This window comes from Bos grunniens, chromosome 20 (assembly GCF_055505025.1).
Source record: "Bos grunniens cultivar Pamir isolate PY7600 chromosome 20, Bosgru_T2T1.0, whole genome shotgun sequence".
NCBI classification, from domain to species: domain Eukaryota; kingdom Metazoa; phylum Chordata; class Mammalia; order Artiodactyla; family Bovidae; genus Bos; species Bos grunniens.
The window spans coordinates 40,452,929-40,564,685 of NC_141184.1; the positions used below are offsets into that span (position 1 = coordinate 40,452,929).

General features: G+C 40.9%; 3 protein-coding genes and 1 long non-coding RNA gene across 25 annotated transcripts; 1 reads left to right on the forward strand and 3 right to left on the reverse strand.

Moving 5' to 3' along the window:
* Positions 1–706: 706 nt before the first annotated feature.
* On the reverse strand, positions 707–37,173 carry CCL28 (C-C motif chemokine ligand 28). 3 transcript variants are annotated; one of them, XR_015148707.1, is made up of 6 exons: positions 36,478–37,173; positions 24,194–24,320; positions 20,576–20,773; positions 11,047–11,131; positions 1,882–2,037; positions 707–1,763 (listed from the first exon to the last, which is right to left on the reverse strand). XR_015148707.1 is itself a non-coding variant. In XM_086361634.1 (3 exons), the coding sequence occupies exons 1-3, from the start codon at positions 36,545–36,547 to the stop codon at positions 20,581–20,583; spliced, it is 390 nt and encodes a 129-aa protein (XP_086217760.1). In that variant the 5' UTR covers positions 36,548–37,173; the 3' UTR covers positions 20,053–20,580. The 3 variants fall into 3 exon arrangements, 1 of the variants encoding a protein (XP_086217760.1); XR_015148708.1 differs by lacking the exon at positions 11,047–11,131; XM_086361634.1 differs by lacking the exons at positions 707–1,763; positions 1,882–2,037; positions 11,047–11,131 and having other exon boundaries at positions 20,053–20,773.
* A 17,985-nt stretch (positions 37,174–55,158) lies between these two features.
* TMEM267 (transmembrane protein 267) lies at positions 55,159–75,123 on the reverse strand. Of its 4 annotated transcripts, none has more exons than XM_086361664.1 (4): positions 74,956–75,123; positions 72,856–72,979; positions 60,278–60,665; positions 55,159–57,037 (listed from the first exon to the last, which is right to left on the reverse strand). In XM_086361664.1, the coding sequence occupies exons 3-4, from the start codon at positions 60,587–60,589 to the stop codon at positions 56,702–56,704; spliced, it is 648 nt and encodes a 215-aa protein (XP_086217790.1). In that variant the 5' UTR covers positions 60,590–60,665; positions 72,856–72,979; positions 74,956–75,123; the 3' UTR covers positions 55,159–56,701. The 4 variants fall into 4 exon arrangements, with proteins under 4 accessions (XP_086217790.1, XP_086217791.1, XP_086217788.1 ...); XM_086361665.1 differs by having other exon boundaries at positions 74,787–75,013; XM_086361662.1 differs by lacking the exon at positions 74,956–75,123 and adding an exon at positions 74,479–74,529.
* Positions 75,124–77,254: 2,131 nt separating this feature from the next.
* C20H5orf34 (chromosome 20 C5orf34 homolog) lies at positions 77,255–105,109 on the reverse strand. 16 transcript variants are annotated; one of them, XM_086361642.1, is made up of 13 exons: positions 104,978–105,109; positions 103,680–103,969; positions 103,438–103,527; positions 100,509–101,152; positions 97,033–97,134; positions 91,959–92,082; positions 88,036–88,127; positions 87,077–87,146; positions 86,257–86,427; positions 85,728–85,822; positions 84,095–84,193; positions 81,042–81,082; positions 77,255–77,667 (listed from the first exon to the last, which is right to left on the reverse strand). In XM_086361642.1, exons 2-13 carry the CDS (start codon positions 103,872–103,874, stop codon positions 77,474–77,476), a joined length of 1,917 nt encoding a protein of 638 aa, XP_086217768.1. In that variant the 5' UTR covers positions 103,875–103,969; positions 104,978–105,109; the 3' UTR covers positions 77,255–77,473. The 16 variants fall into 16 exon arrangements, with proteins under 16 accessions (XP_086217768.1, XP_086217776.1, XP_086217777.1 ...); XM_086361650.1 differs by having other exon boundaries at positions 77,255–78,538; XM_086361651.1 differs by having other exon boundaries at positions 103,680–103,803; positions 104,978–105,108.
* Positions 85,724–88,851, forward strand: LOC147350303 (uncharacterized). 2 transcript variants are annotated; one of them, XR_015148710.1, is made up of 2 exons: positions 85,724–85,843; positions 87,592–88,851. It is a non-coding gene; the product is annotated as an uncharacterized LOC147350303 (long non-coding RNA). The 2 variants fall into 2 exon arrangements; XR_015148711.1 differs by having other exon boundaries at positions 87,671–88,851.
* Positions 105,110–111,757: the final 6,648 nt, after the last annotated feature.

Consider the following 111,757-nt stretch of genomic DNA (forward strand, 5'->3'; position numbering starts at 1 on the left):
TCTATTAGTAATAGCTCCCACGTCACCACTCAGACCTTGTGAAGACTCCCTTTAGTTATTTTTTTAAAAGCACAAGACTGTTGTTGTTTAGTCGCTAAGTCGTATCTGACTCTTTGCGACCCTATGGACTGTAGCGCGCCAGGCTCCGCTGTCCGTGGGATTCTCCAGGCAAGAATACTAGAGTGGGTTGTCATGCCGTCCTTCCGGGGATCTTCCCCATCCAGGAATCAAACCCAAGTTTCCTGCTTGGCAGGTGGATTGTTTACCACTGAGCCACCAGGGAAGCCTGCACATGACAGATCTTTCCGCAATTATTCATGACATGATTGAGGTCAAGTTATAATCCTCAAGTGCTAGGGGTCAGAAAGTGAAAGTCAAGGTGGAGAGAATGCCTTCACCCTCAGAGATTTTTTTCACTTAAGCCAGAATGCCGTCTTCTCAAAAAACAAATAGGGGGTTCCCTGGTGGTTCAGTGGTTAAGAATCTGCCTTGCAATGCAGGGAACATGGGTTCGACACCCTGCTGAGGGAAATAAGACCTCACATGCCTCAGGTCAACTAAGCCCATGAGCTGCAATTGAGGAACGTGCGGCCCTCAACAAAAGATCCCGGAAAGATCCCAAATGCCCCAACTAATACCAGAGGTAGCCAAATTCATTCATTCATTAATTTTAAAAAGAAACGAACAAATAGTTCCTGAGTACCTCTTATGTAGCCAGCACAGTGCTTTACTTTAAACCCTCACACCAATTTTTTAAATGACTTCTATTAACAGAAATTTATTATCAAACCGAAGTCTGAAGTCAGTCTCACTAGGCAAAATTCTGGGTGTCTGTAGGTCCGCATTCCTTTTGGAGGCTCCAGAGAACATTCATTTCCTTTCTTGTCTTTCCAGCTTCTAGAGGCTGCTCACTTTCATGGATGGTGGTTCTCTCCATCTTCTAAGGCAGCCATGGTGGCTTAGAATTTCTCACAACACACAATCCTTCTCAGAGATAGATTATTCTTCTGTTATCACATCGCCTTCTGTGATTCCACAACAGCAATCTTTAGAGGCTGGTTTTACTATCTCCATTTGTAAATAAACAAATCAACATTTTATGTTATTGTTGTTCAGTCACTAAGTCATGTCCGATTATTTGCAACCCCATGAACTGCAACAGGCCAGACTGCCCTGTCCTTCGCTATCTCCTGGACTTTGCTCAAACTCGTGTCCTTTGAGTCAGGGATGCCATCCAACCATCTCACCCACTGTCATCCCCTTCTCCTCAGGCTTTCAACCTTCCCCAACATCAGGGTCTTTTCCAATGAGTCATCTCTTCATATCAGGTTGCCAACATATTGGAACTTCAGCTTCAGCATCTGTCCTTTCAGTGACTATTGAGGTGTGTCTGACCAAAACAACCCAGTGCTTTTTCTACTACGTCAGTTGAATTCAGTCGCTCAGTCGTGTCCGACTCTTTGTGACCCCATGAATCACAGCACACCAGGCCTCCCTGTCCATCACCAACTCCGGGAGTTCACTCAAAATCATGTCCATCAAGTCAGTGATGCCATCCAGCCATCTCATTCTCTGTTGTCCCCTTCTCCTCCTGCCCCCAATCCCTCTCAGCATCAGAGTCTTTTCCAATGAGTCAACTCTTTGCATTAGGTGGCCAAAGTATTGGAGTTTCCCCTTTAGCATCAGTCCTTCCAATGAACACCCAGGGCTGATCTCCTTTAGGATGGACCGGTTGGATCACCTTGCAGTCCAAGGGTTAGATTCTACACAAACAAACAAGCAAAAACAAATGTCAGCATTAGCGTTAAAAAAATTATATTCATTTTATCCAAGTTTTTTTGTAGAAGTTTCTTTAGGTAAAAAACTGTCCTGGGGACTTACCTGGTGGTCCTGTGGCTAGGACACGGCACTCCCAATGCAAGGGACCCAGCTTTAATCCCTGGTCAGGAAACTAGATTCCACGTACTGCAACTAAGAGCTTGCATGCTGCAATGAGTATATCCTGCATGACACAACAAAGATAGAAGATCCCACATCCTGCAACAAAGACACAGCACCGCCAAATAAATAAATTTAAAAAACACAACAAAACTGTCCTACTTCCTTTAAAGTACAGTTCAATTTATAAAAATAAATTGAATAATGACATAATTCAGGGGAATATTTGATTTATAGAAAAACAGATTCACATATACTTTCCAAGTTTTGTATGTTTTAAAAATAGCAATTACTAACACCACAAAATTCATGTATGATTATTAAAGCTAATATCTATTTGAATTATTTATATAGCTCTCATCATGAGTATACTAGCTCCAAATAACATATAATATCTGCTCTACCTTCAATCTCTCTGATTTCTCAGTCTGAAAGATGGGGAAATTGGCCTGATTTTGAGATTTGGTTTGGGGAACTAGAAATGTCAAGTTTCCACTTTAACCCCTGGAAAGTAACTTGAGCCCATTTTGGATCATGGACCTGTTTCTAACAACAAAAATTGATGTGTTTATGTTGCAGAAAAGAGTGTTGCTGTAGAGGATGGTTATGTCCTAGGTCTCAGGTGAGTCCCTGGGACTGTCGCCAACTGTGGGTTCTTGGCTGCATGCAGGAAAGAATTCAAGACTGAGCCATAGTAAAGAGGAAGAAGGCTTATTCAGGGAGATATGCACTCCATAGAGTGTGCGCCATCTCAGAAGGTGAGGGACCCCAGGGTAGGGGGTTGTCAGTTTTTATAGCTCTAGGTAATTTCATAGGCTTATAAGTGGGATGACTATTCTGGCAAGAGGATTATTCTGGCTAAGGTGGCTCAGACGGTAAAGAATCTGCCTGCAATGCGGGAGACCCAGGTTCAGTCCCTGGGTCGGGAAGATCCCCTGGAGAAGGGAATGGCTACCCACTCCAGTATTCTTTCCTGGAGAATCCCATGGAAGAGGAGACCAGTGGGCTACAGTTCATGGAGTTACAAAGAGTCAGACACCGAGTGACTAAAACTTTCACTTTTCACTTTGGAGAAGGGATGGGGATTTCTGGGAATTTGGCCCGACCCACTTTTTGGCCTTTTACGGTGGTCTCAGAGCTGTCATGGTGTGTTGAGGTGTTACAGTGAGAATATGTGAGGCTCAAGATCTAGTGGAAGTCGACTTGTCCACCCTCTTGGATTTAGTTCGTTCTAACGAGTTGATATGGGGAAACAGTGGAAACAGCATCAGACTTTATTTTTCTGGGCTCCAAAATCACTACAGATGGTGACTGCAGCCATGAAATTAAAAGACGCTTACTCCTTGGAAGGAAAGTTATGACCAACCTAGATAGCATATTCAAAAGCAGAGACATTACTTTGCCAACAAAGGTTCGTCTGGTCAAGGCTATGGTTTTTCCTGTGGTCATGTATGGATGTGAGAGTTGGACTGTGAAGAAGGTTGAGCACCGAAGAATTGATGCTTTTGAAGTGTGGTGCTGGAGAAGACTCTTGAGAGTCCCTTGGACTGCAAGGAGATCCAACCAATCCATTCTGAAGGAGATCAGCCCTGGGATTTCTTTGGAAGGAATGATGCTAAACCTGAAACTCCAATACTTTGGCCACCTCATGTGAAGGCTTGACTCATTGGAAAAGACTCTGATGCTGGGAGGGATTGGGGGCAGAAGGAGAAGGGGACGACAGAGGATGAGATGGCTGGATGGCATCACTGACTCGATGGACATGAGTCTGAGTGAACTCCAGGATTTGGTGATGGACAGGGAGGCCTGGCGTGCTGCGATTCATGGGGTTGCAAAGAGTCGGACACGACTGAGTGACTGATCTGATCTGATCTGAATGAATTGATGTTGGGAGAAGGCAATGGCACCCGACTCCAGTACTGTTGCCCGGAAAATCCCATGGATGGAGGAGCCTGGTAGGCTGCAGTCCATGGGGTCACTAAGAGTCAGACACGACTGAGCAACTTCACTTTCACTTTCCACTTTCATGCATTGGAGAGGGAAATGGCAACCCACTCCAGTGTTCTTGCCTGGAGAATCCCATGGACGGAGAAGCCTGATAGGCTGCAGTCCATGGGGTCGCACAGAGTCGGACACGACTGAAGCGACGCAGCAACACAGCAACGAGTTGATGTTGTGTCCTTTGGGCTAAGTCATTCGTTCAAAGGTTATGTTCTGCTTCCTACTTGTCTCATTTATTTAATATGATAGGTTGCACCCTGTTGAAATAAACCTTGTTCAGACCTGTCCTTTCGGGGAATCAGAACCTTGAAGTTGGTCACCTGTGATCTACAAGATTTAGATATCTGAAATAATATCTTATGCAGCCAGCAAAACTTGTTCCACTGGATTGGAAAGTAAATGCAGTCACATTTCTTTTATGCTTCCAATCAACTGATTGCAAATCAATATACTTTTATTCCTTCTCAAGGCCACTCTATCTCTTCTACTTGAATAGTCTAAGAATTCAATTCAAACAAGGCATGCCTGCTTTCCAAACACCGGGTAGAGAGACTAGCATCTATAGTTGCTGTGGCTGCTAGGGTGTTGTCAGTGGATTCTGGTATTATTAGTATATTTTTTGCTCAACTACTCACCAAGCATCTGCCATGTACCAGTCGCGGCACCGGACACCAAGGACATAACTGGGAACACACTAAACCTGGCTTCCATTCTCATGAGACTTTCTCAACACTATGGTCCAGAGGGTGACAGCCAATGAACCAAACCACAGACCAGCGTAAGGAGATGCTCTATGCTTGGCTCCACAGGTCACACATGGGCTCAGATACTATGCCAAACTGGCCAGGCCCTGAGAGCTTTGACTGTCAACTACACACTGAGGTAAAAAGGATGTACTTTGCACCCAAACACGGAGCCCTTGGTATCAAGCCTGAGTCATCAGCTGAGAAGAATCCTGTGGCTCAGATGAGGTTCCCTTAGTGGCAACTGGTGATTTGTCTGCCAGCAGACCTTGAGAAATTACCTTGACATTAACTCTCATTCCAGCATTTATTAGAGTGTAGGTTTCCTCTGGTCTCCTTCTGCAAATTGTATAATCATTCTCCAGAATTTTACATAGATGAGTGGAAGAAACTGCTGCTAAGCCATAAAAGGAAGTGCGTGCCTGCTAAGTCCCTTCAGTCATATCCCATTCTGTGCAACCCCATGTACTGTGACCCACCAGACTCCTCTGTCCATGGGATTCTCCAGGCAAGAATACTGGAGTGGGTTGCAGTGCCCTCCTCCAGGGGATCTTCCCCACCCAGGAATCGAACCTGTGTCTTTTATGTCTCCTGCATTGGCAGGCAGGTTCTTTACCACTAGCGCCATCTGAGAATAAAGGGGAGAGAGAGCCCTTATTGTGACTTTTGCCTACGCCCACTGATCTTACATTCATGCAGCAAATGAAAGCCATTCAGGAAACCCTCTGCAGAACCATTGAGACTAGCATATCATCATCCCAAGGTGATTTTCTGTCTCTCTAAAAAGAAATGGGGCTGAGATCACTGAAACTATAACAGCACTGTTTTATCTGTCGTCATCTTTGGGGAGAGGAAGAGAGATGAAAGTTTCTTTGATCAACTCCAGAGAATTCTTACTTATAGGCTTCATTTTTTAATAAGCATTGTGGGTTTTTTTTTTTACTAAGATATAATCAACGAAAAACATTATATTAGTTTTAGGTGTACAAAGACGACGGTTTGACCCATATATATACTGCAAATGATTAATAGGCATCATCACACATAGTTACCATCTCTTTTTTCTTGTGAGGAGAACTTTCAGGATATACTTTCTCAGCAAATTTCAAATAGACAATAAAGTATTGTTCACTATAATCATCATGCTACATATTACATCCTCAGGACTTATTTGTCTTATAATTGGAAGCTTGAAGCTTTTGATCACCTTCACCATTTTTGCCCACTGCCCCTCTTCTGCCTCTGGCAACCAGCAATTTGCTCTGTTTCTACAAATTTGGGAGATTTTTTTAGGTTCCATGTCTAAGAGATCATATTGCATTATTTTTTAACTTGAGCAACAACTGAGCAAAGTGATGCCTTGTGGGTAGAGGTGAGGAGTCAAGAAAGAAAGGATAGTGTTGCAGGAAAGAGAGTGGGGCACAAGAGGAGGCTTACGTCCCACGTCTCAGGTGAGTCCCTGGGACAGCTGCCAAGCGTGGGTTCTTGATTTCATTCAGGAAAGAACTCAAGATTGTGCCGTAGTAAATAGAAAGAAGGTTTATTCAGGGAGATACACACTCCATAGACAGGGTGTGGGTGATCTCCCTGGGTGTGAGAGACTCCAGCTACAGGCTTGTCAGTTTTAACAGGGCTGGATAATTTCATAGGTTACTGAGTTGGAGTATTCAAGCTATTTTGGGGAATGGGGTGGGGATTTCTTAGAACTTGGTCCAGTCCACTTTTTGGCCTTTTATGGTCAACCTTGGAACTGTCCCAGCACCCTGTGGGTATGCTCTTTAGCTATTATGATGGGCATATGCTGCTGCTGCTGCTAAGTCGCTTCAGTCGTGTCCGACTCTGTGTGACCCCATAGACGGCAGCCCACCAGGCTCCCCTGTCCCTGGGATTCTCCAAGCAAGAACACTGGAGTGGGTTGCCATTTCTTTTTCCAATACATGAAAGTGAAAAGTGAAAGTGAAGTTGCTCAGTCATGTCCAACTCTTAGTGACCCCATGGACTGCAGCCCACCGGGCTCCTACATCCATGGGATTTTCTAGGCAAGAGTACTGGAGTGGGGTGCCATAGCCTTCTCCAATGATGGGCATATACTGAGGCTCAAAGTCTAGTGAAAGTCAATTCATTCATTATCTTGGACCCAGTTAGTTTAACCAGTTTATGTCATATCCTCAGCAGCTGTCATTCTTCTGAAGGTTTTGCCCTGCCCACTCCCTGTCTCAGTAGTAGTTTTCCACAAAAGCAGTATGTGTGTGTGTGTGTGTGTGTGTGTGTGTATGCCTATCATGCACATGTATTGTGTAGGGTGTTTTATATATATATATATATATATTTATTTATTTATTTATGGCATTGTGTTCTCTATATGAAATTTCAGTTGCCCATCACTTTGTTAACCCATAAAGTTTAGAAATGGGCATTTCTGACGTCTTCCATACAAATCTTCAAGTCCCCATTCAGAACCGAGGCTGAAATGAGCTGAAGCTGAGTAGTTATCAGTGAGGCCAGCATGCTGAGATCTGCTGGCCAGGGTTTGGGATACAGCGGGTGTGGTGAAATACATCAGGCTTCAGCACTAGACAGACTCCTCAGCTAGATTCCCGGCTTTAGCATTTAATAGGTTTAGCATTGGACAAGTTGCTTAATCTCTCTGAGCCTGGATTTCTTCTTTTGAAATACATGGGGGGAAAATATCAAATTTTCAGTTATTGTGAGAACTAAATACAACATTTCTGGTATAATCAGATCAGATCAGTCACTCAGTCGTGTCCGACTCTTTGCAACCCCATGAATTGCAGCACGCCAGGCCTCCCTGTCCATCACCAACTCCTGGAGTTCACTCAGACTCATGTCCATCGAGTCAGTAATGCCATCCAGCCATCTCATCCTCTGTCGTCCCCTTCTCCTCCTGTCCCCAATCCCTCCCAGCATCAGAGTCTTTTACAGTGAGTCAACTCTTCGCAAGAGGTGGCCAAAGTACTGGAGTTTCAGCTTTAGCATCATTCCTTCCAAAGAAATCCCAGGGCTGATCTCCTTCAGAATGGACTGGTTGGATCTCCTTGCAGTCCAAGGGACTCTCAAGAGTCTTCTCCAACACCACACTTCAAAAGCATCAATTCTTCGGTGCTCAGCCTTCTTCACAGTCCAACTCTCACATCCATACATGACCACAGGAAAAACCATAGCCGTGACTAGACGAACCTTTGTTGGCAAAGTAATGTCTCTGCTTTTGAATATGCTATCTAGGTTGGTCATAACTTTCCTTCCAAGGAGTAAGCGTCTTTTAATTTCATGGCTGCAGTCGCCATCTGCAGTGATTTTGGAGCCCAGAAAAATAAAGTCTGACGCTGTTTCCACTGTTTCCCCATCTATTTCCCAAGAAGTGATGGGACCGGATGCCATGATCTTCGTTTTCTGAATGTTGAGCTTCAAGCCAACTTTTTTTTTTTTTCTTTTTTTTTTCTCTAATTTTATTTTATTTTTAAACTTTACATAATTGTATTAGTTTTGCCAAATATCAAAATGAATCCGCCACAGGTATACATGTGTTCCCCATCCCGAACCCTCCTCCCTCCTCCCTCCCCATACCATCCCTCTGGGCCGTCCCAGTGCACCAAGCCAACTTTTTCACTCTACACTTTCACTTTCATCAAGAGGCTTTTGAGTTCCTCTTCACTTTCTGCCATAAGGGTGGTGTCATCTGCATATCTGAGGTTATTGATATTTCTCCTGGCAATCTTGATTCCAGTTTGTGTTTCTTCCAGTCCAGCGTTTCTCATGATGTACTCTGCATATAAGTTAAATAGCAGGGTGACAATATACAGCCTTGACGTACTCCTTTTCCTATTTGGAACCAGTCTGTTGTTCCATGTCAAGTTCTAACTGTTGCTTCCTGACCTGCATACAAATTTCTCAAGAGGCAGATCAGGTGGTCTGGTATTCCCATCTCTTTCAGAATTTCCCACAGTTTATTGTGATCCACACAGTCAAAGGCTTTGGCATAGTCAATAAAGCAGAAATAGGTAGTATTCAAAGTAAAGACTAATTATCAGTGCAGTTTGGAGGCATAAGTTATCTCTCTGCTTCCTAAGATTTTTGTAAACTGTAATGTACCTAAAGCTACTCATCACCCTAACATCCATCTTCCCATTGTTCCCCTAATAATAGTTTTAGTGGGGCATATGACCACCAGAGAGGAATGTATGTCCCTGGGGAACATATGTATACCTGTGGCGGATTCATTTTGATATTTGGCAAAACTAATACAATTATGTAAAGTTTAAAAAAAAAATAATTGTATTTATTTACTTTTGGCTGTGCTGGGTCTTTGTTGCTAACGCAGGCTTTTCTTTAGTTGAGGTGAGTAGGGGCTACTCTCTAACTGTGGTACATAGGCTTCTCACTGCGGTGGCTTCTTTTGTTGTGGAGCACAGGCTGTATAGGGCACAGGGGCTCAGTAGTTGTGGCTCCCAGGTTCTAGAGCACAGGCTCAGTGGTTGTGGGGCACAAGCTTTGTTGCTCCATAGCATGGGGCTTCTTCCCAGATCAGGGATCAAACCTGTGTCTCTTGCATTGGCAGGTGGATTCTTTACCACTGAGCCACCAGGGAAGCCCTTCCTTTTTTTTTTTTGAAGTTGGGTGTTTGTGAGGTGAACTCCTGGCAATAGATTCAAGGGAATATGGTATTTAACCTCCCAATCATGCTCTTAAAAGAAAAGAGCATTTCCTCCCTCACTCCCATCTCACTCATCCTCATCTTCTGGGTTGATTGTCCTCCCCACTGCCAAATTCTTATGTTCAAGTCCTAGCCCCTCTTCCTCAGTACTCAAGAATGTGACCTTATTTAGAAATAGGGTTGTTGTAGATGTAATTAATTAAGGCCACTGGGGTGGGCCCTCATGCAATATAACTGGTGTCCTTATAAATGGGAAATTTGGGCACAGAAATAGGCACACGCAGAGAAAAGATGATGGGAAAAAACACAGGGAGAAGAGGACCATCTGCAAGCCAAGAAGTTGCTGGGAGCCGCTCCCTGCCCTCACAGACCTCAGAAAGACCCAAGAATACCGACGCCTTGATTTCAGACTTCTAACCTCTAGAACAGTGAGAAAATAAATTCCTGTTATTTAGGTCATCCCGTTTAGACTACTTTTTTATGACAGACCTAGCAAAATTACTGCAGCCTGGGGGTGGCCCCAACTCACGGTGGTGAACCATGGGACAGGCTCACTTGTGGACGAGAGCGCAACAGAGAAACAAGGCAAATGACACCATGAAGCCACCATTTCAGCCTCGGAACGAAGGCTCGTTTTACACCTGGAGTGCTATGCAAGGAGAGAGAAATAAACCTCTGTCTAGTTTGGACTACTTTTGTTTCAGCATCTGAACCAGAATGCCAACTAACAATGATTCCTAAACAGCCTGTTTACTGTAACTCTTAGCTAAGGGGAATGTTCTATTTTGGATGGAAGACATTTATCATTTGGGGTTGGAAGAGGGGAGAAAATGGGCACACTCACTCCTGTGCACTAAATACAGCCATTCAGGGACTTCCCTGGTTACCTAGTGGTTAAGACACTGTGCTTACAATGCAGGGGATGTGGGTTCAATCCCTGGTGGAGAAGCTAAGATCCCACATGCCGTGCAGTGCGGCCAAAACCAAACAACAATAAAATAACTATAAAGGCATGAAGTCAAAATTCTGTGAACTGGTCTCATGGCATTTCATGGTTGAACAAAATGGTCTTGTCTAGAAGTTTTCTTCAAATAACTGGTTCTCATGCCACTCAAATGAATTCCTGTACTAATTACTATTATTATTGTGTTTACTAACTATTATCCTCCTTCCCATTAGGCCTTTCTTTCTTGTAAGTGTATTCTTTTTTTTTTTTAATATTTTACCCTCTGGTTTGGGCTTTGAACTTCCTGGGGAACTGCCATGGATAAGGCTTCTTGATCAGAATCCTAAATCAGCAGAATTTAGGCTGAGTCTGATAAAAAAGAAAATCAAGTAATTATTGGTAATTTTATGTTCAGATATATGATGCCATGTCAATGTCAATAAAAGATATTTTATTCAAGTATTTGGCTTTTATATAGTCAGAAATGAGATCTTCTCAAATTATTAAATAAGAAACAATTCCTCTTATTCCTCAAGATAATAGCAGTTTTTCAAACCTAAACACTCCATTAATCTTCATTCCATTTGGCTTCAGATATCCTGTCACTCAGGTTTCTGCCAGGCTTGGAATATCTCTGTTTGATGTTAAGCAATCCCTTTTTCCTCAGTTTCTCTCGGCCTTTTATATCAATAGCTCCCACTGTCGACCATATTTTCTATTAAAGCGATTAAAAGAAGCTGCCTCACCTGATTCCCAGTCCTCAGTGTGTGTTCTTTAATTGTAGAATTTTTGGACTTCCCGGCAGTCTAGGTTTGATCCCTGGTTGAGGACCTAAGGTGCCACATGCAGCAGGGTGTGGCCAAAAATTAAAGAAAAAACAAAAAAGAAGAAGAATGAGACTTCCCTGGTGGTCCAGTGGCTAAGATCCCATGCTCCCAATGTAGGGGGCCTGGGTTTGATCCCTGGTCAGAGAACTAGATCCCACATGCTGCATCTGAGAATCCGAAAGCTGCAACTAAAGATCCTGCTTGCTGCAATTAAGACTCAGGATGCAACCAAATAAGTAAAAGAATAAATAAACATTTAAAAAATACTTCAGGATTTGTTACCATTTTCTCTGATAACATTATCCCTTTTATATTCATTATCTACTGCTGCGTAACCAATTGCCTCAGAATTAATGGCTTGACACAACACACCTCTATTATCGTACAGTGTCTGTGGGTCAGTAATCCAGATATAGCTGAGCTTGGTCTTGTGCTTCAGACTCTCTCAACAGGCTCAATCAAGGGTGTTCTGAGATGGCCTACATCTGTCTGGGGAGTGTGTCTTTCTATCCCTGGAATCTTCCAGGGAAGAATACTGGAGTGGGCTGCCAGTTCTTCCTCCAGGGGATCTTCCCAACCCACAGATTGAACCGGCACCTCCTCCATTGGCAGGCGGATTCTTTACCACTGCACTAACTTGAAAGCCCGTTGCTAGATCGTATGGTAACTCTTGGGATTTTTCATTTTAACTTTTAACTCTTAAAGGAACCTCCATTGTTGTTTAATCGCTGAGTCATGTCCAGCTCTTGCAAACCCATGGACTGTAGCCAGCCAGACTCCTCCATCTATGGAATTTTCTAGGCAAGAATACTGGAGTGGGTTGCTATTTCCTTCTCTCTTTTAACTTTTTAAAGAACTTCCATTCTGTTTTCCACAATGGCTGTACCAATTTACATTTTCAACAACAGTGTAGGGGGTTCCTTTTTCTCCACATCCTCTCCATTAATGAATGTAACATTTTAAATCTGTCCATTCTACTTTGGATGAGCACTTAGTTCTCATTTGTTGCTATGAATATTCTTATGTATGTGTTTTGGTGAACATATTTATTTAACTGGATATTGCTTAAGTATAGAATTTCTGGGTCATAGGGTAGGTATCTAGCTTTAGTAGATATTACTAGACAGTTTTCCAAAGTGATGCAATTAATTTACATCCCCACCAGCACACATGAGTCCCAACATTTGGCATCTTCTTAATTTCAATCTTAGCCATTTTGGTGAGTCCAGGGTAACTCTGAAAGCTGAGACTCAAATAGGAAGTCACCCTTTTTCTTCACCTTTTATAATCCCCAAGACACCCACTTCCTCCTAAACCTACTTTTCTTGATGACTGTACAATTTGCCTTCAGCTGTCTGGTCTGGGTTCAGCAAAGTCAACCTGTCAGAAGCTGTTTATTCTGCCCTACTTCCTTCTGCAGAAAAGGTTCTGTAATTCACTGATACAGATAGTTATGACCTGGGAGAACAAGAAACAGAAATGGAGATAAAGTTCATTTTATGGACAGGCTGATGTCAGAGCTATAGAGAAGAGGTAAAAGACGTACAAATTCTGAAAATTCTACAAATTCTGTAGAAAATCTTGAAAACAATGGAGCCCAGTCACACTGGGTTTAGTTATTGTCATCTCCCAGGCCAGGACCTTGTGGCATTTAACCCTTAGTATCTCTCTCTCTCTTCAGTAGAGGCTGGTCATTACAGGAATGCAGGACTCTCATGGTGTCCTATTTTCACTGTAATTGGCCAAACAAGAGGTCAGTTGCCTACATATGTGTTTTTAGTGTGTATTTATTGAGTGCCTACTATGTGCTAAGCCCTGGATGGAGGAAGGGGATGTTTATTGTTTCGGTAGTTTCTGCAGCAGTAGAATAGCAACAAGATGGAGAGACTACAATATGTCAGTTGATCCAATTATCTGTCAGTGAATTAAAAGATAGAGCATAGTCACAGTATTGGGGAGAGACCAGGATGAACTTGGAATTCTCTTACATTTACTACAGGGAAAACCTGATTTTACAAAAATTAAAAAAAGAAGGAAATTGCTACAATTGTCAAAAGAGCATCAGATCGGTCATATAAATTATGAAATGTGTCAGAGTTCTATTTGTTCATGGATATTATAAAAATCCAGAGCTCATAGGGAGGCCTGGGCAAACCTGAGAAAGAAGTCAAGTATATAAAGCACACAAATAATGTAGAAAGCAGTTGTGTTTTATCAGGCTCAAGTTGCCTGAATAGTGAATTATTCAGGGTTCATTTATTGAGAAGGATATTAAACTCTAGCACACAACTTGACCTGGCAAGCAAACAATACTTACGTAGTCAGGAGGGTAAAAGAGCCACTCATTGGTTGTGCTAGCTTCTTATTGTCGCATTAAGAAAGTTTTATGAACTCACCCACTTAAAAGAAGTAAAGTGAAAGGAGCTCAGTCGTGTCCAACTCTTTATGACACTACAGACTGTAGCCTGCTGGGCTCCTCTGTTTATGGGATTCTCCAAGCAAGAATACTGGAGGGGGTAGACTATCCCTTCTCCAGGAGGTCTTCCAACCCAGGAATTGAACCGGGATCTCCTGCATTGCAGGCGGATTCTTTACCAGCTGAGTTACCAGGGAAATCCATTTAAACCACACCCATTTAGTAGCTCAGTCTGTAAACCAAAAGTCCAGACAGGTGGTGTGACTGGGTTCTCTGCTTAGGGTTGCAGAAGGCTGAAATCAAGATACTGACTGGATTGCGTTCCCTCTGGAGGCTCTGTGGGAGTATCTGCTGCAAGCTCATTCTTATTCCTGGCTGAACGAGGCTCCTTGTAGGTGGTGGTGGTGACAGTTTTCATGTGTGACTCTTGTAACCCCATGGACTGTCACATGGGGTCAGTAAGGCTCCTCTCCATGGGATTTCCCAGGCCAGGATTCTGGAATGGGTTGCCATTCTCTTCTCCAGGGGATCTTCTCGACCCTGGGATTGAACCTGGATCTCTTGCATTGCAGGAAGATTCTTTACCATCTGAGTCACCAGAGAAGTTTCTGTAATTATAGGACTGAGGTCTCTACTTCTTTGCTATCTGTCAGCTGGGGCCCCCTTTTAGTAACTGCAGGCCACCCACATTCCTTGGGACTTGGCCTTTCTCCTGTCTTTAAAGCCAATCATGGCATATTGAATCCTTCTCATGTTTTGAAACTGAGACTTAGTTTTACAGGGCTCCTGTGATTAAGTCATTCCCACCAGATAATCTCCCTATTTTACAATCAACTGATTTGTTACCTAAAAGTGCAACACCTAGATTAGTGTTTGGAAGGTGTGTGTATACCAGGGCAGGGAATTATGGGGGTCATTTTAGAAAATTTCCAGCTACAGAGTTTTCCATTTTAGAACCTATCTTAGATTCTAGTCTAGTGATTCCCAACTGGAGTTGAGAGTAAATTTACTCCCCTCTCCTCGAACATATTTGGCAATATCTGGAGACAGCTTTGAATGTCATATAGTGGACAGAGGTCAGAGATACTGCTAATTCATCTATAAAGTATGGGAGAGTCACCATAGTAAAGAATTAGTAGCCAAAGATGTCAGTAGTGCTAGAGTTGAGAGACTCTTCCTTAAAGCATGAAAGATGATTGTTATTTTAGTACAGAATTATAGTTAAATTAAATGTGAAAATATAGGTGATACAAGATAGAAGGATAGAAGAAAAGGAGAAAAGGGTATTTACATTTTACATAAAGAGGAGACTGAAATTCTAGAATTAATGGACTAATGAAGGAAGGTGGGTATACTATTCAAATTATAAAGATAAGGAAAAATAACAGTGATAAAACTATCAAGATGAGGAGGGAGAAAGAAAGGGAAATAGGATGCAATGAGGAAACAATAGAAATTGCCTAAAATTGATAAATAAGTAATATTTAAAGCTTTCATTTGGAATTATGGAAGTAACCACTGATGGGGTTCAGAACACACTACCCCAAAACATGGCATCTTAAATATTAAATATTTTAAGCTGAAGGAGTTCAAGAAAATAGCAGAGGCATAATCTTTCTGACCTTCCCCCATCTTTCCTCCCTGAAACAGGTCATAAAATCCTCAGGTGACAGTTATCCTCCCTATACGTGCAAGAGATGAGCAGCCTTATCTCTGAAAGTAAAGGGACATAAAGAAGAATCCTAACAAACAGGTCTTCCTGGTAGCTCAGATGGTAAAGCGTCTGCCTGCAATGCGGGAGACCTGGGTTTGACCCCTGGGTTGGGAAGATCCCCTGGAGAAGCAAATGACAACTCACTCCAGTACCCTTGTCTGGAAAATCCGATGGACAGAGGAGCCTGGTAGGCTACAGTCCATGGGGTGACAAAGAGTCGGACACGACTGAGCGACTTCACTCACTCTCAACAAACAGGTCTTGCTAACTTTCCCCAAGTTGGCTACACTGCATTCATGTTCTTTGATCTATCACATGTATTCCAATGAACAACTACCCATTTGCCATCAAACTCAGCATAAAACTACTCAGGTTTGCTTTTTTGGGTTTTTTATTTCCTTTTGAAGGTTCCCATGTCACACAAAATGTATATTAAATAAAGGTATAGGCTTTTCTCCCATTAATCTGTGTTTGTCAGTTGAATTTTCAGACACAGTCAGGAAAAATAAGAAGGTGGAAGAAAAGATTTTCTTCCCACACACCACCAGAAAAACAAAACTTAAAAAGTTTAAAAGAAGTCAGAATGGCTGCGATCCAAAAGTCTACAAGCAATAAATGCTGGAGAGGGTGTGGAGAAAAGGGAACTCTCTTACACTGTTGGTGGGAATGCAAACTAGTACAGCCACTATGGAGAACAGTGTGGAGATTCCTTAAAAAACTGGAAATAGAACTGCCTTATGATCCAGCAATCCCACTGCTGGGCATACACACTGAGGAAACCAGAAGGGAAAGAGACACGTGTACCCCAATGTTCATCGCAGCACTGTTTATAATAGCCAGGACATGGAAGCAACCTAGATGCCCATCAGCAGATGAATGGATAAGAAAGCTATGGTACATATACACAATGGAGTATTACTCAGCCATTAAAAAGAATACATTTGAATCAGTTCTAATGAGGTGGATAAAACTGGAACCTATTATACAGAGTGACGTAAGCCAGAAAGAAAAACACCAATACAGTATACTAACACATATATATGGAATTTAGAAAGATGGTAACAATAACCCTGTGTACGAGACAGCAAAAGAGACACCGATGTATAGATCAGTCTTAAAAAAAAAAAAAAAAAAGAAGTTGCATCAAAGAAGCAGGTCTGGGAAGAGGGAGGACAGAGAAAGAGGATGTTATTGTTCATAATAAATTCTGCTGCACTTTTTTTATTTTTTACTACACATTTGCACTGCTTTAATAAAAATGTAATCTAAAAAAACCTTAGAGGCTTAAGGTTGATCTACTCATAGTGCAGTACTGGTGACACAGCAGTGTTTTAATAAGCACATATGATACCCTGTCAAATGGAATTTCTTTAAGAAGCTGTTCTCCCTTACAGAAAATTTCATTTATTTGCACTGCAGTAAAATCAAAATTTTAAAATATAGCATAAAACTTACTGTCCTTATAGCTACAAAAAAGTATGTGGAATTCTGGACCTGGACTGGAAGGGAAACAAAACTGAAAATAGTTCAAGTTGATTGAGAGGATTAGACACCAATGTTTTCATTTTAGCTTTTCATTAATGTTGTTCATTATTTATTAATAGTATTATTCCCTATGTTATGATTAATTAATTAGATCAATTGATTGACTTTTTAAGTCAATTAAGTTACTCTCAAGTTATTATTTTATTATTTTAAATTTAATGTAACCTAGACAGCATATTGGAGAAGGCAATGGCACCCCACTCCAGTACTCTTGCCTGGAAAATCCCATGGATGGAGGAGCCTGGTGGGCTGCAGTCCATGGGGTCGCTAAGAGTCGGACATGACTGAGCGACTTCACTTTCACTTTTTCACTTTCATGCACTGGAGAAGGAAATGGCAACCTACTCCAGTGTTCTTGCCTGGAGAATCCCAGGGGCAGGAGAGCCTAGTGGGCTGATGTCTATGGGGTCACACAGAGTCGGACACGACTGAAGTGACTTAGCAGCAGCAGCAGCAGCAGCAGCAGACAGCATATTAAAAAGCAGAGACATTACTTTGCCAACAAAGGTCCATCTAGTCAAAGCTTTGGTTTTGCCAGTAGTCATGTATGGATGTGAGAGTTGGACTATAAAGAAAGCTGAGTGCCAAAGAATTGATGCTTTTGAACTATGGTGTTGGAGAAGACTCTTGAGAGTCCCTTGGATTGCAAGGAGATCAAACCAGTCAATCCAAAAGGAAATCAGTCCTGAGTATTCATTGGAAGGACTGATGCTGAGGCTGAAACTCCACTACTTTGGCCACCTGATTCAAAGAACTGACTCATTGGAAAAGACCTGATGTTGGGAAAGATTGAGGGCAGGAGGAGAAGGGGACGACAGAGGATGAGATGGTTGGATGGCATCACCAACTCGTTGGACATGAGTTTGAGTAAACTCTGGGAGCTGGTGATGGACAGGGAAGCCTATCATGCTGTAGTCCATGGGGTCACGGTGAGTCAGACACAACTGTGTGACTGAACTGAACTGAGATTTAGTGTAATGTAAATTACATTACATTATTTAATTTTTAATTTACAATACATTAATTAATATTGTATTTACATTACAAATTTAATGTAAATTTTTTAAAGTTTTTTTAGAACCTGAAACTTGAAGACGCTTGGACCTTCAAGCGTCTATGGGACTATGGGATCAAAAAAGAGTATTTAGTGCTATGGTCTGAATGTTTGTATCTCCTGAATTGGGTTTGATCCCTGGATTGGGAAGATCCCCTGGAGAAGGGAATGGGAACCCACTCCAGTATTCCTGCCTGGAGAATCCCATAGACAGAGGAGCCTGGCGGGCTACAGTCCATGGGGTCACAAACAGTTGGACATGACTGAGCGACTTAAATAAAAAAACCCTCGTATATTGAAATTTAAATTCCCAAAGAGGATGATATTAGTAGGTGGTGTCTTTGGGATTCCTTCCCTGTAACAGTGGGTCCAGAGAGCTCCCAGTCGTCTCCACCACGTGAGGACACGGAGAGGGAGGAGTCAGCAGTCTTCAGCTCAGAAGACAGCCCCCCCACCGAGACACTGAATCTGCCACACCACCATCCTGGACGGCCCTGCCTCCAGAACTGTGAGAAATAAATGTTTGCTGACTATAAGTCCCTCAGTCTGTGGTATTTTATTAAAGCAGGTGGAACAGACTAAGCTATTTAGGAATCATTTTCCTCAGGATTACCCATTTTATCGTATTATCATATTAAAAAGCATGATGGAAAAGCCTGTATTTTTTGACAAAATCTGTCTTTAAGTTGAAAAGAAGACACTAGTGAGGGAGATTTTGCAAAATGAAGGCCATGAACAGTGTGCAGTTTCCTTCACTGCCTTGCTGCTGCGGCTGCTAAGTTGCTTCAGTCGTGTCTGACTCTGTGCTACCCTGTAGATGGCAGCCCACCAGGCTCCCCCGTCCCTGGGATTCTCCAGGCAAGAACACTGGAATGGGTTGCGATTTCCTTCTCCAAAGCATGAAAGTGAAAAGTGAAAGTGAAATTGCTCAGTCGTGTCCAACTCTTAGCGACCCCATGGACAGCAGCCCACCAGGCTCCTCCGTCCATGGGATTTTCCAGGCAAGAGTACTGGAGTGGGGTGCCATTGCCTTCTCCTAGACTCAGGTAAAACTGTCCGCAGGCATCTCTGGCCCTTTTGGAGCTCCAGATGCACAGATCTTTACCTGCATTCCTCCTCCTCTGCCCACCTCCAGGTAGGTGCCCACCTTCTAGGGTCCACTGCTGGGGCTGATGGGAGAACAGGAGACCTGGAGACCTGGGGACACGGCTTGTCCCTGCCACTTACCATGCGCCCTTGGGGAAGTCATTTTACCCCATAAGCCTCTGGTTTCCTCATTCAAAAATTAGAAATATTAATACAAAGCTCACTGATGCTAAATTGGTGTTCATGAGGAATATTAGACGGACTGTCGTTTGGTGATAGTTTTAGCCTGCATCAGGTTCAGCACCTCCGGGCAACTACCTAGGGGTGGCCCACAGGAAGAGCCAGACGCCTGACACTTGGCTGAGTGCACGCTCTGCTCCTGCCATCTGGTGGGTGTTTACGAAAACTACCTCTTATTCTACAGCCTCTGTGAGCAAGGAAGCCAAAAGATTAGCAGAGCCTTGGGGATCGACCCGCAAGGTGTGGTAAAGCTGTGTTAGGAATGAAAGGATGTAGGCTCCTTGTTTAGGAAACTGTGAAATCATCTCACACAGGACCCATCTCTGGACCCCTGACTAGTCTGCTCCAACAATTGACTGTAGGAGGCAGGTGGCTCCCAGAACAAACCAGGCTTTTTTGTTTTTAGCATCAGAATTTGTCAATCCAGTCTTCTGTGTAAAGAATGAACTTCACTGTTCACAAACTCTAAATAGTGCACTAGGAAATATGGAAATTCACATAGGAAGAATTCTTACCAAAAATGCTAAATCTGAATGTGATCCTGAAAAGTAGTTAGTTACTCAGTAGAGTCTGCGACCCCATGAACTGTAACCTACCAGGCTTCTCTGTCCATGGGATTCTCCAGGCAAGAATACTGGAGTGGATTGCCATGGCCTCCTCCAGGGGATCTTCCCAAGATGGTAAAGAACCTGTCTGCAATGCAGGAAACCTGGGTTCAATCCCTGGGTCGGATATATATGTTCATATTTCATATATACATTCATATATTAGAATATAAACATATATATGATTGTGGAATATGGACATATATATTATATCATATAGATGATTAAACTGCTGCCTTTTTTAGGTATAAAGCTGATGGCACTATTTTATAGAAAATGTCTTTATTCTTGACAGATGTCAAGTTGAAACACTAAAAAAATTTAGGAGTGAAGTGTCATGATGTTTGTAACTTGTTTTCAAAATGGTTCAGGAAAAAATTTTAACTTTGTATATATAATGTTTTATATATACATGTACAAGGAGAGAAGAGAGAGAAAAAACAAATATGGCAGAATATTAACAAGAATTAATCTAGGTAAAGGCATGCAGATGTTCGCAGTACCACTCTTTCAACTTCTTTGCAGATTTGGAAAACGTTATAGTAAAAAAGGTGGAGAAATTAGATCTGTATGTTGCTCCTCAAATATGTGAAGATAAGTATTCTCTTTTCACTTCATTTTTTCAGTTGAGTATATTACTGGCTACGTTTGCATCTGTATAGTTATCCCCTTGAAAAATATATTTTGTTTTGCCCTGTTGGCTCCCAATAGGGAAGATTCACATGATATTTTTATAACCAGCCACGGCCAGGTTCACTCAGCACTCCTCTGTGCAGCTTCATCTGTACCTTCTCTAATAAGGCGTTTTGTGGCCATGTGTTTCCTGCCTTTCCCGATGTGCCCCTTTACTGTTCCTCCTCCCGTGGTGTCTCTTCTTATGGCAAATGTTGCCTTTAGCCTCTTTCTTGGCTGCTTGTTCGTTCATCCACTGCTTAATAACGTGATTGTGCGGGCTGACACAGACTCTTCTGCGCTTGACATGAAGGCTGCCAAGAAGGGAAGAAAAAAAAAAAATCACTGATAGATGGTACAAGTAAGTAAAAACTTAGCGAACTGGTAGGCAGTTCCCACTTTGGGACAGTGTGTGTCTGGACACAGACTGAATCCTAAAGCTGAGGACCACAAGGATGAATCTTTACTACCGCACTGCCTGTGGTTCCTCAGACATCCAAAGAAAATGGTAAAAGGAGCAGGAGAAGGAACTGGAGGAGGAGGGGGAGAAGGGAGATGGGGAGAGGTAGGAGGAGGGGGAAAGAAGAGGAGGAAAGTAGAAGGGAGAGATGGAGGGAGAGAAACCATGTGAAAACAATTCTCTGTCCTGACTCCAAGCACCCAACCAAAAAACCAATGACTTCCTCACTGCCCACCTTAAACACATCCTCCTCCATGAGGTTTTTCTAGATCCTCTCAGCTAAATGCCTCTTTTTTTCTTTCAGTCTCTGTGGCCCCTGGTTGCCTGTCTTCTGGCACTAAGTTTTCTCCATCTTTTATCTGAGTAGTTGTTTCAGACTCTGTTCTTTTTCTGTGGTGTTATGCTCCTTGAAGGAAGAATAGCCTGGAAGTCTCTTGAAAAGGCCTTGTTCACAGCAGGAATTCAGTAATTACTCATAGATATGAATTGAAAATTGTTCAAAAATAAGGACAATCTGCTTTTGTTTCAACAAAACAATCTTACTATAATATAGATATATACCATGTCTCAGAAATTGTTCTTGTTTTCATTTTTCTATTATGAAATGTTGACAATGGTGTAGGAGAATCCTAGAACACCATTCACAATTTCTGGTACCTCGAATAATTTCTTGTTACAAAAGACATGGCTTTTAATTCCCCATCAGATGCCATCCAGCTCTTATTAGTTGTTGAAAATCCTGCTGGCTATACGTATACAATATTTCTGTATCTGGATAAATGGAAACCCCTCACCCTTCTCTTCGGGAAAAAAAATAGGTGGGGATAGAGATGAGGCTGCCGTTTCTCCGGATGACCCAAGAGGAAGCATCAGCTAATGTGGGGCCTTCTGAAATGGGAGGAAAAGTTGGGAAAGGCTTGAATGCACTTGAGCATAATAAAGCCAGCATGTGGGATTATTAATTTAAAAGAAGTGAGGCATCTTAATAGGAGGATAACACGTTCTCTAAGTGTATTAGATTTAGAGGTCTTCAAAAGAAAAACTAATTATCCCTATGGCCCATTGGCTTGACTTAAGCTATTACAGGAGAAAACTTGGCTATAGCACCAATATGGAGAACGAACAAATCAACAAACAAGAAAGAGCTGAAGTTCCTACCCTTTCCAAAGACTAAATTCTCTCCTTACCCTGTGGTGTCAGCAAGAATCCGAGCAGACACTCAGGGGAGAAGGACCCCACTGACAGCCAGATAAGCCCATTGGCTGCAAGGTAGAGAACTAGGACTCAAAGCCAGCATTGCTTGGGGAGTGAGGGGCCCCAGGCAGGGGCATTGGCTCTGGGGCTACAGGAGAGACCTGGATGGGGGAATGCAGACAGAGGAGCCAGGGAGGAGGAAAGCACAGGAACACAAGCAACACCTGCCATGTGGGATTTCAAAGGCCTGCTCAGTGGGGCCTCAAACCCTCAATGTAATACAAGCAGAAAAATCAGCTGCCAGAACATAGTGCCCTAACCCAAGATGTGCTGATGTTTTAAAACCCAAGTTTAAAGGCTGCTTAAACCTACACTTGCATCACATGTGTCTCCATCAGGATAAGGGGATAGTCTTTTTCACACTCCCTGCCCTCCTGCAGCTCCATAATATTCTGGTGGGCACTGAGCCACTCAGTTGTGAATTTCTAGGTGAAGAGTTTGATGCTAAGAAACCATTAGGCTGATCTCTCGGTTTTTTTTTTTTTTTTTTTACACATAAGAGTAGCTAGTGACGGTCCAGTGGATTTTGAAGGAAGGCCCTGCCGTAGATTATAACTATCACTATAATTATAACTATAAAATTTATTTCTTTGCCCATTTCTCTAAGCACAACAGCCTTTCAACAACCATTTTTGAAAAAAATACTCAAGCCTCCCAAACAACTTTATTTAATAATCCTAAATTTTCTTCCTAATGGATAATGTTTGTATGATTCAAGAAGACTCAGCCCCCTTCCCAAGATATACAGCTTTGTGTTTTGTTTATGTGTAGAAAGAGCTAGAAACTCTTTAATGAAGTCACTATAGAGAAATTTTAAACAAGCAAACTGCTGTCTCAGACATCAGATATTACAGTGATTGTGTTAAGGGTGTGAAAAGAAAGGACCTATTTCTAGGCAGAAGAGGACAATGAAATAAATTTAGTGTGTTCACTGTGAGTTAAGTTGTATTAGTTAATTGAGATTAATAATGCATACTATTTCGGAATGCAATTTCAATGCTTGCAATGGTTTCTGCATCTAAAACACTTATCTCAAACCTTAAAGTCTTTATACATGTTCAAAGTTAAGGGAACTAATGTTCAAGAAGAGCAAATTAAAATTGAGATGCTGCTGCTGCTGCTAAGTCGCTTCAGTCGTGTCCGACTCTGTGCGACCCCATAGATGGCAGCCCACCACGCTCCCCCATCCCTGGGATTCTCCAGGCAAGAACACTGGAATGGGTTGCCATTTCCTTCTCCAATGCATGAAAGTGAAAAGTGAAAGTGAAGTTGCTCAGTCATGTCTGACTCTTTACGACCACATGGACTGCAGCCTACCAGGCTCCTCCGTCCATGGGATTTTCCAGGCAAGAGTACTAGAGTGGGGTGCCATTGCCTTCTCTGAAAATTGAGATGAGATACCACTAAACACACTAAAATTAGAAAGACTGGGGCACCAAAAATTGGAAAACATTTTAAAAAACAACATAGTTAAGGGACTACATTTTGGATAAGTAAAAACATGTTCTGTAGTAAAACAGTTTGGAAACAGAGAACATTTAACTTTATATGTCAAATGTAAGGAAACACGAAAGAGATGACTTATCATGTAATCATGTAACTTATGATTACAAAATAAGACATAGTCCAATTTCATCTTACTTGAGACCAAGTCGTAACCACTCTATATCTTTCAGCTGTCTTGTCAGCACAGAGGTGTCAGATTTTCATTTGTTTTTTTTCATTTTAATTTTTTTCCCACTCAGAACATCCCTCGTTTGGCTGAGGAAAGTCACGCACATTGTCTGGTGACTAAAAGCGTTTCACCTTCACTGCATCACTGCAATGCAGGGTGCGGAGGGCTAACGTGGGGCTCTGGACATCCTGGTACTGACAGAGTGTGCATTCACACCACTCTCCCTGCTCTTGTTCAAATAATGATCTGTATGTTGGGTAGCAGGCAGAGTCTCCCCAACCTATGGTTCACTGGTGGAGAAATGGTCATTCTGCAGGTTTAGCCCTCCTGCCAAACAGCACTCACATGACAGCAGCCAAGTCACAATCCCCGTCAGCTCTCTGGATGCGACACGTCGTCACTCTTTCCAGAAGCCTTCTGGAAATATGATGTGAAACCTCGGTGCAGCAGCTGGAGGCAATGGGAAGTATGGCTAAAAGAAGAAAAGAAAGAAACATGAAATCGTATGGTTTATAGAATACATGTTGTTCAGTTGCTAACTCAGGTCCAACTCTTTGCGACCACCATGGACTGCAGCATGCCAGGCTTCCCTGCCCTTCACCATCTCTCAGAGTTTGTTCAAACTCACGTCCATTGAGTCGGTGATGCCATTCAACCATTTCATCCTCTGTTGTCCCCTTCTCCTCCTGCCTTCAATCTTTCCCAGCATCAGGGTCTTTTCCAATGAGTCAGTTCTTTGCATCAGGTGGCTAAAGTATTGGAGTTTCAGCTTCAGCATCAGTCCTTCCAATGAATAGTCAGGACTGATTTCCTTTAGGATTGATTGGTTGGATCTCCTTGAGGTCCAAGGGACTCTCAAGACTCTTCTCCAGCACCACAGTTCAAAAGCATCAGTTCTTCAGTGCTCAGCCTTCTTTATGGTCCAACTTTCACATCTATGCATCACTACCATTGCTTTTCCTATGGTTTTACCATAGGAAAAATAATAGTTTTGACTATATGGACCTTTGTTGGCAAAGTAGTGTCTCTACTTTTTCATATGCTGTCTAGGTTTGTCATAGCTCTTCTTCTAAGGAGCAAGCATCTTTTAATTTTGTGGCTGCAGTAACCATCTGCAGTGATTTTGGAGCCCAAGAAAATAAAATCTGCCACTGTTTCCACTTTTCCCCCATCTATAGCACACTGGCCTGGCTTTATCTTGGAGACTCCAGAGAAACAGAATGTTAACCTGCTTGAACGAGGGGCAGTCACTTACTGGGGGCTTTGTGTTTGCAGACCACACAGCAGGACACATCTCTACCTTCCAGAACTCACACTGTATTTTGGGGAGATAAAACTAAGCACAAGCAAAGACATAAAGCAAGGGAAGATGAGGGCAGTGGGGTTGCGACCAGACTTGCTTGAAGAAGCAAGATTGATAGAGTGACCCAAAACTCAGAGGGGACCAACCACATGGGCCCCTGGAGCAAGTTTGAAATTAACTGTCCAGGAAGGACTTAACTGAATCTTTGAGGATTTGGAGGGATGGCAAAAAATGGAGAAGACTTGTCCAGGCTAAAGGAAGGGCATGGTCAAGAGTTCTGAGATAGGAAAGCACAGGGCACACTTAGGGAATAAAGAAAAATAGACCTCTTTGCCTGAACTAAGTTGCTGGGAAGCTGATGGATGAGGGATATGGTTCAAAAGATGGACTGACATCATACCATTGACGCCTTGAATGTTAGTCTAAGGAGGTTTATCTTTTTTGAAATGGAGTCCATTAAAGATGGAGAAAAGAGAAGGGTTTTAGAAAAATTTGTCTTGCAGTGATGAGCAAGTAGGGATAAGTCAGGTGTGATTAGGGCAGGAAGTCAAGTTAGGAGAAGCTTATGTGACCCAGATAAAAGGAGAAAAGGGCAACACAAATAATGAAAGGAAACCTAGTCCCCTACTAAAATGTGTATCCACAAATTCCTCCATGCTACCTGCACACAGTAGTCTATGCTCCCCATTCCTCCAAGTGGGTAATACATTTTCTCAAAAGTTAGAAATTATGGTCAACGGTGGCTGCCGGTGGCAGTCTTATAGTAACAGACAAAAGTTAGCCCCTAAATTAGGATTAAAAGAAATGATTAAAACCCCTCAGTGGTGTCAGCTCTAAGTCTCTGATCTTGGGAAAAGAAGAGATTATTAGTGAAAGAAACCAGGTTTAAAAAGCCATATATGGTATGATCCCATGTATATGAAATGTCCATAGACAAATCCATAAAGACATAAAGCAGATTAGTGTTTGCCAGGGGTGGGGGTAGGAGGGAATGGGGAATGACTGCTAACAGATACAGGTCTCTTTAAGGGGTGATGAAACAGGCATGCTGGAATCAAGATTACCAGGAGAAATATCAATAACCTCAGATATACAGATGACACCACCCTTATGGCAGAAAGTGAAGAGGAACTCAAAAGCCTCTTGATGAAAGTGAAAGTGGAGAGTGAAAAAGTTGGCTTAAAGCTCAACATTCAGAAAACGAAGATCATGGCATCTGGTCCCATCACTTCATGGCAAATAGATGGGGAATCAGTGGAAACAGTGTCAGACTTTATTTTGGGGGGCTCCAAAATCACTGCAGATGGTGATTGCAGCCATGAAATTAAAAGACGCTTACTCCTGGGAAGGAAAGTTATGACCAACCAAGATAGCATATTGAAAAGCAGAGACATTACTTTGCCAACAAAGGTCCATCTAGTCAAGGCTATGGTTTTTCCAGTAGTCATGTATGGATGTGAGAGTTGGACTGTGAAGAAAGCTGAGCGCCGAAGAACTGACACTTTTGAACTGTGGTGAAGACTCTTGAGAGTCCCTTGGACTGCAAGGAGATCCAACCAGTCCATTCTGAAGGAGATCAGCCCTGGGTGTTCTTTGGAAGGAATGATGCTAAAGCTGCAACTCCAGTACTTTGGCCACCTCATGCGAAGAGTTGACTCATTGGAAAAGACTGTGATGCTGGGAGGGATTGGGGGCAGGAGGAGAAGGGGATGACAGAGGATGAGATGGCTGGATGGCATCACTGACTCGATGGACGTGAGTCTGAGTGAACTCTGGGAGTTGGTGATGGACAGGGAGGCCTGGTGTGCTGCGATTCATGGGGTCGCAAAGACTCGGACATGACTGAGCGACTGAACTGAACTGACTGAATAGTTGTACAATTCTGTGAATGTACTAAAAATCACTGAATTGTACACCTTCTGTGTTCATTTTTGTTTTGGCTGTGCCTTACAGCTTGCAGGATCTCAGTTCTCCCACCAGGAACTGAACCCAGACCAAGGCAGTGAAAACCCTGAATCCTAACCACTAGACCACTGGTGAACTCTCTACATTAAATGCCGTTTTTTCTTGGCCACTCTGAACTGTGAAGCAAGGCCCATGACAGTAAAGCACTGAATCCTAACCACTGGACTGCCAAGGAATTCCCTATTTCAATTATTTTTAAAGGGCAATGGGAGAAGAGAACACTGGTTCTCCTCACATTTATTAATGCATTGATTTCCTGAAACTAATAGTTCCTTTCTTTAGCTACACTGTGCTGCTATTCTCCAAGTAAAGTTGTTTTAATACCCCAAACAAGGTTTTGGGCTTATTCATGTAACTATCCATTCATTCACCCATCTTACTACATAAAAATTATTATGTGAATTCTTATAAATGAAATACTGTCTATAGCTATGTCTACAAGTTCTTTTATATTGAATCACTATGTTAGATGCTGGGAGTAGAAAAATGAACAGTTACTATTACACAGAACCCTCTATTAGTTGTCACTGACTCTTTGTGACCCCATGGATATAGCCCACCAGGCTCCTCTATCCATGGGATTCTCCAGGCAAGAATACTGGAGTGAGTAGCCATTCCCTTCTCCAGGGAATCTTCCTAACCCAGGGATTGAACCTGGGCCTCCCACATAGCAGGCAGATTCTTTAGCATTGAGCCATCAAGGCAGCCCCAGTTGTGACCCAGGCAACTATAAAATCTTAAATGGACTTTCAACAGCTATGTGGGAATTAAGAATCATAGGTGAACTTATGTGTTTAAGAATTTGAGTTATCTGAATGCTGACATCAATTAAAAGCACAGTTTTAATCCAGAAAAGCACCAGGGACCTATAGGTACTTAATAAACTGGATGACATTTCTCAGATATAAAAGTAAGACGGGCTCACCTGGAGATCACTTAACCTATCAGATTAACTATCAAAAGACAAGAGGCAGGCAAGCATATTTGGTGTTCGTAGATGTGACTGGTGCCCTAGTGAGGCACCTGGAAATACAATAGGCCAAGAAAGACAGAATCCTTTGAAGAGCACACAAGTTAGGCAATGAAGCTTGTGGGATGGTTAGGACTAGGGCTAAGGTAAGATTCTTGCAGATAACATCACGCCCCCAGAGGTTTTCTCATGCAGCTTCCTTTCAGAATATTTCCATTTTTAAAGAACAATCCATGTTTCCCTAGTGGTCCAGTGATCAAGAATCTGTCTTGCAATGCAGGGGACACCAGTTTGGTTCGATCCCTGGTTATGGGAAAATCCCATGTTGCCATAGAGCATCTAAGCCCAGGAGCCACAATTACTGAGTCAGTACTCCAGAGCCTTGAAGCCATGCTCCACAGGAGGCCAGCACACCACAGCTAGAGAGTAGCCCCGGCTCATCAGAACTGCCTGTACACAGCAATGCAGACCCAGCGCAGCCCCAAAAAGAACCATTGGGAATGTCCTCTGATTTCAACAATTCATATAACTATAAAAACATTTTTACTTTTGCATTTTTATATTTTTGCATCTATGCTCATAAACAAGATTAGTCTATATTTTAATCCCCTGAAGTCATCCTTGAATGTTTTGAGTGTTAACATTACATTAATCACCAACGATGCATCAGTTAGCTTTCTCTATTTTTCTATTATTTGGAAAAGTTTGTGTAAGACAAGAATTGCCTGTTCTTTCACTGTTTGGTAAACCTCTAAAACCAGCTAGGCCTGGTGTCTATCTGAAGAAAAGATGTTCAACTCTGACTCAGTTTCCTTAAGAGTTACGTGTTTATTTAGATTTTCTATAACCTCAATTTTGATAGCTTTCTAAGAAATTGTCCATTTCATTTACAATTTTTAATATGTTGTCCCTGAAAGAATTCAGGGCACGTGACCCCAAAGTATTCCATTCTGGCATGTTGATTATTTTAAGTTAAAGTCAGAGAAACAGCAAATGCAAAAAGGGCACTCTGACCTTCCTAAAAGCAAGATACAAAACTTCCAAGTAAGAGGTACTCTCCCTGCACCTGGGGAAGAAAGAAATTTTCAGCATTTTCCAACATTCTGGGTGAAATGAGATGGTGTCTCCATGAGACATGAAGTTGCAGCCAAGGAAAATCTGTACAAACTTTGTGAAACTATGTCGCTTTCCCATGCTTAACTGCCTTAGTTCAAGTTCCTTTGTTTTCTCACATTTTCACAAATTACCACTTTGTCCAACTTTATATAAAAGTCATAACTCAAACTGCTTCTTTGAGTCTTCATTTCCTTGTGAAGGAACCCATTAAATAAACGTGTATGCTTTTTTCTTATTAATCTGTTTTTTGTTATAGGGGTCCTAGTAAAGAATCTAGAAGGATGGAAGGAAAGTTGTTTTTTCCTCTCCCCTACATTACACCATTATCTGTAGTTAAGAGTTCTCTTTCCATTATATAGTGTTTTGCATAGGCAGCTCCTGTGCAAAGTAACCGTTTAAAAACTTTGATCTAAATAATAAAGATAATTTATGTATAAATTTACAAATGCCATTTGCTTAGAAACTAAAAAAATACATTCAACTCATAGGCTAAATGCGAATCACAAAATATTAATTCTGGAAAATAATGGAAATGGTATTTATTATAATGGGTGGAACAGAGCTAAGTCTAACATAAGTGCATTTATTTAAAACACAAACAGGATAAAATAATTGAGCGTCAACCATAAATTGGCACCTGCCATGGGTGCTTGCCATCTGCTTCTACAAGGATTAAATCCTGCTGGGCTGCAGCTGCTGACCTCCAACACCCCCTGAAGGAGTTCGGGGTGGGGAGCAGAAATGAGGCACTCTGCTCAAGGAAACTGGCAGGACAGGTTTTCAGATAGATATTCTCAGGAGCTGATTTTATGGGTGCAATTCTTGTAGATCCTAATATCTAGAAAAGCACTAAAATTCTTCATGGTGACAACTGTTTCTCAGGTCTAGCAGAAGTTGCAGGAGCCCAGGAGAAACTTTCTACAAAAACTATGTACTTGATTGCATGTAGTCCGTCTTTACCAAAATCACATACATACTCTCTTTCCCCCTACCTCTTTGGAACAGTTTCTCAGAGCCATCTGAGGTGCTGTCTCCCAGGGTACAATCCTCATATTGTCCCACATAAAACTTAACTGGCAACTCACGTTGTGCATTTTCTTTAATTGACAAGTGTTCCACTCATGTCCCTAGAAAAGCAAAATCAGAGGAAAAACTAAAACAAAAAATGGGAAAAAGACTCAAGCAGAACGGTGTCCCAACCTTGACGGCTGTCCCAGCACACGTATCTGTAGGCGAGGGCGCCACGGGTCGGGAGACTTGGTGCTGGAGCGGAGGCCCCAGCTCAGGGAAGGGGAGAAGGAGGGCGGAGCGACAGCCCTGGGCAGCGGGTGGTGCTGGCAGTTTGTCTGGGCCACGTCTGGCCGCTTTTCCGGCCTCTGCGCCTGCGCAACCTGCTGGGCGGCTTTCTGTCTCGGCCCGCATTTGGTGCCCGGGCACTGGGAGAGCACTGGGAGCGCACTGGGAGCGGACCCCGGGTCAGGGATAACAAGGACTGCGCCTGGAGGAGGGTGGCGTCCTGCGACCGGCGAGGCTACTCACAGGCCCACGGACGCCCGGCAGCGGAGCCTGCTCCTCCGCCGCGAACCCCGGGGATCTCAAGCACCTGCGCCCTCCGCCGGGACTTCGCCGCCTCTGCCCCGCAGCTCCAGGGGACGCATTTCGGCGTTCCGGGCAGCCCTTCCTGGAGCTGAAGGGGAAAGCAGACGTGTTGGGCATATCTTTCCTACCTCCGTTAGTTTTTTTTGGTTGCTTGATCTACCCGTTTCTGATGCACTTAGGTTAAAAAAAAATCTTACACTGTTGTTGAGATTGTGTCAGGTTTGGGGATTTTTGTTTGTTTTGACAGTCTCCTTTTACAAGACATGGCTTGGGTTCAAATGCAAACGAATACTCTCCTCTTAGGGGTCCTTATTTCACTTAACCATCATTTACCATTAACCCGAGCCAGAAACTTGTGTGTCATTCCCTCTTCCTGCAATCCACAGCCAGTCACAGACACCTGTAAATTTTACTCCCTGGACATTTCTCAGATTTGTCTCCCTGCTTTTCGTCCCTGTCATCACTGCCCAAGTACCAGACCTCATCAGTTGGAAATACTGAGCATCCCAGTTGCCTCCTTGCTCCCAGTCTTGCCCTTTCCCTCCATGGATCTGAGGTCTTATGGCACCATGTGCTTTTCTGGCTTTATATATTTTATATATGTATACAATTTAGGGTTTATATGACTATGGCTTTTGACTGTGAACTCCCTCAGCGTATCTTTATACCCACGCCACATAGCACAGTGCCTGGCATCAGTGCTTTTCCTTTTTTAAAAAATAAGTTTTTGGTCAAGGTCTTATGTCCCAAGTGTCCTAAAACTGCACAGTGCTTTTTCAGAAGCATACCATCCTCCCACCCTCAAGTAATTAGGGGTTAATTCAATATGATAAGTCACTTGTATTCTATTTAATATTTTAAAGATAATGTTATTAGTATATCATTAAAGGCATTATCTTTTATTATAGTGTTATTGCCAATGTTCCTGTTGGTTTGGGGTTGTCATCGTTGTTTCCAGAATTAAGTGTCAGAGAGTTGAATGGTTAATTTGCTACAAATGTCTGTCTCTGGTTTGACTTTATGTCTGTGATCCAATTTTGGTCACTAAGAGAAGGCTTTAAATATTTCCTTACTCAAGACTTTTTAAGATCAACAGTAAAACACTGCAAATTCGTGATATAACAATTAGATTCTGAGCTTTAAGGATTCTGTTACTGTAGAGAGGTGACCCAGCTTCCTCTCTTACTTAGATGTATGGTTACTCAAAGTGTGGTTCTCAGAGCTATGGTATGGTGTCCTTTGGGGCTTATTAGAAATGCAGTTTGGAAAACACCAATACAAATAACACTTTAGAGAACACAATAGAATGGAAACAGAGCAAAGTACATGCCATTGTTGGAGAAATAGTCCCAGGATAAAGCTGAAAATGATAAGAAAATTTCACTTGGCTTCTGTCAGTATCTCAAGTCTACAAGTACAATTTAAAAATGGCAATAGGTATAAAATTTTTTAAAGTGAAAAAAAAAAAAAACAGAATGACAGCAGTTAAATGTTCCAATTATAGTTGGTTGGGGACACACTTCTCCTTCTAGTGAATTTCATACTTTAATGGAGCCATATCATACTTCGAATACCTACAAACAAAGGTGTCCACTGCGCACCACATAGGCAAGAAGGACTCACTAAGCCATGATGCACGAAACTGCTGTGCCCAAATAAAGTCCTCCCAGATACTTCTTAGAGCCCCGAGATAATGTTTGTGTAACAGGGAATGAATGAAAGTCGGACACGACTTGGTGACTGAACAACAACAAATATATAAATATATATATATATATAGGGTCTATGCCTGGTTTATGTTTATACATCAAGTGATGTAGTAAAATAATTTAAATGTCATCATTAAGAATAAAGAGAATTTTTTTCTTTAAAGGAGTCCATATATGACTGAAATTTGAGACAGTTGCTACTGTATTATAAGAAGTCACTCTGCTTCTCTAGACATTGAAAAGAACATTTAAAAAAAAGAAATATGAGGGAAGTTTAAGAGGGAGGAGACATATGTATGCCTATAGCTGATTTATGCTGATATATGGCAGAATCCATCACAACATTGTAAAGTAATTATCCTCCAATTAAAAATAAAATTAAATTAAAAACAGAACAAAGCACACTGAAGGGCAAACTTGAAGAGAAACCAGAGGTTACTGGGCATGTTATGTCTGGCCTCTTGGGGACCACTCCTGGTGAAATGGAGTGTCCCAGTTTACAAGCACAGATGTATATTCTTGGCAACCCTCTGTAGTGAATCTGCTATAACTGAAACAAACAAAAGATAAAGTTTTCTTTCAGGATTCAAGCAGCAAGTCCCTAGCACGTATCTCTAATCAGGAGCCATCCTACTCTGAGAAGGCTGATTATCAGAAGAAACTTGAAGAAAACCAATTTGGGACTCAATGAAGCAAAATCCCCTGACTTGTATCTGCTGGACAAAGGTGGACATTTAGTCTTTAATGTAAAATAAAAACAGAAAGACCCACAAACCCTGGATTGTGGCTTTAAAGAATCTGGCTTTTGGCCACTGAATAATAGACATTTTTATGGAGTCAGAATTGATTTCTGGGAATTGGCAGCCACATCATTGGGGGTGGAGTATTGCCCTATCTTTGGGTAGAATCCAAGGCTTTTAATTATGGGTAAGTCAACCACTTCCTGATTTATACAGAACATTTGGGGAATGCCAGTTACTAAGCCATCACATCAAGATGGCCACTGTAGGCACCATTAAGATAATGGAACATTTAATGTCTTACAAAACAAAACATATTTTCCAAGTCTCAGACTGGCACAGGCCATTTCCTTATTTCCCCGAGCCCGAGACAATGGCCATAGTCAGTGTTCACCTCCCTCCCTCCCATCCTGACCTTCCTCCCAGCCTGCATTCCTTACAACCTCCAAAGGGCACTTGAGACACACAGACCCTTGAATGGAAGCTTCCTACAGAAAGCACTGGACAGTGACTGCAGTCATGAAATTAAAAGACGCTTGCTCCTTGGAAGAAACGCTATGAAAAAACCAAAGGTATGTCTAGTCTAAGCTATGATTTTTCTAGTAGTCATGTATGAATGTGAGAGTTGGACCATAAAGAAGGCTGAGTGCCTAAGAATTGATGCTTTTGAACTGTGGTGTTGGAGAAGACTTTTGAGAGTCCTTTGGACTGCAAGGAGATCCAACCAGTCAATCCTAAAGAAAAGCAATCCTCAATATTCACCAGAAGGAACTGATGCTGAAGCTGAAGCGCCAATACTTTGGCCATTTGATGCAAAGAACTGACTCATTGGAAAAGACCCTGATGCTGGGAAAGATTGAAGGTGGGAGGAGAAGTGGACAACAGAGGATGAGATGGTCGAATGGCATCACTGACTCAATGGACATGAGTTTGAGCAAGCTCCAGGAGATGGTGAAGGACAGGGGAAAGCTGACGTGTTGCAGTTCATGGGGTTGCAGAGTCAGACACAACTTAGCAACTGAACAACAATATATATTGGGATGCATTTTTAAGGTTAACAATAATTAATACATGTCCCACCAAAAAAAGGAAGGTACATCACTTATTTCTAAATGGCAGAAACTTGGAGCTTCTCACACAATGTGATTTTCCTGTGACCCCAACTGCCGTGGGCTTCCCTGGTGACTCAGATGGTAAAGAGCCTGCCTGCAATGCGGGAGACCCAGGTTCAATCTCTGGGTCAGGAAGATCCCCTGGAGAAGGAAATGGTGACAGACTCCAGTATTCTTGCCTGGAAAATCCCGTGGATGGAGAAACCTGGTGGGCTACAGTCCATGGGGTTTCAGAGAGTCAGACATGACTGAGTGACTAACACACAAACCACCTGAGGAGAAGCCCTGAGACTAACTCAGAAATTACAGTCACATCTCCTCAGCTCTTTCTTATCATCATCAACTGTTCCTTTTCAAACACCTCGGTGTCTTTTTGTCCCACCCTCTTTGCCAGAACTCATTGGCCTTGGATCTGGCAGGGCTTTCCTCATCACCCTGCCTCCTCCGCCTGCCCTTCCCTCCCTCCTCTCCTGGAGGAGTGCTGCTGCTGCCTCTGCCACAGGGAAGGCTACAAACAGGCCAGGAAGCGGATGGGGGAGACATGTACACTTTTATTTCAAAGCTTCATGTGAAAAAAAAAATTGTATTGCCAATAATAGGAATGAAGCCTTCCTTAGCTGGTAGACTTTTGAGAAACAATGGATCTGAGTCCTAAAATCTCAATGGTGAAATTTTCTGAAAAATTTACAGAAATATAAAATGAAAAACTTTTTGCCTTGATAAAATGGAAGGACAGAGGGGAAGAACTGTGCTCATTAGTAAAGCTCTGCACATTGGGGTGCTATATTGGGAGTCCCTAAGCAAATGCCTACAGGAGCCGAGCAGTTAATGGGATGTTAATAGCCAAGCAATTAATAGGATGTCCTTCTCTCTGTCTGGAGGACAGAGGCTAGTTTGCTTTAGCAGGTTTTTTTGTTTTTTTGGCTTTTTATATTGTATTGGGGTATAGCTGATTAATAAGCAATGTTGTGATAATTTCAGGTGAATAGCAAAGGGCTAGTATGCTCTATTCATTCTTGCCAGAGAAAGTGGAACCAGTGTTGCCAGACCTGATATTTCAGGAGAAGCCCTAAAATCCAGTTTGTATGTGTGTACACACAACTCTGTGTATGTGAAACCTGTCAATTTAAAATGTTGCCTGAAGTTTTCAAAAAGCAGACCAAACAAAATTTACATTTTACCTCTGTTCTGAATTTAGAGAATCTATTCAGGGTAAAGTTTCAGAAAAGAAGACAGTGGAAAAGAGTTAAATCAATCAAGTATTAAATACCTATATTTAGGGTTTCCTAAATACAGTAGAAAAGATTGCCTCCGGTCCAAACACAGTTATAATCCTCATATGAGTGAGTGAGTAAAGTCGCTAAGTCGTGTCTGACTCTTTGCAACCCTGTGGACTGTAGCCCACCCAGGCTCCTCCATCCGTGGGATTCTCCAGGCAAGAATACTGGAGTGGGTTGCCATTTCCTTCTCCAGGGGATCTTCACAACCCAGGGATGGAACCCAGGTCTCCCACATTGCAGGCAGACGCTTTAACCTCTGAGCCACCAGGGAAGCCCATAATCTTCATATAGATGCCAGCAACTCAAAATAGAAGTTCTTTCTGATATAATTTGTATGGTTCAGTCTCCTTTATCCTGAGTCCCTTTTGTAGGATCAGACTGAAGTTTTGGTTTTCAGTATCCACAGGGCTGACTTTGGTCTGAAAGCTTGCAACTTGCCAAACCCTAAACCAGAGGTCAAGTCTATCTTTCTTCCAGAAACGTGCACACTTGTATTCAGTTTAGCAGGTAGAGTGAGGGGGCGAAAGCTGAAGACAGCCTTTAATAGGCTCTCCTTCAGCCTCTATTGGAGGATTTTCTAAGATAGTATCATCAAAAAAAGGAAGCACTACTCAAAATTGCACAGGTGGCAAATTACTGATATTCCTGTTCAAATGAGGTTCCTTTCTGAAATTGCCTCTTGGAGATGAAGGATTGAAATGTATGCCATTCTCATGTAGATAACAGGAAATTCCTGCCCCTAACTGCTGGCGGTACCTCACTCCTTCCAGTTCCATCTTGGAAGGCAGCCCCCCTCCTTTCATTGGAGGCTGAGATCCCCGGACCCCCCACTCACCTTCTGAGGGGCGAAAAGCCACACAGGCAGCCAAAGCCAGGAGGGCGAGTCCTGTCTGCTGCATTCCCATCTGTCCCAGAGTGCAACAGCAGCAGAGGTGAGTCTGTAAGATCAGGAAATGAGGCTAAAAGTGTCCTTGGGTGCAGAGAAAGAGCGTGGAGGAAAGCAAGCCAGAAAGCCCCGCCCTGGGAGGTGCCAGGGTACCTCTTTCTCATGTTTCTTTCCTTGAAACGGGCTCTTTCTCAGGACCAGAGCTGTTTGCAGCCACCTGGGGGTCAGGCGATGTCAGTGGTGATCTGCCATCTGGTGAGGTTCTTGTGAGTTTGGAGGTGTGCGCCAGAATTCGGGGACAATTAAAAACTACCTGCCTACATGCATTCCTGCACAGAGTTATAAATCAGAATTTTGGAGCAGAGGCCCAGGAATTTGAGTCTTAAGAAAAGCTCCATAGGTGATTCTGAAGGACACCTCTATTGAGAACCGCTGCATAAAGGAATCAGGGTTTTTAAGTAGCTTGTTGAAACTGAGCTTCTAGGGACAAAGGTGGCAAGTCATAAAAAGCATTATCTGGTGGAAAGATGGGAAAATTCAACTCCACTTTGGTCTTGGTTGGCAGCCAATGTGTTTCCAGTGAGGCTGTTAGCTTATTTAGGAGAAAGGTAATAGGACACGCAGAGGGGCTATGATTGGTTGAAAAAAAAAGAGCCCCAGCACAGGTGTGAGCAGCCAGGAGGAGTATGGGGCGGGTTCCAGTCCAGCCGTGTCACTGATCAGCTTTGTGAATAAACTATAGGGTAAACTGAGAGTGTTGGGTTCTACTCCCACCTCTTCTACTAACTGGTTGTATAACTTCAGCAAATGTTTTTAATCTTTGTGTAAATAAGAAATCCACTGGATGATCTCCAAAGTCCTGCCATGCTTCCTCTGACTGCACTGTGTCATGCAGTAGGCCCCCCTTTTTAATTAAACATATTTATTTATTTGGCTGTGCTGGGTCTTAGTTGTGGCAGGATCTTTTAGTTGCTGCATATGAACTCTTAGTTGTGGCAAATGAGATCTAGGTCCTCTGATTAGGGATCGAACCTGGGCCCCCTGAATTTGAAATACGCTAACCCACTCCAGTGTTCTTGCCTGGAGAATCCCAGAGACGGGGGAGCCTGGTGGGCTGCCGTCTATGGGGTCGCACAGAGTCGGACACGACTGAAGTGACTTAGCAGTAGCAGTAGCAGCAGTCCAAATTCACACAAGCTACAAGTGTAAAATATATACACAAAGTGTTAGTGGCTCAGTTGTGTCCGACTGTTCATGACCCTATGGACTACAGCCCTCCAGGCTCCTCTGTCCATGGGATTCTCCAAGTAAGACTGCTGGAGTGGGTTGTCATTCCCTTCTCCAGGGGATCTTCCAGACCCAGGGATAGAACCTGGTCTTTTGCATTCCAGGCAGATTCTTTACAATCTGAGCCACCAGGGAACTCCTATAAAACACACACTAGATTTCAAAGATTTGGAACAAAGAAATATAAAATATGTTGTCAAAAACTTTGTGTTAATTATATGCCAAAATGGTATTTGGATATATTGAGCCTGGTGTTATAAAGTAAACCTGACATCTACCAGCAGATCAGTTTGACTGGAGTGAGGGCAAAACTCATGGCATTTCTGTCTTGAGAGAACATGGTGTGATTATTGAGTGCCTGTGTCTCTGTGTCAAAGGGTATTTACCAGGCAGACATGGGCCAGAACTCACTGGGAAGGAGCTTCAAGAGCGGGTTCAGACACACATGTAAGAAACAAACTTATGGTTGTGGTCATTTTCTGGTGTTTATTCCTGTTATGGAAATACTGCGGTAATCAGTTTTATGTTCTTTGTTCTTTGAGATTGTTCATCTCAAAATTTTCTTACATTCTTAGAAACGGAACTTCTCAAAGAGTATGCACATTTTTAATATGTACTGCCAGCTTGAAATATATGGGGAAACAGTGGAGACAGTGTCAGACTTTATTTTTGGGGCTCCAAAATCACTGCAGATGGTGATTGCAGCCATGAAATTAAAAGACGCTTATTCCTTGGAAGGAAAGTTACGACCAACCGAGATAGCATATTGAAAAGCAGAGACATTACTTTGCCAACAAAGGTCCATCTAGTCAAGGCTATGGTTTTTCCAGTAGTCATGTATGGATGTGAGAGAAGGACTCTAAAGAAAGCTGAGCACCGAAGAATTGATGCTTTTGAACTGTGGTGTTGGAGAAGACTCTTGAGAGTCCCTTGGACTGCAAGGAGGTCCAACCAGTCCATTCTAAAGGAGATCAGTCCTGGGTGTTCTTTGGAAGGAATGATGCAGAAGCTGAAACTCCAATACTTTGGCCACCTCATGCGAAGAGTTGACTCACTGGAAAAGACTCTGATGCTGGGAGGGGTTGGGGGCAGGAGTAGAAGGGGACGACAGAGGATGAGATGGCTGGATGGCATCACTGACTCGATGGACATGAGTCTGAGTGAACTCCGGGAGTTGGTGATGGACAGGGAGGCCTGGCGTGCTGCGATTCATGGGGTCGCAAAGAGTCAGACACGACTGAGCGACTGAACTGAACTGAATCTCACACTATTGTAAATATGTGTGTGCCTCTGTCCTGCAGTAGACTGGGACTCAGTGAAGACCAGGCCTGTATCCTATTCATCGTTATACCCCTAGTGCCTCACTCAGTGTGCAGCAAATACTAGAGGCTTTGTGTTGAATGAATAAGAAATTGAATTATTTGAATAAGCCTTCATTACGTGGGCAAAATCTTGCCAATGGCGGTCACAGAAGTCCACTGTTAGTACTGGTGGCCTCTTCTGAATATCTATAGTCCAACTAGCAATAATATTTCAAATGGTCATTTCTCAGAAGGAATTGTTTTTCTATACCATACAGAAAAGAAAAATTATGCATTGAGTTTTCCTTAAAGCATGGAGGATGGTTAGTTATTAAAATATATTTGAGGACTTCTCTGGTGGTCCAGTGGTTTAGGAATCCAGCTGCCAATGAAGGGGACATGGGATCAATCCCTGGTCCAAGAAGTTTCCACGTGCCTCAGGGCAACTCAGCCTAATGCATCACAACTACCGAGCCCGTGTGCCACAACTACAGAAGCCCACATGCCCCAGAGCCATGTCCCCAACATGAGACGCCACCGCAATGTGAGGCCGTGCACTGCAACTGGAGAAAGCCCCCACACAGGAACAAACGCTTAGTCAAAAACAAATAAATAAATCTATCTATATGTGTGTGTGTGTGTTTGTATGTTAGTCACTCAGTTGTATCTGTCTCTTTGCAACCCCATGGACTGTAGCTCCTCTGTCCATGGGATTCTCCAGGCAAGAACACTGGAGTGGGTAGCCTTTCCCTTTTCCAGGGGATCTTCCCAACCTAGGGATTGAATGTGTCTCCCACACTGCAGACAGATTCTTTACTGACTGAGCCACAAGGAAAGCCTGTATAAATAAATAAATATATATATATATAAATAAATATATAAATATATATATAATAAATATATATAAATAAATAAATATATATTTCACCCACCAGGGAATTTGTAGACTTGAAACAAGGGTCAAGGATGGGTGACTGAGGGAGAGGGTGAGTATGTGATATTTCAGAAATCTGTATTCTTTAGAAATCAGATAGAACATCTTTCAGCTGAGACGGCTTCTAGGAGTGCCATGCTGGGTCTCTTTCAGCGCTGCAGTTTCTGACTTGTGCTCTAACTAAAAGTGTGCCGGGGTTGGGTATCAGGTATGCCAAAGTAAACAGAGCAGACAATGTGAATGAGGGACTAAGTGGAAACAGTATGACCGGGGAGAACCTCAGTAGGGAATTTCCCTCTCGTTGAATTTCTATTCCTGGTTAACACTGTAGTTTCTGTTCCAGACTTAAACTTACAACTTTTCTTTTTTAGCCTTCATGTTTTCCATATATATAAATAATCCAGATTCAGTCCAATATCATCAGTTTTTTATGATGTTGACATATAGAAATATAGTCACTTGCCTAAGACCAGTCAAAAAATTGGGAATCAGAGCAGAATAGTAACTCTAATAAAAACAGAATGTCCTCCAGAAAACCTGAAAAAGAAGAACTGTGAATGATGACTAGTCTTTCTGGGTGTTGAAATATACCACAAATCGACTATTATTAAAAGAGTTATAGTAGGGGCTTCCCTTATGGCTCAGCAGTAAAGAATCCGCCTGCCAACGCAGAAGACACAGGTTCCATCCCTGATCCAGGACAATTCCACATGCTGTGGGTCAACTAAGCCCGTGTACCACAACTACTGAGCCTGTGCTCTAGAGCCCGGGAGCCAAAACCCCTGAGCGCATGTGCCGCAGCTACTGAAACACACCTGCCTAGGGCCTGTGCTCCACAGGAGAAGGCACCACGATGAGAAGCCCCTGCACCACAATAGAGAGTGGCCCCCGCTCTCTTTTCTCCATAGAGAAAAGTCCATGCAGCAACGAAGACCCAGCACAGCCAAAAGTAAATAAAGAAAACAAAAGAGATTGTAAAGAGTCATAGTGGACACAAGACACCAGTGTATAAATCCAGAAAATATAATGTATGAATTTAATACATAGTAAAGTTAGCATTTTACTTCAGGAAAAACTGAATTATTCAATGAAATGTTTGCAGCAACTGGTTAACCACGTGGAAAAGATAAAGCCGAAACTTTAGATTCCAGATGTACTATGTATATAATGTAAATAGTTAAAACATAAAGGTATCCAATGGAAATATGAACTTTAAAAAATGGAGCAGCAAATGACTTTCTAAGCATAAAATAAGACTCATAAAATTAGACTCAAAAATAAGAAGAATGAAAAATTTTACTGTATAAAAAGTGAAATTCTTTCACCGAAAAATAAAACTCTGTAAAAGACAAATGGCATAAAAGTACATGTGGTGGGGGTGGGGGGTGCGATATTTGTAAGACAACAGACAAAGGGCTATTATGTAAAAAGATCTTGAGTATCAATAAGGAAGAGGCCAGTGACTTAATGGAAAATTTGGCTATGGATATGAACAGGTAGTTCATAGAAATAAAGCTTATAAACATTACTCAGCATTATTCAACATTCAAAACTACTTGAGCAAAAAGAAAGTAAAGTGAGATATATTTTTTCACCTACGAAAGTGGCAAAGATCAAAGTGTGTTAGCTAGTATTTATCACCAGTGGTTAGGAGTGTAATTTGGTGCAAAGTCTTAGGACATTAATTTAGTAATACTTATCAATTTAATATGAAGATATTCTTTGACATAAGATTTTCACTATCAGAGTTTATTCTACGATACAGACTACAAGTACGCAAAGATGGATGCATACAACTCTCATTGTAGCATTTTTTAATAGCAAAATATTAAGAGAACTCGCACACCTATCAGTCATATCAATAGGGTATTAGAAAAATAAATTATGGCACACCACACAATGGACTGCTGCAACAGTAAAGATAATGTGTTGTAAGAAAAGACTTCGGGTCTGTAAGCGAAAGGGAAAAAGACTGCAAAGCAGTGGAAAATAGTCTTTCCTCTCTGTTTGCTTTGGCAAACTGATGCTCAACCCCATCGCTCATTTAATTACAGAGTGTAAATCAAAAAGCCACCTAAGCACTTAAGAGGACTTAGCCTGGCTCTCCTAAAAGCCATTTCAGCTGCAAGATGTTTTATACTGATTCTAAAGAATGCAGATTTCTGAGATAACATATATTCACCCAATGCCCTTGGCCTAGGCTTTAAGAATATTATATATCTACATCTATAATATCTTGTATGTGTATGAATGAAATACAGATGCATGCAGACATTTTCACATGCATAGAAAATTTCTGGAATGAGGAGGGCCAAGTTCTTCCTAGTGGTTGCCTCTGAGGAAGGTGAATGTCTACGATGGTAGAAAAATCTACTTTTCATTCTGTATACTTTTTTATGGTTTGAATTTTTACTAATTATATATATTTTTTTAATTTTAAATCTTATTTTAAATACTTATTTTTGGCTGTGCTGCACAGCATGTGGGATCTTAGCTTTCCAACCAGGGGTCGAACCCATACCCTTTGCAGTTGAAGCATAGAGTCTTAACCACTGGACCGGCAGGGAGGTCCTTAATTATATATATATATATATTTTTTTTTTTTTTTTTTAAATTTCTGAGCAACATTAGCACAAATTTAGTTTGCTTAAGACAACATCTGTTTATTGGCTCACAGTTTCCATGGGTCAGGAGTCAGGTATGACTTCCTACCTGGATCTTCTCCTCAGCTTCTGACTCCCATCAATATGTCAGCAGGGGCTGCACTTTCTCCTGAGGCTGCACTTTCTTTCCACACTCACGTGGTAGTTGACTCATTTCCTCACGGTTGTTGCACTCCTTGTGGCTGGCTTCTTCAAGGCCAGCAAGAGGGTCTGATCTCTAGATTCTCTTTTAAAGAGATCACCTCATTAGGTGAGGTCCATCTAGAAGAATCTCCCTTTTGATTCACTTAAAGTTAGTTTTAAGTACTGCAAAATTTGCAACATCTGCAAAATTTCTTTGTCTTTGCCATAGTTGACTAGAAGCAAATGACAGGATTCCAGGAAGCCAGAGTCACTGGGGTCTTAGAATTCTGTCGAACACACCAAGATTACCAACTATAAAACCATTATCACCACCACAGCAATATCTAATCCTTGTTCAGTTGCTAAGTCGTGTCTGTCTCTTTGTGACCCCATGGACTGCAGCACTCCAGGCTTCCCAGTCCTTCACCATCTCCCAGAGCTTGCTCAGACTCATGTCCATCAAGTCAGTGCTGCCATCCAACCATCTTATCCTCTGTCATTCTTCTCCTTTTGCCTTCAGTCTTTCTCAGAATCAGGGTCTTTTCCAATGAGTTGGCTCTTCACATCAGGTGGCCAAAGGACTGGAGCTTCAGCTTCAGCATCAGTCCTTTCAGTGAACATTCAGGGTTGACTTCCTTTAAGATCGACTGGTTGGATCTCTTTGCTGTCCAAGGGACTCTGAAGAGTCTTCTCCAGCACCACAAATCGAAGCATCAATTTTTCTGTGCTCGGCCTTCTTTATGGTCCAACTCTCACATTCGTACATAACTACTGGAAAAAAACCATAGCTTTGACTATATGAATCTTTGTTGGCAAAGTGGTATCTCTGCTTTTAATTATGCTGTCTAAGTTTGTCATAGCTTTCCTTCCAAGGAGCAAGTGTCTTTTAATTTCATGGCTAAGGTCACTGTTTGCAGTGATTTTGGAGCCCAAGAAAATGAAATCTGCCACTGTTTCCACTTTTTGCCCATCTATTTGCCATGAAGTGATGGGACTGGATGCCATGATCTTAGTTTTATGAATGTTGAGTTTTAAGCCAGCTTTTGCACTCTCCTCTTTCACTTTCATCAAGAAGTTCTTTATTTTCTCTTCACTTTCTATCATTAGAGTGGTATCATGTGTATTTCTGAGGTTGTTGATATTTCTCCTGACAATCACAATACCAGCTTGGGATTCATGCAGTCTGGCATTTTGCCTGATGTACTCTGCATATACGTTAAATAAGCAGGATGACAATATACAGACTTGACATATTCCTTTCCCAATTTTGAACCAGTCTGTTCTTCCATGTCCAGTTCTAATTATTGTTTCTTGACCTGAATACAGGTTTCTCAGGAAGCAGGTAAGGTAGTCTAGTATTCCCATCTGTTTAAGAATTTTCTATAGTTTGTTGTGATCCACACAGTCAAAGGCTTTAGCATAGTCAGTGAAGCAGAAATAGACGTTTTTCTGGAATTCCTTTGCCTTTTCTATAATGGAACAGGTGTTGGCAATTTGCTCTCTGGTTCCTCTGCCTTTTCTAAATCCAGCTTGTACATCTGGAAGTTCTCAGTTCATGTACTGCTGAAGCTTAGCTTAAAAAATTTGGAGCCTTATTTTGCTAGCATGTGAAACGGGTGAAATTGTGAAGTAGTTTGAGCATTCTTTGGCATTGCCTTTCTTTGGGATTGGAATGAAAACTGACCTTTTCTAGTCCTGTGGCCACTGCTAATCTAATCCTTATTTAGAGCTTATTTCCCAGTGGGCACAATTCCAAACACTTTGCACATCTTAAGTCCCCTAAATAATTAGCGTCATCCCTATGAAGCAGGGACTCTTATTACCTCCATTTTACAGATAAGGAAACAGGCATGAGGTTAAGTAATTTACCCAAGGTTGAGAGTAGTAAATATCGGAGCTAGCATTGGAACCCAGGCATTCTATGTTCAGAGTTCTGTGTTCCTTACTATATCATGTATATACTTTTCAAATGTTGTTATTTAGTCACTCAATTGTGTCTCTTTGCAACCCCATCAACTATAGCCCACCAGGCTCTTCTGTCCATGGGATTTTCCAGGCAAGAATACTGGAGTGAGCTGCCATTTTCAACTCAGGGATCAAACCTGAATCTCCTGCATTGGCGGACAGATTCTTTACCACTGAGCCACCCAGGAAGTCCCACATTTTTCAAATACAGTGGTAAAAAATATTTTTGGGTTGAGGCTGCATAATAAATATGCCAACACTGGTGGCTTAAACAACCACAGTATTGGGGAATTCCCTAGTGGAATTCATGCTTCCAGCTGCAAGGGGCACGGGTCGGATTCCTGGTTGGGGAACTAAGATTCCAATAGGCGGTATGGAGCTGCAAAACAAACAAAAGCCCACCCCAGCATTTAGTTTGCTCCTGAATCTACATTTGAGGAAGAGGATGACTGACATCTCCACTCAGCATAATCTGGAGAAATTTGGAGGCTGGGAGCCTGAATGCTCTGGAGGGCTCACTCCCGTCATGTGGCAGTTGAGGCTGGCTGTCAGCTGGGGACCCGGTTGCTGTCTGCATGGGCCTCTCCACGTGACTGTCTTGTCTTTCCCACAGCCTGGGGGCTGGCTTCCAAGGCAAGTATCCCAAGAGTGAGAGACTGAACCAGATGGAAGCTGTATAGCCTTTTACGACTTGTCTTGGAAATGTATGCAGGTTCGTTTACACTGCATTCCATTAGTTGGGGCAGCCACGAAGTTCTACACAGGATGAAAGAAGGAGAAACAGACTGTCCCTCTCAATGGAAAGTGGGAAGGTTCCAGAAGAGCATGAAAACCTGAGATATTGCTGTCAGCTGCCTCTAAAAGGGAGATTAATGTATTCCTCTGTCTCATAGCTAGCTTGTACCCAAACCACCCCAATAATTTAGCAATTCTTTAAAAGCATCAAAAAAGACCCCACAATTTTAAATAATAAAATCATCAAAGTAATGTCCATCTTTCTTTTTCCTGTGTTTGGACTCCTCGATCACCTTTCCCCTTACGTCTTCCTTAGGGTGGAGAGATGAAATTTTAAGCTCCCATCAGGTCCTTGGTGCTGGCTTTGAAACTTTTAATTATATTTTCCTTTTTTTTTGGTTGACATTTCAGGAAAGAACCTTGAGTTACAGCTAAGACATGTCAATGCTTATCTTCTAAGAAAATAGTGGAAGGTGAAACAGATATAACCATTCAATCAACAAAAATGTACAGGCATACCTTGGAGATACTGAGGGTTTGGTTCCAGACTCTACAATAGAGCAAATACAACAATAAAGTGAGTCAAGCGAATTCTTTGGTTTCCTGGTGCGTATAAAAGTTATGTTTAAACTATACTATAGTCTGCTAATTGTGCAATAGCATTATATCTAGAAAAACAATGTACATACCTCAATTTTAAAATACTTTGTTGTTAAAAAATGCTAACCATCATCTGAGCATTCAGGGAGTTGTAGTAATAACAAAGATCACCGATCACAGGCCACCATAACATATAATGATGAGAAAGTTTGAAATATTGCAAGAATTACCAAAATGTGACATGAAGACACAAGAGTGAGCAAATGCTGGTGGGAAAATGTCACCAAGTGACTTGCTCAATGTAGGGCTACCATGAACCTTCCATTTGTAAAAATACACAATATGTATCTGCAAAGTACAAGGAAGGCAGGTGTGTCTGTACTGAGTCCCCACGTTACGTTGGTCACGGCTCTAGGGAAAGAGTAAGAGCAGACCGTTCTTTGCCCTCAAGGTGTCCTTGCTGGTAGAGGGAGAGAGAAAGAAAACCAACAATTTCAATGTTAATTCCCAGGATAGGCTCCATCCTATTCCATTCCTGGGGCAAGCCCTTGGTTACTCTGAAGTGGGGAAAATCAAAATCCCCAGCCTTTCAGGGCTCGATGAATCTTTGTCCTGTCTGGAATGGATGCTTCAAAGAACCCAGGTCCTCAAAAAGAAGGCTGCTGTTGCCTTGGTAATGTAGTCCCCAAAGTGTGTGCCAAGGCCCACCCAGATGCTGAAACTAACGCTATGGGATGGTGTGGGATATTCTGAATCATCAAGAGACACACAAGGACAACTCTCGGACATCACACAACTACTACTATTAAGTCATTTGGAGCTAACCAAATAACAGGAACTGTTTGGTGTTTCTTTTGGCGTAGTGGTATGTTTAAAAAATTACGGCAACATTAAGAACATCAACTGTAAGCCAAGAAAGTTTGGGGACCTTGAGTACCTCATCTGTCAATTTTTCTGATACTTCCTGATATTTTTCTGCACAGTGAACACATATCCTTTGAGCCGTTCTTTTTCAGGGGCAAGCAAGGACTTTTCCCCAGACCTTGGGAGGGCGTTCTCAGGTGGGCATCGTTTCCCATCTCGGAAGCACCCAGCCCGGCAGCCTTCTCCCCTCAGTGCTCTGCCATTTCAGTGTCCTCCACCCAGGGGATGGCACCTCTGGATGGAAATAATCAACTCTCTCACCAGTGCCTTGCAACTTGCAAAGTTTGGATGCCTGTCGTTTCCTCCTCTGCCCAGTTACTGCTGCCCAGCAAAGGGTAAGTGTGAGGGAGAAGCTGGGCAGGGTTATGGTAGGGTTCAGAACCATTAATTCCTATGCGAACCTCTGGTGAGATGAGGAAGTCCTGTCCCTTTCACCAACATATCTTTGAACTGGTTTCTTGTTAATTAATATCTGGGGACTACTATACCAGGCTTCCCTGGTGGCTCAGACGGTAAAGTGGCCACCTGCATTGTGAGAGAGCCGGGTTGGATCCTTGGGTCAGGAAGATCCTCTGGAAAAGGAAATGGCAATCCACTCCAGTATACTTGCCTGGAGAATCCCACGGGCAGAGAAGCCTGGTAGGCTACAGTCCATGGGGACGCACAGAGTCGGACACGACTGAGTGAATTCACTTTCTTTTCACTTTCACTTTAGGGTAGTTTTCGCCTTGCCCAGTATCCTGCATTGGTTATAAATGGTGCATATCCAGATCTAGTTTGTTTTTTGTTCTCTTTGGCCACACCCTGTGGCATGTGGGATCTTAGTTCCCCAGCCAGGGATTGAACCCGCACTCTCTGCATTGGCTAAGTGTGCAAACCATAGTGTGCAAGGCAGAGTCTTAACCACTGCACCACCAGGAAGTCCCCAGATCTGTGTAATTGCAAGGCTTCTCCTCTAGCCTTTGTAGTGTTGGTGGGTGGGGGAGGGCTGAAGCACCTGAATACGGATAGGAGAGCATAGTGTGATAACCACGAAACAGAAGAATGCAGAACACTTCACTGAAGTGGAGCCCTTGCTCGACCTTGGAGGCTGGATTGAGAGGATTTAAAATGATTTACCGACAGGACACAGGGCTTCCCAGGTGACACAGTGGTAAAGAATTCGCTTGCCCATCCAGGATGATGGAAGATAACGTGGGTTCTGATCCCTGGGTCAGGAAGGTCCCCTGGAGGAGGGCATGGCAACCCACTCCAGTATTCTTGCTTGGAGAATCCCATGGACAGAGGAGCCTGGTGGGCTACAGTCCAAGGGGTGGCATAGAGTTGGACATGACTGAGCATACACACGCAGGCACCTACTCCACCTATAGGACACAATGGAGGTGAGTCTTGAAAGGAGAGTAAGAGCTACCCTGACACTTAAGTGGGGAAGGAAAAGGCTTCTAATCCAGTGCCCAAAGGTGACTGGAGCACAGTTCATTCTAGGCACTGCAGAGAATCCAGTGGTCCATGCAGAGAGCTCAGACCTGAACCAAAGGGCTGCAGTCCACTGGAGAGGGACCATATCCCTGGTCTGCTTAAGGTAGGGGTCATTTTGCTTACATAGTATTTCTAGTGTTTTATTCTTAGATTATGAGTAGCCAGATTCAGGGAGAAGGCAATGTCAACCCATTCCAGTACTCTTGCCTGGAAAATCCCATGGATGGAGGAGCCTGGTAGGCTGCAGTCCATGGGGTCGCGAAGAGTCAGACATGACTAAGCCACTTCACTTTCACTTTTCACTTTCATGCACTGGAGAAGGAAATGGCAACCCACTCCAGTGTTCTTGCCTGGAGAATCCCGGGGACAGCGGAGCCTGGTGGGTTGCCGTCTGTGGGGTCGCCCAGATTCGGACACGACTGAAGTGACTTAGTAGTAGTAGTAGTAGTAGTAGTAGTAGTAGTAGCAGCAGTAGCAGCAGCCAGATTCAGAGGCAAGTGGCACTGAGTACATAAGCTTCTTCCTGCTGCTGTGCCTCTACCTCCGAAGTTCTTCATGGAAAGGCCACGTGATTATGTGACCGCCGCTAAAATACAGGTGCTCTTGGATCGAGCTCCCAGTTAAGAGTCTCCAAGAAAAAAAGGCAAAGCTGATTATGCCAACTTCAGGCTGAAACATTTCAATGCTTCCATGTTGCCCTCAGGATAAATTCCAGCTCTTTAACAGGTAAACAAGGTTTTCAGCTGACTACCATCAACCCTCACTACCCTCCCACCTCAAACACCCTGCTCCAGCAATGCTGAAATTATCTACAATCCGCAGTCTCTCTAGGCTTTTGTGAACACTGTTTCCTCGGGCGTTGGGGATCTTCCACCCGTCTCTGATCACCTCACTCTTACCTTCACTGGGGCCCTCCTTTTTTTTTTAGTTTCAGGGAACTCCCCTTTTTTCCCTAGCGGGACATCAGAGGCCCTGAGCTTTCTCACAGCAGCACTTACCATGCTGCACTGAAATGTCCTGTCTTCTGCATGCCGCACTATTAGCCTTGCTGTTCTTTTAATATAGAAATAGTGTCATTTTCACCATTAGAAGATTAGTTTTTAATGCAAGGCCTGCAATACAGCAGGGATACATTAAACATTTGTTCCATGGCTGACTGAACCAGTGTTATGTAAGGGCTGGTACAGTGTTCATTTCCACTCAGAGGAATGATGAATGTTTAACTGGCCAAGACATTTATGAATTAAACAGTTTTTTTTTCACAGGGAATAGAGAAAGCATTTGTATGAAGATTCGGTAGTTCTACATGGAAAAAATAAAGAGAGATAACAATCAGAGGTGTTACTAGTTGGGGGAAAAAAGGACATTATTATCCCAAGGTTAAACTTAACTCAGACAAGGCAAGTTGGAGGTCATTTCCCCCAGAAAGTGAGGATACCCATGACTAGGACAGGAACTGAGGAGTCTGGAAAATAAGAGCAGGGTTTCCTTGGTGGCTCAGGGTTAAGAATCCACCTGCCAGTGCAGGAAACACAGGTGTGATCCCTGGTCCAGGAAGATCCCAAATGCCATGGAGCAACTAAGCTTATGTGCCACAACTCTCAAGCCTGTGCTCTAGAGCCCAGGAGCCACAACTACTAAAGCCTTAGTGCCTAGAACCTGTGCTCCACAACAAGAAAAGCCACTGCAACGAGAAGTCTGGGTACTGCAACTAGAGTAGCCCCCTGATTGCTGCAACCAGAGAAAAGCCTACACAGCAAGGAAGACTCAGCACAGCCAAAACATAATAAATAATGAGATCAGGAATTAAAAAAAAAAAAAAAGAGCAGAAAGGGGGTCTTGGAAAACACCTGGCCTGTCGCTGATTTTTAAAAAGGACAAATGACTTGTTCAAAGACACCAGGGCTCGGTTCAAAGGGCAAGCAGAATAATGGCCCCGAAGATCTCTACGTCCTAATCCCTGGAACCTGGGAGTGTTACCTTACACAGCAAAAGAGACTTCATAATGTGATGAAGAACATTGATGAAGAGTTTAGCCTGGATTATTTAGATGGATGCAATCTAATCCCTTGGGCCCTTAGATCAGAGAATCTTCCTCAGCTGTGGTCAGAGGGAGACATGACTATGGGCAGAGGAGCAGAGAGGAGCAAAGTGAAAAGGAACCTGACCTGGCATTGCTGGCTTTGAAGATGGGTGGCGCCATGAGCCAAGGAGTGCAGATGGTGTCTAGAAGCTGAAGGAGGCAAGAGAGCTGCTCCTCCCCTGGAGCCTCCAGGTGAAGGCATCCAAGCCAATGTGTGGGTTGCAGCCCAGTGAGACCATATAGGGTTTCTGACACACACAATTGTAAAGTAATACATTTGTCTGTTTTAAGCCACTGAGTTAATGGTAATTTGTTATAGCAGCAAGACAAAAGTAATATAGGCTACACATATCATAAGCAGGCCAGATAGGCAGGCTTCCCATCTCTACTTTCTTCTCATTCTTCTGTAATATTATTACCCTTTCAGAGATCTTCGGGGGTTATTTAATCCCATCTCACTTGGGTTGATCTGTCAAGATAGGAACATACGGTTTGCAGAGCGGTTTGCTCTGTTTCACATGCTAGAAATGGCAGAGCCACTTACCTGGGGATCCAGTAAATGGTTAAGACTCTGAGCTCCCAATGGAAGGGGCCTGGGTTCAATCCCTGGTGAGAGAACTAGATTCCGCATGCTACAACTGAGAGTTTGCGTGCCACAATTAAAAAAAAAAGACACGGCATAGCTGAATTAATTAATTAAAATACATTAAAAAAAAGAAATGTGGCAGAGCCCTTCCCAGAAGGATTGGCCTGGGGCTTGTGCAACACTTTGTGAGGTCAGATTGACCAAGAGCAGCCCTGTGCCAATCAATTTAGAATCTAGAGAAACAACATAGTCTTTGCTGGCCATGGGACAGGCCTAACACTGAGAGACTATTGTTATGGACTGGGCAAACAGCCATGAAGGTCCAGGAAGAGGGAACTATGGTATTTGCACATGGCTTAGGCCTGGCGTGCTGCGATTCATGGGGTTGCAAAGAGTCGGACACAACTGAGCGACTGAACTGAACTGAACGTCCAAGAGCAGGGCCTCTGCAGCATGCATTGTGGTCCTGATAGGATTTCTTATGAATGCTTTATATCACCCCTATGTATGGTCTGTTATATAACCTTTAATAAATACCACACTTTATACTTTATCATCACCTAGATATTTATGGAAATTTCCTCTGACTTCCACTTCATGAGCATGGTATCAATACTGCTGATCTGAGAACCTGGACAGTGCTTAAATTAAGTCAAATGAATACTGAATGAGTAAGGATGTGTGAATTTAGATGGGTACTTTCTTGGTGAGCATCTCACACAGATGTCTGAAGAAGACTGGAGTGTTAGAGCCCTTATCTGACATTCCCCTCCTGTTCAGCCTTGCAGCTGATGGGATTTGAATGCTGCCCAGATCTTGAAGCAGCAATTATTGGTGCTGCTGGGTATGTAAGCTAAGTAACTCCTTTCAAGGTCACTCAAAAGGGTTAAATGCTTCAGAAATCCCTTGGTTATTATCATGATTCCTGGGAAGTAAAAAAATGCCAAGGGAGACATGTGGCAATACCTTAGATTTATGCAAAGTGCAAAGTTAACTGTGGAGATTGATTATTAACAAGAGTTTCTCAGATCAGTGGAATGCTTTGAGCCTACTGGCTTGTGGCTGCATCTAACATGGACAGATATTCTGAGCCTTGGCTTGTCCCGTACAATATTTTAGGAAAAAAATTGGCAGTGAGCAAAGCTCTAAGTACCCAGGTGAAGTTAGCTGACATGAGCTGTAGTGACCAAGTCAGCATGGTTCCATAACTACTTGAAAGACATATGATCTTAAGGAGAAAAAACTGGGGAAAGCAGACTAAGGATTATTCTGGGTTGACTAACTGGATAATACACAAGGAAGTCTGGAGTATTAGGGTGTTGAAATAGTAACTTACAGCATTGCACAGGTAGGGGCCAGGACAGAATTAAATGTACCCAGTAGCTACCCACTCCAGAATGTTCTGGCCTGGAGAATTCATGGACTGTAGAGTTCATGGGGTCACAAAAAGTTGGACACGACTGAGTGACTTTCACTTCACTTTCAGCAGCAGGCTAGTGGACCTGCTGATAAAGGAAAGTTAAGAAAAAATTAAAGGTATCACTGAAGAGAAGGGAGGGGAGGAAAATGAAGTTAAAGAAACAGGCTGGGTCTGGAGTAGTGGCTCTTAAAGGATGGTTCCTGAACAGCAGCAAGAACTGCTGGGAACTTTCTGGAAAGGCAAATTCTGGGGTGGGTCTCAAGCAGTCCCTGTTTTAATAAGCATCATAGGTGATCCTGTTGTATATTAGAGAACAACTGGCCTAGAAAAAGGAAACAAAGTTGGAGATCTCAGAGATGCTCAGTGTCACCTGAAAAAGAGGTATGGAGGCCTGTTGTCCTGGTGGATGGCTGATGTGATGTGGTGAAGAGAGTCAGTGGCACAGAAGAGATAAAAAGTGATCCAGTGACTCATATCATCAAAGAAGGTGAAGCTGAGTCTTAAGGTAGTTGAGTGGGTGAGGATTTGGAGCAAATAATATAATGAGATATCAAATGAAGCAGACTGAGAATTGTGATGGATAAAAAGTTTAGCTGTGACAGTAGTGAGCATATATCAGAACAGACCCTATTCCTCTCCCTTTCAGTTGGGAAAGGAGCCAAGAAGTATGTGCCTGATTGGGAGGAAAAGGCTGCCTGGGAGAAGAGAGGTCTAAGTTAAAGAAGGGAAGTGAGGATAAACGGGAGTTTTAACCCATACACTACAGGGGTTCTTCAGTTCAGTTCACTCGATCAGTTGTGTCCGACTCTGCGACTCCATGAATTGCAGCACGCCAGGCCTGCCTGTCCATCACCAACTCCCGGAGTTCACTCAAACTCATGTTCATCGAGTCGGTCATGCCATCCAGCCATCTCATCCTCTGTCATCCCCTTCTCCTCCTGCCCTCAATCCCTCCCAGCATCAGAGTCTTTTCCAATGAGTCAAGCCTTCACATGAGGTGGCCAAAGTATTGGAGTTTCAGGTTTAGCATCAGTCCTTCCAAAGAACACCCAGGGCTAATCTCCTCCAGAATGGACTGGTTGGATCTCTTTGCAATCCAAGAGACTCTCAAGAGCCTTCTCCAACACCACAGTTCAAAAGCATCAATTCTTTGGTGCTCAGCTTTCTTCACAGTCCAACTCTCACATCCATACACGACTATTGGAAAAACCATAGCCTTGACTAGACGGACTTTTGTTGGCAAAGTAATGTCTCTGCTTTTCAATATGCTATCTAGGTTGGTCATAACTTTCCTTTCAAGGAGTAAGCATCTTTTAATTTCATGGCTGCAATCACCATCTGCAGTGATTTTGGAGCCCAGAAAAATAAAGTCTGACACTGTTTCCCCATCTATTTCCCATGAAGTGATGGGACCGGATGCCATGATCTTAGTTTTCTGAATGTTGACCTTTAAGCCAACATTTTCACTCTCCTCTTTCACTTTAATCAAGAGGCTTTTCAGTTCCTCTTCACTTTCTGCCATAAGGGTGGTGTCATCTGCATATCTGAGGTTATTGATATTTCTCGGACTAGATCTGATAGATAGAGTTCCTGATGAACTATGGACGGAGGTTCGTGACATTGTACAGGAGACAGGGATCAAGACCATCCCCATGGAAAACAAATGCAAAAAAGCAAAATGGCTGTCTGAGGAGGCCTTACAAATAGCTGTGAAAAGAAGAGAAGTGAAAAGCAAAGGAGAAAAGGAAAGATATAAGCATCTGAATGCAGAGTTCCAAAGAATAGCAAGAAGAGATAAGAAAGCCTTCCTCAGCGATCAATGCAAAGAAATAGAGGAAAACAACAGAATGGGAAAGACTAGAGATCTCTTCAAGAAAATTAGATACCAAGGGAACATTTCATGCAAAGATGGGCTCGATAAAGGACAGAAATGGTATGGACCTAACAGAAGCAGACGATATTAAGAAGAGGTGGCAGGGGTTCTTAGTCTACTGCTAAAAGAAAGTAGGCTTGGGATGAGTAGAAAACAGTTTATTGGTAGAAGTTCTCCTGAGTAGCCAGTATAACAGAAGTGGCTCAAGAGACCAGTAGGCTGGGAGGTCAGATCAGTGATACAGCCAAGACAGAAAGATTACAAGAAAGGAGAATGTCTAGAGAATAGAGAAAACACACATGTACAAGGACGATACAACGTAAGTTGTATTGACACAAGCTCTTCCACTAAGAGAAGGAACACAATGGTGGCATGGGAACTTGGTCACTATATCTCTACAGGTTACAACCACTGCTTTCAGAGACCACTTAAAGGACAATAAACGTTTCTGATGGTGGAGGTAGGAAGAAAGATAAAGCCACACTTAAAATCTGAAGTGACTGTTTAAGCAAGGAGACATGGTCAAAGTGAGTTCCCATTCTAATAAAGTTAGGACAACCTCCAAAATGCCCATGTGACATTCTTATTTAAGGCCCTATATTTTTATGATATTAATTTGTTTAATACAGAGAAGGGAAAAAAGGGAGAGTTGTGTAATTCAGTCAGAAAAATGACACAAGATAACTTTATTTCCATGGATTTCTAAAATCAAATGCTTTTAAAAAATCTCTACCTTAATCAATTTACCCCCACTATATAATGTATACTATTAAACCAACCAAATTGACACAGTAATTGCTCTGGAAAGACAAGAACAGATTGTAAGGGTGAATTATTTTATAAAATATAACAGATTGCAACCAATTAGTTAACAAGAAGAAGAAAAACTAAAGAGCCTGACCGTTTATAACAATTTACAGAACTCTGTTAACTTAATAAGAAAAACCTGCTTTGGATAAGGCATCGCTTCATCACTTCTCAGAGATTAAGGCACAAAATCACCAGCATTACAAACTCAAACGTGTAAGAAAATCTGAAGACAGCAGCTGGTACAAATGCTACAAAAACAAAAACAGGTGCTTTGGGGGCACCGACTTATATCAAAGTAACATTAAACTGCAAATGTAAAGCTTACAGCAACTCAATTTTCCTTCTCCAATGAAGGTTAATCATTTTTTAACAGAAGATCAACTTAAAGAACAGAGGAAAAAGCCAATCTCTTAATACTACCTTTTTTGGGGAAAAAAAAAAAATTGTCAGTATCAGGCAAATTTTTAAGAAACGATTTAGCTGGTATAGTATTTTAGAATAGCATATAAACAAATTGATAGCAACTAAAGCAATTTTAATGGCACATTCAGGAGCTTACATTTGAAATGACATTATTGGTTAGGTCCTTTTTTGTGGATTCTATGGTGATGGGTCAAGTATCAATATTTTGTTAATGTTAACTTTAAACAAATATTTTGTTAAATTTAGTTATGTTTTTCAAAACAGTTAAAACTCCAACACATGAGATTTGAGGGCAAAGATACTGGAAAGTAGTACTTCGGTAGAATGTTACTATAGCCAACACATTATAATAATTTCCCAAAGTTATTTCTGAAACAATAATCTAGGTCTAATGCTCTTGTCTTTTAAGAATATTATAAATGCACTAAAGCAGTTTCTGCCAGTAGTCACAACTCACTAAAGCACTTGGCAAATGAGTCAGGATCAAAATATATGAAACGAAGAAACGTTAGCATTCATTATACATCTTATTCATAATCTCATTTACTTTGCCCATTTTCTTATCTCAGTATCTCAGGAAAACTTGGATCCAAATAAAATGCTAACGTTCCACAAATTAATCATCCTAAAATTTGAGCTGTTTTTCATCAGGAAATGAATTACCTTAAAGGTATATTTCCAGAAAACTTAACTGGATGTTAATCTAATAATATTAGTAAAGCCAGATAAAGAAAAGAAATAATAAAATATACCATGGAGTGAAACTCTGATATTGCACTACAGTGTTATAGAAGAAAGGAATACAACAAATACAGATAATTTTTTAAGAAATGTACATGCCTCCTGAGCAGGAGGATTTAGGAATTATAATAATTACTATAAGTGCCTTATATGTGTTTTAAATTCACTTTAATATTGGTTGTCATTGTCTCAACCAGTGGTCCTCAAAGACTGCCATGTGGTTATCTCACACATCAATATGAATTCCATGTTTTGAAGACATCATTTGTCTGGTCCCTGTGAAATACATGACGAATGAACAGATGTGAGGTAGAGATGATGTGATTATTACATAAAGCCAAAATGGCAAAGGAGAAGTTTTTCCAAATGGGCACATCCACAAGCCATGGCGAATTCCATCTCGGATGTGGTGTGAGGTCCAGGATATAAATAACATCCAGGGAAGAAAGCACCATGAGTCTTTGAGCTTGAAGAAGTGCATTGTAAACTTTAGGGTCAGAACCACAGTGGGTATCACAGTAGAACAGTGAAGGAAAGGGCGTCGTGGAAGACTCAGAGCAGCCTGCGGGGAGAAAGCGGTAGCTAGTATCATCTCCTTCTGGGCAAACAGCACTTTATAGATGCTGCCTAACATCGTAAGTATGTTTTCCTGCAGTCTACTGGAAATGCAAAGGGAACATTGTCTATGTCACCTCCAAATACACTTTGCACTAAAAATGAAATCAAGATCTCAAGAACATGTGACTAACTTCTTAAAGTTTCCTACTATGTGCTCAGAAAAGTCACAATACAATTCATATCCTAAATGTATGGTTAGAGTAAATTTGGAGTTTTAAAGAATTGTTTGGGGCCTCTAAGAGCAATGAAAAAGTCTCACAATTGAATAAAATACACTTCAATTAAACATAAAAAACTGTGAGGTATAGTTGATTTACAATGTTATATTAATTTCAGGTATACAACTTAGCTATACAATTTTTTAATTGGTTATATTCCATTTAACATTGTTATAGAATATTGGTTATATTTCCTGCTCTGTACATTACATCTTTGTATTTTAATTATTCTATACTTAGTAGTTTGTATCTCATAATTCCTTTCTCCTATCCTGCCTCTCCCCTACTCCATTCTTCAATTAATAAATGCATAAAAGGGGAGTATTTTTGTTGTAACTATTTTATATTAGCCTTGAATACTTTCAAATTTATTTACAAAAGCATTAGAAAGAGTGTATTATTTTAAACATGATTTGAAAGTTGAGTTAAATAAACCAATAGAATTTCTAAACCATTGTAAAAATGTAATCAATATCTAAACAAATGCAAGTTTTCCAGGCTTAATTCGTGAATGATCCACGGGAAACTCTTGGAGATGACGAAGGACAGAGAGGCCCGCCGTGCTGCAGTCCATGGTGTCACAGAGTCAGGCATGACTTAGCGACTGAACAACAACAACTTGCTAAACATCAATCAAAGAGTTTATTTATTCTACATTCTTATCCTTCTCCCTTCTCCATACTTTCAGTTGTCTATTTCTATTCTGTCAAAACATAAAACATTTCTGCATTATGCCGTTTTAGTCTCCACCTTTGTTTTTAAGTTCTATGCTGCGCTGTGTTTAGCAGCTCAGTCATGTCCGACTCTGTGACACCATGGACTGCAGCCTGCCAGGCTCCTCTGTCCATGGGGACTCTCCAGGCAAGAATATTGGAGTGGGTTGCCATGCCCTCCTCCAGGGGAATCTTCCCAACCCAGGGATTGAACCCAGGTCTCCTGCATTGCAGATGGATTCTTTACCATCTGAGCTATCAGGGAGCTACTGGAGTGAGTAGCCTATCCCTTCTCCAGGGGATCTTCCTAACCCAGGAATGAAACCAGGGTTTTAAGTTCTATACCCACAGCATAACATGCTCCCTAATAACAGGGTGGGATGGGGCGCCTATGGTAGTCACTGCTCGGAGGAGAGCAACAGCCTCCTGTTGAGATGATTAGTAGTTACGCTCTGGATGTATGGACAGATATTGACTATTTACATTAATAGTTTCTAAGGAAGAAACTTCCCTGGTGGTTCAGACGGTAAAGAGTCTGCCTGCAAGACGGGAGACCCAGGTTCGATCCCTGGGTCGGGAAGATCCCCTGGAGAAGGAAATGGCAACCCACTCCAGTATTCTTGCCTGGAAAATCCCATGGACAGAGGAGCCTGGTGGGCTACAGTCCATGGCGTAGCAAATAGTTGGACACAACTTAGTGACTAACACACACACACAAGGAGGAAACAAGATATTTCTGTTGCTTGCCTGATTTCTAAAATATTCATGCAGAACCTTTATTCATAAATAATAAAAGAAGGATATATCATAAAATCATAGAAGTAAAAAATAGATAGGGCTTCCCAGGTTGCACCAGTGGTAAAGAACCCACCTATAATACAGGAGACTTAAGAGATCCAGTTTCCATCCCTGGGTGGGGGAGATTCCCTGGAGAAGGGCATGGCAACCCACTCCAGTATTCTTATCTGGAGAACCCCATGGACAGAGGAACCTGGTGGGCTACAGTCCATAGGGTCACACAAAGTCGGATATGACTGAAGTGACAGCTTGCCCGCAAAAATAGGTAAACTCCTACCAGTCCTGGTCTAGGACATGATTTTTCCTGGTTCTGTTCTTCACTTACTTCATATCCTGTGCTTGTGCTTGTCAGAAGTATGTGAAATGTTGCTCCAATATTATTCAATTAGCATTTGTCTTTATACTGGTGCCCTTGCTTACTGCATATGTCACTTACAGAAGCAGTTTGAGAGGCTCTGCAGGGCTGGAGAAACCATCCATTCAGGAGGCCTGTGTGCAGTTGATAACACCAGATACATGCCTTATGAAGGTAGTCAGGAGACAAACCTATAGGTTTGCTTCTCCACATTCTGATACCATGAGCTAATGGGAACAAGGTTTAGGGGGTCTTAGGACATGACTGAGCGACTTCACTTTCACTTTTCACTTTCCTGCATTGGAGAAGGCAATGGCAACCCACTCCAGTGGGTTGTTGCAGCAGCAGCAACAGCAGCAGCAGTGTGCTAATGGGCTTACCAGGTGGTTCAGCAGGTAAAGAAATTGCTTACAATGCAGAAGATGCCAGAGATATGGGTTTGCTTCCTGGATTGGGATATTTCACCTGGAGGAGGGCATGGCAACCCACTCCAGTATTCTCGCCTGTAGAATCCCATGGACAGAGGAGCCTGGCGGGCTACAGTCCATAGGTTGCAAAGAGTCGGACACGACTGAAGCAACTAAGCACAGCAGAGCATAGAACTTAATCTCTCCTTCAAGACTTGGCTAATGGATAACCAACAATGTCCTACTGTATAGCACAAGGAACTCTATTCAGTATTCTGCAATAAACCATAATGGAAAAGAATATAGCTTTAAAAAAGAATGTATATATATATGTTTAACTGAACCACTTTGTTGTACAGCAGAAATTAACACAACATTCTAAATCAATTATACCTCAATTAAAAAAATAAAAGACTTGGCTAAAACATCTCCTATAAAGCCAGAATGGAACCCCTCAGTTATAATTATTGAACCTTTGCTCTGGGCACATCCACAGCACTGTGTGATGTGATATAATGTGGTCAGTAACATACGTGAACCCTCAGGAAAGTGGTGCTCAAAAAAACTGGATGAATGGGCTTTCTTGTTTTAAAATAAGGCTAATCTTCTCTAACTAAACTGATGCTATAAATATCAATATCATGGCGTCAAAGAAATCAAAGACCAGAAAAATTAAACATATAGGCTTCTTACCTTTAAAGACAGGGATCCAGATAGCAAAAAGTGGTCTATATCGATAACAGAGGCTAAAAATCCAGCTAAAATGATTTCTCCAAAGTCAGTCTTCTTCCTGATTCCAATGACTATTGCCCATGACCACATGCCAATCACACAGTGTACTGAATTATCTGAAAGTGCACGAAGCCAGGCATTTTGTTGAATTATGGGAAACTGAAGAAGTCTGTCAGCTACTGTGCAGAATAAGCCCAGACCAAGGCTGGAAAGAAGAGATTCAGTGCTGCACGACTGGAGCAAAGCATGAGTCTTCTCAGTCTCTGATGCCATTGCAAACAGTATGTCAGTACATGCTAAAAGCCATCACAAAACAAACAGCTTGTTCTTGTTTACATTCCCAGTCATCCTAAAATAGAAAGGAGAGAAAAATATTAATGAAGACTGTGGGATGCCATATGATATATAAATAAAAAATACCAGCAATAATTCTAGAAGTATAAAATCAAATTGTAAAAATTGGTGTTTCTTCCACTGTTTGCTTATTTTTGGCTGTGCTGGGTCTTCACTGCTGCTCCGGCTTTTCTCTAGTTGCGGCGAGTGGGGGCTGCTCTCTGTTGTGGTACGGGGGTTTCTCACTGCGGTGGCTACTCTTGTTGCGAAACTCAGGCTCCAGGCACCTGGGCTTAGTTGCTCTGCAGCATGTAGAATCTTCCCGGACCGGGGATCAAATAAGTCCCCAGCTCCCGGACCGGGGATCAAATAAGTCCCCAGCATTGGCAGGTGGATTCTTATCCACTGTACCACCAGGAAAGTCCTTTTTTCTTTAACTGTTATCTGTAATTTCATTCCCCCCCCAGCTTTATTGAGATATAACTGATACACAGCACTGTGTAAGTTTAAGCTGCAGAATGTGATGATTTAATATACATATGTATTGTGAAATGATCATAATACAGTTAGCATATCCATTACTTCACATGGGTACCTTTGAGTGTGTACAGGGAGAACATTTTATGATATACTGTCTTAGAAACTTTCAAGTATTGAAAGACATAGTATTTCTTAAGTTTATATATAATAAGCCACGTGGCCCAAAGAGAACAGATTAGCCTTGTAGGAACAACTGTTTAGATGGTAGCATGCATCAAGGGAAATTTAAGAAAACCTGTTGACTAATCTATTACTTTGAAGTCATCAAATCTTTCTTTTGGCAATGTGTACTACAGAGCAGTGGGCATCCACTCCAGCAACTGCTTTCCATACTTTTTCTGATAACAGCATCACCTTTCTTTGGGAAAAGTGCTCATCACAATATCCAGACTCTGGAGCTGACCAATTAGAACTCCCTGCCTCCCTTACTAGTAGTAGTGATTAAATAGCAATGACTAATTAGTAATAATTTTATAGTAGTGAATGGCAGTGATTACTCTGCTGATGAAGGTGACCCTGGCTAGGCCAACTGGACTCCTTATCAGAATTTTTCCAAGTGAACCTGATGGAGAAAGTTCCTTTACTTCTTATAGAGCATGGGCTCTACTACATGGAAGAGCCTAGGAAAAAAGAATCATAAGGACATCAAGTCCTCAGGACCAATCTCTAAGGTTCTCAGAGCTGCCCTGGTTCCTGCAACTCACCTTTCACTTCTATGAGCTACTTCAGGATTTTCTCAATAAGTCCCCTTTTCCTGACTGTTACCTCTAACCAAAGGACCTTAACTGGCATAAAAAGGCAATCATAATTCTGAGTGCTCACCTGGCATACAATATTGAGATCACTTATCCAGTTATTAATATTGTGTGATACCTGAAGTTTTTACTTTGTATTGTTGTGTCTTTGTTCTGAGCATTAAAGACTAACTAAATGATTTATTGAGAATGATTCAACTTCCATTCTGTAATAAAAACTATACATAGATCACTGTATATATTCTAACAGTTTATAGAGAAATGCAAAACACCTAGAATAGGAAAACACCTTTAAAAAGGTCTAAGTTGAAGGACTTGCACCACCTGACTTCAAGTCTTGCTATAAAGCTACATAACCAAGAATGTGGTGCCATTATGAAGACAGACAAATATATCAATGCAACAGAATAGAGAGTGGGTTCAAACAGATCCACACATATGGTCAACTGATTTTTGACAAATATGCAAAGGAAAGTCAATGGAGAAAAGACACTCCTTTCAACAAACGGTGCTATAACAACTGGGTATCCATATGCAAAAATAATGAACCTCAATCCATACCTTCCTCCCTATATAAAAATTAACTCAAAATGGATCACAGTAAAAGTAAAACAAATCTATAAAACTTTTGGAAGAAAATACAGGAGGATATCTTTGTCCTCGGGTTATACAAAGAGTTCTTGGTAGCAGTATTAAAGCTCCATTGTTTAAAAAAGTTAATAAATTGAGCTTCATTAAACTTAAGAACTTCTGCTCTTTGAACGACAATGTTAAGAGAATTAAAACACAAGACATAGATTGGGAGAAAATATTTGCATATCTCATATTTGATAAAGGATATGTATACAGAATAAAGAATTCTCAAAACATGATCACAGAAAAACAGGCTGATAACAAGATGTATGAAAGATGTGAAAAGGTACTTTACAAGGATGATATACAAATGGTCAATAAGCACATGAAATGTGCTCAACATCATTAATTATTAGGGAAATGGAAAGTAAAACCACAATGAGAGTCCAAACGTAACTATCAGAATGGCTAAAATTTAAGGCTGACCGTTTCCAAATGTTGGCAAAATGTGGAGCGATCAGAACTCTCATACATTATTGGTGGAAATGTAACATGATACAACCACTTTCCAGTCTCTGAGAAAGTTAAACATACTCCTATCATATGACTCAGTCATTCCATTCCTAGGCATTTACCTAAGAGAAACGAGAGCAAACATCCACACAAAGACTTGCACATCAATGCTCATAGCAGCTTTTTTTTTTTTTTTTTTATATATTAGCTTCAAACTGGAAAAACCCAACTGGAGAAACAAAATATGGGGGGTGGGGGGAGGCGCGGGAAGGCTACAGTAAAAGCCCATAGGGTGCTTCCTAGGTGGCACTAGTGGTAAAGAACTCACCTGCCAATGCAGGAGCCCTAAAGAGATGCAGGTTCCATTCCTGGGTCAGGAAGATCCCTTGGAGGAGGGCATGGCAACCTACTCCAGTGTTCTTGCCTAGAGAATCGCCTGGACTGAGGAGCCTGGCATACTATAGTCCATGGGGTCACAAAGAGTTGGACATGACTGAAGTGACTTAGCACAAAAACTTATAGAACTGTACAAAGAATGAACCCTAATGTGAACTGTGGACGTTAGTCAATAACAACATATCAATACTTATTCATTAATTGTATCAAATGTGTGTGTGTAATGTAATGTATGTGCATGATCAGTTTTGTCCAATTCTTTGCAACCCCGTGGACTGTAACCTTCCTGGACGGACCCAGGAAGGTCTGCGTCTCCTGCATTGCAGGCAGATGCTTTACCGCTGAGCCACTGGGGAAGCCAAGCAAACATGCCACACTCTTGGAAAAAGTTAATAATGGGAAGAAATGTGTAGAGCAAGAATGGACATATGGGAATACTTTCTACTCTGCTCAACTTTTCTATTAACCTAAAACTGTTATAAAACAAAGTATTTTTAAGAAGCAAATAAAGTATGGGAAAATGTTATAATTGTTAAATTTAGGTAATACTTTTATGTTTGAATTTCTTATCTAGAAATGTTTTTTTAAAAAGTACCTAGTATGATCCCACTTATACAAAATTCTAGAAAATGCAAGAAAGGAGGTGCAGGAAGGATTAAAAAGGAGCATAAGAAAACTGGAGAGACAGATTCATTACTTCATTATCTTGATTGTGGTAACAGTTTCATGGTTCATAGTTTCAAACCCACACCAAAATGTATCAAACTGCATATTTTAAACATATGCAGTTTATCATATGTCAATTATACTCCAATACAGATGTTAAAAAGTTAGGAAAATATACTTATTGTCAATAACAATAGCAGCCTTTCATGTAAGGAGCAACCTGAAAACAAGAAAGAGCTTATGGAAATAAAAAACCTGACTGCCCAAATAAAAACTCAAAACAAGCAACGCATAGTAAGATGAATGCTTCAAAAAACACAATTAATAAAAATACATTCAAAGAATTTTCTAAAAGCTTGAGGGAGAAAAAAAAAAAAAAAGGACAAAGAGTTGGACATTGAGAGAAAAAACAAATTCAAAAAATAAAGAGAGGACTTCCCTGGTGGTCCAGTGGCTAATACCCCATGCTCCCAATGTAGGGGGCCCAGGTTTGATCCCTGGTCGGGGAACTAGTGGAGAAGGAAATGCACCCCACTCCAGTACTCTTGCCTGGAAAATCCCATGGACGGAGGAGCTTGGTGGGCTGCAGTCCATGGGGTCGCTAAGAGTTGGACACGACTGAGCGATTTCACTTTCACTTTTCACTTTCATGCGTTGGAGAAGGAAATGGCAACCCACTCCAGTGTTCTTGCCTTGAGAATCCCTGGGATGGAGGAGCCTGGTGGGCTGCCATCTATGGGGTCGCACAGAGTCGGACGCAACTGAAGCGACTTAGCAGCAGCAGCAGCAGCAGCAGGGAACTAGATCCCACATGCTGCAACTAAGATCCTGAGCAGCTAAATAAATAAAAATAATAAATATTTAAAAATAAATAAAGATAAAATCCTTAAGACCCAAACCAGCAACAACAGTTATCTGCAAAAGAAACAGAATGTAATTAACACCAACACCGAACATTGTGGGACAATTACAGAGCTCTGAGAGAACAGGACTATGACAACAGGGACTCTAAACATAACTAAATTATAGCATCTATGTGACAACTGTAAATTTTAAGATTTTTCCTTAGAAATTATAACACTTATATATAATTTTTTGGGAAAAAATAATCAAGGAGCAGGTCTTTTAAATTTTTACAGGAATAAGAGAAAAATACAGAAAACTTGCTCAATATAGCAAAGTAGAAAAGTAAACTATGAAGAAGACAATTTTACTCCCACCCTCACATACCAAAAAAAATAAAAAGGAAACAAACACGTCAAACACAAATACTATAATAGATGTGAATGTATTAAATTTCTCTATAAAGAGACAGCTTGGAAAAGAAAGAAACATCCATGAAGTTACTGTTCATAAGAAAACATCTCAAACAAAAAGTCTCAGCAATATAGAAAATAAAGAGCTGAGAAAATACCTATCTAGAAAACACAAACAAAATTAAGCAGCAGTGGTATTAGGCTGGTGCAAAAGTAATTGTAGTTTTGCATTGTTGAACTTTGCCATTTGATGTTGGAATACACTCTTAAATGTGGTTATGTTATATACCATTTTAATGTACATTTCTCGCTTTGTTTTTCACCAATTACTTGCTGTTTATTTTACATTTATTTTAGACTATGGAAATGATGTTAGACAAAAAGCAAATTTGAGTGATTTTTAAAATCGAGTTCCAAATGGGTAGCAAAGCAGCAAAGACAACAAGTAACATCAACAACACATTTGGCCCAGGAACTGCTAACGAATTACAGAGTAGTTCAAGAAGTTTTGCAAATAAGACTAGGGCCCTGAAGCCACAGAGCATAGTGACCGGTCATCAGAAGTTGACAATGACCAACTGAGAACCACCATCAAACCTGATTCTCTTACAACTACGTGAGAAGCTGCTGAGAACTCAACGTCAACCATTCTACAGTTGTTTGGCATTTGTAGCAAATTGAAAAGGTAAAAAAGCCCGATAAGTGGGTGGCCTCAAGAGCTGACCGGGAAAAACAACAACAACAACAAAAAAAAAACACCATCATTTTGAAGTGTTGTCTTCTCTTATTCTACGCAACAACAAACCATTTCTCAATCAGATTGTGACCTGCAAGGAAAAGTGGATTTTTTATGAAAACCGGTGACGACCAGCTAAGCAGTTGGACAGAAAAGAAGCTCCAAAGCACTTCCCAAAACCAAAGTTGCACCAAAAAAAAAGGGTCATGGTCATTGTTTGGTGGTCTGCTGCCAGTCTTCTGAATCCCAGCAAAACCATTACATCTGAGAAGTATGCTCTGGTTGTGGATGCTCAGTAAGTATTTGTTGAATGAATTAATGAAAATTCATCATACAGTGTATCTATTATCCACCAGGTATTGCCTAGTAAATGCTTAAATGGCATTTAGTAAAATGCAGCATTTTTCTTGGAAATCTCCATGTTTAGCAAGTGTGACTACCAGGTAATTCTTATGCTCACTAAACATTAAGAATTGCTAGGTTATAAGAACCAAAATGAATGAAAACCAAGAAACATTACCTTTAAAGTCAGAAACAGTGCAGCTGTTATAATACTGTTCTGGCATTTCTAATCAATGCAATGAAGCAAGCAAGTGTTGACTTAAAAAAAAGTCACAGCCTAAAAGTTGAGAGTTACGCTTTATTTGGTGGGAATTTTTAGGACTTCAAGCCCAGGAGATGAACATCTCAAATAATCCTGAAAGAACAGCTAGGCTTGAGGAGGAGAGGGGAGGAGCCAGGTTATATAGAAGTTTTACAACAAACAGCAGGTAGTCTGAACATTAAAAGATTACTGTTAATAAGAGAAACCAGATATTCCAATTTAAGGAATTTAGTGCTTTTCTATGTATGAGAAGATGCAAGAGTCTGGGCTCACTGAAATCATTCATTTGCATCGCAGCAATCCTGGGGCCAGTACCCTGTGTTTTTCACATCCTGAGGTCTCTCGAGCTGACTCTAGGGAGTGGCTGCAATCTGATGGCTATGAGGTCGCAGGTATTTGCCTTCCTGAGTTCCCTTGGGGCTCAGGAATTCACAGTGGAGAACGGAATGGATGATGACTGTGATATCCTTGTTTACTGGCAGAACATACTCCATTTCTTGGGGCTTCCATCTGCCTGCAGTGCAGGAGACCAACCAGGGTTTGATCCCTGGCTCAGGAAGATCCCCTGGAGTAGGAAATGGCAACCCACTCCAGTATGCTTACCTGGAGAATTCCATCGACAGAGGAGCCTCGTGGGCTACAGTCCATGGGGTCCCAAAGAGTTGACACAACTGAGAGACTAACACTTTTACTCCATTTCTCAGAAGAGATAGAGGGAGGGAGAGTGAAAATGTATCATTACCCTCCTCAGGAAGGAAAAGACAATTACATTAATTTGTAAGTGAAATGACTGCTTATTCAAGATAATAAATTGAAAATTTTTAGAAATTAGAGCTTCTCAGGTCTCACTAGTGATAAAGAACCTGCCAGTCAATGCAGGTTGAGAGATGTGTGTGGGTTTGATCCTTGGGTTGGGAAGATCCCTTGGAGGAGGGCATGGCAATCCACTCCAGTATTCTTGCCTGGAGAATCCCATGGACAGAGGAGCCTGGCAAGCTACAGTCTATAGGGTTGCACAGAGTTGGACACAACTGAAGCAATGTAGCCTATCCTAGAATTTAAGTTGCAAAAGGTGGCTAATTCAAGATAAATTATGAATATACCAGCAATAATTGTAAGGGGAAAGTACAGGAAAATGGACATTCATAACAGCAACAAAAACTCAAATATCAAGGATAAACTAAACAGATACTGCACCGCACGTGAAGAAAATGACAGAACTGTATTACGTCGATCAACTATGTAGAGCTCTGTGGCTTTGTGCTATGTTCCAGCTAAGCTGGAAATACACTTCCCAGAATCCCCTTCCTGTAGTGCCAGCTATAGGAGACTCTGTACATGGAACTTGGAAAGCAGAAGTGAAATAGCAGCCATATTTTTAAACTCTGAAGGTTGGTGCTAGACACTGTGGAGGTTGCATGTGTTGTTGCTGATCTGTCAGCTCACCTTGCTGGTGTGGGCAGGCTAGGCCTGCAGTTCCTTCAACTCCCACCATATCTTCCTTCACCCTCTCCAAGTCCTGGGCCTCTCCTGCAGCTCACCCACAGCATCGAAACTAAAGCTGGTGAGAGGCCAATGCAGACTGCAATGTCCTTGTTCTCATCCACATCCACCTTCCCTTCCCAACTGTCTAGCTGACATGCTTCAGGCCCAAAAACAGACTCAAAGGCACTGCCTGCTCTCCCAGCCCCTACAGTTACAGAAGGTCTTTCTTATTCGTTAGCATGCAAAGTAGTTTTGCTTCTTTGATGGAACTTCACTGATAACAAGAGCCAGACCATTTTACTGAATGGTTTATAGAAGACAACATGGATGGTATTACTGTCCTCAAATTAATCTATAAATTTAATCCACCTCTAGTCAAAATCATAACAGGGATTTTCTTTTAGCAGCTTCACAGACTGTTTTCAGACTGGCATTCAATCTCAGGTGGCACTAGTGGTAAGAACCTACCTGCCAATGCAGGAGACATAGGAGAAGCAGGTTTGATCCCTAGGTTGGGAAGTACCCCTGGAGAAGGAAATGGCAACCCACTCCAGTATTCTTGCCTGGAGAATTCCATGCATTGAGGAGCCTGGCAGGCTACAGTCCATTGGGTTGCAAGGATACAACTGAATAGACTTAGCAAGCAAACTTGCAAAAGAAGAGTGATGTGAACACTGAAAGGTGAACACAAAATCTGAGACAGATCAAGTGTGTGTTTGCAGAAGAGGGAAATGTATGTACCATTCCAAATTGGTAAGGAACAATGATTATTGTACTCAGATCCTGTGTCAGTTAGGTTTCTTAAGTACATGGAACAGAAAGCACTCTGGCAATACAAGCAAAAAGCATTTATTAAAAGGATATTGGGAAATCACAGACTTGCCAGGTTTCAAGAGACAAGTTTCAAACTATGCCTCAAGCACCTCAGAGCACATGACACCAGACACCTGCAGTGAAGACCCCCCTGCCCCTGAATCCAGCTTACACTGCTTAACCCATCACCAGATATTATCACGGGCATTGCTGCTAGTTCTGCCTCATCTGCTGCTGTTATAAAAAAATTCTTGGAGTTCTGTTTCTTTGCTCTCAATACAAAATTCAGAGTTGGGCACTGGCTGGGCCTAGATCACATGCCCATTCCTGAGCTGCAAGGGAGGTTGGAAAAGATAGTATTTGGCCTTTTCAGCATAACTAGTAGAAAGTGGTTCTTTTCTCCTTCTACATGCGTTAGAAGAGGAATCTCAAATATATACTATACTGAGCAGGATAATGACCAGTCTGCAATGGTAATGGGTTCCGTTACAAAAGGTTTTAATTGCTAAGTAGTACTGAAAAGTCAATCATCAGGTGAAACCTGAGATTGGATCATCTGTACAATGCTCGATTTTATATGGAGGAGTTGTTTAAACAACTTTAGATTTCAAAATGTCACATTCACATGGATTAGGGTGTTATATTAATAATACAGACCATTTCTCTGGTTAAATTAAGAGAGGGAATCAGTTTGACTGACTAGCTGCCTGGAAACCATGGAAACCATGGTCAAGAGAGCTTTTGTAATCAGTTTGGTACCAAATTTGGGATATTTACATGAATTTGTAAACAGACTTCTACATAGTCCAGCTGGCTAGACTTTTAGAGGAGCTCAAAAATATTTTAAAAATACTGATAGACACGATTGTATAAAAATGTAAACTGCATGGCAAAGTTAAAGACTAATACATGAAGGCAATTTTGAAAATGTATGATGGAGAAAGACAAGAAGCCTTACTTTACAAAGAGTTTTTAAGATTAATGAGAAGATGGGCCGGTCCAGTGGTTAAGAATCCGCCTTGCAATGCACGGGATGCAGGTGCAGTCCCCAGTCAGGGGGAACTAAGACCCCATATGCCACAGAGAAACCCAGCTCACATGCCACAGCTACTGAGCCCACGTGCTTTGGAGCCCGCACACCACACACAGCTAGCGTTTGTGAGCCACAACGCAAGACCCCATGTAACACATGAAGACCCTGAGTGCTGCAACTAAGACCTGATGTAGCCAAATAAAAAAGAAAAAAAGATTAACACAAAGAAAAAATAAGTATCTCAATAATAACTTGGCTATGTCTAAGAAAAGGCAATTTGGAAAAGGAAGAAATACAAAGATCAAGAAAAGTATTAAAATATTTCAACTTTATTGGTAATCAATTGAATTTAATTTAAAACAATGAGATTTCAATCTAAGATTGACAAAAGATCGCTAATGATCTGTTAGTGGTGGGGAAATGATCACTTTATTATAATAGAGTATTAGCAGTTGTATAAATTGGCATAACTTTTCTCAAACAATTTGACAATATGTACCAAAAATGATTAATAAATGAGCAAACACTTTTGACTCAGCATTTCCATTTCTACAAAATTACCCTAAGAAACTAATTAGATATATACAAAGAGTTACACGTGAATGTTCAGCATGGCATTGTTTATAAGGAAAAGTTAGAAACTATGTGTCCAAAATACAGGACTACTGAAATGAATTCCATATTATTATGCAGTCATTAAAAAATACTTATTTCCAATTTATCGACATATTAAATATTAAAATTTTAAAGGTATCCTATAAAATAATACATAAAGTATTACCTTTTTGTTAAAAATATGTACATACATGTAAAAAATCTGGGAGACTGTTCATTCAGCTTACATGTGATCATTATTTTTTTCCTTTCTTTGATTTCCCCCAAATTTTCAATATCTATCATGAACACATGGAGAAGGCAATGGCAACCCACTCCAGTACTCTTGCCTGGAAAATCTCATGGACGGAGGAGCCTGGTAGGCTGCAGTCCACGGGGTCGCTAAGAGTTGGGCATGACTAAGCGACTTCACTTTCACTTTTCACTTTCATGCTTTGGAGAAGGAAATGGCAACCCACTCCAGTGTTCTTGCCTGGAGAATCCCAGGGGTGGGGGAGCCTGGTGGGCTGCCGTCTATGGGGTCACACAGAGTCGGACGCGACTGAAGTGACTTAGCAGCAGCAGCAGCAGCATGAACACAAAACCAATAAAACTCCTTTGAAAAGTTAGTTAGAATTAATTAAACTCAGACCACGATGCTAAACTCAGCTTCATAAAAGTGTAATTTTTTAAAATGTAGAAATATATACATAGCATTATAAATGTTAATAAAAATATTAGACTATACAACATTAATAAACATTAATAAAGTTGTATGTGTGCATGCATGCTGTCACTTCAGTTGTGTCCGACTCTGTGCAGCCCTATGGACTGTAGCCTGCCAGGCTCCTCTGTCCACAGGATTCTCCAGGTAAGAATACTGGAGTGGACTGCCATCCCCTCCAGGGTATCTTCCCAACCCACGGACTGAACCTGTGTCTTTTACATCTCCTGCAATGGCAGGCAGGTTCTTTACCACTAGTGCAACCTGGGAAGCTGTAAAGTTGTATGTAAATCTCATAAGTCCAATTGATAGTATAATATAAAAATAATGTATTCACATTTATGTATTGGTTGGCATATGAAGTCTATATTAAAGATTTCTATATCTCTAGATGAAATAAATTTATGAAGTTTCCATTAATATTTTAATTAATTTAAATTATTTAATTAAATTATTAATTAATTAATTTAATTAATAGTGTGAAGAATACTTGCTTTGTAGAGAACAGCTATTTTGTTAATGATATGGGACCCTAAAAACAATCCTCGAATTCTTTTGTTGTTTAGTCCCTTAGTCGTGTCTGACTCTTTTGTGACCCCCTCATGGACTATTGCCCACCAGGCTCCTCTATCTGTGGGATTTTCTGGGCAAGAATACTGGAGTAGGTTGCCATTTCCTTCTTCAAGGGATCTTCCCAATCCAGGGATTGAACTCTTGTCTTCTGCATTGGCAAGCAGATTCTTTACCACTGAGTCACCAGGGAAACCCCCTCACATTCTTAGTCATTTGCAAAACTGAAAAAATGAAAATTGTTCTCTAAAGCACAAATACTGAGTTATAGTCTACAGATTCTTCCAGGATTAGGAAATAATGATTTCAAGGTATTCTCAACCAAGAGATACAACCAAAATGCAAAAGAGACCTCCAAGGTCATGAATCCTTTCTATATATACCTTAAGATTTATAGCTCCATAAGTCATGAATCATTTGTTTCTACTTTGCAAAGTAAGCATTTGACACCTGAATGGATAAAGAAGTCAATGTGTTTAAAGGCTCAGTATATATAAAGTTTATAAAATATTCCTTAAACCAAAGATAACATCATTATCCACTTAGCTAGATGGAAACTGGGACACACAAATTGAATTAATGACCAAGCCAGAGAGGTGCCACAGCATCAAACAATATCCCCCTCCTTCAGTAAGCTGTGGCCTGTAAATTAGCCCTAAGGAGAAAGGCGGCCAGTCAGGTGGATGAGTGCGAGGAGAACGTAGGTTGGGCACAGTATACATAAAGGCCTAATAGAACAGCTCTTCTGCCACTCAAACTTTGCTTCCATATGCATTTAATTACAGATTCATTGTCAAATCTCATCCCAGAAAGCACACAGAAATAAAAGGTCATCATCCACCTAACTGCAAGTTGCATGATGTCTCTGTAAAGCCATTTCATTACGTCCATCTTTTTTTACTCACTAAACAATTTTCAACCATCAATAAACATTTAAATGTTACTCACCGTATATTTTACTTGATGAGCTCAGATACAAAAATGATCAGGTAGCTAATGAAGTGTCATGAGCAAAATGAAACAAGAAAAGATCACTTAAAGTATTTAAATGATGATCCAAATTTAAAGTGATCTGAAAAAGAAAAAATTGTTTACAAAATAACTATATAGTAGTTTATGAATAGGAACGGATACACATAATAGGGTAGCACAAATCGCATTTTAAATGGAAGGTGTAAACAACTTGCTCGATGAGAGAGGAATAAAAAGCACACTTGGGTAAACTCCGAAGCAGATCCTTCAGCCCCAGTCAAGCCTTCAGATGTCTGCAGCCCTGCCAACATCTAGAACTACAACTTTGAGACCCTGAGCAGAACCACCCAGCTAAGTCTCTTCCAAAAGTCCTGGCCCAAAGATACAGCGAGGTAGCAACTGTTCACTGTTTTAAGCCTCTAAGCTTTGGGGTAATTTGTTTTGCAGCATGGATAGTTAAAACAGTAGTTTCTCTTTTCAAGAAAGGTATAATTATGGCCCCAGAAACACACAACTTGATCATCTATTCCACTGCAACTGTTGGTGCAGATGTATAGAATAGATTCTGGGTATGAGAAATTTAATAGGTGTACTTCCTCTTACTATCTCTGATTAGAACACTCAGTCCACAGGGTCGCAGAGTCTGATAACGACTAAGCGACTGAACTGAGAACACCCAAGTGTCCCATTTTTCATTTCCCTTCCAGTTTCCCCACTTCCTGCTCCTTCTCCATAAATAGAATGGGCTCTAGAACCTCTTAAACTGTAAAATAGCTTAATGTTTATTTTACATATTCACTTTTGTTGGGCAAGTTCATTACGAGAATTGTAATTTTCTTTTAAACTTGTCATGCATGAAGCTAATATGCTCAAGGTGTTTAATATGTCATGATACTAATACAAGGGGAAAGCAAGTTAGCAATCCTCAGCCTGTGAACTAACGATATTATTTTTAATGATATCTGCCATAACAGCCAGTTACCCAGATCATCAATTTCCATGACTTGCAGGAGACACTTTCTGCAACAGCCAAACTCTACCACACACCATCTCCATTACAGTATAATGCCACCAACTACGGGCCTGATTCAGGGCTTTCCAGGTGGCGCTAGCGGTAAAGAACTCGCCTGCTAAACCAGGAGACACACGAGACACAGGTTCAGTCTCTGGGTCAGAAAGATCCTCTTAAGGACACGGCAACCCACTCCAGCATTCCTGCCTGGAGAATCCCGTGGGCAGAGGAGCCTGGCAGGCTACAGTCCATGGGGTCGCACAGACCCGGACACGATTGAGCGACTAAGCACTTGAGCCGGGGGCGCATTACGGGCCCTCGAGCCCGGTAAGGATGGCAAGGGGCAACTCAGGCAAGAGCGCCGGCACCCCGCCCAGACCCAAGGAAACGCAAGGGGCGAGGAGCTTAGGTGAGGGCTGAATGCCTATGGGACCTAGAAGGCGCGACAAAGCCGAAGGGCTCCGGGCTACTGCCGGTCGAGCACACTCCACCTGCTCCCGGGTCCCATGCGCCTGCCGCCTTCCCCACCGAGAACCTGGATCTTCTAGACTTTCAGATTCAAGTGGTCCCCGCTTCCGGCCTCCCACCTCAGGACGCAGTTTCGCGGCGTCCATACAGTCTGCTCCTCACTGAGGACCAAAGGCAACCACTATCTGCTCCGCCTGCTGAGGCAAGCCTGTGACGCGAACGGCGGCCCCGCCCCCCTATACCCTCTCCACCCTCCTGTCGGTACCATAGAGATGCCCGCCGCAGGCCAGAGCGGCTACATCACCGCCCCACTCCCCGCTACGTCGTTACGGAAGCCGAGAGGACGCCGGGATACTAGTTCCATTCCCCGCCGAGCGGAACGCTACTTGAGTGTTCGTTAGCCTCGAGGGTGGGTATCTAGTGTTACCTCGAAAGTCGTGCTCCCTAAAAGGAGACATTTGGGACAGTGGGGTGGGAAGTGAAAAGTGCCTTATTGGTTTCCATCTTCAACATGAGGATTCGTTTTCGGCTTAGCCGGAGCTGTCCACAGCCCACCCAAGCTGCGGCGGGAAGCGGCGACACATAGTTAACCTCACCAAATGTGGGAAGCGTGGTCTTAGACGCTTGAGCTCGGAGACACCGGCTGTCCCGGATGTATTGAGATGTTTCCGACTTCCTCCAAGGGGTCCTTTACGGCGGGCGTAGGAGTTTTTCACTCCGCGAGACCGCGCGACTTTGCAGGCCTGAAGCTCTCTTGTGGTGCTCCACTGCCCCCTTGGGGAGTTCTTGATAGTTACTCTGCGTTTGTGCAGTGGACTTAGGGGGCCGCTCCTTGTGGTCGGCAGTGACAAGGCTAGGAGGCTTAATCGTGACTATTAATTCCCTCGAGTCGAAAAAGAGACAACATAAAGGGTAGCTTGACCTTGATTAACTGGGCTGACAAGGTGCAGGTGTTTAGTAGGTCTGACCAGTTCCATCCCGACTCCCTGCTTTAAGAGTGGTGGGTGCTCTCCAAGCACCAAGGATACATCTAGCTTGACATTTGACCCTAGGAAGTACTGGCCCAAAAGAGGGGACTCAAAGAGGGAAATTTCTTTTTCCTTCTTACCTACTTTCTCAAAACAACTGTTGGATGTAGTGCAGGGGCAGCAGTGGGATTGTATCAATACTAATATATAGTTGAAGGAGACGGTAGACAATTGGAATCTTCCATCTCAAGCAAACTTCTAGGTCTCTCACAGAACCTTAAGGTGTGGCTCAGCTTTTGCTATAGAAGTTTACATTGCTTGACACACTCTTCAGTTCAGTCGCTCAGTCGTGTCCGACTCTTTGCGACCCCATGAATCGCAGCACGCCAGGCCTCCCTGTCCATCACCAACTCCCGGAGTTCACTCAAACTCACGTCCATTGAGCCGGTGATGCCATCCAGCCATCTCATCCTCTGTCGTCCCCTTTTTCTCCTGCCCCCAATCCCTCCCAGCATCAGAGTCTTTTCCAATGAGTCAACTCTTCGCATGGGGTGGCCAAAGTATTGGAGTTACAGCTTTAGCATCATTCCTTCCAAAGAACACCCAGGGCGGATCTCCTTTACAATGGACTGGTTGGATCTCCCTGCAGTCCAAGGGACTCTCAAGAGTCTTCTCCAACACCACAGCAAAAGCATCAATTCTTCGGCGCTCAGCTTTCTTCACAGTCCAACTCTCACATCCATACATGACTACTGGAAAAACCATAGCCTTGACTAGACAGACCTTTGTTGGCAAAGTAATACTCTAGGCTCTGAGCTAATGGGAATGACTCAAGGAGGAAATTATACATATTTTACCTGCACAGCGTAAAAGCTTATTAAACACAGTTATCACTGAATACATTAACCACAGTGCTTTTAGTCGTGTTATGGACAGTTTTTTTTTCTGTCTGAATGCAATAACAATTTGGCATTACCCTTATGGCAGCATGGGTACATGTCTTACTATAGTCGAGGCTTTCTGGAGTTATTTAGGGACGACATAGATGGTTTCCTGTGACCAAAACAGAACTTAAGTTATTTCTGTGGTCAGTCTGCTGCCCAAAGGGGCTATTCATTTACACACACACAGTGTTCACAACATGCCAGACACTATGCTTGTTAATAAGACTATAAAATAACTTTATGGGGCTCAGATTCTAGTGGAAGATATAGACCACAAAGAATAAATATGGTGATGTAATAGTAACTGGGGAAGACCCTCTGAGGGATATTTGTGCTGATACTTGAAGGTGGCAGGGAGCCCCGGGGGAGAGAAACTGAAGAAAGCATTGTGCTCAAATTGCTTACATTGTATCTCCTAACCTGTTACACTCTTGCTTTTTTCGTTGTGTTTTTCTTGTTTCCTCTGTTGCTTCTTCCCTTTTATGTGAAGAGGCTGGCTGGTCTTCTCAAGAAATCATAAGTTAATTTTATTTCTTGTTATATTTGGTATAATCCTTAAGTCTTTTTGGAAGTATGCTTTTGTTCTTTCGCAATAGGTGCAATAAATAGTACTTTTGGTGAGCTTATTTCTCTTTTGGTTTCATGTATTTTGTAGCATAAATCTTTTGAGATATTCAAAACAAATGAAAATATTTGGTAACATGAGACAAATTCAGATAAAATTTAGTCTTAGCTGAAGTGCTTAGCTTCTTAGCTTGCAGCGATATTGCCCACATTAAGGTTTTTTTTTTTGAAAGAGCTGATTCTCTTTTCATAGATCTGCTGAAAAATACTTGGAGAGACTAAATAGCAAATGACCAATGCACACAATTCTGCATATTAAAAATAAAAAAAAAACTCGATTAATAGTGAATGCTCCACAAGACAAAACAGCAACAACTCTCAAGTTTTATAAAATTTTCTTCTCAAATCTGAGATCATTGTTCAAGTTTCTTAAATGGTTCTTTATTAATTATATACAAATATATACTTTAAAATTTACAAGTTAGATAAAACACCTCCAAAGTTAGATATCATTTCTCATATAATCATTGTACACAAGTCATGTATATATATAATTTCTTGGCCTTCTAGTAATATTCTACCAATCACTTGAAATAATATCCTCAGGGTTTAATAATATATTTTACTAATTCCATTTTTCACCATTTAGAGTTTGATAGAAGATTGTCAATATCCTGAAGGATTTCAGAGGTTTTTTTCAATGCCACCGATACACTCTTTTCATTAACTTCTTTTAGCAAGGTTTCTGAAGATTTTGGTTTACAACGATCCAAAGACTGTTTGTTTTTCTTGTTAGAAGTCTGGTTTAGGACACCACTACTCTCCAATAACACTAAGTTGCTTAGTTAAGGAGCTTTCCCCCTATACAGAAAACCTAGCCTTCATATTAAAATATTATTTTTCTATTGGGAGGAAGATCTCTTGGATTCATAATAGAGTTGGGATGTCAGAATTTATCAAGTCTATCCCTTATATAAATGAAGAAACTAGTTAGAATATAAGAAGGGGAAAGGAAAGGAAAAGTCTATATTTGGATGGAAGTTTGGTGACAGGGAGGAAATGAATTAAAATCTTAGTAACATTTCTTTAAGGGCTTCCAGGTAGCTAAGAATCTGCCTGCAATGCAGGAGACCGAGGTTCGATCCCTGGGTAGGGCAGATCCCCTGAAAGAAATGGCAACCCACTCCAGTATTCTTGCCTGGGAAATCCCATGGACAGAGGAGCCTAGGGGGCTACAGTCCATGGGGTTGCAAGAGTTGAACATGACTTAGTGACTAAACAACAACATTTCTTTAAGTGATGAAGTGATTTGGGAATGAAAGGGAACAAAGTAGGGGTGAGAGGAATATGAACAATCTGTGCAGGGTATTTTTAAATAACTTAAAACATCTAGAATGAAAATAAATGTGTCCGCTATTTCAGACAATGGCATCCTACTCCAGTACTCTTGCCTGGAAAATCCCATGGACAGAGGAGCCTAGTAGGCTGCAGTCCATGGGGTCACGAAGAGTCGGACATGACTGAGCGAATTCCCTTTCACTTTTCACTTTCATGCATTGGAGAAGGAAATGGCAACCCACTCCAGTGTTCTTGCCTGGAGAATCCCAGGGACGGGCGAGCCTGGTGGGCTGCTGTCTGTGGGGTCACACAGAGCCGGACATGACTGAAGTGACTTAGCAGCAGCAGCAGCAGCTATTTCAGAGCTACTTTATTTGAATAGGATTATCGAAAAATAAGAGGATAAAAGAAATTTAGATGAGTGGGATAGGAATGCACAGAACAAAAGGTTTAACAAGAAAAAGAAGTAGGAGTCCAGTCTAAGCTGGTAACAGAGGAAGTTCCTGAACCCACCTCCTCCCACAAACACACTGAATCTACGTTACATACAGAGCAATTCTCACTGTCAGAAATGTAGGAACTACCCAAGTGACTGCTATACACTGAATGAATAAGAAAACATCAGCAATGAAAGAAATGGGTAAGAATGAGACAGGCTTTCACTATAAACCCCACCCTCAGCACAATAGGGGGGAATTCACAATTCCCAGCTTTACTCTGAGGAGTAAAGGGTTTAGACCCAAGATCTAATGCTTTAATTTTTTAAGACTTCCAAGTGTGGGACAGGCCCCTAAAACTCCTAGCTCTGAGCAGACAAACACTCATCTCCCAATCTTTGCCTAAAAGCGGCCTGTCTGCTACTTTAAAAGCTTCTAGGACTTCCCTGGTGGTCCACTGGCCACTCTCCCAACGCAGAGGGCCCGGGCTCCATCCCTAGTTCTACTCAGGGAACTAGATCCCACATGCTGCAACTAAATATCCTACATGCTGCAAAAAAGATCAAAGATCCTGCATGCTGCAACTAAGACCCAAAAATAAAATGAACAAAACTTTAGCTAGACTTATCAAGAAAAAAAGAGAGCTCAAATTAGTGAAAGAGGGGAAATTACAACCAATACCATATAATACAAAGGATCATAATATACTATGAACAATTATAGACCAACATATTGGACAAGTTAAATGGATGGATTCCTAGAAACATACAACCCACCAAGGATGAATCCAGACCAACTGCTAGTAAGGAAATTGAATCAGTAATCAAACACCTCCCGACACAAATGGTTTCACTGGTGAATTCTACTAAATATTTAAACCAATCATTTCCAAAAAATAGAAGAGGAGAAAATACTTCAAAACTGATTTTACGAGGCCAGGATTACCCTGATAACCAGAACCAGATAAAGACACTACAAGAAAAGAAAATTACAGGCCAATATCCCTGATGAACACACATGCAAAAGTCCTCAACAAAATATCAGCAAATTGAATACAATAATATATTAAAATGGTCATATACATGATCAAGCAGGATTTATCCCAGGGATACAGGGATGGTTCAACATATGAAAATATGATACACCACATGAAAAATGAAGGACTGAAGTCATATAATCTCAATAGATGCAGAAAAACACTCAACAAACTGGATATAGAGGCAATATACTTCAACATAATAAAGATCATATATGATTAGCCCACAGCTAATACAGTCAACAGTGAAAAGTATACTACAACAAAAGATCCTCATGATGCAATGAAGATCCCACATGCTGCAACCAAGACCAGATGCAGCCAAATACAGACATTTTTTAAAAAGAAAATAAAAATAAAGTATATATATATATATGTGTGTATATATATGAAAGATATAACTAGTGTTGGTAAGGATGTGGAGAAAAGAGAACCATTGTGTACTTTGGGAGAAATATAAATTGGTACAGCCACTATGGAAAACAGTATGGAAGTTTCCTCAAAAAATTATAGACAGAACTACCATATGATCCAGCAATCCCACTTCTGGGTATATATATCCAAAAGAAATGAAAACAGTCTACTGAAGAGAGATCTGCACTATGTTCATAGTAGTTAAATATGGAAATAACCTATTTTCCATTGTTGGATGAATGGATAAAGATGATTTCCACATATATACACACAATAGAATACTATTCAGCCATGAGAAAGAAGGAAATCCTGCCATTTGCAACAACATGGATGGACCTAGAAGGCATTTTGCTAAGTGAAATAAGTAGAGGAAGACAAATATCAATACTATATGGTGTCACTCATATGTAGAATTTTTTAAAAAAGTCAAACTCATAGAAACAGAATGCAGAGTAGTAGTTGCCAGGGGCTGGGTGGTGGGGAAAGAGGGAGAAGTTAGTAAAAGCATATAAACTTTCAGCTATAAGATGAATAAAGTCTAAGGATCTAATGTATAACATGATGACTGTAGTTGATAATATTGTGCTGTATGACTGAAGTTTGCTGAGAGGGTGGAAATCAGATGTTCTCATCCCTCTTGTCCCCAAGAAAAAGAGAGGTGGAAGATATGTGAAGTGATGCTTGGGTTTATTAACAAGATAGGGTAATCTTTTCACAATGCATATGTGGGTCAGGTCACTGTGAGGTACTATTTAAATACCTTACAGTTTTTTCAATTATACCTCAATGAAGCTGAAATTTTTAAAAAAATAATAGTAAATAAAAATCATACAGATTTTACAAAAGAAAGAAGTCAGAGACAGTTCTCAGTTATAATGTTAGGACATAATAATATAAGTGTGAAAGTGTCCATATGCTAGCTTAAGCCTACAAGGGAAAGAGAGAAATCGTGCAGGACATTACATTATGCTTAAAGGATACAATTAAACTTCTGTATCTTTTCAAGTTCAGAAGCCACAGACCTGTGCCAAAAAAAAAAAAAAGGTTAATGCCAGTTGTCTGATTCTCTTATATCCACAATATTTCAAATAAGCATAGCTATTTTTTTCATAAAGATCAGAATTTTTAACAGAGAAGAACCTAGAAATTAAGAATTCTCTTTATATTGACTTTATTTAGCCACAGATCACCTTGACTCAACTGATAGTCTTTCACGAGTTAGTGGGCTTCCCAGATAGTGCGGTGGTAAAGAATCTGGTTGCCAATGCAGAAGCTGCGGATTCAATCCCTGAGTCATGAAGATCCCCTGGAGGAGGAAATGGCAACCCACTCCAGTATTCTTGCCTGGAAAATTCCATGGACAGAGGAGCCTGGCGGGCTATAGTCCATGGGGTTGCAATGAGTCAGACACAACTGAGGATGCACTCAAGCATGAGTGAGGCAAGTGAATAGAAATCCTCCATCCCAAGGACTTCTGAATTCAGTATCGAGGTTGGAAGGTAATGAGCCTTTCTGGTATAACTCAGTACTGATCTGGCATACCTTCTACTTTCCTCCACAAGGTTTACTCAAACTTTAAAAAACTACTAAAATCTCATCACTGCTATGAAAGAAATGCTCTCTCCTTTGAATTCCTATACCATTATGTTAATTAATCATAAACTTCTTTGTAATGCCTTTTCTTGATCAATTTAACTTTTAAATCTTCACACCTAGATAGTTTCTTTGGAGGAGAAGGGATCTTACACATACAGTAAGACCTCATTTATATGGAACTTTTAGGGAATGGGTGGTCTCTAGAGCTAACTTTTTATACAACTGAATTAGGTGTCCAAACATAACTATTTTCTATTAAATTTCTTCTGGAATAGACTAATCATTTCATTGTTTTCTTAAACGAAGCATACTAAACATTCTTTTCTCTTTGGCTTGAAGGGTTAACATGAACACTGACTCTCACCATGTTCCATAGAAACAGGCACTGGCAACCAGTATTGGGTAGAAGGCTGAATGTGTACAAATCCAGGAGAACCTTTTATGTGTATGTTGCCTTTTCCCTCATCACTAGATGAAACGTGAGCACTGGCACACAACTAGAAAATACTGTAACTGTACTAGCTCTCTGCAAAATTAATGAGGACATTCACGTCTAAAACGTCTCTCTATTCAAGTCACTAGAAAAGTCTTTTCACAGTTCACAAAAGGGTAAAAGACTTGTCTGCTTTACTGACTTTATTATATACAATGGACCTTGTCAGCCTGCACTCTTCCCTTGTACTCCAGCCTATGGATGGAGAATAAGAGAAATATATCATCATTTTAAGTATCTGTAGTAAAGACTTGGATGTGACTTACTCTAAAATCTGCTGACTCTTCATCATTGCAAAACACACACTCCCTCCACCCTTTCACACATGAGAAGCATTTTCTGGGTGTAAGCAACAACACAAACTACCTTTAAGGCTGTTGCTCATACGATAAGCCAATCTCTTATGAGATATCTCCTATTTTTTGACAAGTATCCTTATTAAAAAGTCGAACCAGTAAGCTAATAATAGAAGTTGAGTTGGAAAAAAAATACTGAAATACAATTTAGGTAGTTGTTTATTATGTGACCTCTTCTCTTCCTTCAACCCTTTCACTTTTATAAGAAAACAAGAATCACAGTGCAGACGTCTTAGGCTTTGCGAGGGGAATGGAGCTGTTGCACGCACTGTGTTTCCCTTCCCCACTCCTCAATTTCTTGTCTCCCCTCTGCTCCGCATTGCTTCCACCCATAGCTGCTTTCACCAATCTGTACTTCTCTCAACTGCTCAATTCTCAGTTTGTCTTGACAGCTACCCTCTTCTAAGCTTTCATACAAAAAGGCTAACGTTTTATAAATTTTGACAGCTAAGCAATAATGAAGTAACCAATTTTATAGCCATGCACAATTTCCCTTTCTTCCCAACCATATTTTTTGCTACCTACTGAGGCAACTTTTCTGTTCCTACATAGCTGAAGAGATGGACCAAAGCTGAATCCTTAAGATATCTGGGTATTCAAATAACATCCACTGATTTGATTGTACCTCTTTCTCTAAGTAACTCAGGAAAACGTTATCACCTTAATGTTTATATTTTTCACCACACTACGCTAAGTACCTTACAACTCAAGTTTATTTTTTGGCCACACCACATGGCATGTGGGATCCTCTTCAACCGGGGACTGAGCCCACACACCCTGCAGTGGGAAGCGTGCTGTCTTCCACTACTGGATGGCCAGGCAAGTCCACAACTGACTTAAATTTAAAGCTTCCTAAATTTTTCCTGGTATCCTCCTTTTGTAATGTACCCACAGTGACAGTGACTTTCCCAAGATTCTTTGTTTTTGTCATTTTTTCCCCATATAGGAACTTACAATTCTCTGAAGTCTGAATTCCCCTTATAAGATCTATTCCTATCCATCAAGGTCACACTATACCCAAGAAACAAGTGTCTGCTCCACAAAAACGTCTTACTGTCTCCACAAGCCAAAATATCCTTTTTCATTTCTACACTTGCTTCCGCTCTAAATGTCTTAACTGCTTCAAAGCCCAGTTCCAGTCCTCTGCACACAGAAAGGTAAGCAGGAGGGACTGAAATCTTGCTTTATTTGTTGATTTGTCAATTAATTTGAAGGAGACAATTAATACAATAGAAATTATTTAAAAATCAAGTTTTTCTGAAAGCTTGTTAGTCAACATTTTATTTCCTTTAATATTACTGAAAAAAAAAAAAAACTCTAAAGTTTTCTATAAAGTATCCAGGATGAATTTTTTACACTAAGAGTCACGCATTTTGATATGAAGTTTTCAATGCAGTTTTCTGATCTTTAGATGAAACATGCTATGATGAAATGTAATAAATGAGATATCCTATTAAAGATAAATTATTGTCAAGATTTAAGCTATCAAAAAAAATCATACTGGTTAAATATATTTAAGAGAAAGTTTTCTTGGGGAGAGGATTAGTTGGCTCTTCTACACAGATTAAGTTTAAAATAAATATAAATACCAGCTTTCTTCAGGAACAGAAGATGAAGGATGTATGGGTATTTCTTGCTGACTAATCTGGGTCAGCCTTCTGCACCATGATATTACTGTTGTCACATATCTAGATTGAACACATTAAGAGAGATGTTTGAAAAATGAAAATGTAGAATATTTATAAAAATCTTCAAAAAATTATTAATTTGGGGAAAAAATTCTAAAGTAGGGCTATTTGAAAATTTGTTTTCATTGGTAAAAGAAAAAGGCCAGTTTTTCTCATTCATCAGAAATGATTTACATTCATGATTAATAAAAATGAGATTTAAGAATCAGAACAAAGGTAACACTTAGATTTAATTCAAAGTTCAAATGCCTAAATTCTCCTTTTAGTTTCTAAAGTAAAATGAGTTTCATTAAATTTTATCACAAAAATATCTCTATATACATGACTAAGTGAGTATTTACTTTCTAAAATTTAAACCAGAACACACCTATTAACACACACACACATTCATAATTATATATAACTCACTGGATATACAAAGTAAGTATCAAGTTCAATAAAATGAATGATCTGGAATGACTGGCTGAAATAAACAGTATGCTTGCTAAATACAAATTTGCTTATCTTTTGAGGCAAATTATTCAAACTACCAATAAATGTTGGAGCATTTAAATTAAAATGCAATAAATCCCAACAGGAAAATAAATTAAGAGGTAAAACAGCAGTTGTTTCGTGAGGATCCTCAAGTAAAACTGCTGACATGTCAAGAACATCACAAGAAGAATGATTATTATAACAAATTCCATAAGCCAAAAAGAAAAAGCACACTCATGAAAAAGCTGATTTCAATAATCTTCTCCATTAAAAAAAATTAATTTATTTATCTGCTCTTAGTTTGCAGCATGTGGGTTCTAGTTCCCTGACCAGGTATCAAACCCAGGTCCCCTGCGTTGGAAGCACAGAGCCTTAGCCACTGGCCCACCATGGAACCCCTAATCTTCTCCATTTAAGAATAATCATCAGCTAGTTTATTTCTCTTTATAGAAATATAGGTAAGTTTAGCTATTTGTGGCTGTAAACTTTATTTCAAATCAGTTAGCAGATTAATGGGCTTCCCAGGTGGCACAGAGGTTAAGAATCCACCTGCCAATGCAGGAGATGCAGGAGACATGGGATAGATCCCATCCAGAGTAGGATATAGCAACCCACATCAGTATTCTTGTCTGGAAAATTCCATGGACAGAGGAGTCTGGAGGGTTACAGTCCATGGGGTGGCAAAGGGTCGGACACAACTGAGCATGCACACACTATGGGATTAATTAGTTAATTCGTTAACACGGCTGACCACAGTCCAACCTCCATAGCAAGCCAGTTATAACATATTTATTTTGAAAAATCACTAGAATACAGATGGAAATGATTAAAGCTGATCTGATCTATTTACTTATGCTAGAGGACAATATAATTGTAAATTCTGAAACCTGCTGAAATGACTTCAAGCCACATGGAAAAACTAAAAGTATATATATAATATTTAAATGTTTATATGCTTCCTCTTGGTCTAAAACTAAGTTAAATAATATAAATGCTTCCTCCATCTAAAAGGAAGTTATTTACTAACATGAAGTTATTTTTTTTAATTGTTTTTCAGTACCTTTCATATGGTCTGGGATGTTGAATTTGAATTAACTGATTTTGTCCATCAGGAAAAGTTAACTTACACCAACCTAAGGTGAGACCTCGATTTACCTGAGGAAACAAGCAGGAAAGGTAAGTTTTATTATTCTAGAACTGAAAAACAAAACAAAACCTCCTTCTTACTTAATTTTCAATTAAAATAAGTAGATGAATCACTAAAACTTTATTTTGACTAACTTAAAAGTTATATTTTACAAGGGATATGGATATTATTTAATCACCACTCTTATATAGGTAATTATCAAAAGAACAAAAATACTAATCCTTTTCTCTATAATGAAGTTATCTTTATAAAAATGAGGATTTGTCATACCTTTCTGATTTTTGATGGGAAATCCAATGAGCTTAGTAAAGCCTCTTGACAGATTTTATACTTCAAAAAATAAACTGAGATAGTGTAGAGAACATCATGTTTTCTTTGTACTATTTCCACAGATTAAAAAAAAAACTGATAAAAGAGAGATTTCAGCCTGAAGTATAATTACCTGTCTCTTTTCAATAAAAGAGCCAAAATTCCAATTCAGGGTTAAAGTAATGCCATCTAAAAAGATAGCATGTACTTTGTCATCTGAGTACGCAAGAAATCTTCCCACGCCAGGCACGAACGATTCTCTCAAAAGCAAAGGCAGTACACTGCTGTCATTTATTCCAGGCACCTAAAACCAGAAAATAAAAACAGCAGGAAACAGAGTTATGCACTAACAAGACTGAAATGATAAATGAACTCTGAGGCAACTTCAGATTCTCATTCAGAAGTTGAATATTGCAGAATCCTTAGACATGTTCTGACTTTTCCGGAAGTGGCTATCCAAGAGTCCATTATAAGCAGATTAAGTTCTAGTATCTTTGGAAAGTCACCATTCTGCTAAACTTTATATAGAAAATAGACAAAGAATAGGAACTACAGCAACACAGAGATTTATAATCAAAGTAGTATAAATATAGAAATCAAGGTCTGAGAATCACTTCCTCCAAGTCAACATTTAAAAAAAAAACTTACTTTTACAGTTATGAACATAGAGTAGTGTAATATGTTTTAAAAGAACTGTTTTTACCTACTTCAAATCCAATCAACTCCCCTGCCCTTCCCCCTCTACTAAGAAAGAAGAAACAAAAACAAACTATATACAGTAAAAGCATAATGCAACAGGCATTTTGTAGTGTTTATTAAGTGGATTTTTTAATAAACCAGTACTCATGTGACAAAGAATTTCTCACATGACTTGGATGAAAGTAATTTGAACTTATAAGTATGTACACAAATAACAAAATGATTAAAAATATCTTGCTTTTAAAATAAGATACCATTTTCCAGCAGCATACACGGTAGTTATGGCTTAAAGAGAGCCTCATCTTGGCACAATGCTGAAGAATTCTGTGAACAAGAAAAATACTTAGACATTTGCAAATATTGTCGTTTTCCAATTCTAGCAACCCATTCTCACTGCTATAGAACTTGAGGCAAGTAACTCATTTCCACAAAAATATGTTTGGACCTCTTTTCTTCCTTAAGCCCCTAAAAGGAATCTACTTATTGTTGCTTCTCTTTGTGCTAATCTTACACAGTTAAGGTTATTCCTCTAATTTTTGGCAATGAAAAGAATCCAAATGGAGAGAATTTTCAGAATTTGCTCTTTTTAAGAAGTGACAGACGCACAGCACGTGAAAGGCATGGTATAGACCAAGGGTGGCGGGGATGTGAATCAACTTCCCTGGAAAATCAAATGACCAATTCCGCTCCTTCAAATCTACTTTGGAAGTTGCTTAGACATAAGTCTATAAAAACAATTTAGTTGAACAATCCGCTTTCATCCCTCTAGGCACCACAGACTGACTAATTAATTAAAAAACACATGAGCCAGAGAACCAAATTACAGTTCGTCTTCTGTTCACTCTCAGAAATCAAGATCGCTTCTAGGACAATGAAGAAGTATGACGATTTAGAAGTATCATCACACCGTCAGCTTGATCCCAAGGGACAACAACGACGCCTCCAGCACCCAGAGAAAAGGCACATGTTTTCTACTAGCGGTTGCTCACCACATATGGATATTTCTCCATATTTAACTTCAAAGCCAGAAGTGCTCTTACAATGACATCGTGAACACTTTATTTTATAAATGATGAGACCAGAAAAGCTGACAGATTTTACTAAAGACATTTCCGCTATACCTATCAATTCTTAACCTTATCCTAAGCACTAGAAAATGCATCATGTTTCTCAGACATACAACACCAAATTTAGCTGAACAGGAAGCACTTACCTGGTTGCCTGTTTAATTAGAGAACACACAGAAAACGGACTTCCTGGCCTATCCGGAGGAAGGTTATTTACTGCGTAAGTTTTCTCTTCTCTCTGAAAATTAGTTTAAAATTAAAAAACAAACAAACAAACACCTCAATAATGAAATTTGGCCATTATTACTTAACTATTTTTTTCTTGAAATATTTATCTACATAGTGACAAGGCAAGCAATTATTTTAACTTAATCAAAAACCCATAAAAGGTAAATTTTAAAGGTATTTTATGATGCTTTTCTACTTTCCCAATTTTTTTAAAGTCTAAAATTCCTCCTATCAAAAGTCATCTTATATAAAAAATATAGTCTAATAGCCTATAACTTACTGCTCAATTTAAATCTTGGCTATACTCAAATTAACAAATTAATTTCCCTGTACATTAATAGGAAACCTACTATATAAGTGCCCTTTTCTCTTTAGATATACCCAAAAGACTATTGTATAAGCTTACAGAACTATTTTAATTGAATGACTATACCATTTTGTCATTAAAAATTTTTTTTTATTTATTCGATTGAACCGGGTCTTTGTCACTGCAGGCAGGATCTTTAGTTGCAGCATGAGTGATCTAGTTCCCTGACCAGGGATCAAACTCTGCACTGGGAGCACAGGAGTCTTAGCTACTGGACCACCAGAAACGTTCCCATTTTGTTGTATTTTATTAATGGAAGAACAACTGCTAGCTTGTGTAAGATAATATTATTTACGGGCTCAATTTCTTGAATTAGAAAAAAATGTTTTTTGTTATTCCTCTGAATAAATAAATATCACAACAGCAACAAGTAACATTTATTAAACAGATACTATGTGCTGGGTGCTATGCTATGTAGTTTGCAAAGGATCATCTCATTTACTCCTCAAAAAAAGCATGAGAGATATGAACCTAATGCTGGAGGGCGAAGTAGCAGTAGAGACCTGAACTAAACCACAAGAGAATGTAGCTCATACTTTACTATCAGTGAGAGAAGATGGGCTTTGAAGTCAGAGCTGGATTCATTTCACAGGTGTGCCACTCACTAAACTACAGTGATGGGCAGGTTAGACAAACTTTTGTTAAGCCTCAGTGTCCACAACCTACGAAACAGGAATACTACCTACAATCCAGACTGTTCCAAGAATTAATGAAATAATGCATTTACAAAGCACCGGGACAGAATTTAGTCTACAGTAGGTAGTCAAAAAACAGTCTCCTCATTTATCCTGGTCTATAGACTTGAGTATCTAAGTCTCTACTGGATATCACAAAGACATTTCAGCTTCAACATATCAAAAATGAAATTACCTTCACTTCATAATCTGCATTTTTTCCCCTGCTTCTTGATTTTCATTATAATCTCAATAGTTTTATACTTAATGTTGGTCTGCCCGGCTAGAATGGAGCTCCGTGAAGGCAGGGGCTTTATCTGTTTGCTGACTTCAGTGTGTGCTGTGCTTAGTCGCTCAGCCATGTCTGACTCTTTGTGACCCCCTGGATTGCAGCCCGCCAGGCTCCTTTGTCCGTGGGGATTCTCCAGGCAAGAATACTGGAGTGGGTTTCCACGCCCTCCTCCAAGGGATCTTCCCAACCTCAGCATCTATTAGCCAATTTCATTTAATACTGTCAAGTTGGCCCTCATGAAGGCTGTAAATTGATTGATGAGAGCACCCCTTTCCACACACCCTTGCTGGCAGTAGATATTATCAACCTTTTGACAATTTGATGAGTGAAAAATGTTATATCATTGTTATCTTAATTTGCATTACTTTGATGCAAGTAGTAAAGTTGAACATGTTTTCAAATACTATGGGTTACACAGCACAACCATTCTTATTCTTTACTCATCCTCTATTAGGTTTTTTTTTGGTCTTACACTTAGCCTTTTAATCCATCTGGAATTTATTTTGGAGTGTGTGTTCAAGTAAGGAACAAACAATTTTACTCCAAAAGGAAAGCCAGCTGTTTCTAGATCTTTTCACTCAAGTAGACGGAGAAGAGTGAATGTGTTGTACACAGGGGTCTGAGATGTGAACCCAAAGCAGTCCACATAAAGGCACAACTTGTCTGGAAGTTCTGTTTTACCCCCAGGACACATGCTGCTATTCCATGATATATTTGCTTCATTATAAAAATTATCAGCCCCTCCCTATGATCAGATCAGATCAGTCGCTCAGTCGTGTCCGACCCTTTGTGACCCCATGAATCGCAGCACGCCAGGCCTCCCTGTCCATCACTAACTCCCGGAGTTCACTCAGACTCACGTCCATCGAGTCAGTGATGCCATCCAGCCATCTCATCCTCTGTCGTCCCCTTCTCCTCCTGCCCCCAATCCCTCCCAGCATCAGAGTCTTTTCCAATGAGTCAACTCTTTGCATGAGGTGGCCAAAGTACTGGAGTTTCAGCTTTAGCATCATTCCTTCCAATGATTCCTCCCTATGATACCTCTGAGTAAAATTGAAGCTCCAGGAAGATATTCTGTATTTATCTTGTAGTTTTTTGAACTCTGATAGATGAAGTCAGAAGGTAGATATTTATGCGTACACTCTATGTGCCCGTTGATTATCTCATGCACTATATGTGCGCATACACAAACACACGTACTGCTGGTTATGCTTTCATCTCATCTGCCCATGTGCCTACTGACTGACTACTAGACTGTGGACTCTTGAAGACAGGAGCTCTTTGTCTCCACCCAGTGCTTAGAAGTATCCTTCAAAAATTCAATTAGTATTTACTGAATAAATACTTTCCTATAAATAGACTTCAGGAGGGAATCTGCTCTAATATACAGTAAAATATTTATGAGTGAAATGATTTGAGGTATTTACTTAAAAATAAACAGGGAGTAGAAGGGGCAGCGGGAAGTACAGATGGAGCATGCTGGGTAATGGGTCATGAAGGTCAGTTACACTTGTCTTTCTACTTTTGTATATATTTGAAATTTTCCCTAGTTAAAAAAAAAGAAAAAAAATCTGCTTAAGTTTTAATTCTTCTCCATAGCAATCTAACCACTCAAATACTCCACTCTGTAAGAGACAGAAAACATATTATATTCCATCCTGAAAAGCAAAGCTGTGAGATACTATGGTGATCCTTATAAAAGGGTGGATTTCAAGTGTCAGACTGGGAACAAGTAAATTTAATTAACAAAATTTCCACATGATGATATTTTGGCCTGATATATTAAATGTATCATGTTGTGTTTTAGTGTTTTCAATGACAGAATAATTCTGTTCAACTTTCTAATTGTTCATAAAGATTTAAGAGTTAAGAAGTGTTTTAAATACCTGTGGTGGGGGGAAAAAAGAATGTGCTTCTTAATGTGCAAATATTAATTCAAAGAAGTATCTGTCCATCTGTCCTAAGTTGTGTTCAACTCTTTGCAACCCCATGGACTGCAGCCCACCAGGCTCTTCTATCCATGGGATTCTCCAGGCAACAATAATGGAGTGGGTTACCATTTCCTTCTCCAGGAGATCTTCCTGACCCAGGGATCGAACCTGTGTCTCTTACGTCTCCTGCACTGGCAGATGGGTTCTTTACCACTAGCGGCATCTGGGGAGCCCTCAAAGAAATGTACTGATTCAAATATCACTCGTTTCAGTGTTTCCATTTGATGAGGTCTATGGCAAAAGAATTACTGGTAGTAAAATTATATTAATTCTCTAGACTAAGAAGTAGTAGCAAGAAATGCTATAAAAGATCACAGTTCCCATATACATATTCAGCATTATTTGGAAACAGCTATCTATCAAAAATCTTCTTGGACCTCCCTGGTGGTCCAGTGATTAAGACCCCTTGTTTCCACTGCAGGGGGCATAGGTTCAATCCCTGTTTGGGGAAGTTTCCCATGCACACACTGTGGCCAAAAAGAGAAAAAAAATCTTCTTGATCTTATTGACAACATACCTCTTCTGATTCTTCTCGAATGGAATAATATGTAAAATAGTTCCCCAAATAAGCTCCTTCTGATTTGAAAACAGATCCATCTCCAGGATAAATCTCTATTGAGTTCATATGTTTATGGGTAAGTCTAGGGAAAAGAAATAATCATTAAAAATTTTTTTTCTTATTGAGATTAAAACATACATGAAGGCAATTTATAGAAGTCAGGCATCTTATCATCCTGGTATTCCACGGACAGTCATGGTGGCTGGCACAGTAAAGTCACCAAAGCAATGCCTACTGCATAGGAGTTAAATATGACAACTCTAGAACCTAAAAATAATATTATTCTGTAATAATGAAACTAGTAGAATCAATACCTGATGAATCAGATTAGCTATATGTAAATGGAGCCACCCTAAAAGAAGGTGACTGACTGTACCTGGAGCAGCCAGGTACAATAAAGGTATTGGGTATATAATGTATAAAAACTCAAGCCAAGTCAATTTATTGAAACATGTATAAAGAATATATTATCAGAAGTGGGTGGATTTAGGTCCCATTTGTTTATTTTTATTTCCATTACGCTAGAAGGTGGATCCAAAAAGATATTGCTGTGATTTACATCAAGAGTGTTCTGCCTATATTTTCCTCTAGGAGTTTTATAGTATATGGTCTTACATTTAGGTCTCTCAATCCATTTTGAGTTATTTTGTATACGGTGTTAGAGAATGTTCTAAGTTCATTCTTTTACATGTTTTCTAGCACCACTTCTTGAAGAAGTGTCTCTTCCATTGCATAGTCTTGCCTTCTTTGTCATAGATTAATTCACCATAGATGCTTAAGTTCATTTCTGGGCTTTCTATGTATTCTAGTGATCTATGTATCTGTTTTTGTCGGTACCATACTGCTTTGATTATTGTAGCTTTGTGGTATAGTCTGAAGTCAGGAAGCCTGATTCCTCCAGTTCTGTTTTTCTTTCTCAAGATTGTTTTGGCTATTTGGTGTCTTTTGTATTTCCATACAAATTTTAAAATTATTTGTTCTAGTTGTGAAAAATGCCACTGTTAATTTGATAGGGATTACACTGAATCTGTAGATTGTCTTGGGTAGTACAGACATTTTAACAATGTTGATTTTTTAAATTCAAGAACATGTTTGTGTCATCTTCAAATTCTTTCATTCAGTGTCTTATAGTTTTCAGAGCACAGGTCTTCTGTCTCCTTCAGTTCAGTTCAGTCACTCAGTTGTGTCCGACTCTTTGAGACCCCCATGAATCACAGCACGCCAGGCCTCCCTGTCCATCACCAACTCCCAGAGTTCACCCAAACTGATGTCCATCAAGTCGGTGATGCCATCCAGCCATCTCATCCTCTGTCGTCCCCTTCTCCTTCTGTCCCCAATTCCTCCCTGTTGGGAACTGGCGTGAGGCACTCTGCCCATGACAAAGGTCATGAGGAAGGAGGCTCGACATACGCAAAGGCGGGATCGAGCCTCAGGAGTCCCCCTGGAAATCCTCGAGCATCTACCCCCATAACCAGAGCCTGCCTACTTTACTACTTTGTGCTCTCACCAACACCTCTGACTTTACGGGGGGCTGTCCCCCACCACCTCTTTCAGAGAAGGAGTTAACTTACAGCTCCAGTTAATAATAATTCCTGGGCGTGATAAGAGTGTTTTAACCTACAAACTCCTCTGAAGGTTCTCTAGCCTGCCTGACAGGCTTGTCCGGCCACATGTGATTGCTCACAGCCTCCCAACTGTGAGAGGCACGAGATGCTTTAAACCTTCTAAAAACAGGTTCCTTAGAAAAGTTAGAAAACTATTAGTATAAGTATAGTGGGCTGATTAGAAATTGTATTAGTGAAGGGTTTTTCATTTGTTGAGCCAATGTTTGTTGCTAAGTCTCCACATCCCCTGCCCTTACACACATTAATGAATATATAGAAGAAATAAGTATTAACCTTTGATATTAATCACATTAGACCTTAGGCTAAGTAAATTCTTTCCTTAACTAAAACCCACTACACCCTTACCCTATAGGAATGTAACTTTATTTGGGTGGTGTCTGTTTTAAGAATAATCACCCCTGGAGAAATAAGTGTCCTGGTTGACTGACCGCTGTCACAAGGAGAGGGTCATAAATTGTCAGCAGGCCCCCTGGCCAGAAGATGATGTAACACCCCTAAGACCTCTGTATACATTTGTATGACGCACCTGACTTTGATAAAAGTCAGGACTGCTGACCCCATGTGACTTTTGCATAACATCTCAGTGTATAAAAGTAGACCATGGAAAATAAAGAATTGGGATCAGTTTCTCGAAATACTGGTCTCCCCATGTCGCTCTCTCTCTCACTCTGGCTGAGTCTCCATCTGGAGCGCGGAACCCGCCATGCTTACTAATTATGCCTCGGCTTCTAAGATCCGACCGGGGAGGCCTCAGTGTCTCCTCTCCTTCGGGAGAACGGAAGGACACCTGCGGCCTACGTAAGTGGTGCAAACTTCTTGTCTTGAAGTTTTATTGGTCTCCCGCGTAAACCAAGCTACTCAGCCTCTTTTCTCCACTGAATTTTCCTGCTGAGCTATCCTCATTCTATTACTCTTTACATCTCTAATTAATATCTAATTGAAGCTATTGTATCCTGATCCTCACCGACGCCATCCCCACTTCAAATACCCTGGATCAGCCGGGGCTGGACCCCGGCACCTCCCAGCATTAGGGTCTTTTCCAACAAGTCAACTCTTAGCATGAAGTGGAGTTTCAGCCTCAGCATCAGGCCTTCCAACGAACACCCAGTACTAATCTCCTTCATAATGGACTGGTTGGATCTCCTTGCAGTCCAAGGGACTCTCAAGAGTCTTCTCAAACACCACAGTTCAAAAGCATCAATTCTTCGGCGCTCAGCTTTCTTCACAGTCCAACTCTCACATCCATACATGACCACTGGAAAAACCATAGCCTTGACTAGATGGACCTTTGTTGGCAAAGTAATGTCTCTGCTTTTGAATATGCTATCTAGGTTGGTCATAACTTTCCTTCCAAGGAGTAAGTGTCTTTTAATTTCATGGCTGCAATCACCATCTGCAGTGATTTTGGAGCCCCCAAAATAAAGTCTGACACTGTTTCTACTGTTTCCCCATCTATTTCCCATAAAGTGATGGGACTTAGGTAGGTTTATTCCTAGGTTTATTCTTTTTGATGTGATGATAAATGGGATTGTTTCCTTAACTTTTCTAAATGAAATTTCTCTAAACCTAATTAAACACAAAAGGTTTGCAGAGCAAAGGAAATCATAACCAAAATGAAAAGACAACCTATGGACTGGGAGAAAATATTTGAAAATGATGCTACTGACAAGAGATTAATCTCCAAAATATACTAACAGTTCATGCAGCTCAATACCAAAAAAATAAATAACCCAATCAAAAATGGGCAGATCTAAGTAGACATTTCTCCAAAGAAGACATACAGATGGCCAAGAGGCACATGAGAAAATGCTCAAGATTGCTAATTATTAAAGAAATGCAAAACTATAATGAGATATTACCTCACAGCAGTCAGAATGGTCATTATTTAAAAAATGACCACAAATAACAAATGTTGGCAAGGATGTGGAGCAAAGGAACCCTTATACAATGTTGGTGGAAATGTAAATTGGTACAGCCATTATGCAGAACTGTGCAGTGATTCCTTCAAAAACTAAAAGTAGAGTTACCATATGATACAACAATCCCACTCCTGGGCACGTGTCCCAGGAAAAAAGATAAACACACCCCAATGTTCCATGCAACACTATTACAATAGCCAAAACATGGAAGCAACCTAAAAGTCCATCTACAGATGAATGGATAAAGATGCGATCTACCTGTCTATGTATATACAATGGAATGTTCTTGGAGAAGGCAATGGCCACCCACTCCAGTACTCTTGCCTGGAAAATCCCACGGACGGAGGAGCCTGTAGGCTGCAGTCCATGGGGTCACTCAGTCATAAAACAGAATGAAATACTGCCATGTGCAGCAACATGGATGGACCTAGAGAGTACCATACTAAGTGACATAAGTCAGACAGAGAAAGCAAATGCCATAGTTTTTTCACCTGTATGTGAAATCTGAAAAAGAAAAAAAGATAAAAAGGGACTTATTTATGAAACAGAAATAGACATAGACACAGACATAGAAATAGACACAGACATAGAAAACAAATTTATGGTTACCAAAGGGGAAAGAATCAAGGGGGTGGATAAATTAGGAGTTTAGGACTAATAGATTCAAACTACTATAATAAAATAGATAACCAACAGGGACCTATTGTATAGCACAGGGAACTACACCGGATATTTTATAATAAACTATAAGGGAAAAGAATCTGAAAAAGAAAAAATATATACATACTAAAGTATACTGAATCACTTTATAGTACACCTGAAACTAACGTAACATTGTAAACCAACTGTACTTCAATAAAATTATTTTAATAAACTTTTTTAAAAAAAAAAAAGAGAGAGAAGGGGGTGGGTTTTCATGCAGGAAAAGGAGAACCCAAAAGAAAAAAACTTCACAAATTTCTTCTAGCATTATTTACAGAAGTGAAACTCTGAATCTAGCCAACACTAAGTACTCCAGTCACTAGAGGTATACTTTGTGGTAGAATAGGGATAATTCTATAGAATAGTTTAGATACGGAGGAGATGGTCAGTGAATATTTGCTGCATGAATGATGTCCAAAATCTATCCTGGGCTAGTGAACTTCTTCCCTAATTCCATGCTCAACAGGCAACCCTCTGATATGTCTAAGATGACAAGGTCCCCTTTTCTTAGAAGGGGTATCCTAAATAACTAGCAAAACATTTCATTCTCAAGCAAAACGAATCCCTCACTGGCTTTGGTGTTGTCACAAAAATCTTGTGATTGTGGTTTATGTGAGTCAGTCACAAAGCCCCTAGGTGCACTATGAGACCTGAAAAACACAGGGCCAACACAGGACAACGGTGGTCCTGGCAAAACTGTATCCTCCTGGGGGAATCCACCTCTGAAGCCAGTTCTACCCTCTGTGATATCGCTAAATAGTTCCAAATGTAACAGAAGAGCCTTACCTATAGGTGACACCCTTGTACCAGACCACTTTGACTAGTTCATGGTAGGAATATTCCTCTTCACCAAACTGTTTCTGTGAAAGTGAATCAGAAAAGTTCCACCTGTGAAGGACAAAAATCCAAACTATTAACTCTGGCTGCTTGATAGAATTACCTTTAGAATTCAACAAAACAGTGCTGCTGTAGTAAGACTTATTTCTTGCTTATATTAGATTAAAAAAAAAGTAAAAATACAAAAGTACATTAATAAAATTTAAAACTACAGTTGACCCTTGAATAACATGGGGGTGGGGGCACTGATGCCAGTTGTAGGGAAAGAGCAAATTAGCCAAGATGGCGTGGTCAGGCTCTCTTGCCCCATGGCCTCTTGCTCTTGTGCCGTTGTGTAAATAAATAATGATTATGTAACAGCTGAGATCATTTATAATGCTGCGCATCAGGAGGTACTTGCTTGGTCACGGGTTACTCTGTGCCGTATGCCTGTGTGAGCTCCACCATGAAAGCCCTGGCTTCTGCTGAATCAGGGTTACACTGGAGTGGCATCATGGTCATGTTATATTAGGTTATGTTATGCCTGTGTTATGGCTACACTACGGTTATGTTATGGCTGCTACTCCGGCCGCTGCATCAGCCAGGAGAGACGCTGTGTTAAGCCAGCCAGGAAAGAATAACGTGTCTGCAGTTCGTTCCTACAGCTCCTCAAGTCTTCTTCCAGCCTCTTAGCTCACGCCTTGCCTACCCTGGGTTCAGCAAACAGTGTGAACAGCAAGATCCTGTGCTGTGAACAGGATCAGCAATACACCAGTGCAGTAGGAAACCAAGTACTATTGTCTCTGTTTCAAAAACAAAGGAGCTGATAAATGACTCACCCACAGGCAGGAAAAGCTGAAACACTTTGGCTAAAATCAGGACTCAAACCCTAGTTCTGCTGATTCCACAAACTGTGATCTCTAGTCAAACACAAACTCTCTCCCACATTTAGTAACTTAAAGATGTAAAAAATAAAAATGCAGGTACTATATTTATTGAAAAAATCTGCATGTAAGTGGACTCACATAGTTCAAATCTGTGTTGTCCAAGAGTCAACTGTAATCTTATTTTTCCACATATTTTCTTAGTATTTTTAATAATCTCATTGTTGAATCTCAGCATAAATATATGTTAAGTTTTACTGACCTTAAAAATTTAGGATTCAAACAGTAAATATTTACTGAAATACTTATGGTGGGCCAGATACTGTGCTACACACACTGTGGATATTACACTCAAGAAAGCAGACATGGGCCCTGCCCTCAGTGGAGAATTTTATCTAGCTCAGATATTAAACAGAAGATACTGAACATAAAGAAAGGAGAACTACTGGATGCTGTGGATTGTATGGGCTTCCCTGATGGCTCAGCGGTAAAGAATCTACCTACAATGCAAGAGACCCAGGAGATGTGGGTTTGATCCCTGGGTTGGGAAGATCCTCTGAAGGAGGAAATGGCAACCCACTCCAGCATTCTCACCTGGGAAATCCCACGGACAAAGGAGCCTGGTGGGCTATCCACCAAATGGTCACAAGAGTCAGACACAACTGAGCACACACACGCACTTCAGGCTTCTCTGGTGGCTCAGTGGTAAAGAATCTGCCTGCTACACAGGAGATGTGGGTTCAGTCCCTGGGTCAGGAAGATCCCCTGGAGAAGGAAATGGAAACCCACTCCAGTATTCCTGTCTGGGAAATCCCATGGACAGAGGAGCCTGGCGGGCTACAATCCATGGGGTCACAAGAGTCAGACACAACCTAGCAACTAAACCACCACCATGTACTGTATACAGTCTAGTCCTATCTAAGAAATAAGGCTTATGCTAAGACCTGGAAATGAGCATAGTTAGTGAGCTTAGAGAGAGAAAGGGAGTGTTCCAGGCACAGGAAAGAACAGGTGGTAAAAGAAAGTGGTAAAAGAAAGCTTGGGCAAGCACTTGAGGGATGGCGAGAAGTTCAGTTTAGGGATTTCCCCGGTGGTTCAGTGGCTAGGACATCATGCTGCCAATTCAGGGACCTGGGTTCGATCCCTGGTAAGGGAACTAGATCCCATATGCTGCAACTAAAAAGATTCAGCAAGCCACAACTAAGACCCAGCACAGCCAAACATACACACACATTAAAGTCCAGTTTAGTATAGAGAGAGCAAGGGCAAGAGGGGTGAGGATTACAGATCCAGGAATGGACCAGATAATGGAAGGCCTGTTAAGTCCTGTTTAAGGATAATCAAGTTATTGAGAAATTATTCATTTAGAAGCGTTAATCTCTTTTCATGTATACTAACAATACTGGAATTCCCAATTCTAACTAGATAATCATGACAAGCCTAAAAATAAGTCCTGCATTTTGTTTTGCAGTAACAAATAAGTACTCAGAAAAGGACCTGAGATCATATCCCAATTCTACAAGCACCAGCTGTGAGACTTTGGTCGGGTTAACATTTCCATGTCTCAAGTTCCTCTACAGTGTGGGGGGTGATAATAGTACTTACCTCAAGGGTTGACTATGAGGATGAAACAGCTAAAGTATGACTGCAGGTCACACAAAGTAGTGGTTTGTGCTAGCTATTATTATTATTATTACTATACTACTTATACAGAGTTCATGTTAAAAATCTGTAACCATTAGGTTATTCATCTCTTAGTGATGGTAAAAGGTTTGTACCTAGCCATCCAGAAGTCTCTCCATGTTTATCCCTTTTGAAATGGACATATTCATGTATGCTGCACACGTGCTAAGTCACGTCAGTGTGTCTGACTCTGTGTAACCCTATGGACCATAGCCTGCCAGGCTCCTCTGTCCATAGGATTCTCCAGGCAAGTATACTGGAGTAGGCTGCCATGCTCTCCTCCAGGGGATCTCCCCGACCCAGGGATTGAACCCACATCTCTTATGTCACCTTCACTGGTGGGCAGGGTTTTTACCACTAGTGCCACCCAGGAAACCCAGACATATTTATACTGAGTTAAGCAAAGACAAGGGTATTCTCTGAGGCTATATATGAACATGGATCATGGACACAAGGATCATGATCACAAACTTGTCAGGTCCATGCTCTGGCAACAGAAGTAACAGGGCCCACTGAGCAGCAGCTGACATGTCTTAGAGCTGGTTCCCACAGAATTCTGTGCCATCACTTACTGCATTTTATCAAAATTTTCGGTGACAGGGATCCCTACTAGACTCTAAGCTCCTAGAGAGCACAGACTCTGTCTTAGTCATCTCTACAGTCTCCGTGCTTAACAAAGTACCTAGTGTAGTATATAAAGGAAGAAATATAAGTAACACATTAGCTAGGGACATTATTTCCTATCTGTTACAAGCAAAGTTTAAGATCAACTGAACTTTCCTTATGCATGGTATCAGATGATTCAGAGAGATAAATGATCCCTAGGTGAGGTCTGGTTTTGACAAAAGTGTTAGGACAAATAAGTCCTTCTTCCATTACCTGTGCAAGTGTGGGGCAGGACAGCTCAGTAACAGGGCCCTGGGAAGAACAGAAACTTCTTTTCCTCGTTCCTCAGAAACATCAGAAGTTAACATTCTCTTCTGGGTGATATCTGCATCAATTCCAGACATACTGCTGATTTTATCATGAAAATGAAGTGCTAAAGACAAAGGGTATTTCCATTCCTCCGGACAGGAGGCCACAGACCAGCACTGCTTTACCCATGTGTATATACATGTGTCTTTCGTACGAGGTGAAGACAGCACCTCCCTCCCTTTGGCTCCATTCACACAACTCTTCTCTGAAGGTTCTTCGGATTTCATGATCTGATGATAAAGTTCATTTTCTTTATTCTTCAGTCTCTGTCCTGATAAACTTCCATGTGTACAGATTTTTCCAGCTTTTTCAACCTGTTTGTCCTTTTTGCCTTTATTATTTTTTTCGGACACTTCTATAGATGAGTCTGGCTTCTGGCTTACTTTACACAAAAAATGTACTGTAAATTCATGCTGAGATTTGGTCAGGCAAAGGTACGCATGACCATCTAAAGATGATATCCTCACAGTGCCACTCTGCATATACGTCATGCCATCACCAGTGTCAAGACTGGGCCATCTCACTTCTGAGACATCAATCAAGATACGCTGAGACGAGAGGAAAAAAAGGAATGCTATTTTTTGTTAACAGTACACGTTTTCCATCATTTGATACTTAACATATTATGGAAGAAAGCTCTTAAAAGTTTTGTCCTTTACCATTTAGAAAGAATGAAAAATGTCAGTCTATATATGGTTTTCCAGAGAACATTTGATATTATTATCTGTCTCAGAAAAGTAGAGACAAAACACACACACACACTGACAAACAGGACAGAAAAGAGAAAGAAAAATCATCTTGATTATTTTTAATGGCAAATATATTCTGATTTAAAGTGTACAATGCATCAGAGATAAACAGATTTGCAGCCCTTCCCCAAAAGTCTATTCTGAAAAAAGAATATAAATGAGAGAAGACCAGCACAACTGTATGAAAAAGCAACCATACCATAAATTGAGAGAATACAGAAACAGACTCAACCATATCATAAAATGTTACATATGGTAACCTAAGGTTTTCAGAACAAGGAGGTAAAGGGAGAATTAAGTATCTAACAAATGGTACTGAAATTATTCAATAGCATTGGGAAATGCTATCTCAAAGGATTATCACATGGACTAAATAGGATAACATGTATTAAGGTAGTTGTCCTACAGAGGTACATCACACACTAAAATAAATTCCAGGTGCCTTAAAAGGTAACATTAAAAAAAAAAAATCAAATTGCTCAAAGGTAAACTGTTCTGAACCAACAGCAAACAGATTTGTAATAGGTAACAGAGCCTGCTGCATCTTTTCATATAAGATAAGAACAGTGAATGTAATATAATGGTCTTTTAACCAGTTAAGCTTGCCAAATCACATATTTCATCTTCCATTTATAAAAAAACCTTAAAACTTACAAAAGCCTTGTAAATTTACAATGCTGTCTGTGTGTACAGATGTTAGTGTGCTAAAATTAAGGGTAGTAGTCACGTCATTTGCAGCAACATGGATGTAACTAGAGATAGTCATACTAAGTGAAGTGAGCCAGACACAGAAAGATAAACACCATATGATAGCACTTACATGTGGAATCTAAACTGTGGTGCAAGTGAACCTATTTACAAAACAGAAACAGACTCACAAACACAGAGATCAGACTTGGTGAGGGAGTCGGGGAGGGATGGACTGGGAATTTGAGGTTGGTAGATGCAAACTATTACATTAGAATGGATAAACAATGGATACTGCATAGCACAGGGAACCACAGCCAATCTGCTGAGATAAACCATAATGGAGTAGAATATTTTTAAAAAAATGTATATATATGTAAACTGAGTTATTTTGCTGTACAGCAGAGACAGCAAAGACTAACACAATATTGTAAATCAACTATACTTCAATTAAAAGAAATACAAAAAAAGTAAGGCCAGTATTCATTGATGGCAAAGGTGCTTTATAAGGATGATCAGTTAAGACAATTGTTTTCTAGAATCAGACTATCTAATGCAGCATCAGCAGCAAGCTATATAGTTTCAGTGAATTGCTACTCAAAAGATACAGTGGAAAAATGGCCCTGTAAACAAAGTTACTGGCTTATAATTTTTGACTCCTTTGCCATGAGACAATGTAATAGAAAATTACTCAGCAGGCAGGCAAGCATCATGTCTACAGCAGAAAGTGGTTAAGAGCCACAGTCTTCAAAGTCAGATACACTGGGTTCAGATCCTGACTTTGCCATTTAGAAAAACTGCATGGACAAATTAGGTAAACAGTCTGAGATTTAGTTCTCTCATCTGTAAAAAGGGGCTGGTAGTAGTCAATATACCTGTTCTGATTGTTTGAACATCCATTTTGATTAGCAGATACCCATGCCATACTGAAGCTATTAAAATTTTTCTATATCATTCCTAGAACTTGGCTCATAATAACCCCTCAAGAAATGATGGTTATTATTACTCCTAAAAGTTGAAAATAGAATAAAACGTGTATACCTATAAGTAATTACACATTTCTCCTACACATTAACTACACATAAGCTACTGAAAATGGCCACATAATTTCTTAATTTTGATACCTTTGAGAATCAGGAAATCACCAATCTATAAAGTTCTGAGTATAATCCTTTGATACAAAAAAGATAAAAAGGAAAAAAGGCACAGAGATACACTATGTAACTTCTGTGTCTCAAGGGACAAAATATCAGTTGAAAATATCAGTCTGTTGAAATGTACAGGCCTAGGCATTGCACAGCAACATGTCCATGCTCAGGGACATGAAGGAAAAACCTAAATATTAAACTACCTGTTTGCAATTACTTGTCCTCGAATATTTGTTTAAAAAATATTACCGTTTTCATTTCAGAAGGTATGATGCTTTCAGATAAAAAAGGACAGGTAGCAAAAGAGTTACGAAAATCGAGGGCTCGTTGTAACTGCTCCTACAAAAAAAAACACCAAGTGATTTTTAAAAATGATTTGAAAATCCATTTAGAATGACAGTAATCCAGAATACTAGCCACTTTCTATATTCTGGACACCTCAACAATATTTTAGTATGAAAAAGAGTAGTTTTTGTGTCATCTTTACTTACTCGGTAAGCGCTAATAACAAAGTGTGTCCTTTGGCGAATTCTTTCTGGCTGTTGTAAAGGATGTGCTGAAACAGGAGGTGCCTTTTCAAATAAAAATTCAGAGCCACAGGGAGAAAGCTGCAATCTGGAACCATCAATATATTGCACTTGCACTGAATCATCTTCATAAAGTACCATTTGCACTTCAGCCGCCATTACTGTGACTGTGGATAAAATGTCTTTCCAAGGCAAAAGGCTGAAGGAAATAGCAAATACAGTAGCACCAACAGTTCTCTTCACGTACAAAAGTTCTATCAAAATAAATGGATGAACATAAGCACAACACACTGCCACTGAGCTTACTTTTTTGGATGAAAAGTGATGATCTTACCCTGACCTGACCTGAATGCCTTGATTAATCCCGAGGGCTTTACCTCAGTAGTGTGGGGAGATAATTGGGAGGGGGAAGACAGCCCACCAAGTTATAACTGCCCTTATTTTAGTAGCTTTACTTCTGAAGTTTAACTTCTGAAAATTGGATGCTCAGGATCTCACTTCAAATAACAATCAAATTCCATCTTTGCAAAAATAATACAGCAAATCAGAGGCTTCCCTGGTGTTCCAGTGGCTAAGACTCCATGTTCTCAATGCAGGGGTCCCGGGTTTGATCCCTGGTCAGGAAACCAGATCCCACATGCTGCAAATAAGACTTGTGGCAGTCAAATAAATAAATAAATATTTTTAAAAAAGAAAAAGAAAAATGTAGCAAACCATTTGTAGTACATGTAAAAGGCAGGCCAAAAGTAACTATTTGGCCCACTTGAAAATAACACCTGGATTCCTGCCACTAACCTGGCATTATGGAAGTAGCTCCATGTCACAACTCAGAAAGCTAACTAATCACCTAGTGAATTAGTTCATCTTATTCACTGAATTCAATTTCCTCTTCTTTACCTCTAAAATGTCTCTGTATTTTCACCTATGCTTTCCACATAGGTGTGATGGAAGGGGAATGAAAGAGTTGGGTTCCATTCACACTCTACCAGTTCCTAGCTATAAACTTCAGGTTGGTTGTTTCCTTATTTGTAAAATGGGGGTAGCAACAGGATTGCTGTGAGGATTAAATGAGACAACATATGTAACAGTGCCAGTAGTGGGAATGCTGCTTTGCAGGAGATCAATAAATTTTATAATTCTTTCTAAAACTAACTGCATCCCCTACTAGGACATTATCTCCATCTGTTACCCAGGTGATCGAGTTTCACCTGACCAAAAAAAAAAATAGTAACTTTTCACAGATACCACTTTCCCCAGCTTACCTCTATTTCCTACCAGTAAACTTCTCAGGTGTAGTATTCACTCAGGGTCAACTTGCTTTTGTCTTTTTTTTGGCCGAGCTTCGAGGCATGCAAGATCTCAGTTCACTGACGAGGGATCCAACCTAAGCCCCCTGCATTGGGAACATGAGTCTTAATCACTGGACTGCCAGGCAAGTCCCAGTGTCCACTTTCTCTCCCAACAATCTTCAGTGCATTGCAATCCAGCTTTCTCTGTCACCTCACTACTGAAATTGTTTCACAATGGTCACCCCTATCTTCTTACACCCAATGACTTCAGTCTTCATCCTACTAAACTAGTCAATATGTGACAGTGTTTTCTGTCTTTCTTTGCACCAAACTCTCTTCTGCCTTTTATGTAAAAGGGGTGGGGGTGCCATGGTCCTCCCCACCCCACCTCTATATCTGTTCTTCTTAATAGTTTAACCATTGCTCTTCTTCACCATTTCTTAAATCAAGGGATTCATCAACACCTGACCTTAGTTAGTCCTCATTTTATCTCTTCTTACTAGATACACTTATGTTGCTTTTATGCCCACCCTTAAAAGGTTTTTATGCCTTTTAAAAAAATCTTACCCATTTCACTGTATGTAATGAGCTACATATGATATAGCCTACAATCTTTGGCAGAGTATGTCAATATATAAATATTAAACCACATGATCTCTCCTGAGGAAATTCACACAACTTTAATCATTCTCTTTCTCTAGAGAACTTCCAAATCTACCTGACCTCTCTCCTGAGCATCCAGCTGCCTCCAGGAGCTCTCTCCATGTCCTGGTTCCACAGATAAATCAAACTCAACATCACTTCCACTCAAGGAAGACTTCTGTTAATACCCTCAAATTCACTTTCATTCTTAACTCCCTCAATGCCAATCTACAAACAGTAGCTAGAAGGACCTTGTGACATAAAAATGAGATTTAACCCCTTCTGACTTAAACCCAGTATCTGCACTTAGAAAAGCCGGATTCTTAACCACAGCCTATAAAAGCCATACAATCTGCACCTATCTACTTCTTCAATGTCTTCTCCTAACTCTCTTCTTGTTCAGGACACTTTAGCTGCATTGGCTTTTTAAATGTTTTTTTTGAGAAGCTGTAATGCATCGGAGAAGGCAATGGCACCCCACTCCAGTACTCTTGCCTGGAAAATCCCATGGACGGAGGAGCCTGGTGGGCTGCAGTCCATGGGATCACTAAGAGTCGGACACGACTGAGCAACTTTTCTTTCACTTTTCACTTTCATGCATTGGAGAAGGAAATGGCAACCCACTCCAGTGTTCTTGCCTGGAGAATCCCAGGGATGGGGGAGCCTGGTGGGCTGTAGTCTATGGGGTCGCACAGAGTTGGACACGACTGAAGCGACTTAGCAGCAGCAACGCATCTCAGAACCTTTGCACTGTTCTTTTTGCCTAGCACTTTCCCCAACTCATCACACGACTGGCTCTTTGGCACCATTAATATCTTAGCACAAATATCTAACTTCCTCAAAGGCCTAACCTGACCAGTTAAAAGTTGTTCCCAACCATGACTTTTTATCCATTTCATCATTTTTCTTCATAACATCTATTACTATCAAAATGGGTTCTATTTATGTACTTGCTTTTTGTCTTTTTTCATGGGGCTTCCCTGGTGGCTCAGATGATAAAGAATCTGATAAAGGAGAACCGCGTTCGATCCCAGGGTCGTGGACAGAAACTCAATGAGAGCAGGGACTTCATCTTTCTTATTCACTGTATCCCTGGCATCTAAAACAATACTTGGCCAATAATAATAAGGGTGCAATAACTATTTAATCATAAATATATAAGTAATATATAAGAATATATAAGTGAATTTTAAAATTCTTGCTTCTCCTGAATTTGCAATTTGAGTCAAAGGCATCTCAATTTGACTTCTTAGTGTTTCCCTTCACACCCTTGTGACAAGTCCTGTTGATTCTGTATGTCTCTCCCATAAATCTGTCTCTTCCTTTTCTATTTCTGGTCAGCTTTCCCCTCCACTCCTGTAAACCGTGTGGGACCTTTTCCCAGTTTTCCACCTCTCCAATCCATTTCCAGTATTTCCCTCATTGGTAATTTTCCACAATCCAGACCATACCAACCACTTTACATCACTTTTTTACATACTTGTTAACTGGCAATAAATACTCATAGCATTAAATATATTTATATTGCGGCTATATGTATCCTATATACGTACGAGGTCCACTTGCTATTTCAGAAAAAACAGGTGCAGAAACACAGTCGAAAAATATATTTTCTCATACCAACTGGAAAAAGGCCTCTATTTTAAAGCCAAGGTTTTTTTTTCCAACAGCTTATTCTGGTATAATTGTTACTTAGATTATTTAAATAATCAAGCAGACACAAGAAACAATATCTTAAGTTCTTGCCATCATTAATAATAATAATAATATGCCTCCAACCTACATTTCCAGCGTCATGTCTACTTTGATCAAAAATTTTGTTCTCGACATTAAGGGGAACCTCATCAAACGCATATCTACAGGAAAAGCCTCATACAAACAATCAACGTCTTTGACTCACACAGCAAGCAGTTCTGAGCTTTAAGGTCGTGGAAACGAGGACAGTCAATGGCCCTTGTGCTTTAGTTTGCCAAAATACTCGGAGTAGCAGCTTGTGTTCCTGCCTTCGACGCTTCTCGAGGAGTATTTCTTGAATTTGACAAGTTACCAGCAAGTGATGTTTCCCGATGAAAGAAAAGTCATAACCGAGAGGAGTTAAGGCTACAGGGAGGAGGTTTGGCGGTCTCTCTTCAAGTCCGAGTAGCCAGGAACAGCTGCAGCTGCAACCGCGAAGACGAACCGAATGCAAACAGTCGAAACTCAAACCTTCCCGTACCCTAGGAAACCCGCCCCTTTTACAAAGGAAGACCGGAAGTCCTGACCTAATTGAGCCCTCCTCTCGCAAAGAAGGGCGGGACCGGAAGTAGGGGAGATAGGGGCTCTCTGTCCGGAAGTTAGTGGTCTACTCTCAGGTTTTTACTTCCGGTACCCCCCAAGGAGCCGGCCTGATGCGGACGAGCATTTTGATGCTCTAGCCAAGATAGCTACAGATTTGGAATTTAGTGGAGTGATACTATTTAAATAATCTAAACAATTATACGTCAATAAAGCGGTTAAAAAAAAAAACTTGACCGAAGATAGAGACCTCTGCTTTTCTAGTTTGATGTTAGAAAATGTCGTTCAAGTGTGTGTTTGCACCTTTAAAATTTTTGTTTAAAACAGCAAATGGACGCTTCTGCTATATCTTATTGCCACTGAAACAAACATTTGTGGAGAGTCTACTATGTACTAAGCGTGTTCCGTGGATAAAGCAGGGGATGAGATCCAGGGTCGAGGATGGGGGCTAGAGATCAACTGGAAAGAAACAACTAGACAATAATTTAATCACAAGTTTGGTAAGTGTTCCTAAAATAAAATACAGAGGTCTGTGAGAGTTTTGTGTGTGCGAGTCGCTCAGTCGTGTCCGACTCTTTGCGACCCCATGGACTGTAGGGCTCCAGGCTCCTGTCAGTGAAATTCTCCAGGCAAGAATACTGGAGTGGGTTGCCATTGCCTTCACCAGAGGATCTTCCCCACCCGGGGATCGAGCCAGAGTCTGTTGTATTGCCGGTGGATTCTTTACCGTCTGAGGCACCAGGGAAGCCCTGGTGAGAGTTTATAGTGGCGACCTAAACCGCGGTTCCCTGGTGGCTCAGCTGGTAAAGAATCTGACTGCAATGCGAGAATCTTCCTGGGTTGGGAAGATACCCTGGAAAAGGGAATGGCTACCCACTCAGGTATTCTGGTCTGGAGAATTCCATGGAATGTATAGTCTGTGAGGTCGCAGGGTCGGAAATCTCTGAGCAACTTTCACTTTAATCCAGGCTGAGGAAATATTTCCACTGAAATCTAAAGAGTAAGTAGGTGTTAGCTAAATACCCTAGAGAGGGAAAATGTTTCAAGGTGAGATTATGGCATATGTTAAGGCCCTGAGGCCCAAAGGAAAAATCTGGCCCCTCCCTTAAAAGTGTTGAAAGAAAGCCAGTTTGTTCTAAGTATACTTAAAGAGGATAAAAAGGCTCTTCTTGGTGGAGAGAAGCTTGAAACTGGATTATAGAGATAGGCAGTACAGGTTTATGAATTATGGACTTTATCTTAAAAGTAGTGGTAAACTATTACAAGGGCTTTAAACAAAGGTGGCAGCACTGAGGGACTGAGAAAAATACAATGCCTTAAACTCATCTCCATTTTAAAAAGTCTGATATGCAAACTGACTTCAGTCTTTTGTCAGGTGTAATAACCTCAGATAACCATGATCTATAATCTCAGTTTTATTACACACTGCTAACTTCGGTCCTATCAAACCCCCATCTTTTCCCCTTCCACTGTGTAAGAACCTCCTATATATAAATTTTGTCTACTACAGAGGGGTTTTGTGGTGCTTTTTGCATTGGATTTTTCTGTGTGTGTGCCAATCCAGTACTTTAGAAAAATTCCTGCAAGTGCTGAATGGAGAGTGAATTGAAGGATATGAGAACAATGTGTGGCTCTTTCAAAAGGCTTTTGAAAGAGCAACAGCAGAGACGACGTTCAGACTCAAGACTAGACAGTGAGAATGGAGAACACGTTTCCAGTATTTAGGAGATCAACTCTTAAATCTTGGAGATGACTTAACAGTAAGAGTTAAAACAATTCCAGGGGTTTCTGGTTGGGGAAAGTAGAGAGGTGTCAGTGCCCTCAATGAGAGGTGGGTGTTTAGAAAAAGTTCAGGGTATAGTATGACATAAATTTTGTGAGACCTCCCAGTGGAAACAAATTAGTAAAGGTCTAGAATCAGGATATTAGAAATAAATATGGAGGTCAGCAGTGATATTGACCTCCATATTTATTTGAAAGTGATAGCTGCTAATTGAAGCTTTGGGCTGACATGAGAAAAGAATGCTTAGGATTCAGCTTTGAGGAACACTGGTACCAAATCCTGAGAAACAGCACAAAGCTATGGAGGAAGCAAGCCATTGTATTCTAGATGCCTGTGTGTGTGTATTAGTTGCTCAGTTGTCTTTGCAGCCCACACGGACCAGAACCCATCACGCTGTCTGTCCATGGAATTCTCCAGGGAAGAATACTGGAGTGAGTTACCCGTGCCCTCCTCCAGGGGATCTTCCTGACCCGGGGATTGAACTCGCATCTCCTGGGTCTCCTGCATTGGCAGGCAGGTTCTCTACCACTAACGCCACTTGGGATATTTTCAATTTTGGTATTGACAGTGTCAGATATTGCCTAGAGAACAAGCTAAACAATTAAATATTTATTCAATTAAATGGCACGGATGTCACCATGGACTGTAATAAGGATTGTTGTATATACTAGTGGCAGAATATACAGTGGGTTTGAAGAGCAAATAGGTAAGAGAATGGAAAAAAAAAGAATACTTGGGAAGTCTAATGAGGAAGCAGAGACAGGACTGTTATTGGGGAGAAATGTGAGGGCCAGATTTCTTTTGATGAGAGGAATGGCATATTCAAACTCATGCAAAGGTCCAATGGAGAAATATTTTTAAAAAAAATACAGACCAAGTAACAACAGAGTTTGTGAGAGAGAGAGGGCATGGAGTTCAAGCACATGTTGAAAAACTGTTCTTTAATAATAGGAGGGATACTTCCTATAGAAGAAGAGGAGGGATGAAGTGTATTCAGATGCATTTGTGAACATCTCTCTAGTGACCTTTTTTTCTTTCTATGAAGCAAATCATCAGGGAATAAATAGGCAGACAGAGTAGACAGGGTTTGAATTGAGCAAGAGAATGAAGAAACACAGATTACTGGCAGCCTAAATGAAGGTGACTATGGATTTACAGTAGTACAAACCTAACAGAAAATGGCCTCCCACAGCCTGGATGCAGCAGCAGTGTCCAGTCCATCCCGGGCCGGCATTTTGCTAGGCTGGCACGATACAGCAGTAGTGTATATGCCCTTAAATGATTTGTATCTGCTAGGGTCTAGTCAGCTAAAGACCACTGGGCTCAAGCCTGTAGTCTGACAAAATATTTGATGTGTAAGCAAGAAAGTATACTTCAAATGAGGCTCTCCACAGGGGGAGGAGGGCATCTTCGTTGTAAGGTCTGAGTTCCTGCTGAGAAATTCTGAGGAAGCTCTAAGAGGAGAGAGACCAGTTCCTGGTTGGATGCTCTTTCTGTAGCAGGATTAGCAACAGGGTTTAGCTAAGGGACTGGCTGCTATCCTGAGGTGAGGGCAGTTTAGCAACTGGGTATCCCCCAAAAGATGGATGAGAACTGCAAAGCAGGTCTGAAAGCATCAATGATAACAAAGCCCTGGTCTCACACACACACTGGGGGTTATGACCTTGGGAAAAACATTGTCTTTAATAGACAATGCTGCAGCTGGCTTTATCTGTGTCTGACTTCCCAGGTTGATTAACAGGCAGGGCTGCTGCTTTTTCAGTTTAAGCCGATTTTCAGTCCTTCAGCCCCAGTTTTTTACTCTTTACACCAAGCATCCTCTTAATGTGACGATTTAAAAAAACAATGACAAATTAATCCATACCCTACTATCCTCATGACAGATAAGACTGAATAATATACCTAATCATGCAATTCCCCTGCTTTCTGACAGCATCCAGGCTAGAGCAAATCTCCAGTTTCTTAGGCCCTCTCCCAAATTATCCAATCAAAGCACCAATCCTATATAGGTTCTTTTGAACACTCTTATTGACATAATGGCAACCCACTCCAGT

Coding starts and splice junctions, on each gene's coding strand:
- C20H5orf34 (XM_086361642.1), bottom strand. CDS start 103,874: ATGGCGGCTGAAGTGCAAATGGTACTTTATGAAGATGATTCAGTGCAA. Junction 86,428..87,076: donor GTGTATGCTGCTGGAAAATG/GTATCTTATTTT, acceptor TTCTGGTTTTAG/GTGCCTGGAATAAATGACAG. Junction 84,194..85,727: donor CATCCCAGACCATATGAAAG/GTACTGAAAAAC, acceptor TGTTCAATCTAG/ATATGTGACAACAGTAATAT.
- TMEM267 (XM_086361664.1), bottom strand. CDS start 60,589: ATGGCATCAGAGACTGAGAAGACTCATGCTTTGCTCCAGTCGTGCAGC. Junction 57,038..60,277: donor CTGGATCCCTGTCTTTAAAG/GTAAGAAGCCTA, acceptor TTCTCCCCGCAG/GCTGCTCTGAGTCTTCCACG.
- CCL28 (XM_086361634.1), bottom strand. CDS start 36,547: ATGGGAATGCAGCAGACAGGACTCGCCCTCCTGGCTTTGGCTGCCTGT. Junction 24,321..36,477: donor GGCTTTTCGCCCCTCAGAAG/GTGAGTGGGGGG, acceptor TTCTTCTTTTAG/CCATACTTCCCATTGCCTCC. Junction 20,774..24,193: donor TGTGACTTGGCTGCTGTCAT/GTGAGTGCTGTT, acceptor CCTTCTTGGCAG/CCTTCATGTCAAGCGCAGAA.